At 42.0% G+C, this 144179-nt stretch overlaps 3 protein-coding genes across 8 annotated transcripts; 1 reads left to right on the top strand and 2 right to left on the bottom strand.

The window, feature by feature from the left end:
* Positions 1-34480: 34480 nt before the first annotated feature.
* Positions 34481-41093, bottom strand: LOC142741728 (olfactory receptor 5I1-like). Its single transcript, XM_075851067.1, has 4 exons — positions 41030-41093; positions 39003-39926; positions 37229-37259; positions 34481-34568 (listed from the first exon to the last, which is right to left on the bottom strand). Exons 1-4 carry the CDS (start codon positions 41091-41093, stop codon positions 34481-34483), a joined length of 1107 nt encoding a protein of 368 aa, XP_075707182.1.
* A 35256-nt stretch (positions 41094-76349) lies between these two features.
* LOC142742308 (E3 ubiquitin-protein ligase TRIM39-like) lies at positions 76350-108363 on the bottom strand. Of its 4 annotated transcripts, none has more exons than XM_075851902.1 (7): positions 108247-108363; positions 89631-90052; positions 88327-88422; positions 87443-87673; positions 84801-84823; positions 83441-83529; positions 76350-77807 (listed from the first exon to the last, which is right to left on the bottom strand). In XM_075851902.1, exons 2-7 carry the CDS (start codon positions 90048-90050, stop codon positions 77287-77289), a joined length of 1380 nt encoding a protein of 459 aa, XP_075708017.1. In that variant the 5' UTR covers positions 90051-90052; positions 108247-108363; the 3' UTR covers positions 76350-77286. The 4 variants fall into 4 exon arrangements, with proteins under 4 accessions (XP_075708017.1, XP_075708016.1, XP_075708018.1 ...); XM_075851901.1 differs by having other exon boundaries at positions 108259-108363; XM_075851903.1 differs by lacking the exon at positions 108247-108363 and adding an exon at positions 108133-108211.
* GTF2H4 (general transcription factor IIH subunit 4) lies at positions 108335-140864 on the top strand. Of its 3 annotated transcripts, none has more exons than XM_075851907.1 (14): positions 108335-108442; positions 109308-109427; positions 111323-111427; positions 122864-122995; positions 127468-127564; positions 127992-128080; positions 129577-129685; positions 130352-130420; positions 131405-131488; positions 131670-131802; positions 132088-132218; positions 133019-133066; positions 133181-133259; positions 140253-140864. In XM_075851907.1, the coding sequence occupies exons 2-14, from the start codon at positions 109309-109311 to the stop codon at positions 140420-140422; spliced, it is 1365 nt and encodes a 454-aa protein (XP_075708022.1). In that variant the 5' UTR covers positions 108335-108442; position 109308; the 3' UTR covers positions 140423-140864. The 3 variants fall into 3 exon arrangements, with proteins under 3 accessions (XP_075708022.1, XP_075708023.1, XP_075708021.1); XM_075851906.1 differs by having other exon boundaries at positions 108346-108461; XM_075851908.1 differs by lacking the exon at positions 122864-122995 and having other exon boundaries at positions 108343-108461.
* The last annotated feature ends 3315 nt before the right edge of the window (positions 140865-144179 follow it).

Genomic DNA, 144179 nt, shown 5'->3' with positions numbered 1-144179 from the left:
CTCACTGGTCTCATTGAGGAAGTCACAAAACATGAACAGCCAAAATACTGTAGACATCACCTGCCTCCGCTTAGGTCAGTGTTCACAACTCTGCAAAATGTGATTAATGGGGTGAACCTAAAAGAATCTATGGTGGATGTCTCTTTTAGCCAAAAGCAAAGTCAATGCTCACCTCTCATTTTCAAAAACAAACTTGATCCCCAAGCCTTTTGGAATAATGTTCTATGGACAGATAAAAATGTGAACTTTTTTAATCAACACGTCCCATTAAGTCTGACATAAAAATAAAAATGAATTCAGCAGAATGTTACACCATGTTTCAAGTATGGTGGAGGCAGTCAGAATGTCTCGGAAATCTTTGATTCCTCAGGACCTGAACAACTTGCCATTATCAAAGGAACCATGAATTGAGCACTGTAATGGAAAAGTCTTAAGCATAATGTCCACAAGTAGCTTAATTGATTATGCAACAAGACAATGATGTAAAACAGAAAAGCATATCAATATTTCAGTGACTGGGGAGAACCAAAATTATAGTTTTTAATTGACCTAGTCAGGTTCCTGATATAAAGCAAGCAGCTCAGGACTTGAACCAAGTATAAATGCTATCACTGTGTCAGAATTACACCAAAACAAATGAAGATTTGCAGTGGCTAGTAAAACTGGGGCAACAAGTTATTAAGGTTAAGGGGGCAGTTACTTTTTCTCATGGTTGACGGACATGTTAACTCTCCCAGTTTTACCAGAAATAACACTGTTTTTAACCTCCCCCATCTAATCTTCCGGTCATATATAGTTTTCACCCGATTGCCAGTAAGGGAGGCTAAAAATAGGGCACAGATGAAGCAAAAAAGAAAAAAATTTTATTAATCCAATAGATAGCGGCCTGTGTACTTACCCTCCTTGCTCCCGACTCTTGTTCAGTTCTGGGCACCGCTGCACTGGGTTCTGGCGTTGGACGGTGTCAGGACCCAGTGCAGCGTATCCAGAGCTGAGCAACACTCAGAAGAGAGGAGGGTAAGTATAAAGTCTAGTCTGGGGTCTGATGTTAATGTAGAGAGTCTGGGGTCTGTATATATTTAGGGGGGGGGGTCTGGTCTGGGGTCTGAATACAGTGAAGGAAATAAGTATTTGATCCCTTGCTGATTTTGTAAGTTTGACCACTGTCAAAGACATGAACAGTCTAGAATTTTTAGGCTAGGTTAATTTTACCAGTGAGAGATAGATTATATTTAAAAAAAAACAGAAAATCACATTGTCAAAATTATATATATTTATTTGCATTGTGCACAGAGAAATAAGTATTTGATCCCCTACCAACCATTAAGAGTTCAGCCTCCTCCAGACCAGTTACACGCTCCAAATCAACTTGGTGCCTGCATTAAAGACAGCTGTCTTAAATGGTCACCTGTATAAAAGACTCCTGTCCACAGACTCAATTAATCAGTCTGACTCTAACCTCTACAACAGGGGCAAGACCAAAGAGCTTTCTAAGGATGTCAGGGACAAGATCATAGACCTGCACAAGGCTGGAATGGGCTACAAAACCATAAGTAAGACGCTGGGTGAGAAGGAGACAACTGTTGGTGCAATAGTAAGAAAATGGAAGACATACAAAATGACTGTCAATCGACATCGATCTGGGGCTCCATGCAAAATCTCACCTCGTGGGGTATCCTTGATCCTGAGGAAGGTGAGAGCTCAGCCGAATACTACACGGGGGGAACTTGTTAATGATCTCAAGGCAGCTGGGACCACAATCACCAAGAAAACCATTGGTAACACATTACGCCGTAATGGATTAAAATCCTGCAGTGCCCGCAAGGTCCCCCTGCTCAAGAAGGCACATGTACAGGCCCATCTGAAGTTTGCAAATGAACATCTGGATGATTCTGAGAGTGATTGGGAGAAGGTGCTGTGGTCAAATGAGACTAAAATTTAGCTCTTTGGCATTAACTCAACTCGCCGTGTTTGGAGGAAGAGAAATGCTGCCTATGACCCCAAGAACACCGTCCCCACTGTCAAGCATGGAGGTGGAAACATTATGTTTTGGGGGTGTTTCTCTGCTAAGGGCACAGGACTACTTCACCGCATCAATGGGAGAATGGATGAAGCCATGTACCGTCAAATCCTGAGTGACAACCTCCTTCCCTCCACCAGGACATTAAAAATGGCTCGTGGCTGGGTCTTCCAGCACGACAATGACCCGAAAGATACAGCCAAGGCAACAAAGGAGTGGCTCAAAAAGAAGCACATTAAGGTCATGGAGTGGCCTAGCCAGTCTCCAGACCTTAATCCCATCGAAAACTTATGGAGGGAGCTGAAGATCCGAGTTGCCAAGCGACAGCCTCGAAATCTTAATGATTTACAGATGATCTGCAAAGAGGAGTGGGCCAAAATTCCATCTAACATGTGTGCAAACCTCATCATCAACTACAAAAAACGTCTGACTGCTGTGCTTGCCAACAAGGGTTTTGCCACCAAGTATTAAGTCTTGTTTGCCAAAGGGATCAAATACTTATTTCTCTGTGCACAATGCAAATAAATATATATAATTTTGACAATGTTATTTTCTGTTTTTTTTTTAAATATAATCTACGGTATCTCTCACTGGTACAATTAACCTAGACTGTTCATGTCTTTGACAGTGGGCAAACTTACAAAATCAGCAAGGGATCAAATACTTATTTCCTTCACTGTATATTTAGGGTGCCTGGTCTAAGTATGGATTATATTTATTAAGTCTTAATATATCTAGGATTTCTGGTCCGGGGTCTTAGTTTATTTAGTGGGTCTGAATAAATTATAGGGGGTCTAGTATAGGCTTCTGGGGTCTGGATATATTTAGGATGTCTAGTCGGGAGTCTGAATATATTTAGGTGGTCTGGGGACTTAATGTATTTAGAGGTCTGGTTTGATGTCTGAATATATTATAAGGGGCCTGGTTTGGGGTCTAAAAATATTTAGGGTACAATATATCTTTATTAGTACATGTAATACAAGAAGTAATTAACACAGGCTGTCTCATAAAATCAATTATAATCGCATAAAAACAAACTGAGGTGGTGGTCAGACATACAATATCGCATATATAGTTATAAGGTGCAATGAATACATCAAATGATATATATATATTGTTGAAAAAATCCACAGTAAAGTGCCAATACTGACAAATAGGAACATAAATTGGTTAAAAGTCAATCCCTAAACAAGGCAACTAGAAATCATGTATTAATGTATTTGGAGCAGTACCAAGACAAAACAACACACAAATAAGGTCACAAAATTAAACTGACCCATCTTGTGCTAAATTGCAACACCAACGACCACAACCTCAGGACCCCGACGCACGGATAATAATAAATATGATCGCAGCTGAGGAACGGTATCAATAACTGTCAACCATGTTATTTACATGGCACATGAAACATCCCCAGCACACAGAACGCCGTGCGCCAGACCCGGCGTCCGGAGGACATGGAGTGCACATGACCAGCGCAGTTCACGTCATCACGTCCGCCACAGTCTAGCGCAAGGCACAATGCGCGTGCACTCCATGAAGACCAAAACTTCAACATCATGGAGACAGCCGCGACCATAATAAAAGAGGGCAAACTGCCCACACTTAAACCGGTCACATCCCTGCGGAATTGAAACGGGATATACATAATCAATATTAATATACCAGTACGCCCAAAAAAATGAAATAATTAACCCCTTAGTGACTAGCCTATTTTGGGCCCTAATGACCAAGCAATTTTTTTAGTTTTTCTATAGTCGCATTCAAAGAGCTATAACTTTTTTATTTTTCCTTTTACACAGCTGTATGACGACTTTTTTTTTTTGCTGGATTAATTGTACTTTTTAATGACACCATTTTGGGGTACATATCATTTTTTATTAAGTTTTATTAACTTTTTTTGGGCGGAATAGAGAAAAACCCTGGAATTCCGACATTGTTCTATGCGTTTTAAATTTACGTCATTCCATGTGCGGCGTAAATAACACGTTACCTTTATTCTATGGGTCGGTCTTTCGAACAACAAAGACACTTCTGAACTAAAATAATTTGTTCTTGCATCGTCGTTTCCAAGAGCCGTAATTGTTTTATTTTGCCATCAATGTAGTGATATGAGGGTTTGTTTTTTGTGGGGCAAGACGTAGTTTTGATTGGTACTGTTTTGGGGTACATGTGTAAAGGATCTGCCAGACACAGCTTCTGTGTCGACGCCCGTGGTTAATCAGTCTGCACCTGCTCCTAAGTCTGATAGAGTGACTCGATCATCTACCACTCGGGCTGGGAGGCTGAGAAGTGGGAGAGCCTATCACAGCCTGGCCAGACGGAGCTAGCTCCCGCCCTCTGTCTATTTATACCTTCATTTCCTGCTCCTCCTTTGCCTGTGATTCTGCCTGTTTCTTGGCTCTGCTGCTGCTGCTTGTACTATTGTCCTCTGCTTCATATTGAACCTGGCTTTACTGACTACTCTCCTGCTCTGCATTTGGTACCTCGTACACTCCTGGTTTGACTCGGCTTGTTCACTACTCTTGTTGCTCACGGTGTTGACGTGGGCAACTGCTCCATTTCCCTTAGCTTCTGTGTACCCTTGTCTGTTTGTCTGTCGTGCACATATTGAGCGTAGGGACCGTCGCCCAGTTGTACGCCGTCGCCTAGGACGGGCCGTGCAAGTAGGCAGGGACTAAGTTGCGGGTAGATTAGGGCTCACCTGTCTGTCTCTCTACGCCGTCATTACATAATCACAGGCCCATATACCTTTTCTACCCTGGTCCCTGACGCAACTAAGGACCACCTTGAGACCCTGGCTCAGCAAATGCAGGGCCTCTCCCTACAGGTCCAAGCCCTGGCTCAGAGGGACAACGAGCATGTTGCTTCCCTGGTAGTGCCCCCCACCTAACCTCTTGAACCCCACCTCAAGTTGCCTGACCGGTTCTCAGGGGACCGGAAGACTTTTTTCTCCTTTCGGGAGAGTTGTAGGCTCTATTTCCATCTAAGGCCCCACTCCTCAGGTTCTGAGAGCCAGCGAGTGGGTATAATTATGTCCCGGCTCCAGGACGGGCCCCAAGAATGGGCCTTCTCCTTGGCTCCTGACGCCCCTGAATTTTCCTCTGTTGATCTTTTTTTTTCTGCTCTCGGGCTCATATATGACGAGACTGACAAGACTGCTTTTGCCGAGAGTCAGCTGGTGACCTTACGTCAGGGTAAGAGACCCGTTGAGGAGAACTGTTCTGACTTTAGGAAGTGGTGTGTAGCTTCTCGGTGGAATGACCCTCCCTTGAGGTGCCAGTTTAGATTGGGTCTGTCGAACGCCCTGAAAGACCTGTTAGTTAGATATCCCTCTTCTGACTCTCTAGATCAGGTTATGGCTTTAGCAGTACGTCTTGACCGACGTCTCAGGGAACGACAACTTGAACATTTTTGTGCTTTCTACTCTGGCTCCCCCATGATGGCTCCCGAGGTTCCGTTGTTTCGTTCTTCCGTTGCTTCGTTCTTCCACGGAAAACTCGGATGAACCAATGCAACTCGGTGCCTCCGTGTCTCCCCAACAACGTAGAGAGCTCCGCAGGAAGAATGGTCTCTGCTTCTAATGTGGGGATGACAAGCATCAAGTGAACAACTATCCTAGGCGTAAGAATAAGTATGACGTCATGTTTTTCCGTTAATTTTATTTCTCACCCTGAGGAGGTGAACACTCTACCTGAGTTTATTCAGGACTTCGCTGATGTTTTTTCTAAAAAGGCCTCCGAAGTGTTACCTCCTCATAGAGAATATGATTGCGCAATCGATTTGGTACCAGGAGCTAAGCTCCCTAAGGGTAGGATATTTAATCTCTCTTGTCCCGAACGTGAAGCCATGAGAGCGTATATCCATGAATGCCTGGCCAAGGGTTACATTCGCCACCTCTACTTCTCCGGTTGGTGCTGGCTTCTTCTTCGTAGGGAAGAAGGATGGTGGTCTTAGGCCGTGCATCGATTACCAAAACTTGAATAAGGTCACTGTAAGGAACCAGTATCCCCTTCCTTTGATTCCTGATCTCTTCAATCAGGTTCAGAGGGCCCAATGGTTCTCTAAGTTTGATCTACGGGGGGCTTATAACCTTATCCGCATCAGAGAGGGGGATGAGTGGAAGACTGCGTTTAACACGCCCGAAGGTCATTTCGAATACCTCGTCATGCCCTTTGGGTTGTGTAATGCTCCCGCGGTCTTCCAGAATTTCATAAATGAGATTTTAAGAGACTACCTGGGGGTATTTCTTGTAGTGTACCTTGATGACATACTTGTGTTTTCCAAGGACTGGTCCTCCCACATTGAGCATGTCAGGAAGGTGCTCCAGGCCCTTCGGGAAAACAAACTGTTTTCTAAAACCGAAAAATGTGTGTTTGGGGTGCAGGAGATACCATTTTTGGGCCAAATCCTCACTCCTCATGAATTCCGCATGGACCCTGCCAAAGTTCAGGCTGTGGCTGAATGGGTCCAACCTGCCTCCCTGAAGGCGTTACAGTGCTTCCTGGGGTTTGCTAATTATTACAGGAGATTTATTGCTAACTTCTCGGTCATCGCTAAGCCTCTTACGGATCTTACTCGCAAAGGTGCTGATCTCCTCTACTGGCCTCCAGAGGCGGTCCAGGCTTTTGAGGTCCTTAAGAAGTGCTTTATCTCGGCCCCAGTGCTGATTCAGCCTAACCAAATGGAGCCATTCATCGTGGAGGTTGACGCCCCAGAGGTGGGAGTGGGTGCTGTCTTGTCCCAGGGTATCAGGTCCCTCACCCATCTCCGTCCCTGTGCCTACTTCTCCAGGAAGTTCTCACCCACTGAGAGTAACTATGACATTGGCAACCGTGAACTCTTAGCCATTAAATGGGCATTTGAAGAGTGGCACCACTTCTTGGAGGGGGCTAGGCACCAGGTAACGGTCCTTACGGACCACAAGAATCTGGTTTTCCTAGAAACTTGCCGGAGGCTAAACCCGAGACAAGCTCGATGGGCGTTGTTTTTTACTAGATTCAACTTTTTGGTCACCTATAGGGCTGGGTCTAAAAATATTAAAGATGATGCAATGTCTCGTAGTTTCATGACCAGCCCTCCTTCGGAGGAAGATCCTGCTTGTGTTTTGCCCCCAGGTATAATAATTTCCTCTGTTGATTCTGACTTAGTCTCCGAAATTGCGGCTGATCAAGGTTCAGCTCTCGGGAACCTTCCTGAGAACAAGCTGTTTGTTCCACTGCAATTCCGGCTAAGGGTAATCAGGGAAAATCATGACTCTGCACTATATGGTCATCCAGGCATCCTGGGTACCAAGCACCTCATTGCCAGAAACTATTGGTGGCCTGGGTTGCCTAAAGATGTTAAGGCCTACGTCACCGCTTGTGAAGTTTGTGCTAGGTCCAAGACTCCCAGGTCCCGACCAGCGGGCTTACTATGTTCTTTGCCCATTCCCCAGAGACCTTGGACCCATATCTCCATGGATTTTATCACCGATCTGCCTCCATCTCAAGGCAAGTAGGTGGTGTGGGTTGTAGTAGACCGCTTCAGTAAGATGTGCCACTTTGTGCCCCTCAAGAAACTACCCAATGCTAAGACGTTAGCTACCTTGTGTGTCAAACACATCCTGCGTCTCCATGGGGTTCCTGTCAATATAGTTTCTGACAGAGGGGTACAATTAGTGTCATTGTTTTGGAGAGCTTTCTGTAAAAAGTTGGAGATTGATCTGTCCTTCTCCTCGGCCTTCCATCCTGAAACTAATGGCCAAACTGAGAGGACTAATCAGTCTCTAGAACAATATTTAAGGTGTTTTATCTCTGACTGTCAATATGATTGGGTCTCCTTCATTCCCCTCGACAAATTTTCCCTTAATAACCGGGTCAGTAACTCGTTAGGGGTCTCCCCCTTTTTCTTTAATTTTGGTTTTAATCCACGGTTCTCCTCCGTTTCACCTGGTGGTTCCAACAATCCTGAGGTAGATGTCGTTCATCGGGAACTGTGCACAGTCTGGGCCCAGGTCCAGAAGAACCTAGAGGCGTCCCAGAGCATACAAAAGACTCAGGCAGATAGAAGACGTTCTGCTAACCCCTTGTTTGTGGTCGGGGATCTGGTGTGGCTGTCTTCCAAAAATTTGCACCTTAAGGTTCCGTCCAAAAAATTTGCTCCCCGGTTTATAGGGCCGTATAAGGTCATTGAGGTCCTTAACCCTGTCTCCTTCCGGCTGGAGTTACCCCCGTCTTTTCAAATACACGACGTGTTTCATGCCTCCCTCCTGAAACGCTGCTCTCCGTCCTTGGTTACCTCGAGAAAACCTCCGGTCCCTGTTCTCACCCCTGAAGGGGTAGAATTCAAGGTGGCCAAGATTGTGGACAGCAGGATGGTCCAAGGTTCCCTCCAGTACCTGGTGCATTGGAGAGGATACGGGCCTTAGGAGAGGAATTGGGTACCTGCCCTGGATGTTCACGCTGGGGTATTGCTCAGGAGGTTCCATCTTCGGTTCCCCAATAAGCCAGGTCCACCTAGGAAGAGTCCAGTGGCCCCTCATAAAAGGGGGGGGGTACTGTAAAGGATCTGCCAGACACAGCTTCTGTGTCGACGCCCGTGGTTAATCAGTCTGCATCTGCTCCTAGGTCTGATAGAGTAACGCGATCTGTTACCACTCAGGCTCGCACGCAGGCTGAGGAGAGGGAGAACCTATCACAGCCTGGCCAGACGGTTCTAGCTCCCGCCCTCGGTCTATGTATACCTTCATTTGCTTCTTGTCTTTGCCTGTGATTCTCTCTTGTTTCCTGGCTCTGCTGTTCCAGCTATTACTATTGACCTCAGCTTCATTTTGACCCTGGCTTTACTGACTATGCTCTTGCTCTGCATTTGGTACCTCGTGCACTCCTGGTTTGACTTGGCTCGTTCACTACTCTTGTTGCTCACTGTGTTGCCGTGGGCAACTGCCCCATTTCCCTTAGCTTCTGTGTACCCTTGTCTGTTTGTCTCTCGTGCACGTATTGAGCGTAGTGACCGTCGCCCAGTTGTACGCCGTCGCCTAGGACGGGTCGTGCAAGTAGGCAGGGACTGAGTGGCAGGTAGATTAGGGCTCACCTGTCTGTCTCCTTACCCCGTCATTACAAGTGGTGTCTTGGTGGGAGAGCCTGTTGGGCTACAGCCCCAAAGCAACTTTGTTCTTCAACCTGCTTATCCACCCTGTGGTAGTACTGATGAGTGAAAGGACTTGCCGACCAAGTAAACTAGGTCAGGCGGAAAAGCATGAACTTGGATTAAGGACATAATACCAATACTGTCCTGCGACCCGTAATCCGTCAAGTTTATGTATATATATATATATATATATATATATATATATATATATATATATATATATATATATATTTGTGTAGTGTAATATGAATCAATGTGTCGTACAAAAACTTTCAAGGCGTACATATAGACATTCTAGGTGTAGATATGTGTCCGCAACATAGGCATACTCAGTGAGGACATGCCCGTCCCACAGTGAGTGTGTATGTGTAGGCAGGCATATATTTACAGCCTGTAGTCACCCCATTTACATGTTTACCTTTCACGCGTTTATGGAGGAGTAGTGAGAGATGCTGCTTAAGCATGAATCTCTTGCTGTACATATATGCCACGTAGCGGGTTAGTGGACCCACTAGGCACTCGTAACAGCTGGCCAAACAACAGGAAACCCCAGCAATACAATGTCCCGCACAAGGGTACCTGGATAGTCCAGTGATCGCAGCTTTGGTACAGATGGAGAAGGGCGCAGCAGGTAACACCAAACGTGGCAGATGACACAGGACGAGGAAGATGACACAGGACATGGCGGATTTCTCCGGACGTGGCAGATGACACAGGACGTGGCGGATTCCTCCGGACGTGGCAGCTGACACAGGACGTGGCAGATTCTTTCGGACGTGGCAGATGACACAGGATGTGGCAGCTGACACAGGACTTGGCAGATTCTTCGGAACGTGGCAGATGACACATGACGTGGCAGATGACACAGGACAAGGTGGATTCCGACACTAATAGGCACAGGAATAAGGACAGCACGGGATACAGGAACAGGTAACAAGGCACGGGAAACAACTGGAACGGGAAATACTAAGGGTATGTTCAGGGGCGTAACTAGGAAAGACTGGGCCCCATAGCAAACTTTTGACTGGGTCCCCCCCTCCCCTGGGTGTCACACAACCCCCCCTTGTAGATAGTGCCTTTTTACAGCCACCCCCCTGTAGATAACGTCATACAACCCCCCCTGTAGATAACGCCATACAGCCCCCTCTGTAGATAACGCCATACAACCCCCCCTGTAGAGAACGCCATACAGTCCCCTCTGTAGATACCGCCATACAGCCCCCTCTATAGATAACGCCATACAGCCCCCTTTGTAGATATCTACAGAGGGGGCTGTATGGTGTTATCTACAAGGGGGTCTGTATGGCGTTATCTACAGGGGGGCTGTATGGCGCTATCTACAGGGGGCTGTATGGCGTTATCTACAGGGGGCTGTATGGCGTTATCTACAGGGGGTTCTGTATGGTGTTATCTACAGGGGGGGGGTCTGTATGGCGTTATCTACAGGGGGGCTGTATGGCGTTCCCTACAGGGGGGGACGCTGTATGGCATTCCCTACAGGGGGGCTGTATGGCGTTCCCTACAGGGGGGCTGTATGGCGTTCCCTACAGGGGGACGATGACACTGTATGGCGTTCCCTACAGGGGGGGCTGTATGGCGTTCCCTACAGGGGTGGCTGTATGGCGTTCCCTACAGGGGGGGCTGTATGGCATACAGCCCCCCCCTGTAGGTAACGCCATACAGCCCGCCCCTGTAGGGAACGCCGTACAGCCCCCCCTGTAGGGAACGCCATACAGCATCCCCCCCCTTTAGGGAACGCCATACAGCCCCCCCTGTAGGGAACGCCATACAGCGTCCCCCCCTTTAGGGAACGCCATACAGCGTCCCCCCTCCCAAAAAAATGCGACCTACAGCGTGTCCGACAAAAGACATGTATCCCCTCTCCACAGGATAGGGGATACATGTCTGATCGCTGGCAGCGATAAGGAGAACAGGGGACCAAAAGTCCCCCGCAGTTCTCCGTGACTAACCTCTGACTTCCGGCGTCTGCGCAGCTCAATAAAAATGAAAGGAGCGCTGGTCACGCATGCGCACAAGCGCGACCGGCGCTCCATTCATTTCTACGGAGCTGCCGACACAGACCCCGGAAGTCCGAGGTTTGTGATGGAGAACTTCAGGGGACTTTCAGTCCCCGGTTCTCCCTATCGCTGCCAGCGATCACACATGTATCCCCTGTCCTGTGGATAGGGGATACATGTCTTTTGTTTAATGGCAGAGCGGGGAGATACCTCCCTGCTCTGCCGTAGTGTTCAGTGGCGTCCCGCTGTAGCAGCCATAGCGGCTGCTAGCGGAGCCTCCGGCCATGGTGGGGGCCCGTGCCGGCGGGCGACACGGGCCCCCTCATGCCACGGGCCCCGTAGCAGCCGCTACTGCTGCTACTGCGGTAGTTACGCCACTGGGTATGTTCACACGCTTAACAAAAAACGTCTGAAAATATGGAGCCGATTTTAGGGAAAACAGCCTCTGATTTTCAGGCGTTTTTGAAGCTGAAAATGAAATTTTGAGCTTCTTTTGAGGCTTCTTTTCAGGCGTTTTTCGAGGCGTTGTTTGAGGCGTTTTTCATAGTGTTCAATGGAAAATCAGCTCCAAAAAACGCCTCAAGAAGTGACATGCTACTTCTTTTTACGGAGCGTCTTTCTAGGCTCCGTTTTTTTAAACAGAGGCGTAAAAAGGCATCCTCTATGAACTAAATGCTGTTTTTCCCATTGATTACAATGGGCAGATGTTTGTAGGCGTTCAGCTTCCGTTTTTTCAGCCGTTTTTCGAGGCGTAAACGCCCCGAAATATGCCTGAAGACACTGCGTGTGAACATACCCTCAGGGACCATTTGCAAGACAGACTGGGAAAACTAACAACGCTCAGGCAAGGATCAGAAGGCCTGGGCCTTCTTATAAACCAGGGAATCATGGCAGTTGATGATGATGACGATTTCCTTTGTGCGCGCGCTGGCCCTTTAAGGCCTATGGGACACAGCAGACCGGAGCGGAAGTGAACGCTGGCATCTCCTAGGAGGGAGATGGGGACCATTCCAAGGCTGACCATGTGAGGGAAGTAGCCTTACACGGGTCGGCACGCTAAAATTCGATTGGCCACTGGAAAGACCTGCTGACACTGCTAAAGAGAACAAGAACAAAATTTAGGACTCTGAGGTTGATTCAGGGTGTTCTACGGACTTTGAGGTTTCGTTTGATGAGCTTCTCTATGGACTTTGACGTTTCGTTTGATGAGCTTTGTTCTATGGACTTTGAGGTTCATTTGATGAGCTTTGTTTTATGGACTTTGAGGTTTGAGGTTTTGCATTCTATGGACACTGGACTTCTGAGTTTGAGGACTGCCAGAAAGGTGTCCTTGAGGGCATAAGTGATGTCCGGAGTATCTAAATCCAAAAGTACACTTCATTCCATCTATGACTATTACCAGTAACAAGTGAGGTTGAGGGGGTAAATACAGCTTGACAAACACCTCCACAAATTTCATTGTCGGGTTCCCGACAACAGGGGGATTGTAAACAGAAGTGTTTTATATATTTACATCTATGTACATGCGTGTAGATATATATATATATATATATATATATATATATTTGTCTCTCCAAACATAGGTGGGCATTCCTACCCTCGGGTGGAGGTGGAGTAGCCATAAACAGTGGACACATCTAATGCATTCCCACTGCTTGCCCTCCCCCTCCCCAGGTAATGAGATTCTGGGGGGAGCAAAAGATTTCCTTTGTTTCCCTTGCCTCTTACACTCTGGGGGGGGGGTGGGAGCCATAGACAGTGAACACTTCCTGTATTGTATCCCCCCACACAGGAGGTTCTCAAGGCCTGCCCCCTCCCCCCTGCACGTGCATGAGTATGCGATGTGATACAGAAGTGCACAGACAGGGTATAGGTAGGGCCACAATCCTACACTTCCCTCTCTTGCTTTCTGCGCCCCATCACAGAAGGCTTCTCTCTCCCTGCTTCCCACCAAAGGAGGATCCCTACCAAGGACCCCATGCACCGCTAAGTCTCTCCCCCTCTCCTACCCTTCTCCTCATACATCTAACCCTTCTACCCATACATCTAACCCCTACTTCCCCTGGTAACCCTTTTCCTTCCCTGGTCTACAGATTTCCCTTGGTATTTAACCCGCTAGTAACAGGGACAGTTAGATCCAGGTGGGAGTAGGTCACAGATGCAGAGTGCACTGTAACTTGTATGTATGTTTAGTTAAGTGGGTGGGTGGGTGTTAGTATAGTATTGTAATAAATTGTACTAGTACTGTTGATATCTTGTAATCAAACTGCCACATGTAGTATTAGTATACTTAGTACATATTAAGTTATTATGTGTGTTGAGGTATACTGATACTATACCGTGGGTATATTTACTGTGTTCTGTGTATTCTATGTTTTATTATCTAAGTGTGATTTGTATGAATAAATATTGCTTTTATTATACTATTGTGTCATGAAATACCATATACACATACACTCAGGGTCAAAGCAGATAGATAAGCCTTATACAAGGAAAAGGTAGGGCAGCTAGGCATAACCCTAGTAACACTAAGACAAAGGAGGTAGTAATAGTGGGTGACACTAGCCCAGTGAACCCCACTATTACATAGAGCCCTTCTTCAAGGGGAATTTAGACCCCACAGGTTTTTTGCTGCATTTCGTGGAATTAGACTGTGAAATTGAAAATCACATATTTTTCTGATAAAACGTGCACATTTTTACAAGGAATAAAAAGAAGAAAAAGCATCCCAACATTTGAAAAGCAATTTCTCCCGATTATGTCAATACCCCATATGTGGTCATAAACTGCTGGTTGGACAAACGTCAGGGCTCAGAAAGGCAGGAGCACTATTTGTATGTCGATTTTGCTGGATTGGTTTCTGGGAGTCATGTCGCATTTGCAGAGCTTCTGAGGTACCAGTACAGGAGAAACTTCTTAAAAGTGACCCCATTTTGGAAACTAGACCCCTTGAGGAATTTGTTGTAGTTTTCATAGGGTGCATGCGACTTCTTGATCAGTTTTTTTTTCTATTTTTTAAGAGGCGTGGTGACTAAAAAACAGCATTTCTACTATTGTTTTTTATTCCTTTTTTTTTTTTTACAGCTTTCACTGTGCGCTATAAATGACATATTCACTTTATTCTGCGTGGCGATACGATTACGGCAATACCATATGTTTATAGTTTTTTTTATGTCTTATGGCGCTTGCATAATAGAATACTTTTTATAAAAAATTATTTACATTTTGTGTTGCCCTTTTCTAAATGCCATAACTTTTTTATTTTTCCATCAAAAAAATGTGGGGGGTTGTTTTTTGCGTAACCAACTGTAGTTTCAATTTGTCAAATTTTTGGGTACATGCGACTTTTTGATCTCTTTTTATGCCATTTTATGGGGGGGGGTGAAGTTCTGGTATGGTTTATTATTATTTTCTTTTACGGCGTGCACCGAGTGGGATAAATAACAAAACACTTTTGTAGTTCAGGCCGTTACGGACACGGCAATATCAATAATGAATAGTTTATTTATTTATTTTTATAATAAAGAACTGATTAGGGAAAAAGGGGGATTTTTACTTTTAAACTTTTGTTTTTTTATTTTTATGCAACTTTTTTTTAACTTTGGGCAGGAGGCCCTGATCGCAATTCTAATACACTGGACTACATGCGTAGTGCAGTGTATTAGAGCGATCAGCTACTCACTGACTTTGTCAGGACCCAATAGGCTTCCGTAGATGGCATAGCCGGAGGACATTGTTAGGCCTCCGGTTGCCATAGCAACCATCATCGCCCGCGATGATGTTGCGGGACGTCGATGGTGTTCTAACCCCTAAGAAGCCGCCATCACTATTGAACATGGCTTCTAAGGGGTTAATCAGCGGGTGCCACCGCGATCGGTCCCTGCTGAAGGAGCTGCAGCAACTGCTGTACGAGACAGCAGTTGTCACATCGCCTGTATGTGCCTGGAGGGGGGCTGGAATAACCATTTCTCCCGTGACGTACTATTCCATCACTGAGCAGGAACGATGCACTCATTATGACGGAATAGTATGTCAAGGAGCGGGAAGGGGTTACATAGTTACATAGTTTGTACGGTTGAAAAAAGACACATGTCCATCAAGTTAAATCTTTTTTTTACCTGGGAAATAGATTTGCATTAAGCAACTTGCTCCAGAAATGATCTGTCTGGTTCCTAACTGTATATTAAACCCCAGTTTGTATATTATTTTATCACTTGCAACACAAAAAAAGATTGGTCAGCACATCCTAACAAAATGAAAAATGTGCAAGTGCATGCGACAGCAGACGTTACATGTAAAGCAGCGGCGTTGATTAGGTTCTCCAGCACCCAGGACAAAGATTCAGTTTGGCGCCCCACACCCAACCTCTATAACGACATTTCCTGCAATTTTTTTTTACCTTTTTTTTTTAATGAAACTCGAGCATAAAACCATTTAGACATTTTACAAGCAATATACTTAAATACAGTAGTTAACATTAATAGTATTTAATTGTATCTGCGCCCAACCCGGCGCCCCCCTACCTTATCTCCCAGTTGTGCCCGGGGCACATACCCCACCTGCCCCCCCCCCCTATGCCCTTGTGTAAAGAAAAAAACTATTTTGCCTAAGGGTGATTTTAATTAGAGTAGAGCTGGTTCCTACCTACCCCGATTATATTTTGCAGGCTTAAACCCAGAAAAGAGTTGTATTATCAGGTTAGGAACCCACTTAAAAGAGGTCACCTTGTCGTGGCAGGTGGGCTCACACATTTTGATCAAAATGTGTGCAATGAACCTCACTTTCGTAATTAAACGTAGCAGCAATGCATATCCACTTAATGACCAGCCTATTTTAAACCTTAATGACCAAGCCATTTTTTACGTTTTTCCATCGTCGCATTCCAAGAGCTATAACTTTTTTATTTTTGCGTCGACATAACTCTATAAGGTCTTGTTTTTTGCGGGACAAGTTGTATGTTTTAAAAGCACCATTTTGAGGTATATATTATTTATTGATTAACTTTTCTTAACTTTTTTTTGGGGGGAATAGAAAAAAACCAGAAATATCGCCACTCTTTTTCGCGTCATAAAATGACGCCGTTTACCATGTGGTATAAATAACACAATAACTTTATTCAGCGGGTTGTTACGATTACAACGATACCAAATTTCTATAGATTTTGTATGTTTTACTGCTTTTTACTAGTTCCACTAGGGGACTTTAATATGCGATTCTCCGATCGCTATTATAATACACTGCAATACTTTTGTATTGCAGTGTATTACTGCCTGTCCGTTTAAAACGGACAGGCATCTGCTAGCAGGCATTCGCTACAGGCCCCCGGCTGCCATCGGAGACACAGACACTCGGCGATCTTATCGCCGGGTGTCAGTGGGATGAGAGGGAGCTCCCTCCCTCTCTCCAAAACCACTCTGATGCGGCGCACGCTATTGAGCACAGCATCTGAGTGGTTAAACGGTTGAGATCGATACTAATATCGGGACGCCCCCAGCTCTCAGCTACATCTGGCAGCTGAGAGCAGGGAGATTTGACAGCTCCCTGCTCTGTTTACTTATTCTGATGCAGCGACGTAAAAAGTCTATTGCATCGGAATAAGGCCCGTTAGTGACCGACGTAAAAACACTATTGGCTGGTCACTAACGGGATATTTATTTATATATAGTGTATTAGGTGGCATTAGCGTTCGCAGAGAGCTTGTTGCAATATTATTTTCTTTATTTTATTGCTTGGTGCAATATAGATCTTGAAACCTTCTATATAAAGAAATTTTTGTGCTAATATTTAAAACGATATAGCATATATAAATGCATGAGAAACCACACACTGAACTATAAGGGTGGCTCTTTGACCGTCCGGAAAGTTGGGAGGTATGCCCACACCGAGTTTGTTTTGTAGGCCTAAGAGAGAGTCTCCTGTTGTAAAGGTATATTGAATGGACCTATCTGAATGAGGCTTCCTTGTCAGGACAGGCTCACACAATTTTATCAAAATGTGCGTGAAGAAACTCACACTTATAAGTATAGTAAATATTGAAGCAATGCAATTTAACCCCTTCCCGACATTTGTCGTAAGTATATGACATGGAAAGCCAGTGCTTCCCGCAAAATGTTGTATACTTACGCCAAATGTTTGGCACCGGCTCAGAAGCTGAGCCGGTGCCATCATCGCCGGATCTCAGCTGTATCTTACAGCTAACATCCGGCTGTAATGACGGGGACCGAAATTAGCTTCGATCCCCGCCATTAACCCCTTCAATGCAGCGTTCAAACGTGATCGCTACATTTAAGCTGTTTGCAGCTCATCGGAACCCCAGCAATGAAATCGCCGTGGTTCCGGTGGCTGCAATGGCAACTGGAGGCCTAATACTGGCCTCACGGTCTGCCTAGCACGGAAGCCGGTCAAGATCCGCCCGGCGGCGGAGCCTGATCGGCTTCCGTAGCCGCCGGCAAGATGGCGCCGGCTCAGGAGCTGATCCGGCGTCATCAGCGGTGGAAGTCAGCTGTATGTTACAGCTGACATCCACCTGTAATAGCAGGAACCGGAGCTAGCTCCGATCCCTGCCATTAACCCCTTCGATGCAGCAATCGAAAGCGATTGCTGCATCTTAGCGGTTGCTAGCAGATCGCCAGCCCTGACAGGCAATCAGGACTGGCGACTGCTCCTATGGCAACAGGAGACACAATGGCCTCCTGCTCTGCCATTACAGAAGCCGATTAGGCCCCGCCGGGAGGCGAAGCCTTTACCGGCTTGCTGTCAGTGAATAACTGACATATCTAATACATTGCACTACGTAGGTAGTGCAATGTATTAGAAAAATATAAATCTGACAGTTAGACAGTCAAGTCCCCTAGTGGGACTTGAGAAAAAGTGTAAAAAAAAAAAGTGAAAAAAATAAAAGTTTGAAAACAATAAAAGTTTCAAGTAATAAAATAAAACCCAATCGCCCTTTTTCTCTTATCAAGTCCTTTATGATTGAAAAATTAAATTAAACCATACGTGTTTGGTATCGCCTCGACCGTAACGACCTGAGGTATCAAAATATTGTATTAGTTATTGAAGCGTAAAAAAAAAACCGTAAAAAACTTTACCAGGGTTTCTGTTTTTTGGTCACTTTGACCTACAAATATTGGAATAAAAAGTGATCAAAAAGTCGCACGTATCCAAAAATGGTACCTATAAAAACTATAGCTTGTCTCGCAAAAAACAAGCCCTCATACAGCTCCGTTGACAAAAAAATTTAAAAGTAATGGTTCTCATAACTTGGCGACAGAAAAAATACATTCTTTTTACGAAAGTAATTTTATTGTGCAAAAAGTTGTAAAACATAAAAAAGTTCTATAAATTAGGTATCGCCGGAATCGTACGGACCCGCAGAATAAAGTTAACATGTAATTTATAACGTTTGGTGAACGCTGTATAAAAAAAACGAAAAAAAACTATGCCAGAATTGCAGTTTTTTGTTTACCTGGCCTCCCAAAAAATAGGATAAAAGGTGATCAAAACGTTGCATGTACCCCAAAATGGTACCAATAATAACTACAGCTCGTCCCGCAAAAAAAAAAAGCCCTCATACCACTACGTCTATGAAAAAATAAAATTAGTTAAGGCTCCAATAAGCCAGGAAATAAAAAATATGCAGTTGTGCCGGCCCGAGGGGAACATTTCTTCTGTTTCAAGAGGCGATTTATCAAGGACCTAAAATTAGGGAACCAGGAAGGGGAGGGCCTAAACATATCCGCTGGAAACGAGGGTGCCCGTATTATACCAGGACAACACTTTCCCAGCAAAATTCCCCAAACTGCAAAGGTGCGGAGTGTGGACCAAAAGGGGGATAAGAAAGGACGCCATATATATCAGTGCGACACTGGCCTGTGCAGAAAGGATCAGCGTAACACACAACTATGGATCATTTTATTGTTTTTTTACCCCATTATTATGCCACCTGAATATGCCCCTGATGTACTCTGCCCAGCTTACATGTATCCCCACATTATAAATGGAAACACCAGCAATAATCAAACAAATCTACTACCAAGCAAAATCCGCTCTCCAAAAGCCAAATGGCGCTCCCTCCGCTCTGAATCCTACAATGTGCCCAAATAGCAGTTTCCTTCCACATATATGGCATCGTCATACCCAGGAGAACCCTTTTAACAATTTTTGGGATGTGTGTCTCCAGTGGCATAAGCTGGCCATGACATATTTGGCACTGAAATGGCAAATCTAGGGAAAAATATAAATTTTTAATTTGCACCATCCGCAGTGCAATCATTTATGGAAAAGACCTGTGGGGTGAAAATGCTCACTACATCCCTTAATAAATGCCTTGAGGGGTATAGTTTCCAAATGGGGTCACTTCTCTAGGGGTTTCTGTTTATTATTTCACATCTGAGCCTCTGCAGTTGTCAAACCAATACTTTGTAAATCGCCAAATTAGGCCTCAATTTTACATGGTACGCTTTCACTCCTGAGCCTGGTCGAATGTCCAGGCAAAGGATTAGTGCCCCATGTAGGGTGTTTCTAAAACCGGGAAACACCGCATAATAATTAGAGAGCTGTCTTGTTATGGTGGCACAAGCTAGGCACCACATATTGGCATGCATTGAGGGGTGTAATTTCCAAAATTGGGCCACTTCTGGGGGTTTCCACTGTTTTGGGCCCAAAGGCGACCAGAAACCAATCAAGCAACATCTGCACTACAAATGGCACTCCTTCCCTTCTGAGCCCTGCCATGTGCCCAAACAGCAGTTTATGGGCTATTGCCGTACTCGGGAGAAATTGCTTTACAAATGTTGGGTTCTTTTTTTCCTTTATTTGTTGAGAAAATGAAAAATTTTGCGCTAAAGCTACGTCTTATTGAAGAAAAAGGATCGTTTTTATTTTCACTGCCCAATTCTAATAAATTCTATGAAACATCTGTGAGGTCAAAATGCTTACTACGCCCCTAGATGAATTCCTCAAGAGGTGTAGTTTCCTAAATGGAGTCACTTTTTGGGCGTTTTCATTGTTTTGTCCCCTCAGGGGCTTTGCAAATGTGACATGGCCTCTGCAAACCATTCCTGCTAAATGTGATCTCCAAAATGTGATCTCCAAAAGCCAAATAGCGCTCTTTGGGCATGACCACACATGGCGGAATTCCTCCGCAACTGTCCGCATCGATGCCGCACAGAATCTGCGTTGCAGATTCTGCAGCGGATCTGCACAAAATGTGCAGTACATTGATGCGGACTAGCTGCTGCAGACTGCGGGAAAAGTGCTTCCCTTCTCCCTATCAGTGCAGGATAGAGAGAAGGGACAGCACTTTCCCTAGTGAAAGGAAACGATTTTCATACTTACCGGCCGTTGTCTTGGTGACGCGTCCCTCTTTCGGCATCCAGCCCGACCTCCCTGGATGACGCGCCAGTCCATGTGACCGCTGCAGCCTGTGCTTTGCCTGTGATTGGCTGCAGCCGTCACTTACACTGAAACGTCATCCTGGGAGGCCGGACTGGAGACAGACGCAGGGAGTTCTCGGTAAGTATGAACTTATATGTTTTTTTACAGATACATGTATATTGGGATCGGTAGTCACTGTCCCGGGTGCAGAAACAGTTACTGCCGATCGCTTAACTCTTTCAGCACCCTGGACAGTGACTATTTACAGACGTCTCCTAGCAACGCTCCCGTCATTACGGGAGCCCCATTGACTTCCTCAGTCTGGCTGTAGACCTAGAAATACATAGGTCCAGCCAGAATGAAGAAATGTCAAGTTAAAAAAGCAAGACGTATCCGCAGCACACATGACATGTGCATGACAGCTGCGGACTTCATTGCGGAACTTTGAATCTCCATTGAAGTCAATGGAGAAATTCCGCCATGAGTCCGCCACTGCTCCGCAACAGACAGAGCATGCTGCGGACACCAAATTCCGCTCCGCAGCCTATGCTCCGCAGCGGAATTGTACGCATCGTGTAAACGAACACTGCTAATTTAAAGTGAAAGTCAATGGAGAAACGGCTCCGCTGCGGATTAACGCTGCGGAGTGTCCGCAGCGGAATTTAAGTGGAATTCCGCCATGTGTGAACCCGCCCTTTCAATTCTAAGCCCTGCCGTGTGTCAAAACAGCCGTTTATTACCACATACGGGGTATTGTTTTACTCGGGAGAAATTGCTTTACAAATTTTGCGGTGCTTTTTCTCCTTCAGTCCTTGTGGAAATGCGAAAAAATTAGCTAAACCTACATTTTCTTTGAAAAAATGTAGATTTTTATTTTCAGGGCCTACTTCCAATAATTTCTACAAAAAACCTGTGGGGTCAAAACGCTCACTATATCACTAGATAATTTCCTCAACGGGTGTAGTTTCCAAAATGGGGTCACTTGTGGGGGGTTTCCACTGTTTTGTCCCCTCAGGGGCTTTGTAAATGTGACATGGCCTCCGCAAACCATTCCTGCTAAATTTGAGCTCCAAAAGCCAAATAGCGCTCTTTCAATTCTAAGCCCTGCCGTGTGTCCAAACAGCCGTTTATTACCACATGTGGGGTATTGTTTTACTCGGGAGAAATTGCTTTACAAATTTTGCGGTGCTTTTTCTCCTTTAGTCCTTGTGGAAATGAGAAAAAAAAAATCGCTAAACCGACATTTTCTTTGAAAAAATGTCGATTTTAATTTTCACGGCCTATTTCCAATAATTTCTGTAAAAAACCTGTGCAGTCAAATGCTCACTATATCCGGAGATAATTTCCTTGAGGTGTGTAGTTTCCCAAATGGGGTAATTTTTGGGGGATTTTCACTGTTTTGGCACCGCAAGAGCCCTTCAAACCTGACATGGTGCCTAAAATATATTCTAATAAAAATAAGGCCCCAAAATCCTCTAGGTACTCCTTTGCTTCTGAGGCCGGTGCTTCATTCCAGTAGCACGCTACGGCCACATGTGGGATATTTCCAAAAACTGCAGAACCTGGGCAATAAATATTGAGTTGCATTTCTCTGGTAAAATCTTCTGTGTTATAAAAAAAATTGTATTAAAAATTTATTTCTGCAAAAAAAAATTACATTTGTAAATTTCACCTCTACTTTGCTTTAATTCCTGTGAAATGTCTAAAGGGTTAAGACATTTTCTAAATGCTGTTTTGATTACTTTGAGGGGTGAAGTTTTTAAAATGGGGTGACTTTTTGGGGGTTTCTAATATATAAGGCCCTCAAAGCCACTTCACAACTGAACTGGCCCCTGTAAAAATAGCCTTTTGACATTTTCTTGAAAATGTGAGAAATTGCTGCTAAAGTTCAAAGCCTTGTAACGTCCTAGAAAAATAAAAGGATGTTCAAAAAACGATGCCAATCTAAAGTAGACATATGGGGATGTTAATTAGGAACAATTTTGTGTATTATAATTGCCTGTCTTACAAGCAGATACATTTAAATTGAGAAAAATGCAAATTTTTGCAATTTTTTGCTACATTTTGGTGTTTTTCACAATTAAATACTGAACATATTGAGCAAATTTTGCCAGTAACTTAAAGTCCAATGTGTCACGAGAAAACAGTCTCAGAATCGCTTGGATAGGTGAAAGCATTCCGAAGTTATTACCACATAAAGTAAAACATGTCAGATTTGAAAAATGAGGCTCTGTCAGGAAGGTCAAAAGTGGCCAAAAAGGGAAGGGGTTAAATGAAACCATATATTCAATGTTTGTATAGATCTTTGTGCCTGCACAGTGCTGCTGCATTTTTTTGTGTTTTTTTATTAATGTGCTGTGACCTCACTATGGTACTCAGCCATTAGATGTGACATCACTATGGATTGTTGGTAGATATAAGGGGGTGATTTATGATGAATATTGGAGAGAAAGGATCCCATATACTGTTCTTGCACTGTAGCCCATAGCTGTCTTTGTCTGACACTGGTGCACATTATTCCTATACTGTGACATCCCTGTGTGCAATCCTATCCTGACTTTACAGTGTTTATTATCTATGTACTGACATCACTCTGACTATTATTTCTGTGCTGTTAGTTCATCGCAGTAATTACCCCTGTGCTATGACATCACAATCTTTATAATCCCTGTGCAGTGATTTCACTATGTTTATTATTTCTATATTGTGACATGTGGGTTTTTTATCCCTGTGGTGATAGATCATTGTGTGCATTAACCATGTTCTGTGACATAACAGTAAGAATTGTTCCTGCGCAGTAACATCATGGTGTACATTTTTAGCAGCATTTGAAATGCAGAGGTTGAAGTCACACCTTGGAACTATGTGTCTGAGCTAGCCCAATGGTTCCACTGTACCATAAGAGGATCCCAGCGTAACAAACTGCATGTAAAGTTGGGAGGGGCGGTCCAGTTACAAATTTTGCACCAGGAACTTCAAGTTACACCTCTAGGGGTTCAGAAGTTGTGGTTGTACCCTGACCCTGGAGGTTGAGGGGGGCCCAAACGATCTCTGCCCTATATGAGAAGATAAGTATTGTAAATTACTAGCGATAGTTAAGGGACCCTGTTAAAGATTTTGCATTGGGGCCCAGGAGCTTATGTATCTGCCTCTCTTTAGCATCAGCAGAAAAAAGGCAACATTTACTGACTCTTAATTTACAATCTGTGAAGGGACAAAGCAGAGGGGCCATCATCACCTTGCTACAGTCACTTTTCTCTTGCCATTCATGGTTCCTTATTCTGCTGACAATACAACAGCACTATACCTATCTAGTATTACTAGTTAAAATGGTAATAGGACGTTAAATACCTTTGTGTCGAAAAAACAAAAAAGTATTATAGAAGTGATACCTTCATGGCTAACTAGAAAAATTACAATTGCAAGTCTTCAAAGCACAGAGGTACCTTCATCAGGCGGTATTCATTGTCGGACTGATGCTCCGGTGGGCCCACCCCTCCTAATGTAATTACCTCTGCCAGGGCTTCTCTTACTATCTTGGTGTCCAAGATCTCCTTAACTTCGAAGATGTCTGAAGGACCCGCTGGAGGCAACCGCAGGGCTAGAGGTCTTGGTAAAGCGGTTTAGAACCACCGGTTTTAGGAGGGAGACATGGAAGGAGTTGGGAATCTTGAGGGTATAAGGCAACCGGGCGACAGTGTTGATCTGCTGCAGGATCTCGAAGGGTCCGAGGAACCTGGGAGCAAATTTGTAAGATGGCACTCTCAGTCGGATATTCCTGGAGGACAGCCAGACCTTCGTGCCAGGGAGAAACTGAGGGGATTCTCTTCTCCTTGTGTCCGCCCTCCATTTCATGCAGTTGACCACCAGCAGGATGGAAGATCGAGTCTGCTGCCAGATCTGCAAAAAGTCCCTAAAAGCAGTGTCAGCAGCTGGTACCTCGGATGTATCAAGCACCGGGAGAGGAATTCATGGGTGTTGGCCATAGACAATAAAGAACGGAGTCTTCCTTGTGGACTCGCTGGTGTGATTATTGTAAGAAAATTCAGCCCATGGGAGCAACTGCACCCAGTCATCATGCTGCTTGGAGATGAAATGGCGTAGGTAGTTCTCCAAGATCTGATTGATCCTCTCGACTTGACCATTGGACTGAGGATGGTAGGCTGAGGAAAAGTCCAACTTTACACCTAGGAGTCCGCAGAGGGCTCTCCAGAACTTCGAGGTGAACTGAACCCCGCCGATTAGACGCAATATGCTGTAGCAAGCCGTGCAGGCGGAAGATGGGTTGGATGAAAAGTTTGGCCAGTTGAGGAGCAGAAGGAAGACCGGATAGAGGAACAAAGTGGGCCATCTTTGAAAATCGGTCCACCACCACCACCCAGACAGCACTGCATCCCGCAGAGAGAGGCTGGTCAGTGATAAAGTCCATAGCTATATGCTGCCAGGGAGCATCGGGCACAGGCAATGGCTGGAGCAGGCCAGCAGGTCTGGGGTGAGTGACCTTGTTAGCTGCACACACTGAACAGGAAGGCACAAAGTCCATAATGTCTTTGGGCAGCATGGGCCACCAGAAATGACGGGCAATCAGATCTCGGGTCTTATGGGTACCCGCGTGTCCTGAGCGCACCCTGGTGGTCACTGTGGAGCAGGATGGCCGTATGTGCAGACATCTCTTGAGAGAAGGGCGACAACTGGATTGAAGGAGTTCGTGGTCAGCGACCACGGACGCTACAGTATCCCCCCTCTTACGCCCCCTCCTCTTGGGACCAGAACAAGAGAGAAACCTCTTAATGAGAGTAGGAGCATTGAGATTCTCCTGTGACTGTCAGGACCTCTCTTCTGGACCAAACCCCTTGCAATTTACTAAATAAAAGGTTCTTCCTCTTACCTTTTTAATGTTCAAGATCTTCTTAACCTTAAAGGTGTCTGAAGGGCCGCTGGAGGCAACTGCAGGGCTTGGAGTGTTGGTAAAGCGGTTCAGAACCACTGGCTTCAGGAGAGAAACATGGAAGGAGTTGGGGATCTTGAGGGTAGGAGGCAGCCGAAGCTTGTAGGCGACAGGGTTGATCTGCTGCAGGATCTCGAAGGGATCGAGGAACCTCGGTGCAAATTTGTACGATGGCACCCTCAGTCGAATATTCCTGGAGGACAGCCAGACATTCGTGCCAGGAAGAAACTGAGGGGGTTCTCTTCTCCTTGTGTCCGCCTTGCACTTCATGCGGTCGACCGCCAGCAGGATGGAGGATCGAGTCTGCTGCCAGATCTGCAGAAAGTCCCCAAAGACCATGTCAGCAGCTGGCACCTCGGACGTAACCGGGACTGCGAGAGGAATTCGTGGGTGCTGGCCATAGACAACAAGGGTGACTTATGTGTGGACTCGCTGGTATGATTGTTGTAAGAGAACTCAGCCCACGGAAGCAACTGCACCCAGTCATCATGCTGCTTGTAGATGAAGTGGCGTAGGTAGTTCTCCAAGATCTGATTGATCCTCTCGACTTGACCATTGGACTGAGGATGGTAGGCTGAGGAAAAGTCCAACTTTATACCTAGGAGTCCGCAGAGGGCTCTCCAGAACTTTGAGGTGAACTGAACCCCCCGATCAGACACAATATGTTGCGGCAAGCCATGCAGGCGGAAGATGTGTTGGATGAGCAGCTTGGCCAGCAGAGGAGCAGAAGGAAGACCGGTCAGAGGAACGAAGTTGGCCATCTTTGAAAATCGATCCACCACCACCCAGACAGTACTGCATACGGCAGAGAGAGGCAGGTCCGTAATAAAGTCCATAGCTATATGCTGCCAGGGAGTATTGGGCACAGGCAATGGCTCAGCAGACCAGCAGGTCTGGAGTGAGCAACCTTGTTGGCTGCACATACAGAACAGGAAGAAACAAAGTCCATAATGTCCTTGGGCAGCGTGGGCCACCAGAAATGACGAGCAATCAGATCCTTAGTCTTATGGGTCCCCGTGTGACCTGCCAGTCTAGAGGAGTGTCCCTGGCGTAGGATTCTTCCACGGTCAGCCAGGCGCACAAAATTCCTCCCTGGAGGAATGTCCCCAACTTGCAGGGGATTGACAGAGACAATGCAAGACGGATCAATGATGTTCTGTGGAATCTCCATGGTGTCTTCTGTCTCGAAAGACCTGGACAAGGCATCGGCCCTCACATTTTTGTCAGCCGGGCGATAATGGAGCTCAAACTGGAACCTGGTAAAGAACAGCGACCACCTGGCCTGACGAGGATTCAGCCGTTGGGCCATCTGGAGATAGGTGAGATTCTTGTGGTCCGTAAAAATTAGCATAGGATGAGCTGCACCCTCTAGTAGATGTCTCCATTTCTCCAGAGCCAATTTGATGGCCAGTAACTCCCGATCCCCAATCGAGTAGTTGCGTTCTGCGGAAGTGAAGAGCTTGGAGAAATATCCACATATCATTGACTTGCCCTTGTAACCTCTCTGGAACAGGAGTGCACCAGCACAGACAGAGGAGGCGTCCACCTCCAACGAGAACTGTAGGGAAACATCTGGATGATGGAGGATAGAGGCGGACGTGAAGGCATTCTTCAGGCTATTGAATGCGGACTCTGCCTCAGGAGTCCACACCTTGGCGTTCATGCCCTTCTTGGTGAGGTTAGAGATAGGAGAAGTCAGTGAGGAGAAGTTTGGGATGAACGGTCTGTAAAAATTGGCTAATCCCAGAAAGAGCTGTATGGCCCTCAAACCTTGAGGGCTTGGCCATTCCAAGACGGACTTTACCTTTTCAGGATCAATCTCGAGACCTCAATTCGAGACGATGTAGCCCAGGAAGGGTAGAATATCTTTCTCAAACATGCACTTCTCCAATTTAGCGTACAGATGATTCTCCCTTAACTGCAGCAAAACTTGACGGACATGTCTCTGATGAGTCATAGGATCTGGAGAAAAAAATCAAGATGTCATCAAGATAGACCACAACACAAACATAGAGGAGGTCATGGAAGATGTCATTCACAAACTCCTGGAAGACCGCGGGAGCATTACAAAGACCGAAGGGCATTACTAGATATTCATAGTGTCCATAACGGGTGTTAAATACAGTCTTCCATTCGTCACCCCGGCGAATCCGGATTAGGTTGTAAGCCTCACGCAGATCTAGTTTGGAAAAAATATTGGCACCACGTATACGATCAAACAGTTCTGAGATCAGTGGCAACGGATACTTATTTATCACCGTGATCTGGTTGAGACCCCGGTAGTCGATGCAGGGACGTAGAGAACCATCCTTTTTCTTGACGAAGAAGAACCAGGCTCCTGCCGGGGAGGAAGACTTCCGTATGAAGCCCCTCTCCTAGTTCTCTTTAACAAAGGCGGACATTGACTGAGTCTCTGGTAAGGAGAGAGGATATACCCTACCACGGGGAAGGGATGCACCAGGAATCAGCTCGATAGGGCAGTCATACGCCCGGTGTGGGGGCAGCGTCTCCACCTCCCACTTGCTGAAGACATCCGAAAATGCAGCATAATGACCAGGCAATCCTGCCAATGACTCAGGCAGAGGAGGCTGAGCCGAATGAGTCTGTCCCAGGCAACTCCATTGTTCCAGTCCAGGGCTGGGGCACGTAATCGGAGCCAAGGCAGTCCCAGCAGCACGGGGTTAACGGTCTTGGACAAGACAAAGAACAATAACAGCTCGGCGTGGAGAACTCCCACTTGGAGCCTTAGCGGCTTGGTATCAGCAATAACTGGATCAGGCAGAGGTAGTCCGTTTACTGATGCAAACATCAACGGCCTCTCCAGAGGGTGGTGGGTAATTGAAGAAGATCCACGAGGTCTCTACAAATGAAATTAGCAGCAGATCCAGAGTCCAGATACGCAGAGACCTGATGCGTTCTCTCGCCGGACACTATGATCACTGGTATGGACAATTTAGACGGAAGTCCTTTTTTATCCAAGGTTGTCTCTCCTAGCAACCCTTGGCTTTGGGATTTTTGGGGACACAGACGCACAAGATGGCCTCCAAGGCCGCAATATAAACAGAGTCCCAAAGTGCGTCTGCGTTGTTTCTCCTGGGTGGATAGCTTACACTGGTCCACCCTCCCAGACTCCTTAGGAGGATCGACATCTGAGGACAGCAGGGGTTGCTGCAAAGTAGGGGCCAGACTAGGAAGGCCTCCCTCCTGACGAGCCTCTTGGAGGCATTCTCGGATCCTTATATGAATCCGGGCGGACAGAAAGATGAGGTAATCCAGGGTAGACGGTAGATCTCGAGTGGCAAGTTCGTCCTTAATTTTAGGAGACAGTCCATGCCAGAATGTAGCCACCAGGGCCTCATTGTTCCACAACAGTTCTCCCGCCAGGGTGCGGAAGTGGATGGCGTACTTTACAGTGTTTGACAATTATATTCAGGGGCACAGTGTACGATACAATTATATTCAAGGGCACAGTGTATGATACTATTGTATTCAGGGGCATAGAATGTGGCACCATGAGAATTTTATCTTCATTTATAGGTGCTGAAATGTAGGGAAAGTGAGCAGCCGAAGACATCTGAGTGGCAAACTCTGTAGAAATGGGTCATGGCCAGGAGGCATCATCATGGAGATCTGGACCGGATGGAGACGAAAATAGAAAAAGAACAAAAAAAGAATCTGAGAAGACGTCACCTGTGAGTCACTAGATGTAAATGTTTATTCTCCCTGTGACTGAACAGTATTATAGTCACTGTATGATCTGCAGCGAGATGATGGGTTTATCGTTCTTTTTTGTGAAACAGCAACACCCAGCATATCCTTACCATTGTTCAGGCCATACTGGGAGCAGTAATTTTATGTCGTACGTTTATGGCAGGGATTAAACTGAATTTGCAAATGATCTCTGTACTGAGCTATATTTGTGCTTATACTGAGCTCGGTTCTGATGCTGTATTTATGCACTGAGTTTTATTCTGGTGCTGTATTTATGCAGGGAGCTTGGTTCTGGTGCTGTATATATGTACTGAGTTAGGTTCTGGTGCTGTAATTATGTACTGAGTTAGGTTCTGGTACTGTATAAATATATACTGATCTTGATTCTGGTACTGTATAAATTTATGCTAAGCTTGGATCTGGTGATGTATTTATGTACGGAGCTTAGTTCTGGTAAAATATATATACATATATATATACATTGAAGGAAATAAGTATTTGATCCCTTGCTGATTTTGTAAGTTTGCCCACTGTCAAAGACATGAACAGTCTATAATTTTTAGGCTAGGTTAATTTTACCAGTGAGAGATCGATTATATTTAAAAAAAAACCTGAAAATTACATTGTCAAAATTATATATATTTATTTGCATTGTGCACAGAGAAATAAGTATTTGATCCCTTTGGCAAACAAGACTTAATACTTGGTGGCAAAACCCTTGTTGGCAAGCACAGCAGTCAGACATTTTTGTAGTTGATGATGAGGTTTGCACACATGTTAGATGGAATTTTGGCCCACTCCTCTTTGCAGATCATCTGTAAATCATTAAGATTTTGAGGCTGTCGCTTGGCAACTCGGATCTTCAGCTCCCTCCATAAGTTTTCGATGGGATTAAGGTCTGGAGACTGGCTAGGCTCCTCCATGACCTTAATGTGCTTCTTTTTGAGCCACTCCTTTGTTGCCTTGGCTGTATGTTTCGGGTCATTGTCGTGCTGGAAGACCCAGCCCCGAGCCATTTTTAATGTCCTGGTGGAGGGAAGGAGGTTGTCACTCAGGATTTGACGGTACATGGCTCCATCCATTCTCCCATTGATGCGGTGAAGTAGTCCTGTGCCCTTAGCAGAGAAACACCCCCAAAACATAATGTTTCCACCTCCATGCTTGACAGTGGGGACGGTGTTCTTTGGGTCATAGGCAGCATTTCTCTTCCTCCAAACACGGGGAGTTGAGTTAATGCCAAAGAGCTAAATTTTAGTCTCATCTGAACACAGCACCTTCTCCCAATCACTCTCAGAATCATCCAGATGTTCATTTGCAAACTTCAGACGTGCCTGTACATGTGCCTTCTTGAGCAGGGGGACCTTGCGGGCACTGCAGGATTTTAATCCATTACGGCATAATGTGTTACCAATGGTTTTCTTGGTGACTGTGGTCCCAGCTGCCTTGAGATCATTAACAAGTTCCCCCCGTGTAGTTTTCGGCTGAGCTCTCACCTTCCTCAGGATCAAGGATACCCCACGAGGTGAGATTTTGCATGGAGCCCCAGATCGATGTCGATTGACAGTCATTTTGTATGTCTTCCATTTTCTTACTATTGCACCAACAGTTGTCTCCTTCTCACCCAGCGTCTTACTTATGGTTTTGTAGCCCATTCCAGCCTTGTGCAGGTCTATGATCTTGTCCCTGACATACTTAGAAAGCTCTTTGGTCTTGCCCATGTTGTAGAGGTTAGAGTCAGACTGATTAATTGAGTCTGTGGACAGGAGTCTTTTATACAGGTGACCATTTAAGACAGCTGTCTTTAATGCAGCACCAAGTTGATTTGGAGCATGTAACTGGTCTGGAGGAGGCTGAACTCTGAATGGTTGGTAGGGGATCAAATACTTTTTTCTCTGTGCACAATGCAAATAAATATATATAATTTTGACAATGTGATTTTCTTTTTTTTTTTTGATATATAATCTATTTCTCACTGGTAAAATGAACCTAGCCTAAAAATTCTAGACTGTTCATGACTTTGACAGTGGGCAAACTTACAAAATCAGCAAGGGATCAAATACTGGTTTCCTTGACTGTGTATATATATATATATATATATATATATATATTTCACCAGAATCAAGCTCAGTACATTTATGCAGTATATATGTATGTATATACATACATACACACTGTACTTTGTTCTGGTGCTGTATAAATGTATTGAGTTTTGTGCTGTAAATTTGTACTGTTTGGTTCTGGCGCTGTATGTATGTGCTGAGCTTGGTTCGGGTGCTGTATTTATGTACTGACCTTGGATCTTGCGTCGTGTGTGTGTATATATATATATATATATATATATATATATATACACACACTACCGTTCAAAAGTTTAGGGTCACTTAGAAATTTCCTTATTTTTGAAGGAAAAGCACAGTTTTTTTCAATGAAGATAACATTAAATTAATCAGAAATACACTCTATACATTGTTACTATTCTAGCTGCAAACGTCTGTTTTTTAATGCAATATCTACATAGGTGTATAGAGGCCCATTTCCAGCAACCATTACTCCAGTGTTCTAATGGTACATTGTGTTTCGTAACTGTGCTAGAAGGCCAATGGCTGATTAGAAAACACTTGAAAACCCTTGTGCAATTATGTTAGCACCACTGAAAACAGTTTTGCTGTTTAGAGGAGCTATAAAACGGACCTTCCTTTGAGCTAGTTGAGAATCTGGAGCATTACATTTGTGGGTTCGATTAAACTCTCAAAATGGCTAGAAAAAGAGAGCTTTCATGTGAAACTCGACAGTCTATTCTTGTTCTTAGAAATGAAGGCTATTCCATGCGAGAAATTGCCAAGAAACTGAAGATTTCCTACAACGGTGTGTACTACTCCCTTCGGAGGACAGCACAAACAGGCTCTAACCAGAGTAGAAAGAGAAGTGGGAGGCCCCGCTGCACAACTGAGAAACAAGACAAGTACATTAGAGTCTCTAGTTTGGGAAATAGACGCCTCACAGGTCCTCAACTGGCAGCTTCATTAAATAGTACCCGCAAAACGCCAGTGTCAACGTCTACAGTGAAGAGGCGACTCTGGGATGCTGGCCTTCAGGGCAGAGTGGCAAAGAAAAAGCAATATCTGAGACTGGCTAATAAAAGGAAAAAATTAATATGGGCAAAAGCACACAGACATTGGACAGAGGAAGATTGGAAAAAAAGTGTTATGGACAGACGAATCGAAGTTTGAGGTGTTTGGATCACACAGAAGAACATTTGTGAGACGCAGAACAACTGAAAAGATGCTGGAAGAGTGCCTGACGCCATCTGTCAAGAATGGTTGAGGTAATTTGATGGTCTGGGGTTGCTTTGGGGCTGGTAAAGTGGGAGATTTGTACAAGGTAAAAGGGATTTTGAATAAGGAAAGCTATCACTCCATTTTGCAACGCCATGCCATACCCTGTGGACAGCGCTTGATTGGAGCCAATTTCATCCTACAACAGGACAATGACCCAAAGCACACCTCCAAATTATGCAAGAACTATTTAGGGAAGAAGCAGGCCGCTGGTATTCTATTTGTAATGGAGTGGCCAGCGCAGTCACCAGATCTCAACCCCATAGAGCTGTTGTGGGAGCAGCTTGACCGTATGGTACGCAAGAAGTGCCCATCAAGCCAAGCCAACTTGTGGGAGGGGCTTCTGGAAGCATGGGGTGAAATTTCTCCCGATTACCTCAGCAAATTAACAGCTAGAATGCCAAAGGTCTGCAATGCTGTAATTGCTGCAAATGGAGCATTCTTTGACGAAAGTAAAGTTTGAAGGAGAAAATTATTATTTCTAATAAAAATCATTATTTCTAACCTTGTCAATGTCTTGACTATATTTTCTAGTCATTTTGCAAATCATATGATAAATATAAGTGTGAGTTTTCATGGAAAACACAAAATTGTCTGGGTGACCACAAACTTTTGAACGGTAGTGTGTGTATATATATATATATATATATATATATATATATATATATGTGTATACACACATACATACATACATACATACATACATACATAAACACACACACATATACATACACACTGAGCTTGGTCCTGGTGCTGTATTTATGTACTGAGCTTGCTCTGGTGCTTCAATTACGTACAGAGTTTTGGCGCTGAATTTATTACAGTTTGATTCTGGTGCTGTATATAGCTACGGATTTTGGTTCTGGCACTGTATATTTGTGCTGAGTTTTGTTCTAGCACTGTATATATGTACTGAGCTGGCACCGTATTTGTGCATTAGCCGGGCGATTTGTCACCGCTTACTGCGCACGCCGCACCGTACTCCACCCTTCTCAGTGCACAGCCTAACTAAATGGGCTGAGCATGCTAAGGATATTGAATGCGCGCATATAGGTCTATATGTAATTGGTGAGTTTATTATAATGTGTGGGTAGGTATGTACGCTTATGTAATTTTATACGTAGTGTGGCACTCCAGTTAAACATTCTGGACAGGGAATTTCTTTATTTATAGTCTACTGTAATATAGGGTGTATTTAGAATATTGTAATTGTTTTATTTCATTATTAGAATCATTTTCCATGGCTCAATACACTGCAAAACACCACGACTCCCCACCCCCACCCTGGCACATATGTCTTTGTCGGTAAAATAGAGAACCTGCTGTTAAAAATTTGAATCCCACCCCTGTGCGGGATGCTCAGTCCTGTCCTCTGCTCACCTCTCTAGATGTCCTTATGGCTTCCCTACTAATGTTTTGGGCTGCCTGCATCATGTCCAAATTTTAGCTATTTGAGTTACGTGTACCGTATGTGTGTGATGTGTATATTTGTGTGTGTGTAACGTGTGAATATATGTTTGTAACGTGTATGTACTGTGAGTATATCGTGTATAATATGTGTGTATATACTGCATGTACTGTGAGTGTGTGTGTGTGTGTGTGTGTGTGTGTGTGTGTGTGTGTGTGTGTGTGTGTGTAACATGTCTATATATATATATATGTGTGTGTGTGTGTGTGTGTGTGTATATATGTGCATGTACTGTGTGTAACATGTGTTTTCTATGTGTGTAAAATATATATGTGTGTGTGTAAAGTCTGTTTATATATGTGTAATGTGGGTGTATATATAGGAGTGTAAATTTGTGTATATCATGTGTGTAATGTGTATATTTTTGCATCTACGGTGTGTATGTGTGTAACGTGTATTTACTGATTTATTAACTATCTGAGCAACATATATGAAAAACAGCACTTCACGGAGCATCAAGAACTACTCGAGTTATGGTAATGACAATTCACAACTAAAACTGAACCTGAGATAGAGGGTAATCATTTGTACTGGTGGACCCTTTGTACCCCAGTCCAACCTACAAAATTAATGAAGAGAAGAGCACAACATTTAAAAGATATTACATAAAGACATTGTACAAGGGCTGATACATCATTATATTATTTCAAGAAGTGCTAATAGTTTTGAAAACCACAAGTTGAAAACATGTCATTTTTTTAACTGCTTTTTAAAAAAAACAAAAAAAAAACAGTTTAAAGGGGTTTTCCACGACCAGTCAACTGATGACCTATCCACTGGATAGATTATCAGTATATGATCGGTGGCGGTCTGACACATGGACCCCGTACCCATCAGAAACTCCGGCTGCCTCCGGTCACCGGACGTCCATGCCGGAAGCCGATAGCTCCGGTCACAGAATAGCGGTGGACAGCTCTGCTGTTATTCAAGTAAATAGGAGCAAAGCTGCAGTTCTGCAGAATGGCTGCTATGCAATGGTCGGAGCCATCTGCTTCCGGCTCCAACTACTACATCAAGCAATCAAGTTTTGTTTAATGGTGTCGTTTCAATCATTGAAGGCAATGATGAAAAAACATGGCAAATCCATAGCAAAACGGCCCCAACCTGTTTGTACACATACAGAAGACAATGTGTGTCACATGTCGGAACAATGGTGTAACTGGAAGCTCCTTGGCCCCAATGCAAAATATGTAACCGTTCCCCCACCAACCATATGCCATTTATAAAACGTGTCTTCCTATGTAGCAGAGATGTCTTTGGGTCCCATTAGGTACTGCTGCTCGGGTACAACTGATAGCCCTGCACCCACTAACAGCTACGTCCCTGGGTTGTCACGATTCCAGTGGAAGCAGCCTTGGAGAAGATTTTCAGAAGTGGAAACTGAGCCCAGGGTTACATTTCCGTGATGCAATGGCTCAAGCGCTTCAGTTTTTTCATTCTTCTGTTAGCGGAACAGAAGAACAAAAAAATCTTAGCGCAGATGTGAATTAAGCCTAAAATAATAGCATTTCCTATAGCTTATTTCTGTAAAATGGACCATACATAGAGTGGTGTTTCAGCCCATTACAAAATATGCCACGACCGGTCAAATAGAAGATGTGAACATTTGTATTCAAAATGGACATGGTTGCGCTATATTTTTTTTTTATTTTTTTTAAACTCGTTTTATTAAGAACTGTTACAGTAATAAGTATAAAAACAGTCACACATTACTAATTACAATATATGGCATATTAGATCAAGGATATGTACAAATAGCAAGTCAAGTAATGAGTACATATAAAGCATTACAAACAGATGATTTCCCATTAATAATGGCGCTTAGACTGGTTTGCTAGGACGTATGTATGACAGTTCAACAAAAAGACAAAAACCAAAAACAGATATACAGGAAAACAAAACAACCTAGGACCCATGTTACCCATGAGCAACTGATAGATCTGGTACAGCCAGTCCATGGAGATACATAATAAAAATTTGTGGGTCATCTAGATTCCTATCTCACATTATCTGGTGAACCAGCGGCGGGGTTGACTGTCAGAGGGGAGTTATTCCAAATATCCCAGACGTTAGAAAATTTTGTACTACAACCACGATTTAGAAATACAACTTTCTCAAAAGGTATTACAGAATTTACCAATCCCTTCCAATAACCAATGGATGGAGGTCGATCATTCATCCAATGTTGTGCTATGGTTTTCCGTGCTAGAAATAGAGTTTCTCTCAAGAAAATACTAGTGTGGTGATTCCATGTCTCCCCATCCAGTATACCAAACAAACATATCTTAGGACATAAAGGAATGCCTACATGTATGGTTGCGCTATATTTGATTGCTTTTTTTACTTTTATTTGCAGACATCAAAATCTCAACTGTTTATACTTTTTTCCTACGAGAATTGAGACATTGATAAACGACAAGTGAGACAATTAGACCAACAGTAATCAGAAAAGTATATATCTCTGAAAAAGACAATAGTGTCATGAATTATTTATTTTTGTTGTATATATAGCGCCAACATATTCTGTAGTGCTGTACAGAAGTTATCATCACTCACTGTCCCCAGTGGGACTCACAATCTAAATTCACTATCTGTATATTTATTTATTGTGTGGGAAAAAACTGGAGTAATCACAAACTCCAAGCACATCTTGCACTTTATCGGATTGGAACCAAGGATTCTAGTGCTGCAAGGCAACCATGCTAACTACTGAGACACCGTGGTGCCCCATAAAGAGTGTTCGCTGTCTCTAGATTTTAAAGATTTCAAAGAAAAGTTCATATTTTTCTATCGGATGATACAAAGACTTCATAAAGCTTGAATGTAAAAAAGTAACTGTTCGCTATACAGAGTCCAAGTTTTAAAATTAGTTTTTCATAGCTGATGTGGCTTACTGGTAAGACACAAGCAAAAAAATTCTCACGATCAACATGTGTTCATTTAGTTGAAAGCACGTACTCAGTGGAGTAAATTTACAATACCTCATAGCTTTTTGGCCACCTTCACACAGATTTTTTTTTTAGTCAATTTTAAACTGCATGAAAAAATGCATGTTAAAACCTAAGCCCTTTGTAAAATTATTTACTGTGTTTATTTATGGTCCTTTTGTACATGATTTTTTATTGCATTTTTTATTAATTTTTTTAAACGCCACGCGCAGAACATGCTAAAAGACAAAAAAACAACACTAGAAAAAAAAGTAGCAAAAATGCCATAAACCAAAATGCAGTTGCATTGACATCTGTCCGCACTAAATAACACATAAAAAAGCACCATTAAAAAACACTATTAAAAAAAGTCATGAAAACTTCAGAAACGCAGCAAGACGCTGGGCGTGAATTCAGTCTTGCAGAGATACCCAAGAAATATTGTATGTAATAACAACATAGTAAATATTAAATTTTTGGGGGACACATCAGTGTTGCTTTCTGTTGAGGGGTTCCGCCGGAGCTATCCGTACATTACATTACATTACATCCGTGGTTACATTATTATTTCAATATGTGTTTCCCATAGATCGGGGGCAGACAGAGAAGGCATAGGGCCCATAAGGCAAAAAAAAGTATGTAGACTCCTAGCTTATGCTCATCATAGAGCTTGTTTCTACCAAGTCTTTCAATACTATGTAAATTTCTCTATCTCACTAGTTATTATGAGCCATGGCAATCATTAATAACCCTGTACATGCAATCAAGTAGACATTAGGAAGCACTGATATTTTCTTTTTAAGATGGTAGCAGGTTTCTTTGGCTGCAGGGCCCCTTTGCAGCTGAATATATGGTATATCTGCTCCTGCCATAGATGGTTAATAAACCAAGATACGACTGATTTTGTCATATGTTGTATGGAAGAAACCTTTTATTATTTTACAGAGAACACCCATAACAAATACAATTGCAGACAATATAGTTTTGTTTTTTATCTACAGCTGGCTATACGCCTAAGGCTCTGTTCACATCATGCCTGAGCATTCCATCAGATGTATACGTCGGGACTATTGCCTGACGGATACCTCTGACAGGTGGCTCTGATGTTTGCCACTGTATAGGCATACGTCACCCATAGGCTCTTACGTTAAATAGAAATTACTGTATACCATGCGGTATATTTTTTTTGCGGGATGCTCTGCATAGAAGAGTAGTTGACTTGAAAAAAGATACTGATGTATACCAGCCCGACAGAAGCCAAAAGACAGCTTTTCCCGGTGTATACGCCAAACATAGGGCTCAAACATGTTAGGCACAGACTCTTCGATAACTGTCAGTTAAACACTTGTTTGGCTGAAAGCTATCTCCCAATATCTCGGCTATCTCTTGACTCGGCTGAGCGTGCATGTTTATTTTTATTAGGGAGAGGGAGACAAGCTGATAGCAGTCACCTCTGTCAGAAGCTTACATCCTAGCACAACAATGGAAATATATGACTTTTACTAAATACCTTTATTTTTTAGAGTGTACCAATATCCTAATATTCTGTCATCTCCTCCCCGGGTTGTTTTTTGATCACTGTCTAGGGTTACGGCCAAGGTGCAATCCCACAGCGTAGTCCGTGCTTGCACTATTTTCGCTAATTGCTTTAATGTAGAGGATGGCCTGGGTCTGGGAAGCAGGCCTCCTGGCGCATTCGCGTTAGCTCCAAGCCTAGCCACCTCGCTGCCACTCCATAGAGATGTAAAGATGGCTCCATGGCACAGTAGCAGCCCTGGAGAGATTGCAGAAAGCTGCCAATCACACTTAGCTGCGTACGTTCAGGCCCGACTGCGATGCAATCACCACATCGCTGTTGGCCTGAATGGTCTATCAAAATGATGAGTCCCACCCACGAAATAGAGTAGCGAACCAAGGAGTAGAAGGCAGCCGCGGCCAAGAGACTGAGGTAAACGCGGAGATTGGAATACCCCTTTAACAGTGCCCTATTTTTCGCTATCCATGTTTTATGTGTTCTTAACCATGAAAGTAACAAATTTCAATTTAAAATAATTTATACTTATTACAAATTTTTTTCACGGCTATTTTAACATCAGTATTTCTTAAACTGTAAATTATTGGATTTACTGTGGGAATCACTACTGTGTAGAAGACAGAGATTATTTTATCATTCATTTGCAAATATTCTGATGGAGGTCTGAGATATGTGAGCATGAGGGTGCTGTAGAATAAAGAGATACAGGCCAGGTGAGATGTACAGGTGGAAAGGGCTTTACTTCTTCCTTTTGAGGACTTAATCCCTAGAATAGTTAGCAGAATATTTAAATATGAATATAAAATGGTGGAAAGGCAAATTATAGAAGTCAATCCTCCAAAAAGTAAAATGACCACCCTGTTCAGAAATGTATCAGAACATGTTAATTTAAATAGAGGTGGAATATCACAGTAGAAATGATCGATCACATTGGCTTTCCAATATTTTAATGAAAAGATAAAACTGATGTGAATCAAGGAGTTCAGAAATCCTGCAAAATATGCGCTGACCACCAAAAGTCGACATATTGTATTAGACATAATGGTTACGTAAAGCAAAGGCTGGCGGATTGCTACCAACCGATCATATGCCATGGCCGCTAGTATATAACTCTCTGTGGTTGCTGAACCACCGAATAATAACAACTGTGTGGCACATCCACTGATAGATATGGTTTTAATGCTCCGGGTGAAGTTTACCAGTGTGTTCGGTGTTATAATAGAAGTATAGAAAAGATCAAGCATTGCCAATTGACTGACAAAGAAATACATTGGAGTCTGCAAATCCGCCCCGAGCTGTATAGTTACAATGATCCCTACATTTCCAAGAACAGCAATGATGTAAAATATCAGGAACACCAGGAAGAGAATGATGCCTAGATCATGGTTATCAGTCAACCCAGTGAGGATGAACTCTGTGTTTGCTGTGTAAATACTGCAATTATTCATTTGTGTTGCTGCAGAAAGAAAATATATTATAATTATTACGAGACACATAGGTATAAAGTAAGATATGATATTAAAGGGGTTATGTGGGGACCGAAAAGTATTCTAGGTACAAGCAGTAGAGTAGTTACTGCTTGTACATAGAGTACAGCGGGGCCGGCCACATGACGTAGAGTCGTGTTGTCATGAATGAAGACTGTGCCACTAAACTTCAGGTCCACCGCCAGCACTATAATAATCAATTAAAATCTCATAATTAGCTAGACGGAGGACCGGAATATATATTAGCGAGTGTACTCACATAATGCAGTGAGTACACTCCTAATACTTTTTGGTCCCCACATAACCCATTTAAAGGGAACCTGTCATGTTGAACATGCTGTCCTATCTAATGGCAGCATGTTATACAGTAGAGCAGGAGAATGGAGCAGATTGATACAAAGTTTTGGGCAAAAAGATTCTGGAACCCGTAATTTATTGACCCCTGCTTGTGAGCTAAAAAGTCTAGTGAGCGGTCTTAACCATTGATTGACCATCTTCCCTGTGTTAGTGTACTTACAGAAACTGCTGACAATAATTGAGTAAGACCGCCAACTGGACTCTTAATTGCTATGGGCACCTTTGTAGGCTTCTATTTATTTAATTAAATGCATGTTTTCAAATGTTTTTTAAGTTTACTTTTATTAAAAAAGTTCAATCGTTCAGATGCAATTTCTATGTAATATCGATCTATGTAACGTCGATCACATCTAAGTTCATCGGAATCGGCTGATAGCGAACAATGCAGCTTCTATATATAGAGGATAGGTAGAATCTGCATCTGAAAAACGATTGAAAATGTTTAATAAAAGTCAGTTTAAAAAATGTTTAGAAAACCTAAAATATACATTTAATAATAAAAATAAAAAAAGAGTCTTCTTAGGTGTCCATTGACTTTAAGCCCAGAGTTAGGGTTTTAAATACTAAAATGACCGCTTATCCTGAATCTTTTTGCACACAACTATATATCAATCTGCTCAGCCCCTCCTGCTCTATAACATGCTACCCACGGATGAGGTGGCATGTATGACATGACAAGTGCTGTGATCAGTGATGTTCCCCATAGCAACCTAACCTGAGTAAGCAGTGTGGTTGAATCGTATTTTCTTCAGGAACTTTGGTCTTTTCAGATACTCCATAATCTATGCATGGCTTAATAAATTACTATGGAATGGATTACTACAAAATTGGCCCTTGAATGCATGTGCATATTTGAGGCAGATTAGTTATAAGCCCCTCTAGTTACAGGGGCTAATGTGACTACATTGTCTGTACAGCACTACAGAATATGTTGGTGCTATATATGTAATGGTAATAAATAACGTACACTAGCAAGATGACGGTTGACATTTGGTATGGTAAATAATAATGTAAGATTATATGCCTTTCACTGAAAAATATTGCAGTAAACTTTTCTCAGGTCACAATGTGTTGCCATGTAAATTAATTCCAGAATATCATCTATTCACACATTTAAAAAAATAATTTACCTTATACATATAATTTCTGAATTGTAAGAATGTGCTAGCACCACAGGTAATGTAATACTATCCTATGTTATAAAAGCAATGTGTCCAGTTTATATGGAGTCAATGCTTAAAAGTTCAATGTCTTGTGCAACAAACATACCCAATAGTCATATTCCATTGTGTACGTCCTCAGTTGAGTTCATTCTTGTAAACTGGCTGACCTATAAAAGCCATACTACCAGTTAACGGGTTCAACAGCTTCAAGAAATTATATTTATTAACTGAATTAAAACGGTTTCAAATCTGTAATATATTTACTGACAAATTTTTTACCAAATCTACAGGACAGTGCACATACAGTACATCCATATTGCAGGCATGCTCAAGGAGATCAATGCCACATAGAGCCCAATGTATGATTGGTGCTAATTGGGCATGGCTCTTACTATGATTGGCCATAAAGTTGACAGCATACATCTAAAATCAAATCCCGGCATATACTGTACAGTATCCATACACTTTTTTGGGGTAGCGTCCATTTGGAATATGTTTGACAGGTTACAGGTTCACACCAGCCTTTTTTTATTTTTATTTTTTTACCAGCTAATAACTAGAGATGAGCAAATCGATTCTACATGAAACAAATTCAGACCGAATTGGCCAAATGTTTCGTAATCAGCATATTCTGAAACTTTTGGGGTTCGGAGTGCACGGTTTGTGGCACAAATAGCGGCCGTTGGCAAGCACTGACCAAGATTTTACAGATTAGACAAAGGATTACATGACCTCGGGCGAAGTCCCCATAAAGCCTTACCAAAATGCACTGCAGTTATCAATCCATCTACAGATATACTATATAATGCTGTCACTTTGACATTACTAATGCTGGCTTGACAATAAAGAGCTTTTAAGGGCTTAGATACAGTCCTAGAGGACCTCACAGCAATCAGACTTGAGTGTTCAGGGCAATAGGGCACTTGCTATTCGCATCGAATGAATTAGGACCAAACCAAATCAGATCCAAAATGAATTGAGAATTTCACTCATTTCTACTAATAACACTTTTCCGGAGAACACAAAACCACCAAAGGGTTTTTGGTATACATTTTTTTTAATAGAAGTTAATTCCTGTGTGAATGCAGCTATATAGTCATGTAGAAAACCAACCCAAGAAAATATGATCGACTAAAGCACAAAAGTGGAGAAAGGTACAAATAATTCTTTATTGGAATAAAAACATGAAACAAATAAAAAATGGAAATAGGGGATGAGTCACACAGTAAAAAAGGACGTCTGATCAGTCAAACATACCAGGTATGGGTATTGTGTCCACGTATTGTGTTATAGCAATAGAGGTAAATGCATGTAATCACATAAGAAGCCGTGTCTAATGAAAAACAGCACGGATTCAATCAAGGTGCATCAAATGACAACAGCACAAATGGCAGAAAGGTAAAAAACAGGTGCCGATAGCTGTGGTGAATACCAAGTAAGTATATACCATCAATGATAATCACAAATGGTTGCCAAGGTAATATGCACCAAATAGTGCCCGAGTGTGCTTGAGATCAGAAGATGACCAGCAATGGTGAGCATAATGGAGCTATATTTGCTAAACAGGACAGAAAAGATAACACTACATACCAGTGGACATGATGGAAGCAGGGATGAAACGTCCTAACCCGACGCGCGTTTCGGCAATTGCCTTCGTCCGGACGAAGGCAATTGCCGAAAAGCGCGTCGGGTTAGGACGTTTCATCCCTGCTTCCATCATGTCCACTGGTATGTAGTGTTATCTTTTCTGTCCTGTTTAGCAAATATAGCTCCATTATGCTCACCATTGCTGGTCATCTTCTGATCTCAAGCACACTCGGGCACTATTTGGTGCATATTACCTTGGCAACCATTTGTGATTATCATTGATGGTATATACTTACTTGGTATTCACCACAGCTATCGGCACCTGTTTTTTACCTTTCTGCCATTTGTGCTGTTGTCATTTGATGCACCTTGATTGAATCCGTGCTGTTTTTCATTAGACACGGCTTCTTATGTGATTACATGCATTTACCTCTATTGCTATAACACAATACGTGGACACAATACCCATACCTGGTATGTTTGACTGATCAGACGTCCTTTTTTACTGTGTGACTCATCCTCTATTTCCATTTTTTATTTGTTTCATGTTTTTATTCCAATAAAGAATTATTTGTACCTTTCTCCACTTTTGTGCTTTAGTCGATCATATTTTCTTGGGTTGGTTTTCTGTCAATTTCTGATCGACGCACCAAGTATATCTTGGTTACTACGTAGGATCCAATATATAGTGCATCTATTACGACTAGCAATGTTGTTTTACAGTTTATTTTCGGATACTCTTTAGCACTATCTTTCATTGCATCCTATGTGTTGGTATTTTATCGGTCTTATATAGTCATGTAGTTGTATATGTATGCATCCCTCTTGATAGTATACATTTACTTTCATCTAAACCAAATAAATACTGTCTACTGCATTCTAAAAAAAAATGTTTAGCTTTAATAATTAGTCAAAAGTCAGATATCAAGCAAAGCAACAGTATGGAAACGTCTGCACAGTGTGATGTACTTCAAAATAACATGTCATACATTGTAAGGAGTAGAAGTTAATAAATCTCTATGTCAGATATTTTGCTCACACACACAAATTCTACAGATCTGAAAAATAACAGATCAGTAAAACAATTTTTTATCCATGTTCACTGAAAAATCAATAGCAGTTGTGTTCCGAGCAAGAAAAGACAGCTTTAAAGGCTATGTAAACTTTTGTAGCCTTTTAATAAATATATGTGTTTTGTGTTTAAAAACATTTTTCTAATGAACTTTTATTATAAATTCTCTTTACTTTTTGCACTGCAGCTTCTATGTATGCACTATACATAGAAGTTGCATAGCGTCGCTGTAGGCCGAATCCGTCACTTTGCCTCTGACACCCAGGATAACTTGAATACCAATCGAATCTTAGCAGTCATGAAAGACCAATATTTACATTTCATATACTAATTCTTACCTGCTGAATGTAACAACGTATTTAATTTTCCCTGTATGTTTTTCTGTACATAGTCACAATGTTTCTTTCAGAAGGTTGGAAATCTTTACAGCGTGCAAATGTCTTCTGAGAATATCTTCTTGAGACACCTGTATTTGTAAAGAACATGGGCATAAGACAATATTCTCCTATAGGAATATATACACATTGTAAATACCCTCTAGGATAAAATATTTAATCACATTGATTAGAAATATAATTGGAAAATATTAATAAAATCACTGGAGTATATGTTTCCTACCAAACTTATGCTATGCTTACATCATGTTTGAGCCTTACAGTTGTGTTATACATTTTTGTAAGATGTACTGATGGCATAAAATTCCATACGACATTGACGACTTCTGCTCACTTCCGTATGTTCAGCTGCTCTAAGTGGCGCTTTGACCTTTGCAGTCAGGGCCACCATCAGGAATTTCTGGGCCCCATACAGCCAAGATGTCTGGCCCCCCCCCTCCATTACCGGGGGTGGGCAACGAAAATTCTGGCACTCACGTTTGTACGTTATACGCATTAACTGATTTTGGTGCTGATGTCAATTACAGTAAAGGAAACCATGGAGCCGGCAGTGACCGGTTAATGCTCCGGATTTTGATCTATTTAGCTAAAACGTATCCGACTGTATGGCATATAGTGGGTTACGTCGCCTGGGGAATGGCCCAGGGGAAACTACTGAAGTCACTACACATGAACAGAGCTGGAGCCTTCTACTAGCGCTCTGCCCAGGGGCTCTGGTGCTTTTCCTGATGTCCATATACATAAAGTGACGTCCGAAGCTTTGCAAAGCCTGAGTACACGGCCGGAGCGTCGACAACACTCTGGCCAGGGATTCCGGCCCTGGAGAATCCCCTGATGTCACTTTACATATATGGACAGTGATGTCAGGAGCTTTCCCAGGGACAAAGTCCACGGGTAGAGCACTCGTGATGCTGCCTGGGGACTCCGGAATAACAAAGTCTACTACGCTATTCCATCCTTCAAAAAGACGGTAAACTGACGTCCACCAGCCCGACGGAGGCAAAAAGGACATAATGGACCCTGTGAATTATCGTCTACGTTGTTTATACTGTAAGGTAGGAGATTTCCTGACTACACGATAAACTTAGGGAAACAACACGATGTGAAGGGGGAGGGGGCTGCGCTCGTGAGGATGTAAGGAGCACTAATGCTCCGCTCTTACGTTGCCATTAAAGTTCAATGTGTTTTTCCACAGCAAAAATCGGAGGCTTTCCTTTTGATTCCTCGCGCAGATGCTACAAGCGTGTAGCAGATCCGCACGAGAATAAGGCCCTGTTCACACAGAGTTTTTTGCCACATATTTTTCAGCGGAAACCGCTGCAAAAAACTTCCGAAATCGCCTCCTATTGATTTCAACGGGAGGCGAAGGCGTTTTTTTCCTGCGAGCAGAAAAAACGCTTGCGAGGGAAAGAAGCGACATGCTCTTTCTTCAGGCATTTCCGTCTCTGACCTCCCATTGACATCAATGGGAGGCAGAGAAAGCCTGAAGGAATTTCAAGGCAGATTTTTCTGTCTGCAAAAAGCTGTGTGAACAAGGCCTAAGTCCCATTGTCATTCAAAGTTGCTCATCCTCGGCTTTTCCATGGAATATAAGTCGCATGCTACTTATTGCTGTGCTGGATTTCTTTTGATGGTGCGGACAAAAATACACGTGGAAAATTTTTCACAGCATGTGAACTGGGTTGCAGAAACCTCATATGCATGGGATGCAGAATCATCGGCATGTCATCGGAATCCGTATCAAATCCAACATGTCGCATTTTCTGCACAAAAATTGACCTGCGGTGCGTATTTGAAAATATGATACATGTCACTTTATCTTGCGTTTCCGCTTGCGAATTGTTTCTGACTAGTTAAAAAAATAAAAAAATCTGCAGCATAAAACCTGCACCTATTTCCGCATCAAAAGGTAAAAACCGCACCTAAAAACTTATCAAAAAACGCACTAATACGTGCAGATTTTACCTGAGGAATTACCTGCGGTTTTGATGCGGATTTTGTGCACCAAATTCCTCAATGTGTGCGTTACAGAATTTGCTGGGGATTTACAGTAAATTAACCCTTTTCATTGTAAAGGATGAAATACGTTACAATTCTGCAACATTAGGGTACGTTCACACAGCTTATTTTCGGCCGTTTTTCTGGCCATAAACGTCCGAAATATCAGAAGCAGAAATCCTCCAAACATCTGCCCATTGATTTCAATGAGAAAAAAACGGCGTTGTGTTCCGATGGGCCGTTATTTTTACAACGGCCGCGTAACAAAACGGCCACGAAAAAGAAGTGCAGGTCACTTCTTCAGACGTTTTTGGAGCCGTTTTCTTTGACTCTATAGAAAACAGCTCCAAAAATGGCCATAAATAACACAGCGAAAAACACGAGTTTGCTTAAAAAACTTCTGAAAATCAGGAGCTGTTTTCCCTTGAATATCTCCGTATTTTCAGACTGTTTTTGCTAATTGTGTGAACATAGCCTAATAGGCATGCAGCTTATTTAACCCCTTCCCTCCTCAGCCATTTTTTGGATTTTAACTTTTGTTTTTTCCTCTCCACCTTCCAAAAGCTATAATTTTTTTTACTTGAGGGCTTGTTTTTTTTTGCGGTACAAGTTGTAGTTTTTCATGGCACCATTTATTGTACCACACAATGCACTGGGAAGCTGAAAAAAAATTATTTGTGGGGTGAAATGCTGCACGTGCATGAGGTTTTGACAAACCCCATTCACATGAGTTAGGGCTTATTCAGACTAACGTGTTAATCGTCCGTGTGAAGGACATTTTTTTAATGGCCGTCACACGGCTGCATGTATTTCTATGGGGTTATTCACATGGTCGTTGTTCTAACGGACCGTGTGAAGGGCCTGTAAAAAAATAGGACATGTCCTATTTTTGTGCGTTTTCACGGATCCCTCAATAGACTCAAGTCTGTGAAAACGGGTCCCGCACGGCTGCAAATCAGCCACGAAAAACGGCCGTTCTTCACGTCTGATTTCACACACGTTGGTCTGAATATCGCCTTAGGCCTTATTCACACGAACGTGTCCGTTTTGCACGCGCAAAAAACGCTGCATTTTGCGCGAGCAAAAGTTCAGTGTGGCATCTGTATATGGTGCGTGGCTGTGTGATTTTCGCGCAGCTGGCATCATTATGACACTCTGTTTTGATGTTACAACACAGTAAAGAAGGAGGGGCTTTTATGTTTCCCTTCACTTCTTTACCTACTGTAGCGCGAATGACACGCGTCACCCGGAAGTGCTTCTGTGTGCCGAGCGTGATTTGCACGCACCCAATGACTTCAATGAGTGGGTGCTGCGCGAAACACGGGCAAGTATAGGACATGTCGTGAGTTTTACACAGCGCACACACGCTGCGTGAAAATCACGGACTGTCTGAACGGCCCCATTCACTAACATAAGTCCGTGCGACGCCCGAGAAAATCACACGCGTAGCACGGACGTATAACACGTTCGTGTGAATAAGGCCTTATATTGTCATTTGTAGTGAATTTTCAGTGCGCAATCCGCACCAAAAATAGGAGGCAAGTAAGTGGCCTTATTCAGACGTCCATGTTCGGTTTGTGATATACAGACCATGTATCGGCCATATTTCCCGGACCGACCACAGTTCACGGAGCTGGGTTTCTAGCATCACAGTTATCTATCATCATAGGAGTCCCTCCCTTCCCGTGGGAATACTGTCCCCGGTCCCGAACTGAAAGCATCATTACAGTATGGGACAGTATTCCCACGGAGAGGCAGGGACTCCCAGCAACACTAATAACTATGATGCTAGGAGTCCGGCTCCATGAATTGTGGTTGGCCTGGGAAATACGGCCTATACACGCTCCGTATGTCACGGACCGAAAGCGGCCGTCTGAATAAGGCCTTAGTCTAGTTACACCTTGCGGTGAAATCCCATTTGTTTGCCACAATTTTTGCAATATCGCGGCAAAAACGTGATTTGACCGCACTGTGAGAATATAGCCTAACAGCCCTTTTCATGTTTTGTATCCTTTTTTTATGCAATTTTCATAATTGTGGCACAAATCACTTGGTTTTGCCGCTATTTTTATATAATCGCAGCAAAAAACGCTAGGAAAACGAAAAAATACCAAAAAACATTTGAATCAACTTTATACATTCTGCAAATGGTGTTAGGGGGATGGGAAACAGGATGGATAGGGGAAAATACTCACCAGCCTGCTGGTCCGTTCGGCAGTGCAGAAGAGCTGGGGGGCGGGATCTGCACACGGAGCTTCAGCACATGCTGCATTTTCCCCGTCCAGTGAAGCTACAACAAGTATGCAGGGGGTGCCGCGAGTGTTGATAGGGGAGTGCCGCGGGCGTTAGTAGGGGCGGGGCGCGAGCGTTGCGAGGGGGCCCGTGAGCGTTGCGAGGGGGGGCCCGTGAGCGTTGCGAGGGGGGGCCCGTGAGCGTTGCGAGGGGGGTAGCAACAGTCCGAGGGGGGGGGCGACGGCAGCCCGGCGGGCCCCTTTTCTTCATCCATGTGGCCGGGCCCCTGACGGGAGTACCAGTAATACCTGCCTGATGGCGGCCCTGTTTGCAGTTGTTAAAAGGGTTGTCTAGCTTAGAAAATCCATTTTTATATACCCTTTTAGGGAATTTTGGGTTAATTGAGAGGGGTCCCCTGTTCAGGATCCTCATTTTTTTGACCCGAGTAGAGAGCAGTTACAGAGAGCATCTCTGGTGGTATACTGTACTGTCCTGCATTTCACAGACAACTCATTGAGTTGAATGGGCACTGTGTAATGGTTAAAGGGGTTATGTGGGGACCGACAAGTAGTAGAAGTGTACTCACTGCAGTATGTGAGTACACTCGCTTATATACATTCCAGTCCCACGTCGCGCTGATTATGAGATATTAATAGATTTGTACAGTGCTGGTGGGGGACCGGAAGTCTAGTGGCACAGTCTACCTTCATGAAGACTCGACTTCATGAGCTTGACGGGCACCAGAATTTATATTAGCGGGTGTACTCACATACTGCAGTGAGTATACTGCTAATGCATTTTGGTCCCCACATAACCCCTTTAATTTCTTCTACGGTGGTGCAATAGGGAAGTTGAATACTTACTGCCAGGTTTCCCCACAGATTGTAGCTTAACGCTTGGGACAACTAGTGATCTGCTTGTTGTCTCAGGACACTTCTAACAAGTAGGGTTTGTCCAAAGTGGCCAAACACTTTATGCCCTAGCGCACAAAAGTGACAGTGAAAGGAGAGAAACTTGAACGCATAAGCGGTTGCTTGGAATTCAACCACATTAAACCGAGAACTACCACTCACATCTGTGAGTGCTGAGAGTTTACGTTCAGCTACTCTAAATTAAGCTTTGATCTTTGCAGTGATTAAGCCCTAGCTGGCAAAGTGATAGTGAAAGAAGAAAGTCTAGAACAAGCAAGCTCTTGCTCAGAAGGTGATAACATTAAACCCAGAGCTACCACTCACTTCTGTGAGTACAGAATCTACGTTCAGCTACTCTAAGTGGAGCGTTGACCTTTAAGCCATAGCTGGTAAAAGTGACAGTGAAAGGAGCTTGCTCGGAAGGCAGCGAAATCAATCTTAGAGCTACCGTTCACTTCTGTGGGTGCTAGGTCTAACTGGGGCTTTGATCTTTGCAGTTTTTAAGCAATCTCATACTGAAAATTAATTATTTAAGCAAAACAAACCTCAGCAGCAAAGGGCTTGAACCTGAAGTTATGGCTTTAAAATTAAACATAACTAACCACTAGAGATGAGCGAATTCCCCGAAATTTGTTTCGGGTCTGATTCAGTCCAACTGGCTGTCAGATTCGATCCAAATAAATTTGTCACGAATCGAGAGTGCCATGATTGCCCTGAAAAGTCACGTACGACAGTCTGAGGTCTTCTAGGTCTGTATCCAACCCCTTTCAAGTTATTTAATGCCAAGACAGCATTAGGCCCTGTTCAAACTGAGTTTATTGACCTGCCTGCATGCCGTTTGACGCGTTTTTCGCAGCGTTTTTCAGCTGTGGCCATTGAGCGCCGCGGGCAAAAAACGCAGCGAAAAACGCTTTCTCTGCCTCCCATTGATGTCAATGGGAGGTCAGAGATGGAAACTCCCGAAGGAAGGGCATGTTGCTTATTTTTCCCACGAGCGTTTTTTTCAGCTCGTGGGAAAAAAAAACGCCTCGGCCTCCCTTTGAAATCAATGTGAGGCTATTTTGGCTGTTTTTTTTGCTGTGGTTTCGGACGCAGATTTCTCAGCAAAAAACTCAGTGTGAACAGGACCTTAATAATATAGCTATGGGTAAATAGATTGTAGTCGGTGGTAACAAATAGCCTGATTAAAAACACACTGTCAGATTAATGCTTTTTAAAATTAGGAAGCAGTCCAAAAACTATCCCTTTTTGTTGGCAGATGCCTGCTGGTCTTTATACACGCACGCACGCACGCACACACGCACGCACACACGCACGCACACACACACGCACGCACACACACACACGTATTGGGAGAAGCAATGGCTTTTTAACCCCTTCAGGACTGAGCCTGTTTTGGCCTTCAGGACGAAGCTGATTTTTTCAAATCTGACATGTGTTAACTTATGTGGTAATAACTTTTGAATGCTTTTACCTATCCAAGTGATTCTGAGACTGTTATCTCGGGACATGTTATACTTTATGTTAGTGAAAAAATTGGTCGATAAATTCAATATTTATTTGTAAAAAACACTAAGATTTAGAGTAAAAATGTTTTGCAAATTTAATGAATCTGCTTGTAAAACGGATACTAATACCACACAAAATAGTTACTAGTTTACATTTCCCATATGTCTACTATAGGTTTGCATAATTTTTTGAACATTCTTTTATTTTTCTAGGACGTTACAAGGCTTAGAATTTTAGCAGCAATTTCTCATATTTTCAAGAAAATTTCATTTTGAAAACTGCACCCCTCAAAGTATTCAAAACAACATTCAGAAAGTGTTAACCCATTAGGCGTTTCACAGGAATTAAAGCAAAGTAGAGGTGAAATTTACAAATTTCATTATTTTTTGTCAAAATTAATTTGTAATAAAAATATTCTGTACCACAGAAGGTTTTACCCAAGAAATGCAACTCAATATTTATTGCCCAGATTCTGCAGTTTTTAGAAATATCCCACATGTGGCCTTATTGTGCTAATGGACTGAAGCACCAGCCTCAGAAGCAAAGGTGCACCTAGTAGATTTTGAGGCCTCTTTTTTTTTTTTTAGAATATACTTTAGGCACCATGTCAGGTTTGAAGAGGTCTTGTGGTGCCAAAACAGTAAAGGCCCCCAAAAGTGACCCCATTCTGAAAACTACACCTCTCAAGGAATTTATCTAGGGGTATAGTGAGCATTTTGAACCCACAGTTTTTTTTGCTACATTTATTTGAATTAGTATGTGAAGATGAAAATCTACTTTTTTTTCAATAAAGGAGAAAAAACACCCCAACATTTGTAAAGCAATTTCTCATGATTATAGCAAAACACCATATGCGGTAATAAACTGCTGTTTGGACCCACAGCAGGTATCAGAATAGAAGGAGCACCATTTGGGTTTTGGATTTCTGATTTTGCTGGAATCGTTTTCAGTGCCGTGTTGCGTTTGGACTGCACTGGAAAGACCAAAACAGTGAAACCCCCCAAAAGTGACCCCATTTTGGAAACTACACCCGTCAAGGAATTTTTCTAGGGGTAAAGTTAGCATTTTGACCCGACAGTTTTGCTGAATTCATTTGAATTAGTCTGTAAGGGTGAAAATCTACTTTTTTTCAGAAAAAAACATTTTTACAAGGAATAAAGGAGAAAAAGCACCCCAACATTTGTAAAACAACTTCTTCCGATTACAGCAATATGCCATATGTGGTAATAAACTGCTGTTTGGACCCACAGCGGGGCTTAGCAGTGAAGGAGCGCTATTTGGCTTTTGGAGCTCAAAATTTAGCTGAAATGGTTTTTGGGTGCCATGTAGAATTTGGAAAGCCCCTGAGAGGCCAAAACAGTGGAAACTACACCGCTTAAGGAATCTATCTAGGGGTATAGTAAGCATTTAGACCACACTGGTCTTTAGCAGAATTTATTAGAATTAGGCCGTGATAATGAATATCAACATTATTTCCACTAAAATGTTGAATTTTTTCAATTTCACAAAGGATAAAGGAGGAAAAAGGACCCCAGCATTTGTAAAGCAATTTCTCCCGCGTAAGGCTATACCGCACATGTGGTCATAAATGTTTTTTTCATTAGAAATTAATTAACCCTTTCCGGACTGATCCATTTGTTGCTTTTTCTTTTTTGTTTTTCCCTCCCCGCTTTCCAAGAGCCATAACTTTTTTATTTTTCCGTCAATAGAGTATTGTGAGGGCTTAATTTTTGCGAGACGAGCTGTAGTTTTTATGGTACAATTTTTTGGTACATAAAACTTTTTGAGCACTTTTTATTAAATTTTTTGGTAAAGCCAAGGTGACCAAAAAACTGCGATTTTGCCGTTTTAAATTCTTTCTTTTTCTTTGCGTTCACCATGCGAGTTAAATAACGGTATATTGTTATATAGTTTGGACTTTTATGGACGCAGCGATACCAATTTTGTGTATTTTTTTTTACATTACTTCAGAGAAAAAAATGGAAAAATTTTTTTTTGGACTTAAATTCTTTTTTTCACTAATAATAACTATTTCGTTTGGTTTTTACACATTTTATTAGTCCCCCTAGGAGACTTGAACTAGCAATCAGTAGATAGCTGGTACAATACACTGCAATACTAATGTATTGCAGTATATTGTCATTTTTACAGACTCCTGTAACAGCGTGATCGCTGTTCCTGTCCGTTAGCCTCGGGTGTCATCTGTAATACACAGCTGACACCCGCAGAGTATGGTGCGGGCTCAGCACGTGAATCCGCTCTATACATAACTCCTTTCACCACAACATGCTATTATGTCGTTGTGGGCGAAGGGTTTAATGCGCAGCAGATTAAAATTACACTTTTCCACTGATATGCCATTTTAGTGCACTATATGTTATGCCCAGTTTGTGCCACTGAAGACAAATATCACATAAAATATTAATTGGGTTCTCCCGGGTATGGCGATGCCATATCTGTGGATGTAAACTGCTGCCTGGGCACGCAGTAGGGCTCAGAAGGGAGGGAGCGCCATTTGACTTTTGGAGCGCAGATTTAGGCCTCATGCACACGAATGTGCGGGAGAATTGCGACCCCATTTATTTCAATGGGCACTTGCACACGACCGTGCTTTACACGGTCCATGTATGGCCGAGCGCACGGCCCGCGATTTGCAGACGGCTCACAGGTGACACTCTGCGGTAGTCTCACCCGAAAAAAAAATTTATTCTTTTTTTTTTACGGCGTTCACCCTGGGCTATAAATGACAATTTTAGTTAATTCTGCGGGTCGATAGAATTCAAGCGATACCATATGTATATCTCTTTTTTTATGTTTTGCAGCGTTTGCGCAATAAAATCACTTTTTTTTTAAAAAAAAATTATTTTGTGTCACCATATTCTGAGGCATATCTTTTTTTATTTTTCAGTCAAAAAAAGCTGTGTAAGGGCTTGTTTTTTGCGGGACGCTTGGAGTTTTTATTGGTACTATTTTGGGGTACATGTGACTTCTTGATCACTTTTTATGGTATATTATGGGAGGGGTAATGACCAAAAAATAGTGATTCTGGCATTGTTTTTTACTTTTTTTTTGCGGTATTGACTGTGCAGGAAAAATAACATCATAGTTTTATAGTTTGGGTCGTTACAAACATGGTGATACCAAATGTGTGTACTTTTTTTTAACGTGTTCACTTTTTTCTTATAATAAGAGACTTATTATAGGAAAAAAAGCATTTTTTGCTTATGTAACATAACTTATTTTTAAACTTTTATAAAACATTTTTATTATCTTTTTTTTTTTTTGTCCTACTAGTGGAATACGAGACTTGCAGCTCTGATCGCTGCTGGAATACATTACACTACCTACGTAGTGTAATGTTTCTGTCATTGTGACGTGACAATCACTCTGACAGGAAGCCTACGCTCATAGGCTTCTGTACATGGCAGCCCGGAAGCCATTGTCTGGTTTCCATTTGCCATGGCATGGGGGCTGCTGATGTGCAACAAACCCCCTAAATGCAGAGATCACAATCGAGCACCTCATTTAACGGGTTAATTGCCGAAATCAGCGGCGATGAGCCGCTGATCGGCAACAGTGGAGTGTCAGCTGTCGGGAACAGCTGACGTCCTGGTTCCCGATGCACACTGTCACAGGCACTGTCACCGAAAGTGTGCGACAGTGACTCTGACAGGAAGTCTATCAGGAGGCTGGTCCCGATAGGCTTCCGTACATGGCAGACACGGAGGCCATTACTTGGCTTCCGGTCGCCATGCTAGCCATCTGCAAACCTCACGATTTCATTGTGAGGTCTGCCGATGTGCTAGAAACCATTAAAGTGCGGCAATTGCAAGCGATCGCCGCATTTAAGGGGTTAATTGCCGAACTCAGCAGAAATGAGCCGCTGATCGGCAACAGTGGAGTGTCAGCTGTCAGGGACAGCTGGCCTCCCGGTTCCCGATGCACACTATCGCCGACAGTGTGCTCCGGGAACTGCGCAGTAACTGTACGTCCTTGTGCGCTAAGACACTGGCCACCCGGACGTACAGTTGCGTCGTGGTGTGCCTAGGGGTTAATATTCATTGTGAAACGCAAGGCTTGTTTTTATTTACACATATTTAATATTCACATTTTTGTAAAATGTTGTATATTATATTGATTACACTTACCTTAGTCGATCACTATTTAAACGAGCACGGAACGTTCGACAGATATGCTTGAGAAAGGGGGCGGTCCCCCGAAACGTAGCGCAGGTGTTGTCAGCTGCCAATCCTCCACGCATGGTGTCTCTGCTATCGGTGAAAGCCCTGGATCTAACTGAGAAGACTATGATGGAATTCTAACCAGAACATTTCCAGGACTCTAATCTTCAGATTGGTGAAATATTTTATTCACATTTGGCTATTTTATTGCATTTATTTTCTGTCAATTGACATTGGAAAAATATAAAACACAATTTTCTACTTTTTGACATTACTGTCTGAACTAGCGCTTATTTCCTTATATGCTATATCTAAGAGGTTGAAAGCACCTCTTGTTGCACTACCTCACCCACAGGTTAGTTTCCTATTAAGGTCAGAAACCTCATACCGGTACAATATGTTTGCCATTGTATTGCCCCTTTTTAAGTAAAAAATATATAAAAATTCAAGCCAATGAAATGGCAAAAAAGTTTAGCAAGACCATCAATGTCACATCTGGGCTTTTGTTCTTACTAAGAGAATAGACTTACTTAAATGGGTTATCCAACATTCTTGTAATTTTATGGCTGGCGAATACATAAATGGCGCTGGTAGTCATAAGAGCACATTTACTAACTTGAATCCTAGAAAATTTGTAATACTTAATTTATTTGGCCTAAAATCGATCAATAGTCTAATAAAGAGTTTCAAGTGATTGTTGACCAAATAGTTTTTTCTACACATTTCACCTTTTCAAATGCCGCAGTCTAAAGAATAAAATGTTGTTATTTCTTAGTCTAATCAAGTATGTTTTTTTATGATAGGGTTTTGGGACAAAAAGGCGGGAATATGTGGAAGAAAAGGTATAGGCCTATAGTTGTGTCTATTTACATGGTATTGTTGGTTACAGAAATTAATCTTAGGCTGGTCTACACGTGCTTTTTATTTAGCTTTTTTTGCTCTGCTCTGCATATTGATTGTATTTGCAGTTTATTAAATTTTTTCAGGGCGATCATCACTCCATTATTTATGGTGCAGTCACACTAAAGTTTTTTTGTTGCCCATTTTTGTGGAGTGGATTGGACAACTGATATATAAAAATGTTCTATCAGTTTTTATGATCTAGTTGAATTTTCATGATTCAACCACATAGTTTATTTCTTTGATGCTGTAAACAAAATAAAAATAATAATAATAATAATCCTTGTGCAAACGAATGTATATTTGCATCTGTTTTTATCCCATAGCAATTAATGTCATTTGTTAGGGAAAGTGCACACATTTGTCATGATGTATTTGAATGGGATATTTGCTGCAGCAGGTGAATGGATTTTTACTAAATCCATTTAGATGTATGGGAGAATAGCAGAATTTCTGCAACAAATCTGCCACGTATAAACATACCCTTAATAGGTCCCCTTGAACATGGTTCTAGCCACTAATTCTTTCAATTATTGGTCTACCAAACAGTACTCATGGCTGGATCACTATTGGTAAAAGTCCATGGCAAAATATGTATTAAGAACCCCACTTAAATTTTTGGAAAGGATGGAGATAAGCATAACTGCAATAAAACCTTAAATCATGGCTAAAAAATACTATTAGGGTATGTTCACACGCTGAGCCAAAAACGTCTGAAAATACGGAGCTGTTTTCAAGGGAAAACAGCCCCTGATTTTCAGACGTTTTTTGAGCAACTCACGTTTTTCGCTGCGTTTTTCGCGCCGTTTGCGCGGCCGTTTTTGGAGCTGTTTTCAATAGAGTCTATGAGAAAACGGCTCCAAAAACATCCCAAGAAGTGTCCTGCACTTCTTTTGATGAGTCTGTAATTTTACGCGTCGTCTTTTGACAGCTGTCAAACGACGACGCGTAAATGACAGGTCATCGGTACAGTACGTCGGCAAACCCATTCAAATGAATGGGCAGATGTTTGCCGACGTATTGGAGCCGTATTTTCAGGCGTAAATCGAGGCATAATACGCCTCGTTTACGCCTGAAAATAGGTCGTGTGAACCCAGCCTTATTCAGTGTCAAACAAAAGTTCAACAAACACAGCGCTTACATACTAAGGCCATGCAGTAAACAAATAACAGTGAATATAGTACCTATATAATAATGCCAAATAATAATAAATCCAGCACCTTGACTTAAATTTGAGATAAAATGGGGCAGAAGTTTAGAGTACACTGTTTCAGAAGGGGGTAGTGTGGTAAAGACCCTGAATGGTGGAGGCCCCACGACATTTGCCCCACATGCCTGTGCTTGATAATGCTATCAAAACCCATACACACCTAGTGGAGGAAAATGTTACATTTGTAGGGTAGTACTAACTTATCCCTAAAGTGGTTTTCTATCTCATCAATGTTCGATCTTGGGTCTCTGAACCCTGGGCTCCTCACCGATCTGCAGAACAAGGGTAAAGCACTGCAGCTTCCTCAGTGCAGTATCCGATACAGCGCTATCCATGTGTGTGGTACTGAGGCTCAGCTTATGCAAGTGAATAAGACTGAGCTGTGCCTGAGAAGCAATACTGGACACAGCTGTATGGAGAAGAAAGTCACTGTGTTCGGTACTTCAACATCATATTTCTTTCTGATACTCCTGGGGTCTTGTGGGGTTTGGACCCTCACCGATCATAGACTGATGGCCTAACCTAAAGGATAGGCCTTAATTATTAAACTTATAAAACTCCTTTAAAAGCTTAAATTCTGAGGAGAAGCATGGGGTTTAACTTATGGAGTTCAGGATAGGCTATTATTGGTGGATTTAGGGTTACATTAATTTTGCATAATAAAAACTCATCGTATTGGTGTGTAACATTTCTCTGAACATCATTGTTGTTTCTCACTTTATAAATAAGTGTCTATTTGTGACAGTCATAGCAGTTACTCTACTTGTACTAGTGTAAATCAGAAACCCGGTGTAATGATTGAATTGTAATTACAGAATCATCTTCTCAACTCTAAAAACAGTATTATAATAGAAATACACAGCGGAATCAGAATCGGTCTGAGCTTATAATGTTATACAGCACATAACAAGACAATGAAGTCCCTGGAGTTCTGAGGTTTCTCATGTAATTAAAAATAAATACCCTGTGCTTCATTGCTCTTAACAAAGAGGTATTCATCTCTGGAGATATTATTTGGTGTTGATCATTAAAATGGACTAATAAGATGCTGTGAATCTTATTAAAAATGGAAAGGAATCATTTAAAATATTACATTGCACATATTACTCGAGGGTATAAAGCAATGACATGGATGATCAACCTGGTCAAAAATAAATTTTAAGCCTTCTAATTAGGATTGTGATTAGTAATATTAATCTAAAATATTGTAGTCTAAATCTCGAGTTGTAGCTAAATTTCTACAAATTTATAGTTATTTTTATTTCAGATATTGCTTATTCCTTCCCTAAACGGCAATAATTTGACCAATTAACGCAAAATAACATACATGTAGGTTATCATCAGGATTAGGTTCCCCCACTGGACACCTTCAGAGGTCTTGTGTGGACTCCATGACTCTACAGGTATGAGATGCCTTTGCGACACGAGGGGGACCTACACAATATTGGGCAGGTGGTTTTAATATTATGGCTGATAGGTGTAGATCATTAATATCTGTAAAATAACGAAGTTAGGCAAATTAAAGATGCGCGGTGGTCTCGGACATACATACAATTTTAAACCTTTATTGAATACCAATGTCTCCGTTGGAGTCAGATCATGATTACACAAATTGTATGTACCGGTTATTCTTCTTACATTGTTTTTCGGATTGGGGATTTTAGTTGCATTCCCTTTTCACCGCTTTTGTGGTTGGTACAGCGGTCTTTGGAGTCAGGTGATCGCCTGGACGTTTGGTAACTGTTCATACTCATGAAATTAGACAACGTTGCTGTAATCCATGGTTGCAAAAAAGAATACACCCTTCATTAAATGCAGCAAATAAGTAACATACTGTCATGATCTGTGGGTTTGTGGACCCACTGGGCCGTACCTCTGCTGCAAGACAGCAGCTGGCCAAACAGGGTACCACGACAAAGTCTATAGTCCGAGCACAGGGGTACCTGTGGTAGTTCAGACAGTAGTAACAGGCTGAGATGGGACCTTGGCAGCAGACACCAGGCGCGGTGTAACACAGCAGGCATGGACGCAAGCAGCACACAACTCCAACTCTACAAGGACACAAAACCAGGTATAGAACGGGATACAGGAACAGGAAACAACTAAGGTACAATTTGCAAGACTAACACGGGTAAACACAACAATGCTTAGGCAATGAGTGAAAGGGCAGAGCCGTTTTTATAGTCCAGGGGAATTATGGGTTAACTGCAGATTACTGACAAGTGTGTGCACTGGCCCTTTAAGGCCGGGCGCGAGCGTGCACCCTACAGGAGCCAGTGCAGTGATGCGGAAGTGAATGCCGGCGTCTCCCAGGAAGAAGATGCCGCCCAGCACTCACTCGTCCATGGCCGGGGCCGTCGTGGGGTAAGTTAGAACGACAGTCCGCAGCTGTGGACGTTACACATACTAGTACTTAGTATGTAATTCGTTACTTCAAGTACTGCGCTTAGTTCAGGGATCTCAAACTCAGCCAGGTAAGTGGGTCACATATAGAAAAAATTAGAAGTCGATGGGCCGCATTTCAACAATCCAGTTTAAGAATCGCTAAATGCAGTCCGGCGGCGTTTGGCAGATGCACAAATGTCAAGATTAGGCAGCCCATGTAGATACTGCCACAGTGCCCTCGGTAGATGCTGCCACACTGCCCACTGTAGATGCTGTCACAGTACCCTCTGTAGATGTTACTGTCAGGTCCGTATTTCACACCGAATAACCACCTCTGTAAATTGAAAGCTGAAGGCATGCCTGGAAAGAAGTAAACCAGCCAGAGATGTTTGGTACACAGCTTTCCCTCCATCGGACAAGAGGAGAACTGCCCTTTATTCAGAACAAAGAAACACACAGAGAAAAGACACATGCCCCTCCCTAGAGATGTGGGACTTGCTTAAGTCCCATTGGCTCCTCAGCTGTAAGTTCTCCTGTACATTCTTCTGCACACTCCTCTTTGCATTCCAGGGGGCGGTGTCTTCCATAGGCGTGTAATGCTTGCTCTTTGTGCTCCATGAATCCAATCTCTTTGTGTAATATACTAAATATATATGTGTAAGGATAATATTTTTCAAACAATATACATGGTAATGATCCCTGACAGTCCCCCCTAAAAATATTATTACTCTATCCCTGAGTCTTGCCTATCAACCTACCACTGACCACTCGAACCAGGCGTGTAGGGGTTTTGGATTTCTTCACCAGCTTGAGACGAGCTACTCCTTATAAGTAACCCCCCCGTTGTACCTGAACTTCCAAGGTTTCGGAGTGGTCCTAACTTTCCCTATTCTCATCAGGATACAGGATGGTTGTCTTGGTATAATCTACAAACCGCTGCTGGTTGTAATATATATATATAATTAATCCAGTCTACATTTTTATTAATGGTAATAATTGTCGCACTGTCACTTACTGTCCTAATAGCACTTTTACCCCTGCAGATATAACAGGTCATGGGCAGCACAGTGACCTTCACCTCACACCTTCACATAAAACTCCTCAGATTGTAATTTGCAGCACCGTGGCATATTTACACACATTATAATTATAAACCTCAGACATTATAAACAATAGGGCCTCAACTAATAACATAATGCTATCACCAATCTCATGCTATCACCCTCAGGGTTTTCGGGTCCCATCAGTTCATTGCCAGTCCTGTACATCATCGTCCCCTTCTTCTCCTGTCTTCTGCTCTTCACTGACTGTCACCCTCAGGGTAACCCACACAATTGTGGAGTCAGACTACGTTGGTGTCCAGTGGGGGAGTTATTATTACCCCCTCCTAGCCACTTACTTATCAAAACACTTGACACTGCTGACGGAATCACTCAGGTCTTTGGTCTTTACTTTGATCTTTGCTGATGTCATCAGGACTTGATTTGGTCCTTCTCATCTGTCCGACACCGTCTCCTTTAGTTTACGTCACCAGGCTGTACATAGCACCTCATGCTGTGAGCCTGGGATGAGATCCCACGTAGGCGGATTAGTGGAGATGTATTGTGACTACCACAAACCCTCCGCATCTGTACTCTTCCTCTGGCAAGTTACTTGTCTGGGCGGCTGCTTAGAATTGTGACACTGCCGTCAGTTCATGATAAACGCGTTGCACTGGCTCAGGCTGTGCCTGCCGCATCTCAGTGATGGAGTTCATCGTGTTAAAAGTCTTTTAGTTCATATTTACAGGCACTTGCTGGGGACCCCCAACTCTTGTCAATTGTTAAAATAAATACTAATCTGGTGATAACATCATCCGCGTACACTATAAACGTTGTTCTAAGTACATACAATAATGTCAGGCCCTTAAATGACATCAAACACCTTATTTATATATATATATATATATATATATATATGTATATATGAAAAAACTTCTCTGTTACAATGGACAGGGCACCTAGAATATGTGTGATTACTGGGTACATTTCATTTGCACTTGGTGATACTCTTTCAGCAGGATTTGTACCTTGATCTCAGCTGATTGCCTAGAACATCTCCACCTCACAGAAATATACACAGATTCCACATGTTTTTCTGACAAGTGTCTTAAACCAATTTTTCTTACTCTAATCTGGTTCGTTCTACCTGGGAAGGCCTCTCAAGGTCGGTTCTCTTCGTGGAAGGCGGGTATGATAAGGTTGGCACCGGTCTGCAAGGACTGTTCTGTAGGCAAATCAAACAGCTCTAACAGAATTTAGCAGCAACAGCTGTAAAACCTGGGACATACCAATTAGATCTTACCACGTCGATCCTTGCAGTCTTGGGACATATGTGAGGTCATACACCATCAATACAAGTGCTATCAAGAATGCATTGGGCGCTACCGGTTTACCTTCCTTTATCCATCCACATTCTGTTAGAATCTGGTTCTCACGCCTTCCGCTCCCAGTTGGACTCTTCCTGTGAAGAACAAGCTTTTCATAGCCTAATCAGTAATTGATCTTAATCAGATAATTAACTTGAAGAAAAACATTAAAAATGACAGATTTATTTTAAACGTTCACACTGGTCAGTAACTAAAAATGATACCTACAAACTGATTCTTCTTCTTTATATATATCTATACATACACATATACACTGCACAGAATTCTCTGCTCTAAAATTTCCCTTTCACAACAACAACAAAAATAAACAAATAAAAATGTTTTCGAATGGTAATATTCCGCTTCTGTGCCTTTTATCTGACACATCCAACAGTCCAATGCGGAGGCTGGTCTAGAACTTTACATAAAACTTAACCTCAGTATTTAATATTCCCACAACACTTCTTAAATACAGTTATTAAACAAACTAACCTTGGGACAACGTCTAGAGAACTGCTGACATCTTATCATTGTACAAACACCAGGTCAATACTTGGGATAACACTGTTCCCCTGTCACTACACACAACGTCTGCAGTGGGGAAGATACCGGCCGGACTTCAGGCCCCCCTGAGAACAGGTCTACACATACGAGCACATTGTCATACACTTCTATCTCGGGTAGTTGTATGTTCTGCAGTCGCTGGGACGGATAATCTGGCCGGGCTGCACTTTTCACAGGTAGCTTTGCTGTTTTACCTATGTCATGCCGTGCACACATCATGCCGGCTGCTACAAACCTAGTGGTGGCATTATTGTATCCAGGGACAAGCCAATTTACTGATACCTGGCTGCACATACCCTTGTTGTCAGTTCTGTCTTCTCTCGCTCTCTCAATTGGCTTACCCGATGATCCAATAAAGTTCCTACTACCAATGGGCCCATAATTGTGGGCGATGCCAAAAGCGTACCTAGAATCAGTGTAAATGTCGGCCGTCTTACCTTTTGCCAGGTTACAGCCTCAGCGAGCACCTCCAGCTCCGCTCCTTGAGATGAACAAGAAGGTGAGAGTGGTTTCTGGGTAATTTACCTGGTGCCTCGTATCCTGTCTTGTACATACTGTATGAAGTATTTCTACATTACAAATTTACATTAAAAACCCATGTCACATATAGATAGAACATTTCAAAGGGGTGGTGTCTTCATTCTCTAAAATAATACCAAATGTTATACACTTCTCCACACTCATCTGATAATCCAGAACACTTTGAGAATCTCACTTTTATCAGGTTCTGCAAATACTTGATTAATACAAAAAAAAAAAAAAAAAAAAAATTACTAAAAACTTTACATCAAATTAACAATGTCCAGACAATTTTTTGTTTTGCCTTCTCCCCCATCTAAATCTGTAAAGACTCATCTGTGAGTGACGTCAACTCCTGTGTAAATTTGCTGGAGGGGGATGGTCTTTTACACAATACCTCATATTGGGTGGAGACTACAGCACAGCTTACCCAGTGCCATATTTACTGTTCTGGAAAGATCTGGAACCATCTACACAGAAAAACCTCAAAATTTAGGTTACTCTCATACACATTTAATCTGGATTACTCATTGGGGTCTCATACACATTTTGTAGATCTCCTGAAACCAAATTAATTAATTCAAAACAAAACAAAATTGTACCTGATCAGTTCCTTCACCATTCCCCCCTTTGTGGACTCTGCGAAAGTAATGTAGCAGAGTTCAAAACTACATCTCAACATAACAAAGTCGGGCACTAGTTTAAGCCCCTGTAATGTACAACATTGCCTGAAACAAAAATGACTTTTTCCTGACGAAAATACATTTTATCTTTACAATGACTTAACTCATGTGTGAAATCAAAAACAAAACCATTGTAGTTAGTATTTCAATAAAACAGAAAATATTATATCTGATAACATTAATTACTGCAAACCAATAAACTATAGAAAAATATGGAACGGTGGGGGGCACATACATTTTCAAAACCCCGTGTCTCACAATATCTGTAGTTTAATACATCTGAATTAACATCAAAACACATGAAATCTGAGCACATCATAACACATAAATATCGTAACTTTTATAAACAACAGCGCATGCGCAAAGAGAAGAAATTTATTTAGGTTTGTAGACATTACGGATATATATATATATATATATATATATATCTAAAAGCAGTGCATATTGAAATGCTTTGTCTGCAGACTGCACCGTCAGCCCCCCTTCTCCTCCCAAACACAGCATACTACAGGGGGGAGGGGGTCACACACTCACCCCTCACAGCTTCTAGTCTCACAATCTTAACACTTTCAATGCCGGCAAAACAACGTACGTATCTGCAATCATTCATCACACCATTGTATAGGAATTATGTACGTTCAAAACATCAAACACATAATCTGTAACAGTCCAATCTGTCGGCCACCATCTCTATATTATGATGACGTGTTGTTTCATCAGTGAACAGCGTCCTGCACACTAGAATGGAACCTAAATATAGAAAAGACACTGCAGAGGCATGTGTTACAAATGACAAAATTAACAAGGCGATTATTTCATACTGATTTGGTTGGGCCGGGCGTGGCCACATCAGGGGCAGGGGGGTTTCCTGCCCACAATGAGGACACACTCAACATGAGGTAGGGACGCCATTACCGGGCGTCGGCTGGTCCTGTGTTTTCTAATACATATAACATACAATAATACCTTTCTTATTCCTAACTTCCTCTTCTACAAATCCCTCTAAAGCACTTTCCATCAACTTACTGCCTTCCAACTTCCCTTTGTTCTCCAGAATACCTTTTGCCCAATCTGCGGCTTGGAGCCTACCTCCTCTATGGATCCCACACACATCCATCAATTTCTTCATTTTACTCACATACTGCTTCCCTTCCCTTCGCTTCACTAAATCATACGAATAGGACTGTCCGGAAACGGACGATCCTGGAGATTTGAATATGGACCGCAAACTATCCATTCTAACAGTCTATATTATACACGTAATTTATATAACAATTTTGCAGTCTACAATGTATCCCTGTACATCTCGCTGGAATATAACAATCTTTATCTAGACTCTCCGGCCTCACTGGAAATATTAAAATCTCACAGTCTATAGCTCTCCGGTCTGTTATATAATCTTTATCTAGACTCTCCGACCTCGCTGGAAATATTAAAATCTCACAGTCTATAGCTCTCCGGTCTGTTATATAATCTTTATCTAGTCCCTAATTACCCAGAGGATGGTTAGTCGGGCGCGACTAAGGTCTCACAGGTTTGCGACCGCACAGCAGAAAATATCGCCTCTGTCGCCTGAGATAATCCAGGAAATCAACAAAAGGGTTCTACAGATCGCCACAAGACTGTCCACAAACACGGATAAGTCGAAGATTTATTAAATCAACTGACTTACCGTGCTTGGTATGGAGATGATCAAATTCCTTATCAGTGGGCAATCTCGGGTCCTCTGTTTCACCCTGTGATTGTCGGTTATCCGGATTTTGATATTTCCTCGAGTGAAGTCCCCGTCGGGCGCCAAAAATGTCAGGTCCGTATTTCACACCGAATAACCACCTCTGTAAATTGAAAGCTGAAGGCATGCCTGGAAAGAAGTAAACCAGCCGGAGATGTTTGGTACACAGCTTTCCCTCCATCAGACAAGAGGAGAACTGCCCTTTATTCAGAACAAAGAAACACACAGAGAAAAGACACATGCCCCTCCCTAGAGATGTGGGACTTGCTTAAGTCCCATTGGCTCCTCAGCTGTAAGTTCTCCTGTACATTCTTCTGCACACTCCTCTTTGCATTCCAGGGGGCGGTGTCTTCCATAGGCGTGTTATGCTTGCTCTTTGTGCTCCATGAATCCAATCTCTTTGTGTAATATAATAAATATATATATATATGTAAGGATAATATTTTTCAAACAATATACATGGTAATGATCCCTGACACTGCCACACACCCACCCACAGAAAATGCCACAGTGCCCTCTGTAGATACTGCCACAGTGCCCTCTGTAGATACTGCCAAACACCCACCTATAGAAAATGCCAGTGTCCTCTGTAGATGCTGCCACGTTGCCCTCTGTAGATGCCGCCACAATGCCATGTATGGACAGTGATGTCAGGGGCTTCCCCAGAGCTGGAGTCCCGGAGCAGACTCTGCCTGGGACTCCAGCTGTGCTCCTGACATCACTGTCCAGCTCTGGGGAAGCCCTAGAAATCGCTGTCCATATGTGGACAGCGATGTCAGGGGATTCCAAAGAGTCCTGGCACAGAGCCTATACTCGCGCTCTGTCCGGGACTCCGCTCTGCGTAAGACCCTGACAACACTGTCCATATATGGACAGCGATGTCAGGGGATTCCACAGAGTCCCAGAGCCTAGCCTATACTAGAGCTCTGCCCAGGACTCCGCTCTGGGGAAGACCCTGACAACACTGTCCATATATGGACAGCGATGTCAGGGGATTCCACAGAGTCCCAGAGCCTAGCCTATACTAGAGCTCTGCCCAGGACTCCGCTCTGGGGAAGACCCTGACAACACTGTCCATATATGGACAGCGATGTCATGGAATTCCACAGAGTCCCGGAGCAGAGCCGATTCTAGCGCTCTGCTCGGAACTCCGCTCTGGGGAAGACCGTGACAACATTGTCCATATATGGACAGCGATGTCAGGGAATTCTACAGAGTCCCGGAGCAGAGCCGATTCTAGCGCTCTGCTCGGGACTCCGCTCTGGGGAAGCTCCAGATATCGCGTGTCCATATATGGACAGCGATGTCAGGGAATTCCACAGAGTCCCGGAGCAGAGCGTATACTAGCGCTCTGCCCGGGACTCCGCTCTGGGGAAGACCCTGACAACACTGTCCATATATGGACAGCGATGTCAGGGAATTCCACAGAGTCCCGGAGCAGAGCCTGTATTAGCGGCTGTGCCGAGCGGGCCACAGAGGACAGCCTCAGGGGCCCACGACCCCTGGCTTCGTTTTTACAATTTCATGACAAATTGTCGGAACTATGCAGTTCTACTCGTGAAGAATAAACTTGAAGTGCCTTGATGCTTGGTGACCCCGTTCTACATCACGATGTGACTCCCAAATTAAGAAAACAGCGTAGCTTTGGGTGCTTTGCTGTTTCAATAACTCCCATTCACTTAAATGAAATTTAAGGAAACAGCATAGCAGTGAAAGCTGTTTTCATAAGCCCGGCACCAGTGCAAGGAGTCTCCGCCTAAATGCGGCAGCCAGCTGCCACCTCACAAGGCCACGACGGGGGACTCCTGTTCTCGAGATAAGAGCTGGAGACTGCATCTCTTAGACATTTATGGCATGAACTATGGATATGCCATAAATGTCTAAGATGGGACTACCCTTTTAAATTCGCATTTAAGAAGCAAACGAACAACAAAAAAAACAACAACAAATCAGTGCACAGGTGTTCATAGCCTTTATATCTGAAAGTAATTCAGTTGGTTAAGTATCATTTCTGTGAAATAATTACACATATTAGAGTGTAATAGATTTATTGTGTCTGTACAGGCAGTGGCCATGCAGTTTTCAGCTGAACAGCTTGTATAGATTAAGCCCATGGTTTCAATGTGCTTCACCTGTACAAGTCATGTGGCCAAAATCATTGTCACTTTGCTGTAAAACTGCCTGTGGTTTTGCCGCACAGCACACTACCGCAAGTTGGCTGCTGCGTGTACAGGCACCCAGACTCATCTGCTAATGAACCTAAACTAGTACCAGAAAACATTTTATTACAGTGCCTTGCAAAGTATTCACTTTGGCATTTTTCCGGTTAGTTGAATTACAGCCTGGAATATTAAAGTGGATTTTGAATTTGATATTAACGTAGTTGACGTGACAAAAGTGTCCAAGTTGTTACAGTGGAAAGAAAAAACAAACAAAAAAAAAACAACCTTTAAAAGAAAAATTGAATAATTAAAAATGGAAAAGTTGTGAGTGCATATGTATTCACCCCATTAGCTATGAAACGGTCCGGTCAAACCAATTAAGTTCAGAAGTCACATAATTAGTTAACGAAGGTTCCCCTGTGTGTGATCAAAGTGTCACATGATGTCAGTATAAATAAACATGTTCTAAAAGGCCCCGAACTCCACTAAGCAACATAAAGACCAAGGAGCTCTCCGAACAGGTCAGAGACAAAGTTCTCGAGAAGTATAGATCATGGTTAGGTTATAAGAAAATATCCTGAGGCTGGGTTCACACGACCTATTTTCAGACGTAAACGAGGCGTATTATGCCTCGTTTTACGTCTGAAAATAGGGCTCCAATACGTCGGCAAACATCTGCCCATTCATTTGAATGGGTTTGCCGACGTATTGTGCAGACGACCTGTAATTTACGCGTCGTCGTTTGACAGCTGTCAAACGACGACGCGTAAATGGACTGCCTCGGCAAAGAAGTGCAGGGCACTTCGCCACGTAATTTGAGCTGTTCTTCATTGAACTCAATGAAGCACACCTCAAGATTTACGAGCGTCTCAGACGGCTCGCAAAATGCGAGGTGGAGCATTTACGTGTGAAACGAGGCAGCTGTTTTCTCTTGGAAACAGTCTGTCTTTTCACACGTAAATGACAGCTAGCGTGTGCACATACCCTAAACTTCCCACAGAGCACCATTAAATCCATTATAAAATAAAATGAAAAAGAATATGTCACAACTACAAACCCGACAAAAGAAGGCCACGCACCAAAAACCACAGAATTCAACAAACACACTGACGATAACACTGGAGGAGGTCCATAGATCCACAGCGGGAATATAACTCTGTGTCCATAGACCACTATCAGCCAAATCATGTCCAATTAAATTAAATTTACCACAGGTGGACTCCAATCAAGGTGTAGAAAAATTTCAAAGGTGATATAGAGAATGGGAGGCCCCCAGAGCTAAATTTCAAGTATCACAGCACAGGGTCTGAATACTTATGTCCATGCGAAATTTGAGTTAATTTTTTAAAAATGTGCAAAAATTTCTAAAATTTTGTTTTCACTTCGTCATCATGGGGTATTGAGTGCAGAATGATAGGGGAAAACTTGATTTTTTTTATTTTATTTTAGCTCAAGGCCTTAACATAACAAAATGTGAAAAAAAGTGAAAGGGTCTGAAGACTTTCTGAATGCATTGTATTTAGTGTGCAGGCCTGCCTGCCACAAACTAATCTATCTAAAACAATAAGCAGGGTTTGAAAAATACACTTTCCACAAAAATAGGGCTTTTTTTTTTTCACAATTAAAAAAATGTCAGCTAAAAATATATGGGTGTCACTAAAATAAAATATAAGAAAATGATTTAGAAATTCTAAACTCATTAGAACATCTATACAAAAGCTATATGATGAGTGGTGAAGCAGCAGAATTCTAGGCGCATTGGCTACCTGGTTCCTGGGATTTGTCAAGGCCTGAATTCCAGCGGAAGTCCAGTTGTGAGTTTATAAATGATATGTGAATCAGTACCTACAGGTGACGCTTACCTGCTATTTATTTTCCAAAGTACTTGCTGCTTCTTACCTCAGCTCCATTAGAGCAGAATTGTGATCTGTGACTACAGCTTAAAGGGGGTTGTCCAGTTTTTCTTTTATTTATAGAATAGGAAATAATTCATACAGTTAGTTTTCTAATATACACCGCATTCCAAATTATTATGGAAATGTTATTTTTCGCTGATTTTCCTAAATAGTCGATGCAAATTACAGTCCGTATAATCTTCAAGCCATGGAGTATAATGCAAATTTTATTGAACAAATCTCCTAATAACAGATTTTTTTTTAGAAGTAAAAAACTCAAAATGCACGGTTTCAAATTATTATGCACAACAGAGATCAAAACATTTTAAAGGTTGTAAAGACAACTAAAATGGTCATTTGTTGAATTTGCAGCATCAGGAGTTCATATTTACAGAAATCAAAAGCTCTTCCAAATAAAAAAAAACTTAACAGGCCAAGTTACATGTTAACATAGGACCCCTTCTTTGATATCACCTTCACAATTCTTGCATCCATTGAATTTGTGAGTATTTGGACAGTTTCTGCTTGAATATCTTTGCAGGATGTCAGAATAGCCTCCCAGAGCTTCTGTTTTGATGTGAACTGCCTCCCACCCTCATAGATATTTTGCTTGAGGATGCTCCAAAGGTTCTCAGTAGGGTTGAGGTCAGGGGAACATGGGGGCCACACCATGAGTTTCTCTCCTTTTATGCCCATAGCAGCCAATGACACAGAGGTATTCTTTGCAGCATGAGATGGTGTATTGTCATGCATAAAGAGAATTCTGCTACGGAAGGCACGGTTCTTCTTTTTGTACCATGGAAGAAAGTGGTAGGTCATAAACTACGTACTTTGCAGAGATCATTTTCACACCGTCAGGGACCCTAAAGGGGCCTACCAGCTCTCTCCCCATGATTCCAGCCCAAAACATGACTCCACCACCTCCTTGCTGACGTCGCAGCCTTGTTGGGACATGGTGGCCATTCACCAACTATCCACTACGCGATCCATTTGGACCATCCAGGGTTGCATGGCACTCATCAGTAAACAACACGGTTTGAAAACTGAGCCCACTGCAACCGTTTCTGCTTGTGAGCATTGTTTAGGGGTGGCCGAATAATAGCTTTATGCACACTTGCAAACCTCTGGAGGATCCTACACCTTGAGGTTTGCGGGACTCCAGAGGCACCAGCGGCTTCAAATACCTGTTTGCTGCTTTGCAATGGCATTTTAGCAGCTGCTCTCCTAATCCTATTAATTTGTCTGGCAGAAACCTTCCTCATTATGCCTTTATCTGAACTAACCCGTCTGTGCTCTGAATCAGCCACAAATCTTTTCACAGTACGATGATCACGGTTAAGTTTTCTTGAAATATCCAATGTTTTCATACCTTGTCCAAGGTATTACATTATTTCTCGCTTTTCGGTAGCAGAGAGATAATTTTTCTTTCCCATGTTGTTTGAAACCTGTGGCCTGCTTAATAATGTGGAACATCCTTCTTAAGTAGTTTTCCATTGATTGGGCACCTGGCAAACTAATTATCACAGGTGTCTGAGATTGATTACAATGATCCAAAGAGCCCGAAGACACAATACCATCCATGAGTTTAATTGAAAAACGAATAATTAAATGTTTATGACACTTAAATCCAATGTGCATAATAATTTGGAACACGGTGTACATGTATAAGAAATTCTGCTGACATACATTTCTTATGCTGCATGAGGCCCTTGTCACAGTAGAATGGTATAGCGGATTAGTCCTGTGTAATGCAGACAGGCTAATGGAGTAAGTGTAATGAATCGGGTTAGGGAGACGGACAGGTGAGCCCTAATCTACCCTCAACTCAGTCCCTGCCTACTTGCACAGCCCGTCCTAAGTGACGGCGTACAACTGGGCAACGGTCCCTACGCTCAGTAAGTGCAAGACAGACAACACAAGACCAGGGCACACAGAAGCAAGGGGGGGGGGGTAGGGGCATTTGCCCACGGAGACACCGTGAGCAACAGGCAGAGGTGAACGAGCCGAATCAAACCAGGGGAGTACGTAGTAGCAAAATCAGAGCAGGAGAATAGTCAGGCAAGTCAGGGTCAATAAGCAACAGTGGTCAATCGGGTGAATAGCAGGAAACGCAGAGCCAGGAAACCAGACAATCACAGGCAAGGAGCATGCTGCAAGTGAGGGTCCAAATAGACCAAGGGCGGGAGCTAGAACCGTCAGGCCAGGCTGTGATAGGTTCTCTCTCTCCTCAGCCTGCAAGCCTGAGTGGTAACAGATCGCGTCACTCTAGCAGACCTTGGAGCTGATGAGGGCTGATTAACCCCGGGAGTCGACACAGAACCTGTGTCTGGCAAACCCTTTACAGTATGACTAAACATGGCGTCAGTCATGTGACCGTCACACACACTCACAATGTTTTGGGACAACATAGACAACATATCCATGGGCTGAGTGAATAGGACGAATGCTGGAATAATAACAAACAACTACTTCCCTGCGCCTGTATTTATGGTCTCTAGGTGATTTATAAAATGGCTGCCTGTCTATATGTGGTGATGTCAATAAACACACACACACAAACAGGAAGTAGAATGTAAGAGCTGTTCCTCATAGACACTTATAGACATGATGATGAGATGCTGCTGTATGGAGAAACACTTCATAACCTATTACTCACCTGTTATATATCTGGACAGTGTTACCTGAATGCCAGGGGTCACATGATGCGGGTCACATGACTGCCGCCATCTTTAATTCATTCAGTTATCCTAGGGATGCATTTCTATGGACTATGGAAGTGATTAGAATATGTTTAAAAGATTACATTTTACGTAGACTCCATCTTGTATAGTGGTGTCCATTTTGGATAGTTGGAATCCATTTTGTGGCAGGAAGGAGCCACTTTGAGAGTAATAAGTCATGTTGCTTTAAAGCTAATATATATATATATATATATATATATATATATATACACACACACACAAACTACCATTCAAAAGTTTGGGGTCACCCAGACAATTTTGTGTTTTCCATGAAAACTCACACTTATATTTATCAAATGAGTTGCAAAATGACTAGAAAATATAGTCAAGACATTGACAAGGTTAGAAATAATGATTTTTATTTGAAATAATAATTTTCTCCTTTCGTCAAAGAATGCTCCATTTGAAGCAATTACAGCATTGCAGACCTTTGGCATTCTAGCTGTTAATTTGCTGAGGTAATCGGGAGAAATTTCACCCCATGCTTCCAGAAGCCCCTCCCACAAGTTGGATTGGCTTGATGGGCACTTCTTGCGTACCATACTGTCAAGCTGCTCCCACAACAGCTCTATGGGGTTGAGATCTGGTGACTGCGCTGGCCACTCCATTACAGATAGAATACCAGCTGCCTGCTTCTTGCCTAAATAGTTTTTGCATAATTTGGAGGTGTGCTTTGGGTCATTGTCCTGTTGTAGGATGAAATTGGCTCCAATCAAGTGCTGTCCACAGGGTATGGCATGGCGTTGCAAAATGGATAGCTTTCCTTATTCAAAATCCCTTTTACCTTGTACAAATCTCACACTTTACCAGCACCAAAGCAACCCCAGACCATCACATTACCTCCACCATGCTTGACAGATGGCGTCAGGCACTCTTCCAGCATCTTTTCAGTTGTTCTGCGTCATCCAAACACCTCAAACTTCGATTCGTCTGTCCAGAACACTTTTTTCCAATCTTCCTCTGTCCAATGTCTGTGTGCTTTTGCCCATATTAATCTTTTCTTTTTATTAGCCAGTCTCATATATGGCTTTTTCTTTGCCACTCTGCCCTGAAGGCCAGCATCCCGGAGTCGCCTCTTCACTATAGACGTTGACACTAGCGTTTTGCGGGTACTATTTAATTAAGCTGCCAGTTGAGGACCTGTGAGGCGTCTATTTCTCAAACTAGAGACTCTAATGTACTTGTCTTGTTGCTCAGTTGTGCAGCGGGGCCTCCCACTTCTCTTTCTACTCTGGTTAGAGCCTGTTTGTGCTGTCCTCTGAAGGGAGTAGTACACACTGTTGTAGGAAATCTTCAGTTTCTTGGCAATTTCTCGCATGGAATAGCCTTCATTTCTAAGAACAAGAATAGACTGTCGAGTTTCACATGAAAGCTCTCTTTTTCTAGCCATTTTGAGAGTTTAATCGAACCCACAAATGTAATGCTCCAGATTCTCAACTAGCTCAAAGGAAGGTCAGTTTTATAGCTCCTCTAAACCGCAAAACTGTTTACAGCGGTGCTAACATAATTGCACAAGGGTTTTCAAGTGTTTTCTAATCATCCATTAGTCTTCTAACACAGTTAGCAAACACAATGTACCATTAGAACACTGGAGTGATGGTTGCTGGAAATGGGCCTCTATACACCTATGTAGATATTGCATTAAAAACCAGACGTTTGCAGCTGGAATAGTCATTTAGCACATTAACAATGTATAGAGTGTATTTCTGATTAATTTAATGTTATCTTCATTGAAAAAAAACCTGTGCTTTTCTTTAAAAAATAAGGAAATTTCTAAGTGACCCTAAACTTTTGAACGGTAGTGTATGTATATATATATATATATATATATATATGTGTGTGTCAGAATTGTCGAAAACAATTCTAGAGCTAGATGTTTGTTATTTAATCTCTGCCGTGGAGAGTATAGATAAATACTTACCCATTTTTGTGTAATAAGGAACCTCTCATGGTAGCACAGACCCCACAAAAATAAATGACACAGACAACTGAATATTGGATAATAAAGGCCACGATGTTTATGAAGGGTAACATAAATTCAATAATAATTAAAATATATAAATAACCATAAATTAAAAATCCAGCTTTTATAATAAAAGGCCAAGTCCGCCCAGCATTAACTGGGTGACAAACCCCCTCTAACAAACATCGTGACAGGAAGGAAATTCAGAACATAAGGGAGGGAGGGCGACGGTCAGGCTCCAGACGGACTGCTTGACCACAAAGAAATCTCACTCATTTATAGATCAGATTCCTGCCTTTTTGGAATTCAAATGTTCAATCAGCTGTACCTAGGAGAAAAAACGCCAGGAAATAGAAGATTCTGGAACCTGCTCATGCAATTAGCACAGCCGACCTCGTCCAATCAGCTGTTCACCAGGAAATCTTTCTGGAGATAGAAACAACTGGAAACCGCTCGTACCACCTGTACAGCTTACATAGGGGACGTCAGTATGGTAAGTACCATTCTACTACATATGGAAAAAACAAGGGTAAGGGGAGGGAAAAAAAAAACACAAACTCAAATCCATGCTACATAACAAACCAAAATACCAATAAAACACATTTTTGGGGGCATGTGCGACCATGTGTCCCCCAAACAAATAGCTTGGGGGCCCCTGTCATCCTTGAGCGGTCTCGATAAAGGCTATGTCTACTATAAGGGTCAGTTCACACAGAGTTTTTCTTGCTGCGTTTTTCACCGCGGCCATTGAGTGCCGTGGGCAAAAATGCAGCGAAATATGCTTTCTCTGCCTCCCATTGATGTCAATGGGAGGTCAGAGACGTAAATGCCCGAAGATTGGGCATGCCGCTCTTTTTTCCCGCGAGACGGATTTTCCGCTCGCTCAAAAAAAATGCCTCCGCCTCCCATGGAAATCAATGGGAGGTATTTTCGGCAGATTTTTGGCGCGTTTTCCGCATCAAAAAATGTGTAAAAAAACCTCAGTGTGAACAGGGCCTAAGGGAGGGGGTAGTCGGACTCCTAGCATCTATGACGTGGTATATTTTGGGAACTTATGGTTTTACATTTAAAACGTCCGCTAAGCCTATGATTGGTTCAGGACAAAACATATCTATATATGCTATTGGCAAAATTAAATCCAAATTAACGTCACATTGTAAACGATTGGCTGGAATCAAGCTGCTCCTACTTCAAAAGATATTATTGTAATTGCTTGTTGAATAAAACGCCATGGGAAGGATATTGGAGTATACAGCATGGTCTCTGTGTCATCTGTCTCTCCGATATAGATCGATAACCTAGGATTTGAACCTGGATAAATTCACTGGGGGTATCGGTTGACATACTCGTTTCAAAATTTCAATGTAATATATTTTGGCTCAGTGGTTGCATCAATACATACAATAATTTATTTATTTTTTTAGACAGAGGCAACTGCACCGATAGGAGAAAGGTATGTGAGCAGAATTTGAAATACATGTATAGTAGAAATCTGTATGATTTCCTATTCTATAAATAAGTTAATAGAAAAAATAAAAAAGTGGACAACCCCTTTAACTACAGTGCCTACAGGGTATTCCGAAATCAACCTCCTGTCTCATGATAGGTTTAGTGCTCTCTTCCTTCACACAGCAGCTACACGTCCTCAGATTGGCTGCTGCGTATAAACACAAGTTTATCACAGACTCACCAGGAGGTCAATGCAAGGAGAGCGAATTTCTATCACAGAACGAACAGAATGACAAAGCACCAGTGAGAAAAAACATGATCGGGTAACAGTCACACATAGGCAAATGAGCAGTAGACGGAGACAGAAATTTGCAGCAAACAGACTTTTATTCCGGATTATGAAAATGGTACATGCTCTAGTTTTACAGTCTGTTCACACAGCAATGTCTACTATCTGGATTAAAAACAAAAAAATATTTTGGGCAGTGGAACATTTACAATTAATATGGCATAAAAACAAGAAGTTAGAACCATGAAATAAAAACCAAAATGATACTAACATTGGCACTGTAATCTCAACAAATTAATGATTTATAATTGATCTTTTTCAAACTATTTAAAATCTAAAAATGATTAAATAAATATATTTAGTATTTTGTTATCTTAAAGCAATGCTCCAAGTTGGAGAGGATTTAGGCCTAGTCCACATAACTTTAAATGGCTTGTGACGTATTGCCAGGAAAAGCTCTTCAAGTGTATGTGAAACGTGGGCTGTGACAGATGCCCTAACAGTGGCATCCGATACCATACACTTTAAAGGCATGCGTTAAACGAACACATCATGAACTGGGGTCATGAGAGTTTATGATGTATTCGTTAAATGGATACCAAATATCTTCAAACTGGTACTAAACTTTAATTGGCTTTTCCAATAACAGACATTTATTACTTTATATGCGATACATGCCTGATTGGTGGGGGTTCCACCACTGGAACACGGCGGCTGATCCCGAAAAAAAGGGATTCCTAGTTCTTCGTTCCAGTGGCCATGCATGCACACATATGGCAAACAACCAAGTGCGCTCATTTGGCATTTTCCATAGACGTTAATCAAGTGCATGGCCAATTCTATACCAGGACTAGGCATGTAATCTTGGAATGGGTGTGCGTGTGGGGGGGGGGGGGGTCTCAATGGTTTTCTCTGATCAGACTTATGGCATATCCAGATGAAAACCTCTTAAACTAAGATCATACATTATAAAAGGAGATTTGGGTTTTCTGGTGCAACTTTACTGCTACACATAACATTTCAAATTAGTTAAGTTTAAGTTCTGTTCCTAAAGCTCCGACACAAAAAAAGGGGAAGAATTTTTCAGACACTAGCAGAAAATCAAAAGTGAAAAGCTGCTCCAGGCTCAGAGCATTGTAAAATGAAACATAGCCTTCATCACAGTTCAAGAAGACCCCAACTCTTTCAGGCTGTTCCTTAGGATTCAAGAGGGTATCAGGGTTGGTGAAAGCATAGTATCTATCGGTATACATGCCAAGTAAACCAATGGCCCATATTCCTTTCCCTGGTTTAATTTTAAACATTCCTTTTCTGCATATAGACTGTTTAGCAATGCCAATGGTCCAGTATATGCCACCTCCCACCTCCACTTCCCAATAATGTTTCCCGAATCTGAATCCGGTGGTTGCCAAAACACATGGTTTTAAGTCAAACCTCTCTGGACCTGGGGTCAAATTCAGAGCCTCTTCCTCATATTTAACACATTTTCTGTTGAAGGTTACCAGAAGATTTGGATTGACAGTCTTCAGATCCAGGGATAATGGAACTAAAAAAACGGAAAACAGACCATAAAGACAATGTCACCTTAAAATGTATTTATTTATTATTAGTCAGAACAGCAATAACCCCTTCAGGACCGAGCTAATTTTGGCCTTCAGGACCAGCCCCATTTTTTTCAAATCTGACATGTGTCAATTTATGTGGTAATAACTCTGGAATGCTTTTACCTATCCAAGCGATTCTGAGATTATTTTCTCGTCACATATTGTACTTTATGTTAGGGAAAAAATTTGGTTGATAAATTCATTGCTTATTTGTGAAAAACACCAAAATGGAAAAGAAAATGTGCAAAAATTAAGATTTTTCTAATTTTAAATGTTTCTGCTTGGAAAACAGATAGTAATACCACACAAAATAGTTACCATTTCACATATTCCATGTGTCTACTTTACGTTGGCATCATTTTTTGAACATCCTTTTATTTTTCTGTGACGTTACAAGGCTTCAATTTTCAAGAAAATGTCAAAAGGCTATATTTTCAGGGACGAGTTCAGTTATGAAGTGGGTTTGATGGGCCCATATATTAGAACCCCCATAAAACACCCCATTTTGAAAACTCCAGCCCTCAAAGTATTCAAAACAGCATTTAGAAACTGTTTTAACCCTTTAGGTGGTTCACAGGAATTGAGGCAAAGTAGAGGTGAAATTTACAAAATGTAATTTTTTTTTGCCAATATTTATTTGTAATACTTTTTTTTCTGTAACACAGAAGGTTTCGCCTGAGAAATGCAACTCAATATTTATTGCCCAGATTCTGCAGTTTTTAGAAATATCCCACATGTGGCTCTAGTGTGGTAATGTGCTGAAGCACCGGCCTCCGAAGCAAAGGAGCACCTAGAGGATTTTGGGGCCTTCTTTTTATTAGAATACATTTTCGGCACCATGTCAGGTTTGAAGAAGTCTTGTGTTGCCAAAACAGTGGAAACCACCAAAACGTGACCCCATTTTGGAAACGACACCCCTCAGGAAATGTATCTAGGGGTATAGTTAGCATTTTGACCCAACAGGTTTTTTGCTAAATTTGAATTAGTCTGTGAAAATGAAAATCTACTTTTTTTTCTGGAAAAACATAGAATCTAATTTTTGCAAGGAATAAAGAAGAAAAAGCACCCCAACATTTGTAAAGCAATTTCTACCAATTACGGCAATACCACATATGTGGTAATAAACTGCTGTTTGGACCCACGGCAGGGCTCAGATGGGAAGGAGCACCATTTGGATTTTGCACTGCAGATTTTGCTGAATTGGTTTCTGGGGGCCATGTCACATTTGCAGAGCTCCTGAAGTACCAGTACAGTAGAAATTCCCCAGGTAGGATCCCATTTTGGAGATTATACTCCTCAAATAATTAAATTAGAGGTGTAGTGAGCATTTTGATCCCTCAGGTGTTTTATAAATTTTATTAGAATTGGGCCGTGAAAATGGAAAAATATTTTTCTCCAATAATATGTAGACTTCGCTCATAATTTTTCCTTTCCACAAGGAAAACAGAAAAGACACCCCAAAATGTTCTACACAATTTCTCCTGAGTAAGGAAATACCCCATATGTGGTTGTAAACTTCTATTTGGACACACGGAAAGGTCTAAATGGAAAAAGCACAATTTAGTTTTTGGAGTGGAGATTCTACAAAATAGTTCTTTGACGCCATGTTACATTGCGCTGAGGTACCAGTACAGTAGAAACCCCCAGGAAGTGACCCTATTTGGGAAACTACACCCCTTTAAGGAATTTAATCATAAGGTCTAGTGGCCATTTTGACCCCACAGGTTTTGCAGAAATTAGTAGACAATAGATGTTGCAGATTGAAAATTGCAATTTTCCACAGATCTGCTATTTCAGTGTCCAATAAGTTGTGCCCAACTTGTGCCATTTTATCCACAGTACAGTAATACCTCATATGTGGTCATAAACTGGTGTTTGGGCACACAGTCAGGCTCATTTGGCTTTTGGAGAGCAGATTTTGCTTGGCAGTAGTTTTGTTTAGTGTTTTACGGCTGTTTCGGTTTAGAACATGGGGGCATATGTAAGCTGGGCGGAGTACATCAGGGTATATGTAAGCTGTGCGGTGCACATCAGGGTATATGTAAGCTGTGCGGAGTACATCAGGGTATATGTAAGCTGGGCAGAGTTCTACATCAGGGTATATGTAACCTGGGCAGAGTACATCAGGATATATGTAACCTGGGCAGAGTACATCAGGATATATGTAACCTGGGCAGAGTACATCAGGGTATATGTAAGCTGGGCAGAGTACATCAGGGTATATGTAAGCTGGGCAGAGTACATCGGGGTATATGTAAGCTGGGCAGAGTACATCGGGGTATATGTAAGCTGGGCAGAGTACATCGGGATATATGTAAGCTGGGCAGAGTACATCAGGGTATATGTAACCTGGGCAGAGTACATCAGGGTATATGTAAGCTGGGCAGAGTACATCAGGGTATATGTAAGCTGGGCAGAGTACATCGGGGTATATGTAAGCTGGGCAGAGTACATCGGGGTACATGTAAGCTGGGCAGAGTACATCGGGGTATATGTAAGCTGGGCAGAGTACATCGGGATATATGTAACCTGGGCAGAGTACATCAGGGTATATGTAACCTGGGCAGAGTACATCAGGGTATATGTAACCTGGGCAGAGTACATCGGGGTATATGTAACCTGGGCAGAGTACATCGGGGTATATGTAACCTGGGCAGAGTACATCGGGGTATATGTAACCTGGGCAGAGTACATCGGGGTATATGTAACCTGGGCAGAGTACATCAGGGTATATGTAACCTGGGCAAAGTACATCAGGGTATATGTAACCTGGGCAGAGTACATCAGGGTATATGTAACCTGGGCAGAGTACATCAGGGTATATGTAACCTGGGCAGAGTACATCAGGGTATATGTTACCTGGGCAGAGTACATCAGGGTATATGTTACCTGGGCAGAGTACATCAGGGTATTTGTAACCTGGGCAGAGTACATCAGGGTATATGTAACCTGGGCAGAGTACATCAGGGTATATGTAACCTGGGCAGAGTACATCAGGGTATATGTAACCTGGGCAGAGTACATCAGGGTATATGTAACCTGGGCAGAGTACATCAGGGTATATGTAACCTGGGCAGAGTACATCAGGGTATATGTAACCTGGGCAGAGTACATCAGGGTATATGTAACCTGGGCAGAGTACATCAGGGTATATGTAACCTGGGCAGAGTACATCAGGGTATATGTAACCTGGGCAGAGTACATCAGGGTATATGTAACCTGGGCAGAGTACATCAGGGTATATGTAACCTGGGCAGAGTACATCAGGGTATATGTAACCTGGGCAGAGTACATCAGGGTATATGTAAGCTGGGCGGAGTACATCGGGATATATGTAAGCTGGGCGGAGTACATCGGGGTATATGTAAGCTGGGCGGAGTACATCGGGGTATATGTAAGCTGGGCGGAGTACATCCGGGTATATGTAACCTGGGCAGAGTACATCGGGATATATGTAAGCTGGGCGGTGTACATCAGGGTATATGTAACCTGGGCAGAGTACATCGGGATATATGTAAGCTGGGCGGAGTACATCAGGGTATATGTAAACTGGGCGGAGTACATCATGGTATATGTAAGCGGAGCAGAGTACATCGGGGTATATGTAAGCTGGGCAGAGTACATCGGGGTATATGTAAGCTGGGCGGAGTACATCGGGGTATATGTAACCTGGGCAGAGTACATCGGGATATATGTAAGCTGGGCAGAGTACATCGGGGTATATGTAAGCGGAGCAGAGTACATCAGGGTATATGTAAACTGGGTGGAGTGCATCAGGTCATAAAAGGATAATGTAATAATGGAGTAAATGAATAATAAAATTAATTATCCATGGATAGTGCCGTGCACTTCGAACCAATCCTTTATGCACAGGCCAGTTTTTTGGGGGCAGTAGTCGAACTTCTAAAAGGGTGTCTGTGGTGTTGTACAAAATATCCGCACTCCAGCATTGTTGAATCTTTGACTTCTTCACTAGCCCAATATGTAGCACAGACCCCAAAATATGAGTTTCCGCTGCATTTCAGTGGGGGCTAGCAAATGATGTGGGGTTTTAGGTGAAGAACTGCTGCACATATAAATTAGTCTGGGACGTTGTTTTGCATTACTGCGTTCCGAGAGTCATAACTTTTTATTTTTCCGTTGACGAGCTGTGCGAGTGATTGATTTTCATGGGACGAGCTGTAATTTTTATTGGTATCATTTTGGGGTACATGCGATTTTTTGATCACTTTTTATTCCATTTTCTCAAAAAAACAGAAATGGTCTCACTGTTTTTTATAAATTTTTAACATTGTTCTCTGTGCAGGCAGTATAAACAACACTTTACTTTATTCTGCGGTTCAAAATGATTATGGCAATACCAAATTTATATAGTTTTTAACTGTTTTACTACCGTTACACAATAAAAATACGTTTTTCTAAATAAAATAATGTTTTAGTGTCACCGAATCCTGAGAGCCATAACATTTTATTTTTTTGTCGACGGAGCGAAGTGAGGGCTTGTTTCTTGCGTGACAAACTAGTTTTTATTGGTACCATTTTGGGGTACTTGCGACTTTTTGATCACTTATTATTCCATTTTTTGGGGAAACAACGTGACTAAAAAAAAGGACATTCTGCCATTGTTTTTTTTATTTTATTTTTTTTACAGTGTTCACCGGGCGGGATAATTAACATGATATTTTTATAGTTCAAGCCGATACGAACCATGGCAATACCTATTATGCATAGTTTTTCTTTTTTTTTCCTAATTAGAAAGGACTTGATCAGGGAAACAGGGCGATTATTGTTTTTATTACAAAAAACTTTTCTTTATTTTTCAAAAACTTTGAAAACTTGAAGATTTGATCCTCTGATCCCCTGTACAATACACAGTGTATTGCAACTGTCATTTCACAACCGACAGTCAGTCTATTAGGTCCTGCCTTTGGCAGGACCGAATAGGCTTCCGTACTTGGCTGACCAGGAAGCCATTGCTAGGCTTCCTGTTTGCCATAGCTACCGAAACCCCGAGATTTTTCGTGGGGGGCCAATGGGGTACAGAGGGAACCCCCTCCCTCTGTGTCAATCACTTAAATGTCTCTGTCGCTATTGACAGCGGCATTTAAGGGGTTAAACGGTGGCGATCGGGGAGAACTGTGATCGCCGCCGTAGCTGTGGGAAGGGGTTATAACCTGCGGGAAGGGGTTATAATCTGGGTTTTTAAAATTGATGGCCTATCCTTAGGATAGGTCATCAATATTAGATCGTGGGGGTCTTACTCTCGGAATGGTTGTGCACGGATTACACCACTGTCCCATTCAAATGAATTGGACAGTTGTGCAATGCCTTGCACAGCTGCTACTAATGTAATGGCCCATGCAAGAACAAATGAGAGAGATAAAAATGTAAACAATGAAGAAAATGCGGCGCTCGTACAGGCACTGCAGCCCCTTCAAACAGATGATTGGCGGGGGGGGGGGGGGGGGGGCAAGAGTCGGACCCCCACCGATCTAACATTGATGGGCCTATTCTAAGGATAGACCAACAATTTTGAAAACCAGATAACCTCTTTAATGTGATGAAATAACCTTACCATGGAATGACAGAAAATAGTCCAGCGTGGCTCTGTTTCCCGCATGTCCGGGCATTCTGCGTTTAGGTTGGGGAACGTCAGAAAAACATCTGAAAGTAAATAAATGCACACAATGCAAAAGTCTAAAAAGAATATTTCAGGGGTCCAAATAAAACAAAAACAAAAAAAAGGAAGAAAGAAGTACAGAACTTCACCTACAAAAATAATCTTTAAAGCGTACCACCCCCAGTGACCTATTTAAAAACCTTCTAGGATAAATTCCTCAGAATGTATATTCAAGTTTCTAATCTAGAATTAAAAACGGAGTTCTGTATGTGGCTTGTTAGCGTCATTCACTTGCCGGTGGCACACTCCATTAATTTCAATAGGGTGCAGAGTAGGAGGAGACTTGAATTACTGCAGCCGTTTACTTCTCAGTTATAATAAAAGTAGCGCTGTTAAATGTGAAATAAAATGTAACAATGCTCCTTTATTCACAGCTTTTTTATTCTATCCCGCCAGGGTTTAGAGGGAAAATAATGTGCGTGGTGCTAGGCATGACGGAAACAGCAATGACGACTTAGGTGGCGAGTCATCCTATTTGCGTAACAGGAGCGCGCCATAAAAAGTCTTATTTTTTTTTCCATTTTTATATCAGTTATATTTAGAGATTTTTTTTTGTTGGTGGGGCTAATTATTTGTCAAGTAAAAACAACGGTGATCCCCTGGTGATCGCCCCTCTTTAAAGCAAAAACCCCTAAAAAAACAATGACTGAATTGCAGTTTTTTGCCTCCCAAAAACGGAATAAAAAAAACAACACATTTTTTACCCCAAAAAGGCATTAATGAAAACTACAAATTGTTCCCTAAAAAACAGAGCTCCTTTAGCAAAATTGGTCTTTGAATGCAGTGCCACAAAAAACCATAAATTTTTCGAAAAGAAAAACAAAAAAACCCCTTTTATTTAGAAAAAGTAGAAAAACATAATAAAAAGCAATATACATTTTGTATCACCATAATCTTAGCCACCCACAGAATAAAGTAATCATGTCAATTAGAACGCATGGTGAACTCAGGAAAAAAAGCTATTCCATCATTGGGTTTTGTTTTTACAACCTACCCCAAAAGAAGTGTTGTACAATATATTTATTATATGTACCCCAAAGTCGTGCAATTGAAAAATACATATTGTCCCACAAGAAAATCAAGCCCTTATATGACTACTTTGACGGAAAAATAAATAAAAAATTAGCGTCTTTTGGTCCCAAATAGGCAGAACCCTTAAGGGCTTAATATCAAGACGATGCTGAATTATTTTACAGGCGTCTGGGAATATTACTCAAACTCTGAATATCCACATTCCAACAAGAGTATAACTTACCTGTCCAGAGAGGCTTTCTGGTCCTGTATTGGGCAAAGGAAGAACAAAAATAAGTTTTAATTCCGCAACAGTTCTCATGCAATATCATTTCTAAATTCTACCTGTACTCATTTCTGACTTGTATATTTTGAATATCCAGAAGCTCCAGCAACCGCATAGTAGATAGAGGTTAAAAACTAACTTTTAATGAAAAAACACATGATAAAAACCATTTGTGCACATATGAAAATTATCTGACTTGCCCACAATAAGCACCGTCACCTACGGCATTGTTTCCCTCACCTCCAAACAAGCAGTCTCAGATCTCCTTCCGTTTCCTTGTTTGCTATTTTTAAATAACGGTTTTGGTTTACTGACTGTAACACGCTGCTAAATATATTATGCAATATAAAAATCAGACAATAAAGTGTTCTGATGCAAAGTTTATGCAAATTACACGAAACGTAAAAGGACAATTCCACCCAAAAATATAAGAAGGTGGTTAATAAGTGAAAATCAAATCAGTAGTGCTACAAAGTCTCCGTGTAGCCCCGGCCTAATTGACAATGGAGTGTTAGGCCGGGTTCCCACGTACTGTAAACGCGGCGGAATTTACGCAACGGAATTCTGTGCGGAAATTCCGCAGCATTTACAGTATCAGCAAATCTCATGCCCACGCTGCGGAAAAAACCCACAGCGTAAACGTTAATAAAATGACCTGCGCTGCGGAATTTAATAACGCAGCATCTAAACTTATGCTGAGTTTTTGTTGATTTTCCATTGCGGGTTTTCCTCATGGAATTCAATGGGGATGCAAAACCCGCAACAGAAATCCCAGTGTTGCGACTTTTGCGGCGTATTCGCAGCGATTATGCTGCAAAAATCGCAACTACGGAAAAAAATAAATAATTCATACATACCCAGAACACCCTCTTCCTTCCTGAAGTCTGGCCTCCTCTGATGTCGTTGCATCCCATGTGACTGCTGCAGCGGTCACATGGGCTGCAGCTTCATCCAGGGAGGCTGGAATGGACTGCGATGGAGGGATGCATCGCCATAACAATAGCCTACGTAAGTATAAGCAATTTTTACCACTGCTTTCCGCAACGGAAATCCAGTCCCATAAATCGCACCACAATGTGGTACGGTTTTCAGACAGACTGTACGGCGGGTTCCAGGTCGGATACGCTTCATGGTTTTTACGTAGCGTATCCATCCCATGGGAACACGGCCCCGCGTCAGAATCAGCAACAAAAAACGCCCAAAACCGCCTCCCATTACTTTCAATGGGAGGCGGAGATATTTTTTTCCCACTCACGCTTTTAGCCACTCACGGGTAAAAAAAAAAAGCAACATGCTCTTTCTTCCTGCAGTTCCATCTCTGACCTCCCATTGAAAACAAACAGGAGGCAGAGAAAGCGTTTTCCGCTGGTTTTTTTTATTACCCACGGCGCTCAATGGCCACAGACGAAAAAGGCCGGAAGAAAGTGCAGGCAGGTGAAAATCTGCCTCAAAATTCCAGAAGGAACAGGCCCTAGCCATTCCCCTTGTCAATAGGAAGTGTAGGACAGCTTGGCACAGTCCGCGATCATTGGGCGCTCCCAGTGTGTAGGGACGCGTGGAATGGTTACAGACAGTTGTCAATGTATTCATACATTTCCAGCAGAGAGAGGAAGGAAGGACGCACGCACGCACCTTGGAAATGGACAGTTTGCTAGTTATCCAGTAGGCAATCCTCGGTGTACAGATACATTGTAACAATTAGTCAGCAGTCTCAATTTCTCCTATTTACAGCTGCTATTGCTCTCCTCCTGATCGCAGGCTGATTTCATGTCTTGCATTGCTTACACTCTCCACTGTATTCTCAATATCCATTTGGAAAGCATATTACTAGACACAACGTAGTCACCAGAATAGACTAGGGTCAAAATCGTTCACATTCACTCTTACTGGTATATCCCCAAGCAGCATGCCAAGATGTAGTTACAGCGTAGAGCAAGTCATATTTCACAAACAATAGCATGTCTGTTGGGGAATATAGTGCAGCTCCGGGCCAGATCCATGTCCCTATTTTTAATGCAGCTACTAATGTAGAAACTGTGAGAAAAAGTGGAGAAAGCCCCTAAAAAAAATAAAAAATGGTGTTTATGCTGGACACCTTACATTACAAGCACGCCAGAAAACTGTGGACAGTAACATCTAGCTCCCTCTGCAGACGTTACCTTCTCTCTCCATGGGTGTCTGTCTTACACTCCTGCAGCAATGCCTAATGTGCCTAAAAATAAATCTGGCCCTGGTCAGGGGAGTAACTCTTTAACCCCTTAGCAATATTCGACTTACATTTACATCAGATGTGCGCTACTCCAAGGAGCAGAGTCCATGCTATACACGGCAGGTGCCTGCTGTTTCAAACAGCCGACACCCGCCTGAGTGCTGAGTGACGTATAACCCTTTACACAGCAATGTCAATAAAATAATAATAAAAAATAAATAAATGTATAGCTCTTATAATGCACCAATAAAAAACGAAAATGAAAAAACACTAAAATTGGCTGCATGTGCAATAGTTCTACTCCAGATCCCAATAAAGTTAAAGTAAGTCCTTAGCTTTGCGGACAGAAAAAAACCATATGAAGTAAAAATACTGCACTACCACATCTCACCTGACTAGTTTGGTTGTTTGAAACGGGAAAACTTTTTTCAAGGTCGATAATGACTGTTTGGAGGGAGGCGAGCTGTTCATTGAGCCTGGCGACACTTTCGTTTCTCCTCTGCTTAATCGCTTTCTCAATGTTTTCCAAACGGTGATTGATGGTGGTTTCTTCATCAGCCAGAAGTTGTCGCAAACCTTCAAAACCTGCCGTCACCATTTTACGTTTTTGTAGAACTTCATCCTGTATACGAAAGAGTCAGTCAGGGACAAACCCTTCAACATGTTACTTTGGGCTTTCTATCTGAAGGTTCCCTACCATTACAAAAGGAGTTTTATGGACTTGTCTACAATTGTTTTAGAATACAAAATATCTGATAACCGCGCACCTATTATGTCCCATTGATGCTGGATTAAGGCTGAATTCACACAGAATGTTTTGAAGCTTTTTTTTTTTTTTGTGGCGTTTTTAATGGCATTTTTTTAGTGCGGCCAGATATTACATTAACGTCTATAGCAAAATATGGGGTGCAAAACACACCACTGCATTTTGATTTCTGGCGTTTTTGAGGCAATTTTGTGGTCAGTGGCGTTTTTTTTTTCCAAACGCAGCATACTCTGAGTATAATGCTTTTTCAGGTGTTCTTCTCATAGGCTTCTCTAAAGGACTTCAAAGACGCCACGAAAAAAAAAATGCATGTAAAAAATTACACTAAATTAAAACGCCTTAAAAAAATGGCACTAAAAATGCAATAAAAAGACGAAGGTTACATTTTAATAACGCTAGCACTCTTAGAAGCATTTTTTTGATGCAGTTTAAATTGCCAGAAAAATTCTGTGTGTGAAGGAGGTCAAAAGAGAATTTACTGTACTTCACTTTACAGCTTTCGGATATACCTGAAGTTTGACAGCGCTTTCTTCTTCTCCAGTTTTAAGTTGGACAATATCGGCAACCTCCTTTCTTAATGCTTGCAGACGATCTTGAACTTCACCCTGTATAAAAATGATAAATAATGCTGGCATAGACTAAGCAACATTTGTTTTAAACAATAATTATGAATCGGACATTGTATTAAAGGGGCAGTCCGGCTTAAGCAAATACATGGTATTATCTGTTTAATGAAAAGTGATACAATTTTCAACATACTTTCTGTATCAATACCTCTCAATTTTCAAGATCTCTGCTTGCGGTCATTCAATAGGAACTTTAATTTCTCATTTTCATACTCCCAGGGCATACAAATCTGTCCATCTGTGTGGCTGTCATATGACAAGGACTCATATTAATCCACCATTCTACAGAATGACAGAAAGCAGAGATATTGAAAAGCACGAGGAATTGATACAGAACGTATATTGGAACATTAAGGTTTCATTATACAAAAGTACATTTGCTGAAACCAGAATATCCTGTTAACATTCTTCAGAGGTTGAAAAGCGTTGCATACGCATTACAGATTCCATAATTCCTATGGCAGTCTCGTCAACTCCAACTGCTTAAAGTCAAAGGAACGCAAGTGTGCGCCTCCCCGATAATTATGGTCATCAAGCACCCAATAGATCAGGGGTCAGCAACGTACGGCACTCCAGCTGTTTTGAAACTATAATTCCCAGCATGCCCTGACAGCCAATAGCTTTGTTATTCCAGTCAAAGACTGTCAGGGCATGATGGGAATTGTAGTTTAACAACAGCTGGAGTTCTGAAGGTTGCGGACCCCTGCAATAGAGGGTATATTCTGATATCTCCCTGCGACACATCAGAAAACCGTTCAAAGTGGATGGTGACTAACTCTTTAAATGCCAAGTACTCATCTCAGACGTCCTGGCAGGAGACACCTCAGCAGAAAGCGACATGTCTGACACATCCTCGCTACTAAAGGCTCTAAATTTTTTTTTTTTGCTTGGGTCATACTTTTAGCCCCAAATATAAATTTGTATGCATTTTTTTTAATGAAAAATTACACTGACACAAAATTGCATGAGGGTGCCCGTGTGTAGAGTGCCGAGTGGTATTTTGACAATGTGCCAAGTGTCTTCTATACAGAAAATCTATAGGTATGGGGTTTTAGTATGATTTTTTTTATTTGTACATGTCAAAACCGTGAGGTGCAAAATCCCTGGCAGCGAAAGGGTTGAAGAAATGCTTATGAAGTTTCAGAAACGCAATAAGTTTCTACTTGCTTCCTCTTTCTGGACCGTACCTTAAATTCTTTTGATGATTCTTCTATGGGTATTACCATATGGCTCTTGTGATAGACGGACTCTCTGCACACTACACAGATTTCTTCTGCATCAGTCTTACAATACAGTTTTATTGGCTCTTGGTGCTTTTTACACACTTTCTTCTTTTCTTCACTGCCGTTCGCTGCAAGCAGGTGTGCCGAAATCTCCACTACATTTTCCACTACTCGGTTTGGTCTTAGAAACTTCCACCTGGAAACCTTCCGACATTGAGGGCATGAGAAATTGTTGCGAATGCCTCTCCATGTTTGTGAGATACATGCTCGACAAAAGTTGTGACCACACTGTATAGAGACGGGGTCGGTGAAGTTATCAAGGCAAATGGGACACGTCAGTTCTTCCTGTAGGTCTTTAACATGATTGGTCCGTGCACTCGCCATTACTATAGGAAAGAAAGGCACACAGTTATTTCACATCAAGATGACATGTACACAAGAAACGGCTTTTCTGAGGTCATTATACCTGGATATGTTTAATATTTACTGCCCTGCACGTATCATCTCAATGTCGAAGTGATATGAGTATAAAGAATCCAGGAACAAGCACAAAATTTGCTTCTTGACTGTTTTGGCCTAATGGACCAAGCGACCCCCTCTAGCAGCTCATCGCGCCCCCCCGCAATACAATCGCGCGATGGTTGCTATGGCTGCCATCTTTGTGCTCCTACTAAGCCCTGCCTCTGGCAGGGCTTAATAGAAGAATGTCAGAAAGACGATATACTGCAATACATTGGTATTGCAGTATATTGTGCAAGCGATCCAACGATCGCAGGTTGAAGTGCCCTAGGGGGACTAATAAAAATTAGTAAAATAACGTTTTCTTTTAAAGTTAAAAAAAACCTTTTCCCATTTTCCCCCTAGAGCATAGTAAAAAAAAAAAAATTGGTATCGCCGCATCCGTAAAAGTTTGAACTATTACACTATATCATTACTTAACCCGCACGGTGTACGGCATAAAAAAAAATTGAAACGCCAGAATCGCTATTTGTTGGTCACCCCAACTCCCACAAGAAAATGGAATAAAAAAGTGATCAAAACGTTGCATGAACCTCAAAATGGGATCATTAAAAACTACAGCTTATCCCACAAAAAACGAAGCCCTCATACCACTTAATTGACGGAAAAATAAAAATAAAAGTACAACTCTCAGAATTTGGCGACACAATATAAATAATTTTGTTTTACTTGTAACAGTAGTAAAATATAGAAAAAACAATATATATTTGGTATCGCCGTAATCGTATTGACCCGCAGAATAAAGTTAACTTGTTTTAATTGCTCAGTGAATTCCGTAAAAATGAAGCGCAAAAAACAATGCAGGAATCGCTGTTTTTTTCATTTTCTTCCCCACAAATATTTTTTTCCCCGTTTCCTAGTACATTATATGGCACAATAAATGGTGTTACGAAAAACTACAACTCGTTCCGCAAAAAAATTATGGATTTTGGAATGTGGGGAGGAAAAAAATGAGAATGAAAATCTGAAAGTAGTTTACGATGGGAAGGGGTTAAGACAGATAGTAATACCACACAAAGTATTTACTAGTTAACATTTCCCATATCTCTACTTGATGTCGGCATTGCTTTTTGAACTTCCTTTTATTTTTCTAGGACGTTACAAGGCTTAAGCCCCATGCACACGAACGTGTTTTTGCGTCCGCAATTCCCCCGCAAATCCACGGGAGAATTGCGGACCCATTCATTTCTATGGGCCCATACACACTATCCGTGTTTTCACGGGTCTCCACATGTCCGCAAATCCGTGCCGCAGAAACTCAGGACATGTCTTATTACGGCCCGCAAATTCGATGCGGACGTGCCCATAGAAGTCAATGGGCCCGTGGAAAATGCGGGTACACCTCCGTGTGTCAACCGCAGTTTGCGGATTTGCGGAAGTGTTGCTAGGCGACAACCGGGAATGAGTTCTGTCGTCATCCTGTTTTACCTAGGCTTTTTTTTTTTATCCGCATTTTGCGGATTACATACGGATGAACTGCGGATTACATACGGATGAACTGCGGAGGATATTTCACGGAACACGGTCCTGGAATTTGCGGACCAGAAAAACACTACGGTCGTGTGCATGAGGCCTTAGCAGCAATTTCTCACATTTGCAAGAAAATTTCAAAAGCCTTTTTTTTAGGGATCAGTTCTGAAGTGGCTTTGGAGGTACCTATATATTAGAAACCCCACATAAATCACCCCATTTTAAAAACTGCACCCTTCAAAACCGCAGAAAATTAGTTCTAATTCATCTTTTTCTGTAACACGGAAGGTTTTTCTAGAGAAACACAACTAAATATTTATTGCCCAGATTCTGCAGTTGTTAGAAATATCCCACATGTGGCCCTAGTATCCTACTGAACTGAAACACAGGCCTCAGAAGCAAAGGATTTTGGGGCCTCCTTTTTATTAGAACATATTTTATGCCCCATGTCAGGTTTGAAGAGGTCTTGTGGTGCCAAAACAGTGGCACCCCCCCCCCCCCAAAAGACACCACTTGGCAAACTACACCCCTCAAGGAATATATAAAGGTTGTGACAACTTGGGGTAAGTTAGCTCACAGGATTGCCATCTCCAGGGTCAAGATGGTTGGCACACTTGAAAACGTTCACGTCCACACTGTGGATTCGGTTTAAAACTGGCCGCAACCAGCTTTATTGTCTTCATACATGTAAAGCAGAACTTTTGACTCCCACAGGCTGGCAATACCGGTCTTCCTCAAACTGCGAGCCCCATGTGAATAGCCCACACCTTTTTTAACCCCTTAATGACACAGCCTAGTTTGGGCCTTAAGACTCAGAGTCCATTTTTCAAATCGGACACGTGTCACTTTATGTGGTAATAATTTTGGCATGCCTTTATTAAGCGATTCTGAGATTGTTTTCTCGTGACACATTGGACTTTATGTAAGTGGTAACATTTGGTTGATACATTCAGTGTTTATTTTTTTTAAATAGCAAAATTTACAGAAAATGTTCTGAGTTTAAATGTATCTGCTTGCAAGGCAGATGGTTAAACCACCCAAAATAGTTACTAGTTAGCATTTCCCATATGTCTTCTTTATGTTGGAATCTTTTTTGAACATTCTTTTTTTTTTTTCTAGGACATTACAAGGCCTAGAACATAAGAAGCAATTTCTCATATTTTGAAGAAAATTTCAAGCGCCTTCTTTTTTTTTTTTTTTTTAGGTACCAGTTCAGTTTTGAAGTGGCTTTCAGGGGCCCATATATTAGAAATCCCCCCCAAAAAACACACCATTTTAACCCCTTAACGCTCAGTGACGTACTATTACGTCATGGAAAGCGCCCTGTTCGCACTCCATGACGGAATAGTACGTCTCGGGAGTAACGGCCATTTCGGCCGTCCTCCCGACACATACAGGAGCTGTGACAGCTGCTGTCTCGTACAGCAGCTGTCACAGCTCCTACAGCGGGGACCGATCGCTGTGTCCCTGCTGATTAACCCCTTAAAAGCCACGTTCTATAGAGATCGTGGCTTTTTAGGGGTTAAGCTGCCATCGCCGGCCTGCTACACGATAGCGGCCGGCGATGGTGACTATGGCAACCGGACACCAAACAATGGCGTCCGGCTATGCCATAGACGGAAGCCTAGTGGGTCCTGACAATGTTAGGACCCACTATGCTTGCTGTCAGTGAGTAGCTGACAGTTCTAATACACTGCACTACGCATATAGTGCAGTGTATTAGAATAGCGATCAGGGCCTCCTGTCCTCAAGTCCCCTAGTGGGACAAAGTAATACAGTTAAAAAAAGATGTGTAAAAATAAGAAAATAAAAGATTTAAAAGTATTAAAAGTAAAAATCCCCCCTTTTCCCTTATCAGTCATTTATTATTAATAAAAATATATAAACAAACAAATAAACTATACATAATTGGTATCGCCGCGTCCGTAACGGCCTGAACTACAAAATTATTTCGTTATTTATCCCGCGCGGTGAACGCCGTAAAAGAAAATAATAATAAACCGTCCCAGAATCACAATTGTTTGGTCACTTCACCTCGCACAAAATGGAATAAAAAGAGATCAAAAAGTCGCATGTACCGAAAAATGGTATTGATGTAAACTACAGTTCGTTACGCAAAAAATAAGTCCTCGCACGGCTTTATTGATGGAAAAATAAAAACGTTATGGCACTTAGAATAAGGTAACACCAAAAGTGAGTGATTTATTACAAAACGTATTTTATTGTGCAAACGCCATAAGACATAAAGAAAGAAAAAGTATAAACATCTGGTATCGTCGTAATCGTATCGCCCCGCAGAATAAAGAGAATATGTCATTTATAGCGCACGGTGAACGCTGTAAAAAAAATAGAATAAAAAAACAATAGTAGGATTGCTGTTTTTTAGTCACCACGCCACCTAAAAATAGAATAAAAACTGATCAAAAAGCTGCATGCACCCCATGAAAACTACAATGAATTCCTCAAGGGGTTTAGTGTCCAAAATGGGGTCACTTTTGGGGGGTTCCCAATGTTTTGGCACCACAAGACCTCTTCAAACCGGACATGGTGCCTAATAAAAAAGAGGTCTCATAATCCACTGGGTGCTCCTTTGCTTCGGAGGCCGGCGCTTCACTCCATTACCGCACTAGGGCCACATGTGGAATATTTCTCAAAACTGCAGAATCTGGGCAATAAGTATTAAGTTGCGTTTCTCTGATAAATCCTTTTGTGTTGTAAAAAAAAATGGTATAAAGAGGATTTTCTGACAAAAAAAAAAATGTAAATTTCACCTCTACTTTGCTCTAAATTTCTGTGAAACACCTAAAGGGTTCATAAACTTTCTAAATGCTGTTGTGAATACTTTGAGGGGTCTAGTTTCTAAAATGGCGTGTTTGATAGGGGTTTCTAATATATGGGCCCCTCAAAGCAACTTCAGAACTGAACTGGAACCTAAAAAAATAAATAAATGAGGCAATACTTTGCTTCTTACATTATACTGATAATGAGCCGTGCCCACCCCGAGGTGACCCCAGTTTTGACCGTTTGTATGAACGGAGACCCCCTATTAGACCGTTTCAGTGCCCGGTTTTCCCAAGCATTCACCCCCGAGATGTGTATTTCTATTGAAAAGGGAGGGTTCAATTCCGCGAGTACCTGCCGGGTAAGAGGGCAAGGTATGGCGTGAAGATATATAAGCTGCGAGAGTGCATCAGGGTATACCTACAAATTTAGGATATATGAAGGGAAGGCCACCCCCAAACCAGACTGCATCCTGGGCTACAATAGGTACATGGGAGGAATGGACTTGTAAGATTAAATCCTGAAGCCCTACAGCGCCATGCAGTGTAGTATAAGAAGCTGGCCGGGCACATCATACAGATGGCTTTGTACAATGCGTACGTGCTACGTCAATGTGCAGGCCAGACGGGAACTTTCCTGGAATTTCAAGAGGTGATTATCAAAAACCTAATCTTTAGGGACCAAGAAGGGGGGGGGGGCACCCAGTACTTCTGGAAGCGGGGCCACACGCATCGTACCAGGGCGGCAACACTTTCCAGGAGAAGTTCCCCAAACTGGCAAGAAGGGAAAAAGTCAAAAGAGGTGCAAAGTCTGCTATAAGGGATGACAATATATCAATGTGACACGTGTCCCGAATAACCAGAGCTCTGTATGAAAGTGTTTTAAAATTTATCATACATCCCTTGGTTTATAATCTACCCCAGTTTTACTTACCCCGACGCCCCCCGCACAGCTTATCCCCCCTCGTCTTTCCCCTCTGAGCCCTTCTGTGTGCCCAGGCAGCTGATAACAGTCACATGTAGGGTATTGCCATACCCGGGAGAACCCACATTACAGTTTATGGGGTGTATGTCTCCGGTCAAAATGCTCACTACACCTCCAGATGAATGCCTTAAGGGTGTCGTTTTTAAAACGGGGTCACTTCTTGCGGGTTTCAACTGTACTGGTACCTCAGGGGCTTCTGCATAGATGACTTCGCACTAGAAAATCCCCAGTAGGCCAAATGGTGGTCCTTTCCTTCTGAGCCCTCCCATGGGCCCAAACGGCAGTTTATCACCACAAATGGGGTATTGCTGCACTCAGAACAAATTGCGCAACAGAATGGGGTATTTTGTTTCTTGTGAAAATAAGAAATTTTCAGCCAAAACGACATATTATTTGCAAAAATAATTTTGTTTTCATTCCCAGCCCAATTCAAATAAGTTCTGTGAAAAAACTATGGGGTCAAAATGGTCACAACACCCATAAATGAATTCCTTGAGGGGTGTAGTTTCCAAAATGGGGTCACTTCTGGTGGGTTTTGTGATGGTATAGAACAACCTATAATCAATGATATAAGTGTAATGTATGTACTACTTCAAGGTAGAAGGATAAACGAGTCTATATTTTGGGTATTATTGAAAGGTTATGGAATGTGATAATCTGCAGATGTTCTGCCGAAACTGGAAATTGCGAATTCATTATGTTATGAGGGTACTACCAGGAACTAGGGAGTCTGTTTACAGACTTTTTGGGTTCTGGGCGTACAGCCAAGATAGATATGGGTAGAACACCGGATTAAAAATTAGATGTAAGGAATAAGAACAATGTATGTAGAGATAAGAATAATGAGGAAAGAAACCACAAGAATGTATATGTGTCTGCACGTAATTATATGATATTTTTACTATATAAACTCTGTGTCTCTGCAAATAAAGTCAGAAGTATTTTTGCCTTGAGAAACGTCTCAGTGTGTCTTTGCTTCTCCGAGCTCGCACCCCCCCACCTGATTTGAACCTGCATGGAGATCAAGGCGTAAAGTGACCTCATTGCGATCACAGAAATTGGCGCCCGAACAGGGACTTGACCAGAAGGACGGCACCCCACCTAGGGGATCACCCGGGACTTGAATGGCGACCTCCCGGACGAAGGAACGTGCAGACCACAGCTGCAGCAAGGTAAGAAGACTTAATTCTTACAAACTCTGCTCTGCACCTTCCTGTCTGGTAGGTCACCTTCCCGGTAGTACTCCTGAGGGATAGAGGGGCCACATGAGGGTATTTTTAGTGTAAAAATCTGGTCAAGTCTATATGTAATCCTACCCTCAGGATAAAGTGCCTGATCTCCATGACAGTATTTGTATGAATGTTGTAGAAACCCAGTTTTGTGTCACAAATGCATTTTAGAATAAGGAAATTGTTTTTGGAAAAAACTTCCGATAATCCGGCAAATTACCAGAAACATGTGTACATGCTTCAGGTGACTACGGGGATTATGATAGGCTAAATTTAAGCCCGGAAATCGAAGATTTTGTGCAATCTGATAATCCGGAAAAATGCCGAAAATGTGTGTACAGCATTGAGGTACTTGCAGAGATTATCATGCACTGATTTTCAGCTCAAAATTCCAAAATTTTGTGCAATCTGATAATCCGGCATGTCAAAAGAACAGCTTGATTTTACGTTTGCCTTATTATTTGGATCATATTACTCTTATGGTGCGGAGGGCACGTACTCGAGTGGTGTCTCAGACGAAGAAAGTAAGCTAGTTATAAAAGGACTGTAAAAGGAAAGGATTCTCTGGCCAGAGTAGAAAAAAAAGTAAGTACGGAAATTAGAAACTGTCTAAAATAGATGAGAATGGAATTCATCTGTCAGTAGCTAAAATCTGTAACAAAATAAGAAGTATCAAGGGGATAAGTAACTGTCGAAAATAGGCAAGAAAGAAATTTGCCTATCAGGAAAACTACCCCTTGCATTACTTAGGGTGTGCCAAAAGGCCACCACTTAGTCACAAGATGAGGAACTTGGTGTTCCTATTAAGAAGTTTCGAGGGGATAAGTAACTGTCTAAAATAGGTGAGAAAGGAATTCACCTATCAGGAAAATTACCCCCTACATAACTTAGGGTTTGCCCATAGGCGACCACTTATAACTAGTGAACAATGGGGAACTTGGTGTTCCTATTACGAGATGAGCACCCACAAGGACTGACAGCCAAACAGGTAGTAGCAGAAAGAGAAGGTAAAAAGGCAACGCAGGGAACAAAAAATAATTAATGAAAGCATGTGGTCTAGAATCCCATGGACGGTTAGACGCAGACAAATGGAATGAATGTTGTGACACAAAACGTGGATGGTTGAAAGATAAAAAGTTACAGGGGAAAGCAGAAGCATGGAGAAAAGTGTCAGAAGAAGTAGTACGAGGAGGTTGTCAGAGGAAATTCATATTTTATAAAGTAAAGTTTAAAGCAAAGGAAGTGATAGAAGTAGTAGTTGTTTTAATGTTGCAAATGACCTTATAGTAAATTCCCATATGGTATAATTTAGAATCAACTAGTGTGATAAGAGAAGGGGGAGGTGGAGAACAGCTGCTAGTGAGATAAGAAATGTAATCTTGTTCTTGAAATGAATGGACACAACATTAAATGCTGATATAGATATTTTGTATGACTTTGTGTCATTTTGTAGATTGAATCAGGAAAAGTGATAAATGTAATAATGTATAAGCAGTCCTTCACAGCCAAACCACCAGACACCTCTGTCTTATATTATGAGACCCTTGAGCCTGTCATACATTCTGCACAGAGTGCAGAGTTGCTTGCCCTGATCAAGGCATGTAAACTGGCAGAGGGAAAAAGAGGAGGGCGGCTCCAAGCCGCAGATTGGGCAAAAGGTATTCTGGAGAACAAAGGGAAGTTGGAAGGTAGAAAGTTGATGAAAAGTGCTTTAGAGGGATTTGCAGAAGAGGAAGTTAGGAATAAGAAATGTATTGTATGTATTAGAGAACAGGACCAGCAGACGCCCGGTAATGGCGTCCGTACCTCATGTTGAGTGTGTCCTCATTGTTGGTGGGAAACCCCCTGCGCACTGTTTCCAATGGGAGAGGCTGCCCCCCTCTGCCCCTGATGTGGCCACGCCCGGCCCAACCAAATCAGTATGAAATAATCACCTTGTTAATTTTGTCATTTGTAGTGTCTTTTCTATTTACAGAAGTTCCAGTTTTAGTTCACTGATGAAACAACACGTCATCATAATATAGAGATGGTGGCCGTCAGATTGTACTGTTAAACATTAACGTAGATAATTCCTGTACAATGGTGTGATAAATGATTGCAGATACGTATGTTGTTTTGCCGGCATTGAAAGTGTTAAGATTGTGAGAAGTTGTGAGAAATGAGTTTGTGACCCCCCCTCCCTCCCCCCTGAAGTGTGCTGTGTTTGGGAGGAGGAGGAGGGGGGCTGACTGGGTGCAGTCTGCAGGGCTGATGAGACCAAGGGATCTCAATATGCACTGCTGAGATATATATATATCAGTAATGTGTACAAACTGAAATACATTTCTTCTCTTTTGCGCAAGCGCTGTTGGTTATAAAAGTTACGATATTTATGTGTTATGATGTGATCAGATTTCATGTGTTTTGATGTTAATTCAGATGTATTAAACTACAGATACGGTGAGACACGGGGGTTTGAAAATGTATGTGCCCCCCCACCGTTCCCTATTTTTATATACAGTTTATTGGTTTGCAGTAATTAATGTTATCAGAGATAATATTTTCTGTTTTATTGAATAACTAACTACAATTGTTTTATTTTTGATTTCACACATGAGTCATGTCATTGTAAAGATCAAATGTTTGTCAGGAAAAAGTTATTTTTGTTTCAGACTGTTGTACATTACAGGGGGTTAAACTAGTGTTATGTTGAGATGTAGTTTTGAACTCTGCTACATCACTCTCGCAGAGTCCACAAAGGGGGGAAGGGTGAAGGAACTGATCAGGTACAATTTTGGTTTATGTGTAAGAGACCATCCCCCTCCAGCAAAGTTACACAGGAGGCGATGTGACATCACTCACACGAGTTTTTTATGGATTTAGATGAGGGAGAAGGCAAAACAAAACTTGTCTGGACATTGTTAATTTGATGTAAAGTTTTTGGGGATGTTTTATTTTTATTTGTTTTTGTATTAATCAAGAATTTGCAGAACCTGATAAAAGTGAGATTCTCAAAGTATTCTGGATTATCAACTGAATGAGGAGGAGTTGTGTTTGGTAGCGGCTTGTGACACCAATCCATGGAGTACCTCTACGCAAGCATATACTTTGTACTGTACTGAACAAAATGGACATGCCACTGCAGTTCTCACACAAAGTCATGGACCACAGCAGCGCCCGGTAGCATATTATTCAGCTAGACTAGACCCTGTGGCCCGAGGTTCCCCATCATGTGTGAGAGCTATCATTGCTGTAAATTCAATGTTAAACAAGGCCTCAGATTTGGTCCTGGCATTTCCAGTCCAAGTTTTGCACCACATGATATTACTGCTATTTTTTATTCAAGTACAGCTGAAGCATTTGTCAACAGCAAGATATCTAAGATTAACCTGTGCGCTTCTTCTCCCTGAGCAGGTCACACTCCATAGCTGTACTACATTGAACCCAGCTACCTTACTGCCTTTGGAGCAAGGGGGAGAAGACGTAGGTAAAGTATGGTCACAATTTTTGTCTGAAACTGATGAACATGATTGTATGGCCCTTATGGCCCAGGAAACAGTGGGGTTCGCACATGTAAAAGATACCCCACTCCAAAACCCAGACCTAATACTCTTTGTGGATGGTTCAAGGTATTGTGTAGAAGGATCTTTTCTTACAGGATATGCAGTAACCACCGAAGATGTAGTCCTAGAAGCAGCCTCCTTACCAGCGTCCCGCTCAGCACAAGAAGTGGAGCTTAAGGCCCTGGCAGCAGCATGCCAACATGCAGAAGGAAAGACAGCAAATATATACACTGACTCTCGATATGTATTTGGGATTGCACACGATTATGGCCCCATATGGAGGGCAAGACAATTTTTGACCTCTGCAGGTACACCTGTAAAGAATGCAGACTTTGTAAAATATTTGATGGCGACCCTGATGTTACCCACAGAAGTAGCAGTAGTAAACAATAAAAGCTCACACTAAGGTGAGTTCACCAGAGACAAAAGGAAATGCTTTGGCAGACCAAGCCGCAAAAGCAAGCAGCACAGAAGCTACCCGTGTTAGCAGCCGTATGTCAGATAAAAGATCCAGAGGAAACAAGACCAGCTGTAAGCCCGGAACTACTGCAAAAACTTCAAGGACAAGCAACAAAAGAAGAAAAAGACAAGTGGACGGCCCAAGGAGCAACGCTACGAAAAGATGGCTTCTGGCAATGCCAGAATAAACTGTGCCTGCCTAAGACAATGTTCCCAATGATGGCCCAAATAACACATGGAGAGACACACCAGTCAAAAAACGGCAATGATGGACTTGGTAAACAAGGTGTGGTATGCCCCAGGGTTTAGTGTGATGGCCAGCAGTTTTACACAAGGATGCATGATCTGTGCAACACATAATATTGGAAGAACTGTAAAAGTACCACAGAAGCACACACCCAGACCTATATATCCGTTCCAGAGACTGCAGATAGACTATATTCAACTACCCAAAAGTCGGTACCTATGAGTATGTGCTTGTTTGTATTGATCTCTTTTCAGGATGGCCAGAAGCTTCTCCAGTCACCAAAGCTACAGCCGTAGCCACAGCAAAGAAACTGATCAACGAGGTGGTGTGCAGATATGGAGTTCCAGAGGTGATCGAGAGCGACAGAGGAACTCATTTTACGGGTGAAATCATGAACCATGTGTTGTCAGCTCTAGGCATAAGTCAAGCCCTATATACACCATACTATCCACAGAGCAGTGGGAAGGTTGAGAGACTAAATGGGACTCTCAAATTGAAAATCCAAAAAGCAATGGTAGAAAACGGGAAACCATGGACCGAGTGTCTACCATTAGCCTTGTTCTCAGTAAGATACACGCCCACAAAAAGAACAGGTCTCAGCCCATATGAGATCTTATTTGGGTCGGCTCCCAGATTAAGATGTTATTTTCCACAGGTGCTCCAAATGCAGTATGGTAGACTAACAGATTATGTATCAACCCTGAACAAACAATTGACCAAGGTGCATGCACAAGTCTTTGCTTCCATTCCAGATCCTGATTCAGTTGAAGGGACGCATAAGCTAGAACCAGCAGATTGGGTCGTTGTCAAAAGACACGTGAGGAAAAGTCTAGACCCAAGATTTGACGGACCATTTCAAGTCCTACTCGTTACAAGCACCTCAGTGAAGCTCGAAGGAAAGACAAGTTGGATTCACGCCAGTCATTGTAAAAAGGTTCTTCAGCCAGAAGAATGAAGATCTTTGCGGTTGTTGCGGCGGTTGTTGCGTGTGCTCTTATACAAAAAGGCAGAACTGCTACTCCTGTACACGTAATCAGTACAGAATCACTGGAACAGTTCAGGACAGGGTGGGCGAATGCCACAGTGATAGAAAGCAGGGTAACTACACCTGTAAGGCCAATGCCCCGTGTTATACTACAAATGTGACTACAACCGAAGGGACTTGGAAAAAAGGACCACATGGAGGGACTGTGTACCTTCACATAGACAAAACAGCCAACATTAGCATACAAGAAGAGACGCCGGGGCTGTTGTTTTGTTGTTATGAACCAGATTTACAGTATCTACAGAAATATACAACCAGTAAAAATAGAAATGAAATGATAAATAAGACTTATGAAAGATGCAACAAGGAGAGGCTCAACTCTACGATTGTAATAAAAGAAACTGATGGGATGATATTATGTATGAATAATAGCCAAATAAGAAATAGAATATATTTTGTATTCTTGATAACAATTTTAAGAGATAGTTTTAAGCCACATATAAGAGTCATGTTAGGCAATGGACAGACATTCTGCCCATAGGAAAGAGAAATGATACGTGGTTATTGTTACAGCCTGAGTATACTGAGTGTACACCTAGATGGTGTGCAGGAAGACTAATAGCATTTAATGTGAAAAATCCTACTCTATTATGCAAATTTATTGTTATGCCAATGGTAATGATTGATCCGGTGACATTATTAGGACAATATTGTATCCTGGAAATGAAAGGAACACACATAGATTCTCAAAATAAGACCAGGAATATAGATTTGTGCCAGTTAACAGAGCAAGGATATGTATGTAATGAACAGTCAGGGATATATGAACCCTGTCTAATGCAGCACCAGGATAATGTATGCGCACTCACTATAATCCCAGAAGCTAACCTACAGGTTTATATTGAAGTAGGTCCACAGCATGTATGCTTAATAACTAACAACAAGCAGACCCTTAGCCAGTTTAATCTCATAGGACCATTTTCAGGATGTCTATACAATGTGACGCATTTGACTTGGGGGAACCAAACTATAGTGTTCCTGCCTACTTTAGAAGAAATAATGTCCACTATATGGGTACCTGAACCTTTGCCCTATGGAAATTTTAGTTAGCCACTGGAAGAGTTAAAACAAGTGTTACAAAAGTCTAAAGACGTAAAGAAATTGATAGCAGCCCATAATGTAACTCTAAGTAAAGTGAAAGTATTGGCTACAATAGCAGCTAGGGAAGTAATAAATTTATCGTCAGCAATAAAAGATGCTAGTGCCCATCACTGGTATGACGTTTTTACAGGATTCTCACCTATAGCTACTAAAATATTACATGTGCTTTTCCAACCGTTGATTTGCTTAATGATATTATTTGTATTGCTTACATGTTTCAATTGTTATGCATTTTGCAAGATAAGGGAAGCATTCAATCAGAGGCCTATACATTATGATCAAAGAGTGTTGTGAGATTACCCCACCTACATACCTGTGTGAATCAAGTGAAGAAATGGATCGAAGCCTTGCTATCAGGAGATAGAAGTAGCATTGGAATTTAGGTGTTGGTAAAATCACAAAAGGAGGGATTGTGATGGTATAGAACAACCTATAATCAATGATATAAGTGTAATGTATGTACTACTTCAAGGTAGAAGGATAAACGAGTCTATATTTTGGGTATTATTGAAAGGTTATGGAATGTGATAATCTGCAGATGTTCTGCCGAAACTGGAAATTGCGAATTCATTATGTTATGAGGGTACTACCAGGAACTAGGGAGTCTGTTTACAGACTTTTTGGGTTCTGGGCGTACAGCCAAGATAGATATGGGTAGAACACCGGATTAAAAATTAGATGTAAGGAATAAGAACAATGTATGTAGAGATAAGAATAATGAGGAAAGAAACCACAAGAATGTATATGTGTCTGCACGTAATTATATGATATTTTTACTATATAAACTCTGTGTCTCTGCAAATAAAGTCAGAAGTATTTTTGCCTTGAGAAACGTCTCAGTGTGTCTTTGCTTCTCCGAGCTCGCACCCCCCCACCTGATTTGAACCTGCATGGAGATCAAGGCGTAAAGTGACCTCATTGCGATCACAGTTTCTATTACTTTGATACCTCTGGAGCTCTGCAAATGTGACATGGCACCCAAAACCAATCCAGCAAAATCTGGACTCCAAAGAACAAATAGTGCTCCTTTGCTTTTGAGCCCTCCCATGGGCCCAAACAGCAGTTTATCACCACAAATGGGGTATTGCCGCACTCAGGACAAATTGGGCAACAAAATGGAGTATTTTATTTCTTGTGAAAATAAGAATTTTTGAGCTAAAATGACATATTATTGGAAAAAATATATATTTTTTTCATTCCCAGCCCAATTCAAATAAGTTCTGTGAAGAAACTATTGGGTCTAAATGGTCACATTATCCATAAATGAATTCCTTGAGGGGGGTAGTTTCCAAAATGGGGTCACTTCTGGTGGGTTTCCATTGCTTTGATACCTCTGGGGCTCTGCAAATGTGACATGGCACCCGAAAACCAAACCAGCAAAATCTGCACTCCAAAGAACACATAGCGCTTCTTTCCTTCTGAGGCCTCCCATGAGCCCAAACGGCAGTTTATCACCACAAATGGGGTATTGCCACACTAAGGACAAATTGGGCAACAAAATTGAGTATTTTGTTCCCTGTGAAAATAAGAATTTTTCATAAAAAATTACATCTTATTGGAAAAAATTACATTTTTTTCATTTCACAGCCCAATTCAAATACGTGCTGTGAAAAAACTGTGTGGTCAAAATGGTAACAACAACCATAAATGAATTCCTTGAGGGGTGTAGTTTCCAAAATGGGGTCACTATTGGGGGTTTCCTACTGTTTTGGCACCTCAACACCTCTTCAAACCTGGCATGCTGCCTAAAATATACGCTAATAAAAAAGAGGCCTCAGAATGCACTAGGTGCTTCTTTGCTTCTAGGGCTTGTGTTCTATTCCACGAGCGCAGTAGAGCCACATGTGGGACATTTAAAAAAACTGCAGAATCTGGACAATAAATATTTAGTAGTGTTTCTCTGGTAAAACCTTCTGTGTTACAGAAAAAAAAATGAATAAAATTGAAATTCAGCAAGAAAAATGAAATTTGCAAATTTCACCTCCACTTTGCTTTAATTCCTGTGAAATGCCTGAAGGGTTAAAAAACTTTCTAAATGCTGTTTTGAATACTTTGAGGGGTGTTTTATCAGGGTTTCTAATACATAGGCCCCTCAAAGCCACTTCAGAACTCAAGAGGTACCTTAAAAAAAAAGGCTTTTGAAATTTTCTTAAAAATATGAGAAATTGCTGTTTATGTTATAAGCCTTGTAACGTCCAAGAAAAATAAAAGAATGTTCAAAAAACGATGCCAATCTAAAGTAGACATATGGGAAATGTGAACTAGTAACTATTTTGGGTGGTATAACCGTCTGTTTTACAAGCAGATGCATTTAAATTCTGAAAAATGCTATTTTTTCACAATTTTCTCTACATTTTGCAATTTTTCACCAATAAACACTGAATATATCGACCAAATTTTACCACGACCATGAAGCCCAATGTGTCACGAGAAAATCTCAGAATCGCTTGGGTAGGTTTAAGCATTCCGACGTTATTACCACATAAAGTGAAATATGTCAGATTTGAAAAATGGGCTCTGAGCCTGAAGGCCAAAACTAGGCTGCGTCCTTAAAGGGTTAAAAACTAGAGCTTATGGCAGACATGGGGCCTTTGTTATGCCCCCAGGCTGCCATAACAAGCTTTGTTACCAGCCCATCGTGCCGCGGGGGGTGGGTGCGATGGCTTGTTTGAGGGGGCGCCCCCCTGATTCTAACACTTTAAATGCCGCGGTTGCAACTGACCGCGGCATTTAAGGTGTTAAACCGGTGGAATCAAAGTGATCTTTGAGTCCGTCCGTTGCAGTGAGGTGTTGACTGCGTAACACAGCAGTCATCGGCTGTCTATTGCGCGAGCTCAGGTGTGAACTTCCCCTTAAGCCTTATCACGTACAGTTGCGTGATATTGCGTTAAGGGTTTAAAGGAATATATCTAGGGGTATAGTGAACATTTAGACCCCATGGGCTCTCTGCCCACATATGGTATGTCTCTCAATCGCGTCACAGGAATTCCCTGTGACGCGATCCAAGGGGCATCCCCCTTCTTACTTTCCTCTTGAATGCTGCAGTCCGCTTTGATCGCAGCATTCACGGGAATAACGGCGGAGATGAGAGGTTTCTCTGATCTCTGCCGTTATAAAGTGGGGCGGCGGCTGTGTAATACAGTCATTGCCCCGCTCCTGACAGGAAGTGCGTGCGCGGTCAGCATGAGGAGATGCGGCCGGCGCTGCACTAATGAGCGGCGGTTCAGGCACGGAGGACAGAACATGGGGGTGTTGTGCAGGGCGCCCGCCATGTTGTTTTCAGTGCCGCCGCTCATTAGAGCAGCGCTGGCCGCATCGTATCACCCTGACCCCGCGCACTTGTGGTCAGGACTCAGGAGCGGGGCAATGACTGTATCACACAGCCGCAGCCTCGCTCTCATACATTCATGTGTTACTATAGTTAGCTGCTCAGCTAAGTATCGAAATACATGAAATAACGGTATCGAAACAGTATCGAAGTTTCGATGCATCGTGCATCCCTAGTGCTGAGCCCGCTCCATACGCTGCGGGTGTCAGCTGTGTATTACAGCTGACACCCAGGACTAACGGACAGGAACAGCGTTCGTGCAGTTACAGAAGCCTGTAAAAATAACAATATACTGCAATACATTAGTATTGCAGCATATTGTACCAGCGATCCAATGATCGCTGGAGCAAGTCCCCTAAGGGGACTAATAAAATGTGTAGAAGAATTAAAGTTGTTAGTAGTGAGAAAGAAAAAAGTTTAAAGTTAAAAAAAAAAAAAAACTTTTCCCATTTTTTTCGTAAAAAAAATAAACAAAATTGGTATCGCTACGTCCGTAAAAGGCCGAACTTTTAAAATATACTATTATTTAACTCCCGTGAAATATGCTTTCTCTCTCTCCCATTGATGTCAATGGGAGGTCAGAGGCGTAAACGCCCAAAGATAGGGCTTGTCCCTTTTTTTTACCTCGAGAAAATTTTTCCGCTCGCGGGAAAAAACCGGCCCGCCTCCCATTGAAATCAATGGGAGGCATTTTCGGCCCTTTTTTGGCGCGTTTTGCGGTGCAGTTTCCACGTAAAAAAACTCAGTGTGAACTCCCCCTAACTTAGGCCCCATGCATACGAACGTGCTTTTGCGGCCGCAATTCCCCCTATGGGGCCATGCACACGACCGTGGTTTTCACGGGCTCATTGAAAATAATGACCGCGGCCATGTGCACGGCCCGCGATTTGCAGGCGGCTCGCGGCTGTCACTCCGTGGCCGGCCGTCCGGCTGACCCTGAAATCACGGCCGTGCACATGGCTACGGTCGTGCGCATGAGGCCTTAGAAACATACAAACTTTTCTTAAAGAGGCTCTGTCACCACATTATAAGTGCCCTATCTCCTACATAAGGAGATCGGCGCTATAATGTAGGTGACAGTAATGCTTTTTATTTAGAAAAACAATCTATTTTTACCACTTTATGAGCGATTGTTAGATTTATGCTAATGAGTTTCTTAATGCCCAAGTGGGCGTGTTTTTACTTTAGACCAAGTGGGCGTTGTACAGAGTGTATGACGCTGACCAATCAGCATCATGCACTCCTCTCCATTCATTTACACAGCACATAGCGATAGTTGAGTTACATTGCAGTAAAAGTTAAGAAACGTTGTGTGAGCAGCCGGGTTTCCATTCACTTCTATTGGAAGATGACGGAAAACAATTGCCATTCTGTACAAAATCATGTTATACATTAACTATTTATGACCCAATGCATTCTTGGGGACGCGGCCATCTAGCTAAAGCCATGGAAACAATACTCTCCACCATGCTTTTTTATTTCCATGCCCTGACAGTCTTCATGTAGTGTAATCATGTTTTATACGTCATCTCCTACCACGAAACCAACACATTTATATATTGTACTGTCTACTGCTGATCACTCATCGACAAGCAGTTACACTATAGTACAAGTCACAATCATAAACTATATGCCTGCAGTGTGGGATAGCAGCCAGACACACTAGTATATAGAATAGAGCAAGAAATGCATTGAAACCTATGGCTCTGCAGCTGTCGTAGAACTACAACTCCCAGGCTGTGAGCAGTTGCCTGAATATACCGTAAATTGTATTTTCCCAAAAGGCAAAGCAGAGCAGCGGCTGCAGACCACAGATATATACAACATTATTTATCTCCGATCTGTGACGCAGCGCAATATACAACTAAAACATACAAGGTCCAATACCTCCGCGCACAGCAATCCCGGGCAGGCGTGATCACGTGGAAGTCACGTGCTACGGTGGCGGTCATGTGACTTCTCTTTCGTACTGTAGCAGGGACCTCCTGATCGCGTGACATGCAAAAATCACGTGGGGCAGGATCTCGCGCTGGCTGCCGTTCGGTGGACTGCTGCTGTTCTCTTCTGTGGCGTGGGTGATGGGGTGTAATGTGAGGGGAGAAGTAGTGGTCCATCTGACGAAGTGGGACGATTCTATGGGGGAGGGAGTTGAATATGTCGGGTGGAGGAGGGGGACACGATTTTTTTTTTTACTGCACAAAGAGTGATCTACCTATGTTTGTTCATTGTAATGATGTACAGGTCCCTGGTCACTATTTCAGTTCACACCATATTTTGTCATTACGTCAAGCGTGTGTCATTCCCCCCAAAAGTGCAGACATATAGGGGGGATTTATTTATACTGGCGATTCTTGCAAGCGGTGTGCCAGTATCACTTAGTGCCAGGTCAGACCATAGAAAGAGACAAAACTGGCGAGAAGACATTGATAAATCCGCCCCATGCTGTACAGTACCTATAGACTATTGGCCACTCTTATGCCAAAAAAGTGACCTTTTGACATACACTGTGACTTGACAGGTTTACATAGGGATACTTTTTTTTTTCTTTTTTTTAAAGCAGTACTGAAAAGCGTAGGTTAAAAACAAAAACCTGTATACCTGAACTGTATTGCCACTAACATGGTGTGAACGTAGCCGAACCCGTATATAACAGTATTTTCTTTAGTGATGTCATTGGGTGTGATGTCAGGGAATATTTTTAAGTTAAATATATTGCCATTTGTCTGCTTTTTCATTTTCGTTTTTTTGCAAAAAAATAACCAAATAAAACCGCCACCTACCCCGTAAAGCCCCATTTTCAGTGTCTTGTGTATGTTCTGTTTGTCTGCAATGTTTGGCACCTGAAATGCCATAATCTGTAATATACATATAAAATATAAATCTTTTCATGTACTTTTAAACTAATTCTGTGATTCTTCATTCTATTGTATTCTCAGAATGAAGCTACAACGAGTGCACCTGAAGTGCAAGAATCTGCATGAATTTCTTCAAGAACTGAGCCCGGGAGTCCTTGATCGCCTGTACAATCATCCTGCTACATGTCTGGCTGTTTTTAGGTGAATTATAGAACATGAACATGGCATTACAGAGTTCTTACAGTCAGTAATGTCTGATGTTATTCGGGAGAATTACATATTTCTGTGTTTGCTAGGTATTAAATGACTCACTGGAAGGGATATAGAGCTGCTGTGGTTCTGGCGGTTTGGTTTTTTGCTTGAAAAAAAAAGTTTATTGAGCATTTAGTGAGAAAAATTACAGTAATTGACACTATAGTACTAGTGCGAAGAACACTTAGGCCTGTGCTAGACAACTATAGTTTCTTGACAGATCAATATCAGCAGCTCTTTAAACCAGGACACCTATAAGATGTTCATAAAGAGTTTTCTCGGTGTTATAAAATGAATGGCCTATCCTCAGGATAGACCATCAATATCTGATTGGTGGGGGTCCAGCTCTCAGCAACACCACCAATCAGCTCTTTAAGGGGGGCCACAGCACTCCGGGGAGCAGTGCATCCCCTTCCATTACACTGCTCCCTACCATACAACACTGTCCGGCTTGTAGCGGAGGAGCACAGTATTACAGCTTCGTCCCATTCACGGCCACTTCAAACTGCTGATGGACTGGGGTGCCAAGCGTTGGGCCCCCACTGATCAGATATTGATGGCCTACCCTGTGGATAGGTAATCAATTTTATCTCATCGAACAACCCCTTTAAAGGTGTTTTCCATGTTATGGGGGAACCAAAAATTATTATCAATGTACTCACTGCAGCATGTGAGTGCGCTCGCTAATATACATTCCGGTACACCGTCGCGCTGATTCTGAGATTTTCATAGATTTTTAAAGTGCTGCCGGGGGACCAGAAGTCTAGTTGCACAGTCTTCTTTGATGATGATACGACTCATCATCACGTGAGCGACCCTGCTTTACTACTTCTACTGCTTGCACATAGAATACAGTGGGGCCGGTCAAATGATGAAGAGTCTTATCCTCATCTTAGAAGGCTGTGTAACTAGACCATACCCCTGCAGCGCTATTAAAAATCTATGAAAATCTCAGAATCAGTGTCACTGAGGACCGGAATATATATTAGCGCGTATACTCTCATACAGCAGTGAGCACACTGCTAATAATTTTTGGTCCCCACGTAACCCATTTAAGTATCCTTAGAATAGACCACCAATGTTGTATCAGTGAATGGGACTGAACTCCAGTACCAGGCACTGCCGGCAATACCGGCGAAGCAGTGTGCCTGTGTAAGCAATGAAGGAGATGTGGCACTCGCTCAAGTGCTGTAACCCGTTTATTTTGATGATTGGTGGTTTGGGAGGGTACTCTGGTGTTTGGGGCTCTATAGTGGGAGATCTTAGTACTGGCTAGTTTAACCCCTAAAGGGGTATTCCCATGCCATTTATGGCATATCCACAGGATATGCCATAAATATCTGACAGATCCCACCTCTGGGACCCGCACCTCACCCCAGAATGGGGTACCCCTGTCCTTCCTGGTGAGCTGCTAGCTGCCTTATTCAGGCTTAGACCGAATTTAAATGGGACTGGGATTAAGAAACCAGCCGAGTTCGCTGTGCTACGTTATTTCCTTATCCCCCATAAAAGTGCATTGAAATGTGTGTTTCTGGCAATTTTGGGGGCGTTGCCAGGGGAAATTAAGCGTTCCAATGCCCCGCTATTTAGGATTCATCTGTTCGTAAGTATGTATGGGCTCAAGCCTATTAGGAACTCTAAACCACAATTGAGAAAAATATGATTATCAGGTAGCTTACGAACATATACCGAGGATTATTAGTCGAAGCCTGGAGATCTACTTCAGCATACCATAGAATTAACAGTAAACTGACATCAATTTATGTTATCTGTTTACACGGCTGTTGACTGATCGTATTCATATTCGTTTTAATTATTATAACCTTATGCATCTTCTATATCAGGGAACTTCCAGGTCTTGCCAAGAACTATGTGATGCGTATGCTGTTTCTTGAACAACCGTTGCCCCAAGCTGCTGTTGCTTTTTGGGTGAAAAAAGAAAATCACAAGTAAGAAATTCTACGATCTAATCTGACTATGTTTAATTCTCGTTTCAATAATTTTTATTGAGTTTTTACAGAAAATATGAACATACAAAATAAATGTAAATAGTCATAATTAGGTACAGGTCATATATCAGATAGTGACATGTTTTCTAGTTACAATATGAGCATAGCATGACCCTTGTTTGTAGCTTCTCGAAAATATACATGAATGGTAGTATAAACATAAACAGAAAAAAAGCAGAAGCCAGCGTTGCATATCTAGGTGATGTGAGAGAGAGAGCCCATACAATCCAACGGTTAGCTTATGTTTAATTCTCAAACTTAAAGCATACCTTACCTTTCAGATGACTTTTTATACTAAGCTGTCATGTGTGTTCATGAGAAATAACACTATATCTGGCCATTATGACTTGTAGTCTGCATTTTATTTAGCAGTTTTCTCCTCTGCAGGCTCTCTTTTTAAGGGTATGTTCACACGTAGCGTAAACACTGCAGAATTTACGACCAGATTTTCTGTGTGTGAATTCTGCAGTGTTTTTTCAAGAGAAATTGACATTCTGCCGATTGAGAATACACGCCGCAATTCAATTTCTGCCCTTTTCTGCGTGTGGATGAGAAATGTGACCATTTAAGAAAGATTTAAAAGAAGTCTATGTTCACATGTCCATTTGTGTTGCTAATTTTGCAAATAAAGCACAGCCAAGAGGCTCTGTCACCACATTATAAGTGCCCTATCTTCTACATAATGTGATCGGCGCTGTAATGTAGTTTAACCCCTTAACGCACCAGGACGCACCGGTACGTCCTGCATTGAAGTGCTTTAAGGCACAGGGACGTACCTGGCTAAAAACTGTCACCCTGTCAAATGACAAGGTGACAGAACTGTGCCGTCAACTGTTTGACAGTTGACCGGCACAGTAAGACGGCAGGGGACCATTCACAGCGGTCTCCTGCCGGCGATCGCTGTGATTGGTCAGTCAAAGCAGACTGACCAATCACAGCTCCATGACGTAAGGTATGTGATGGCGCTGGCTCAGCTTGAGCCAGCGCTATCACCGCCGGTAATCAGATGTCCGGCACCCCTCTGTAACGGCCAGGACCGGAGCTAGGCTCCGATCCGGCCGATTAACCCCTTCGATGCATCGATCAACGCGATCGATGCATCGAAGTGTCTTGTAGCCTGTCGGCAACCACGATGGTTGCCACGGGCGCGGGTGTCAGCTGTTTGTCACAGCTGACATCGTGCTCTAACGGCCAGGACCGGAGCTAGGCTCCGATCCGGCCGATTAACCCCTTAGATGCAGCTATCGCTGCATCTAAGTGATTAGACCGCACGCTATGGTTGCTAATGACAACCATCGGCACACGCGGGTGTTCCGATGGTTACTATGGCAACCATAGCCTAACAATCGCTTCCTAGTACGGAAGCCTATTAGGCCCCGCCGGTGAGGCGAAGCCTAATAGGCTTGCTGTCAGTGAATAGCTGACGGCTCTAATACACTGCACTATGTAGGTAGTGCAGTGTATTAGAATAGCGATCAGGGCTTCATGCCTTCAAGTTCCCTAGTGGGACACAAAAAAAAGGTAAAACAAGTTAATAAAAATATTGTAATAAAGTTAAAAAAAAATAAGTTTCATGAAAAAAATAAGTTGCAAAAAACACTAACAGCCTTTTTTCCTATAATAAGTCTTTTATTATAGGAAAAACAGAAAAACATAAAAAAAGTACACATATGTGGTATCACCACGTCTGTAACGACCCAAACTATAAAAATATCACGCTATTTTACCCGTACGGTGAACACCGTAAAAATTTTTAATAAAAAACGATTCCAGAATCGCTGTTTGTTAGTCTCTACCCCTCGCAAAACAGAATAAAAAAAGGGATCTAAAAGTTGCATGTACCCCAAAATGATACCATTAAAAACTGAAGCCCGTCCCGCAAAAAACAAGCCCTCCCGTAGCTTTTTTGACAGAAAAATAAAAAAGTTATGGCTCTCAGAATATGGTGACACAAAAAATAAATTTGAAACAAGTGATTTTATCGTGCAGACGCTGCAAAGCATAAGAGAAATGATATACATCTGGTATCACCGTAATCGTACCGACCCGCAGAATAAAGTAAAATTGTCATTAATAGCGCATGGTCGAACGCCGTAAAATTTTTTTTATAAAAAACATCAGAATTGCAGGTTTTTGGTCACCTTTCCTGCCAAAAAAATTAAATACAAAGTGATCAAAAAAATTGCATATACCCCAAAATGGTACCAATGAAAAGTACAGATTGTCCCGCAACAAATAAGCCCTCACACGGCTCCGGGGGAGAAAAAATAAAAAGTTCTGGCTCTCAGAATATGGCGATGCAAAATGTGCAGTGTTCCAAAAGCGGATAAGATCGGCGCCATTTATCAGTGCGACACCGGCCACATATCTGCGGATTATTATTTATTTACCGCATTATTATACCCTCTTATTATGCCCTGATGTTCTCCACACAGATTACATTATAAACTGAAATACCAGCAAAACCCCAAACAGAACTACTACTAAGCAAAATCCACGCTCCAAAAGCCAAATGGCGCCTCTCCCTACTGAGCCCCACAGCGTGCCCAACGGGCAGTTTACGTCCACATATATGGCATCGCCATACCCGGTAGAACCCGCTTAACAGTTTGAGGTATTTGTCTTCAGTGGCATGAACTGGGCACAAAATATTTTGCACTAAAATGGCATATACCTGTGGAAATTTGCAATTTTCACTTTGCACCATCCACTGAGCATTCATTTATTATAGAAAAAAAAGACCCTGTGTGGTCAAAATGCTCACTACACCCGTTAATAAAATGCCTTCAGGGGTGCAGTTTCCAAAATGGGGGTCACTACTTGGGGGTTTGTTTTACTATTTGACCTCAGAGCCCTGCCGTTGTGGGCTAATGCTGCGAAAATCACCAAAATAGGTCTCACATGCGCCTTTCACGCCTAAGCCCTGTCATATATCCAGGCAAATGATAAATGCCTTGAGGGGTGTAGTTTACAAAATGGGGTCACTTCTCAGGGTTTTACACTCTACTCTGGTACCTAAGGGAGCTCTGCGAATGCGACATGGCGCCCATACACCAGTCCAGCAAAATCGGTGCTCTAAAAGCCACATGAAAAAACAACAAATGCCAGAGGCAAAAAAGCCCTGTTTCCCAGCTACCATAGAAATTGTTAAATTATATAAACTAATCTTATCTTTATTATGCTATTTCAGCAAGCAACAGACGGACAGACAGACAGACCAACATAAATGTTTAAAATTCTCTATGGAAGGATCGGGTCAGCAATCATTAATAGTTGTGTCAGTGAACACATGTATTTGCCGTCTATATCCTATAGACCGGCAGAGTCTGGAGAGCGTGGTTTGTACCAATGGACTCCTAAACACTTAAATTGTTAGATTGCTAAACCCTAGTATCCGGCATGTATTAAAATTGAAAGGAGAGCCCCCCCGACATGTTTCGCTACGAATGTAGCGTCCTCAGGGGTTCACGGGGCTACTGACGGCGCGCCGAAAAGTTCTGACTGTTATGGGAATCCTCAGTGACGTACTAGGGGGTGTGTGTGCGAGTCTAGCCAATAGTAGTAGGGGTGGGCGGGAAGCTCCGACCCCAGTTTGAGTGACAGATGAGACTGCCAATGAGATAGTAAGGGGCCCGGGCAGCTGGGCAGGAATGCTCACGCATGCGCTCTAGGGCACAATCAATACTCGCGAGTGGTCCCGAGTATAAGTATTGATTGTGCCCTAGAGCGCATGCGTGAGCATTCCTGCTCAGCTGCCCGGGCCTCTTACTGTCTCATTGGCAGTCTCATCTGTCACTCAAACTGGGGTCGGAGCTTCCCGCCCACCCCTACTACTATTGGCTAGACTCGCACACACACCCCCTAGTACGTCACTGAGGATTCCCATAACAGTCAGAACTTTTCGGCGCCCCGTGAACCCCTGAGGACGCTACATTCGTAGCGAAACATGTCGGGGGGGCTCTCCTTTCAATTTTAATACATGCCGGATACTAGGGTTTAGCAATCTAACAATCTAACAATTTAAGTGTTTAGGAGTCCATTGGTACAAACCACGCTCTCCAGACTCTGCCGGTCTATAGGATATAGACGGCAAATACATGTGTTCACTGACACAACTATTAATGATTGCTGACCCGATCCTTCCATAGAGAATTTTAAACATTTATGTTGGTCTGTCTGTCTGTCCGTCTGTTGATTGCTGAAATAGCATAATAAAAATAAGATTAGTTTATATAATTTAACAATTTCTATGGTAGCTGGGAAACAGGGCTTTTTTGCCTCTGGCATTTGTTGTTTTTTCATTGTTGTATTTGGCCTGCCAGTTACCAAGGGTCCAACCTCATTTTCTTGCTAAAAGCCACATGGCACTCCTTCCATTTTGAGCTCTGCCATGTGCCCAAACAGCAGTTTAGGGCTACACATGGGGTATTGCCGTACTCGGGAGAAATTGGGTAACAAATTATGTGTGTTTTTTTCTAATATTACCCCTTGTGGAAAAAAAATTGGGTGCAAAACTACATATTTTTGGGGAAAAAAATTTAATTTTTCATTTTTCACTGCCTTATTCTAATACAATCTATGAAACACCTGTGGGATCAAAATGCTCAGTACACCCCTAGATGATTACCCTGAGGGGTATAGTTTCCAAAATGGAGTCACATCTCAGGGGTTTCTACTGTACGGGTACCTCAGGGGCTCTGCAAATGCGACATGGCGCCCAAAAAACAATCAACCAAAATCTACTTGCCAAGTAGCACTCCTGCCATTCTGAGCCCTGTGGTGTGTCCAAGCAGCAGTTTATGACCACATGTGGGGTATTACCGTACTCGGGAGAAATTGGTTTACAATTGTTGGGGCGCTTTTTCTCCTTTATTCCTTGTGAAAATGAAAAAAATTAAACATTTTAGTGGAAAGAATGTAGATTTTCATTTTCACTGCATAATTCCAATAATTCAGCAAAAAAACTGTGGGGTCAAAATGCTCACTATACCGCTAGATAAATTCCACGAGGGGTATAGTTTCCCAAATGGGGTAACTTTTGCCGAGTTTGCACTATTTTGGCCCCTCAGTGGCTTTGCAAATGCGACATGGGGCCGCAAACCATTCCAGCAAAACCCAAGCACCAAAAGTCAAATGGCGCTCCGTCCTTTCTAACTTCCGCCATGTGTCCAAACAGCAGTTTATTACCACATATGGGGTATTGCTGTGCTCAGAAGAGTTTGCTTTACAAATATTGGGTTGTTTTTTTTTCCTTTATCTATTGTAAAAATGAAAAAATCTGAGCTAAAACGACATTTTATTAGAAAAAAATTTAGATTTTCAATTTAACTGCATAATTCCCATAAGTTCAGCAAAAACCGTGTAGGGTCAAAATGCTAACTATACCCCTAGAAAAATTCCTTGAGGGGTGTAGTTTCCAAAATGGGGTCACTTTTGGGGAGTTTCCACTGTTATGGTCCCTCCAGGGCTTTGCAAACACGACATGGCACCGAAAACCAATGCAGCAAAATCTGCGCTCCAAAATCCAAATGGCCCTCGTTCCCTTCTGAGCCCTGCCGTGGGTCCAAACAGCAGTTTATTACCACATATGGGGTATTGCCGTAATCGGGAGACATTGCTTAACAAATGTTGGGGTGCTTTTTCTCCTTTATTCCTTGTAAAATCTAAAACATCGTATGTTTTTTCAGAAAAAAAGTAGATTTTCATTTTCACAGACCAGTTCCAATAAATTTAGCAAAAAACCTGTGGGCTAAAAATGCTAACTATACCTCTTGAAAAATTCCTTGAGGTGTGTAGTTTCCAAAATGGGGTCACTTTTGGGGGGTTTCCACTGTTTTAGCACCACAAGACCTCTTCAAACCTGACATGGTGCCTAAAATATATTCTAATAAAATAGAGGCCCCAAAATCCACTAGGTGCTCCTTTGCTTCTGAGGCCGGTATTTCAGTCCATTACCACACTAGCGCCACATGTGGGATATTTCTAAAAATTGCAGAATCTGGGCAATAAATATTGAGTTGCATTTCTTGGGTAAAACCTTCTGTGTTACAGAAAAAACTGTATTACAAATGAATTTAGTAAAAAAAAATTGAAATTTGTAAATTTCACCTCTACTTTGCTTTATTTCCTGTGAAATGCCTAAAGGGTTAAAAAAAATTCTGAATGTGGTTTTGAATACGTTGAGGGGTGCAGTTTTTAAAATGGGGTGTTTTATAGGGGGTTTCTAATATATAAGGCCCTCAAAGCCACTTCAAAACTGAACTGGTCCCTGAAAAAATAGCCTTTTGAAATTTTCTTGAAAATGTGAGAAATTGCAGCTAAAGTTCTAAGCCTTGTAACGTCCTAGAAAAATAAAAGCACGTTCAAAAAACGATGCACACATAAAGTAGACATATGGGAAATGTTAACTAGTAAATATTTTGTGTGGTATTACAATCTGTTTCACAAGCAGATACATTACAATTTAGAAAAATGCAGATTTTTGCAAATTTTCTCTAAATTTTGGTGTTTTTTACAAATAAATATTGAATTTAACGACGAAATTTTTTCAGTATCATAGAGTACAATATGTCACGAGAAAACAATCTCAGAATCGCTTGGATAGGCAAAAGCATTCCGGAGTTATTACCACATAAAGTGACACGTCAGATTTGCAAAAATCGGCTGTGTCCTGAAGGCCAAAACAGGCTGTGTCCTTAAGGGGTTAAAGCAGTTTTTTTTTATTTAGAAAACAATCATTTTTGACGGAGTTGCGACCTATTTTAGCTTTATTCTAATGAGTTTCTTAATGCCCAACTGGGCGTGTTTTACTTTTTGACCCAGTGGGCGTTGTGGAGAGAAGTGTATGACGCTGACCAATCAGCGACCAATCAGCGTCATACACTTCTCCCCATTCATTTATTCTGCACATAGTGTTCTAGCTAGATCACTATGTGCAGCCACATACACACACACTAACGTTACTCAAGTGTCCTGACAATGAATGGACATTACCTCTAGCCAGGACGAGATGTGTATTCAGAATCCTGACACTTAGCTAACGTTTGTGGTTGATTTACAGCACAGCAGGCGTAGTCTCGCTGTAAATGACCGTTTACAGCGTAATCTCGTAAATCAACCACAAATGTTAGCGAAGTGTCAGGATTCTGAATACACATCCCGTTCTGGCTGTTGGTAATGTCTATTCATTGTCAGGACACTTGAGTAACGTTAGTCACCTGTGGTAAATTCATTTGATTGGACATGATTTGGAAAGACACACCCCTGTCTATATAAGGTCTCACAACTGACAATGCATATCAGAGCAAAAACCAAGCTATGAGGAAAGAACTGCCTGTAGAGCTCAGATCTGGAGAAGGGTACCCAAAAAAATTTCTGCTGCACTGAAAGTCCCCAAGAGCACAGTGGCCTCCATAATTCTTAAATGGAAGAAATTTTGAACAACCGGGACTCTTCCAAGAGCTGGCCGCCCCATCAAACTAAGTAATCGGGAGAGAAGGGCCTTGGTGAGAGAGGTGACCAAGAACCTAATGGTCACTCTGACTGAACCCCAAAGATCCTGTGTGCAGATAGGAGAAACTTCCAGAAGGTCAACCATCGCTGGAGCACTCCACCAATCTGGGCTTTATGGATGGCAGTGGCCAGAAAGAAGCTTCTCAGTAAAAGACACATGAAATCCCGCCTGGAGTTTGCAAAAAAAAGCACCTAAAGGACTCTCGGACTGAGAAACAAGATTCTGTGGTCGGATTAAACCAAGCTTGAACTATTTGGCTTCAATTCTAAGCATCATGTCTGGTGGAAACCAGGCACTGCTCATCACCTGCCCAGTACCATCCCTACAGTGAAGCATGGTGGTGGCAGCATCATGCTGAGGGGGTGTTTTTCAGTGGCTGGGACATGGAGTCTGGTCAGGGTTGAGGGAAAGATGAATGGAGCAAAGTGCAGAGATATTCTTTATGACAATCTGATCCAGAGTGCTCTGGACCTCAGAATAGGCCGAAGGTTCACCTTCCAACAATACAATGACCCTAAACACACAGCCAAGACAACACAAGAGTGGCTTAGGGACAACACTGTGAATGTCCTTGAGCGGCCCAGCCAGAGCCCTGACTTGAACCCAATCTAACGTGTCTGGGGAGACCTGATAATGGCTGTACACCGATGGTCCCCACCCAACCTGACAGAGCTTGAGAGGATCTGCAGAGAAGAATGGCAGAAAATCCCTAAATCCAGGTGTGCAAACCTTGTGGCATCATAACCAAGAGGACTGGAGGCCGTTATCACTGCCAAAGGTGCTTCAGCTAAGCACTGAGTAAAGGGTCAGAATACTTATGTCAATGCAATATTTTATTTTTTCCTTTTCAATAAATTAGCAAAGATTACTAGCATTCTGTTTTCACTTTGTCATTATGGGGTATTGAGTGCAGAATGATGGGGAAAAAAACGTTAATTTATTTTTATTTTAACACAAGGCCTCAACATAACAATGAAAAACATGTGAAAGGGTCTGAAGACTTTCCGAATGCGTTGTATATAGTTACATAGTATAGTTGAAAAAGACACATGTCCATCAAGTTCAACCAAGGGATGGGAAACATTTCTACACATAGGAGCTAATATTTTTTAGTTCTAGGAAATTATCTAAGCCTTTTTTATAGCCATCTACTGTCCCTGCTGTGACAGCTCCTGTGGTGACTATTCCATAGATTCACAGTAAAGAAGGCTTGTCGCCTCTGCAGATTGAACCTTTTTTTTTCTCCAGACAGAGAAAAGATATAACTAATTTTCTATGGGTAGAGAACCTTCGGGAAGCCAGCATAAGATAACATGGTAACAGATAATCTACTACAATAGCGTTGTATTTTAATCAGAGGAATTTCCAATTCGTTATATCTGCTCCTGCTTTGGGTCTTGTACAATTCCACATCATATTGCAGTTCTGTGCTACAAAATTGCCGGATGACTAGAATTTCTGAGTTATCGAACTCCCGTATTAAATGGATTTCCTTGTACATTGTAACAGTGTACATATTATATCCATGTATTTTTTATATGACCGGCTTAGTTAGTATCTTATTCATGTTGCATTTTAATTATCTTTGTCAATGAGTATGGATTGTGTGTGGGTGTCTGCCATGAGAATGATTTCCCCCAAAAATCCTTTTATTCAAAAAACATACAATTCGGCTCGATCACCTTCACAATACCTCCCCTGGGACGGAGCACAATGATTCCAGTGACACTGCCATTCTTCGTAGCAGTCCTGGATGTCTTCATGTCAGAAGTTTTTCAAAGCCCTTGTCGTGGCTGACTGGGCGTTTTCAACAGTGCCAAAATTTTGTCCTTTTAGGTGAGTTTTGATTTTGGGGAACAAAAAAAAGTCACAAGGTGCCAAGTCAGGGCTATAAGGAACATTTTCATTGGTTCTTGACTTTGAAGGTCACCCTGAGCACTGTTCATCCTCAACGGCTTCCCTTCCATTCTTGAATGCCTTGTGCCATCTGAAAACTTGGGCTGACGACAAAGCAGCTGCCCCATACGATGTCTTCAGCATCTGTAATGTTTCTGAAGCTGTTTTTCAAAGTTTTGCGTAAAACTGCTCCTCTGCGTTTTGGTTCGTGAGGAGAGGGAAAAAATAAGGGTGCGCTTTTGTAAAGTACCGATGCTTCGAAACACTCGGGCTCAACTGAGGATGATCCGGCTAGGGTTGTCAGGATACCAGAATTTGGACTTCGATACCGATACTTTATGTAGTATAGCGATTCTCGATACCAAAACGATACTTTGCCAACAATAATAAAAAAAAGTCCTTCCATTTTCTAATGTGAGGCACGTGCTGTGATGAATTCTGAAACTCCACGTGCCGCACATTAATAGTAGTTAACCCCATCATGTTTCTCAGTCATAATGGACAACATTGGGTTAATGTGTGAGATACATGATGGGGTTAATTACTATTAATGTGAGGCACATGGAGGTACTAAATTCATAACACCTCGTGCCTCACATACCTGTATGCCCTAACAGTAAATATGGTCAGACAGTTCTGGGGTCCTTCAATGGACTCTGGGCTGTCTGCCCATATATGGCATGTCCCTCGATCGCGTCTCAGATTCCCTGTGATGCGATGAAATAGGTATTCTCCCATCTCATTTAAACACTTGAATACTGTGGTGAGTTTTGATTGCAGAATTCAAGGGAATAGCGGTGGTGATTAGAGCAGGCTGCGGCTGTGTAATACAGCCATTGACCCGCTCCTGACAACAAGTGTGTGCGCGCGCGGTCAGCATAATGTGATGCGGCAGGTGCTACACTGAGCGGCGGCACTGCCACAGAAGACCGAACATTGGGGTATTTAGCATTGCGCCCGCCATGTTCTTTGTCTTCAGAGAACTATACTGACCACGTGCACATACTTGTTGTCCGGAGTGGAGTAATGCCAGTATTACACAGCCGCATCCCCGCTCTGACTAAATTCATGTGTTGCAATACTAAGCTGTGCGGCCGCACAGCTTAGTATCGAAATACAGGAATTAACGCTATTGAACCGTTTGGTGCACGGCATCGAAATAGTATCAATATTTCGATGCATCGTGCAACCCTAGGTCCGGCCGTATACTTGATACTCCCGCAACAACCTCCATCTCCTCGTGGGCTGCGTAAAAAATCATTCTGATTACTTTTGGTATGCACCTTGTATATTATTATTCTTAATTAATTTTTTTTTTTTCAATGCGGCAGTTTTCTGGCAAATAGCCAAGTAAACTGCTGCTTATTGCCACTAAACCCAAACCTATTTGTAGTATGATGGTAAAGGCTATTCTCCTCTAATAATGTTATGGCATATCACTAGGATATTCCAAAATATTACGATCGTTGAGCGCCAAAGGGACCAGTGTATCTTCGGCTTATTCCCTGTACAGTGGAGTTCCTGAGCAACCGATGTATTCACAGCTGTCTTATGTTTCCTTGCATAGGGTGGTTGGAAGTATTTCTGTGAAGGAGCAGCAGCACCTCTTTATTCAGAGAATTGGTGGGGTTGCCGACAGTTGGACCACCGCTGATTTGTAATTGATGGCATATCTTACAACAATCCCATCACTTATTGTAGGAGTGAAACCCATTTGATCGTTTTTTAAAATAAAAAACACTGCTGTAATCTACATTACAGCGCCAATCACATTATGTAGAAGATAGGCCACTTATAATGGGGTGACAGACCCTCTTTAATGAATGAAAATCTTGCTGGTGTTTACTATACTCAAACAGGAAATACAGATATTATTTGACAGTTTTTCAGAAGATGTATATTGACTGATCATCAGAATATTTACCTTCCAGTGATGATTAATGGCGTTTTGTCCTTAAATTCACTAGGGAACATGAAGAGAACACGCAGATTCTGTCTGGACTGCGGCTGTGGCACACACAACAGCTCCCTGGGGGGCTGCAGGGACTGATTCTAAATCCGATTTTCAGAGAAAATCTGAAAATTGCTCTGCTAGGCGGGTAAGAACAAGTAAATTTGTTTAATTTTCTCCAATTAAAGAGGTATTCTCTTTTACACAAATGTTATTTTTTATATCATTTATAATCTGTATCTTCTGCAGCATAGAAAGTGATTGCTGATACACTTTATCAATGCAGCAACGGTTGGTATTTGTGGACCTGTACACATAAAACTAGAGTCAGATTACTGTTGTGCAGCTGTATTGCCTGGCTTGTGCTATTTCAGCATCAATATGTTCAGCCAATTAATATCAAGAGTAGTTAAACGGGCTGTATCATTATAGACATTGGTGGTACCTACCAGGATATAATGGCTGTTTGGAAAAAGACGAGCGGAAACTAAGTGGCATGGCGCTTTCTTAGCGCCACTTTGTTCTATCGATCGGCAGTGGTCACAGTGGTTTGACCCCTTTTGATTGGACATTGGCGACATATCCAAGCGATTTGACACAAATGTCTATAATGATACAACACTTTCAAATGGTGTGGAGACTTTTGTTTGCATCACAACATTATGTAGCCAGGGATGCAACCTAAGTGGTTTCAGAGATTCCTCCACAATTCTATCCCTTCATTGGCGGACATGTATAATACATAGGGCTGGGCAAATAATCGGAAAAAAAAAGAAATTCAGAGCAGATACAGTTGAATCCAATAGTAGAGCAGTGGGTCGTAAAGTCCCTGCTCTACCATTCACTATGTATCGCCGGACGTGAGGCAGTGACATCGCGCCTGTCTGCGCCGAGACCAGAGGAGCAGAGGGATCTCCTCCAGTCGTTTTTGGAACGGGGTTAGGGGAGTATGTATTTTACTATTTTTATCAGGCACTATTGGGGTTGCGTGGGGGCAGCTATGGGGGACTTTATACTGTGTGGAGGGCAGTTATGGGGGCAGTATACTGTGTGGGGCTCATCAAAAAGGGGTGTGGTCTAAATAATCATTCATTAATCGTAATTGATGCCGCATGTTCAATTAATCGTGATTTTGATTTAGGTCATAATCGCCCAGCTCTAATAAGACGACATATTTAGAGACAGACTTTGATTGCTGAACCAAGATAAGTGGGTTCAAATGTAACATCAACATCATCCATTGTCTTTTTTTTAGATCTCAAAGTCAGCCATGACAATCAGGATTTTTTTTTAAGCACAGAACTATTTTAACCCCTTAATGACCGGGCCTGAAAAGACCTTACTGACCAGCTAAATTTTTCTGTTTTTGCCTCCCTGCGTTTCAGCAGCCATAACTTTTTTATTTTTTCATTGACGTGGCTGTATGAGGCCTTGTTTTATGCGAGAGAAATAGTATTTTATTTTTCCCACAGTTTGGGGGTAAAAAATTTTTTTTTTACGCCGGGAATATAGGAAAAAGCGATTCTCGGAATAGTTTTTTTTGTTTATTTTTTATCCCTTTCACATTTCACGCTAAATAACCCATTCGATTAATTCTTCAGGTTATTACGGTCGTGTAGATACCTAATATGGGTAGGTTTTTTGTTTTTATTTAGTGTAGGGGCAATAAAATGTATTTAATGCAAAATAAAGACTCTTTTTGGCACTTTTTTTATTTATTTATTTGTTTTGTTACTTTTTTTTTTTTTAATCCCATCAAGGGATAACTTTATTTGTAACTTTTTTTTTTTTTACTTGTAATGTATTAGCATACTTCTGTACGCTAATACATTACACTGTGTCACTACGACACAGGCTGCTGATCGGGCAGCACATAGTGTGCCCGAACAGCAGGCACACGGAACAGACAGCCCTGGGGTCCTTTGTAGGTCCCCAGGGCTGACTGCAGAGGGATTCCCCATTGTTTGATCGCATCACTGGAATCCCGGTGATGCGATCAAAGAGGGGAATTCCCTTTGATCATGCCGTGGTCACGGACCGCGGTAATCAAAGGGTTACACAGCTGGGGTCCGAATGTTTGCCGACCCCAGCTGTGTTCAGGAGGCTGCTCTAAGATCAGGAGCTGTTAGTAACAGCTCCTGCTTAGAGGACGAGCGCTCACACGAGCGCTCATCAGCCTGATCTGCAGCGACGCCAAAAGACGTCTCTGTAGATTAAGCAACCGCACCGGCTGACGTCAAAAGACAGTGGGCGGTCGGGAAGGTGTTAAAGACGTGGATACAAACAGTTTCTTGTCTACACGTTGCGGAATTGGCGCGTTTTTTCCGAACTGAATTTCGGACGGAAAAGACGCAGCAGAATACAGTAGCAGCATAGTGGATGAGATTTAACAAATGTCATCCACACGCTGGGTAAAAATTACGGTCAGAAATTGACCTGCGATGCGTATTTTTCAGACCGCAGCATGTCAATTCCTGCTGCGGAAAGTGGCCAGAATTGCTGCGTCTTTCAGAGGAGACGTCTCCCATCTCCCAAAATTTTTGTGCCGTAAAAAATGCAGGAAAAGGTACGTTTTTGCTGCAGCAGAATGTCTTCGTTTTTCAATGGAATTGCTGCAGAAATTTTCTGCAGCCATTCCGTTGTATGTGGACAAGCCCTTCAAGCGCACATTTTAAAGAATGGTTGTAGAATATACTATTTAGTCAGTATAGGAGAGTAACAAAAAATTGTGCCTTCACTTCCAACTATAACATACAGGCGAAGTTGCTGAAATAAATGTTTTCACAAGGAGCTTATCCCTGCAAATTAATTAAAGCGGCTTTTAGGAAAAATGTGTTCACTCCCCAAAATTCATGTCTGAAAGTTAAAAGGCAAACAATGAGACACGCAATCCAGATGGGCAACAACAAAAATATTATTTTGTAAGAAATTTAGGGAACCACCATATCAGAGGGACCATAGAGATTCATTGGATTACACTTTTAACCCCTTAGTGACCAGCCTATTTTAGGCCCGAATGACCAAGCAATTTTTTTAGTTTTTCTATAGTCTCATTCAAAGAGCTATAACTTTTTTATTTTTCCGTCCACATAGCTGTATGAGGACTTGTTTTTTACGGGATTAGTTGTACTTTTTAATGGCACCATTTTGTGGTACATATCATTTTTTGATTGACTTTTATTAACTCTTTTTTGGGGGGGGTGGGGGGTGGGGGGTGGGATTAGAAAAAAAAACTGAAATTCCACCATTGTTCTATGCGTTTTAAATTGACGCCGTTCACTGTCCGGTGTAAATAACCCGTTACCTTTATTCTATGGGTCAGTACGATTATGACGATATGGGTCAGTACGATTATGTAGTGATTTTTTTTGGGCTTTTTTTTTTTGTGGGACGAAACATAGTTCTGATTGGTACTGTTTTGGGGTACATGGGACTTTAACTTTTATTATGACTTTTTGGGGGGCAATGGGAAAATTATTTAATGCCATTATTTTTTGCGGGTTTTTTTACGGCATTCACCTTGCGGTTTAAATTACATATTAACTTTATTGTTTGAGTCATTACGGTCGCGGCGATACCATATATGTGTACTTTTATTTCTTTTTTACACTTTTACTAAATAAAACCATGGAAAAAAATGGTTTTATTTTACTTTTTACTGTAATTTTTTATTAATTTTAATTTCACATTACTTATTTCATTAGTCCCACTAGGGGACTTTACTATGCAAACTTCAGATCGCTGCTATAATGCTTTGGTATACTTAGTATTCCAGAGCATTATTACCGGTCAGTGTAAATCTGACAGGCAATTTATTAGGACATGCCTCCGGCGCGTCCTAATAGGCATATTCCCAGGGCAGACCAGGGGGCTTTTAGCAGGCCCCCGGCTGCCTTGACACCCCATTGGAGGCCCGTGATTGCATTTGCGGGCCTCCGGTGGGTGAGAGAGGGAGCTCCCTCCCTCTGTAAACAAGTTAAATGCCGCCGTCGCTATTGATAACGGCATTTAACGGGTTAAACGGCCGCGACTGAAGTAAACTTCTATCGCGGGCATTGGAGCAGGTGCCTGGCTGTCATCAAACTGCCGAGTACTGACTCCAGCTTCGACTGGGCTGCCTTGAAAAGGCGGCGGCCTAGCCTAAGGCCCCTTAGTGACCGCTGTGAAAAGGCGTATTGGTGGTCACTAAGGGGTTAAATCATCCGGTACTCAATCAACTAATTCCCAAGAAGCGAAAATAACTTTTAGGAGGTGGAGATCAATTAAAATCGTGATGGCACTGAGCAGATTGAAACCGTTGAGAATAAAAAGGAATATAATCCTGTATGGTGTACAAATATGGAAATAAAACTGTTTACGCTCTGATAATATTAAAAGAACAAACACATTTAAATCTAAAATAACAAAAAATACATTCATGATGAAAAGCGTTTTGAATTCTGGCTCTGATCATATAGTTTTAAAGAATTGAATGTGAGATCAAGCTTTTGAGCGCAAAACTAAATAATTTACAGATATAATGGCAACATTTTGTTTTTAAAACATAGCCTGTCATAACACCTGCTACAGTGCTAGAATTCTTTTTTGGTAGCTTAAAATAACTCTCTCTATTCTCCATAGCGGAAAAGCTTGGGCAGATGACGGCAGTCTACTTGGTCCCGATAAACATGGAAAGGATGTCCCTTCACTGGATAAATATGCTGAGAGCAGATGGGAGGTGAAATGATATACTGAATAATTATACAATATGCAGGTCTCACTCCTACATAAAACTATTGTACGGTTTGTATTACAAATTCTTCCGATTTTCCTTTTCTGGTGCATCTCTGTATAGGTGCAGTCCGCATTAAATATCTTGGAAACCATGGGATACGGGGCATGAAGCTTATAGTAAATCTAGGCCAAAGTTTTGTTTTGGCTCAGAAAGATTGCACTGTATTAGTTTGTACATTAATTCTTAGTCCTAAGTATGGTTCATACAGTAAATGGGCTGTAACACACTGTCTGGCAACTGACACACCAGAACCTCCGTTTTCCTGTATTGCTACTTGAAATGCTTTAACTATTGATGGTTTGTAAAATGTGTACTTTATATACAGCCTTATTATTAATAACTTTTAACCTTTCAATCCTGTTATTTGTAGGTTATATTGCAGTTTATGGTCGGGTCACCTTGTGCTACCGTAAGCCAGGATTTGGCACAGCTCCTCATTCAAGCCGGGCTCATGAAAAGGTACACATTTTTTGGGCATGCCCTCTACTATGTCCCTTTAAATATGCAGTTCTAGCGGTTTAATGCGGCCGTCCAGCCATTCCTTTTGGATTCGCTTTGGTTGATACTTTGAACAATTGTATAATAACTGTGCATGTAAGATTTGACCCCTTAATGACCAGCCTATTTTTAACTTTTTCCTTCGTCTCATTGAAAGCGCTATAACTTTTTTATTTTCCGTCGACATAGCTGTATAAGGTCTTATTTTTTGCGGGACAAGTTGTAGTTTTTATTGGTACCATTTTGGAGTAGATGCAACCTTTTGATCGCTTTTTATCAAATTTTTTTAAAGTCAGGATTGACAGGATTGACATATTTTAGTTCTTTACGGCGTTCACCGTGTGGGTTAAATAATGTAATAACTGTATAGTATGGGTCGTTACGGATGCGGCAATATCAAATATGTCTAACTTTTTTTTTTTTTTTTTTAAATAATAAAGCATTTTGTAAGGGGAAAAGTGGGCTTTTCATTTTTTTTCCACTTATTTTTTTTACTTTCTTACTAGTCACACTAGGGGACTTCACTATGCGATCCTCTGATCGCTTTTATAATAAACTGCAATACTTTTGCATTGCAGTGTTTTCGTGCCTGTCTGTGTAAAACGGACATGCACCTGCTAGGCTATGCCTCTGGCATGTCCTAGCAGGCATAACTAGCAGCAGACCTGGGGGCCTTTATTAGGCCCCCCGGCTGCCATAGAAACCACCGACACCCTGGGTGCTGGTGGGGTGAGAGGGAGCTTCCTTCCTCCAAAACCACTCATATGCGGCGTTTGCTATTGAGCGCCGCATCTGAGGGGTTAAACTGGCAAGATCTATACTGATATCGATCTCTCCGGTTTGAGCAGGGCCGCATAGCTGAGAGCAGGGAAGTTTAGCGGCTCCCTGCTCTGTTTATTTATTCAGATGCAGCGCCGTGAAAAGGCTTATGCATCAGAATAAAGCCCATAGTGACCACCGTGAAAAGGCGTATTGGCGGTCACTAACGGATTAAACTAACAGTATGTCCATTGTGACTGGTTTTACTAAATAATAAAATTATTGAAACAGAAATGGTACAACTGCCTTTTGGCTTTGTACAGGACGCACGAGACTGTGTCTTTGTGTTGCCTACCCCAGTGGAGATGACTTTGGGTTCTCTTGTCATGCTTTGTCCCCATCTCGCTTAGTACTACATATAACACAAAGTGAGAGGGGATTGATGTGTAACATTTCGCCTTAGTTCCATGGTGCTCTGGCAGGCCACATGAAGGAGAGGAAAGTAAGGACAGTGGGGTTAGTGAGGACAGACACTTCCACATCGTGTCATTTTACTAAGGACTTGAGTCCAATGTAGAAAATATTCGTATAGGGAGAAGCCGCGTTCTTGCTCCATCATATTTTCTGTCAATTTAAGAACTCCCCAGTTGTGAGAAATGTTCACTTTATACCTTTTCCATTTTCGGTTAATTCTGTAGTGACGCTGGAGAAGCACCCAGCATTTCTTCTGCCGGATTTCAGTTTTTGCTTCTGGACACGGCATCTCAGCTCTGGTATTTTATGCTTCAGTACCTTAAATCAGCAGAGGCAAGTATAGACCTACTTTATGTGTTCTTGTTACATTATTGTGCACTGATCGGGTTTGTAGATAGATGTGTTGTGTGCATGTATGTTTAGATTTTTTTTTTTTAGCTGTATTACTGTTATTGTATTGAGTAAACTTATGTGTATAATTGAGAACTTCCTTTTTCTTTTTTTTTATGTGATCCACTCATAATCCGGCAAGTAATTGTATAAATATTCTGCTGGATTAGCAAGTGAACAATCATTGATTTATCCACAAAAAGAGAGCTCCGCTGTGAGCCGGACACCCAGTGGGTTTTTCAATGTATTTATACAGTAATAGCAGGAGCTGCAATCCCTCCTACCTCAAGTGTTTCGAGGACATTAACAAAGGGGGGAAACATTTTTCAACAAAAAAAAAAGTGATGCTGCATAGGATGTTTATTGGTATAATGAAATTCTATCAGTATCAGACTGTTGTAAATGTGATGATCCGCTGGTCAATCTAACTTATTGGTTATCTTCTACCCATAATTAAAGATCCCAATAATAGAAGCAAGTTCTAGAATTGCTCTGTTTGCAGTTCCCTAATATATAAATTAACAACTAGGTGTTGTTCATAAGTTTATTTTTCGCGAATAACCCCTGCCTTGTGATTTTCTGTCACATATTTTTGTTTTATACCCACAGACCAGGGAAATGAATCTGGTGGAGATACTGTCCTTCATGTTCCAGCTGAGCTTTTCTACACTAGGAAAGGTAAATTGTAATGGCAGAAACCCCAGCTCCTGATGTTTTCTCAAAGTGAAGGCTCTGTCACCACATTATAAGTGCCCTATGTCCTACATAAGGAGATCGGCGCTGTAATGTAGGTGACAGTAATGCTTTTTATTTAATAAAACGATCTGTTTTCACCACTTTATTAGCGATTTTAGATTTATGCTAATGAGTTGCTTAATGCCCAAGTGGGCGTGTTTTTACTTTAGACCAAGTGGGCGTTGTACATAGGAGTGTATGACGCTGACCAATGATCCAATGATCATGCACTCCTCTCCATTCATTTAGACAGCGCATAGGGATCCTTTGAGATCTGTATGTGCTGTCTTATACTTACACATTAACGATACTGAAGTGTTTAGACAGTGAATAGACATTCCACGGGATGTCTATTCACAATCTCTGCACTTCGTTACTCTGTCTGTGGTAGTTACAGCAGAGCAAAGCGTAATCTCGCTGTAACCTGTCATTTACCTCGTAATCCCGCAAGATTACGCTTCCTCTGCTGTAACTACCACAGACAGAGTAACGAAGTGCAGAGATTGTGAATAGACATCCCATGGAATGTCTATTCACTGTCTAAGCACTTCAGTATTGTTAATGTGTTAGTATAAGAAAGCACATAAGGATCTAAAAAGATCCCTATGCCCTGCCTAAATGAATGGAGAGGAGTGCATGATACTGATTGGTCAGCGTTATACACTCCTCTGTACAACGCCCACTTGGTCTAAAGTAAAAATACGCCCACTTGGGCATTAAGCAACTCATTAGCATAAATCTAAAATCGCTAATAAAGTGGTGAAAACAGATCGTTTTATTAAATTAAAAGCATTACTGTCACCTACATTATAGCGGCGATCTCCTTATATAGGAGATAGGGCACTTATAATGTGCTGACAGAGCCTCTTTAAACAGGAGACCTTTCATGCTAAAATATACAACTGATTTTGACTTTATACTCATAAGGACTACTCTGTGGAGGGGATGAGTGACTCACTTCTGACATTCCTACAGCACCTACGAGAATTTGGACTAGTATTTCAGAGAAAGGTTAGTAATTCTGTACCGCTGACATTATATTTATACTCCACTGCTTTTCTATTGCACATTTGTCCTGTAATCTTGGCAATAAAAAGTTAACAAGCAATTTTGTAAAGGTTTTATGTGCTTTTCTGCTATCTCCGCTCTTATCGTTTGTAAACTGAGGAGGATTTTATCACGTTATTTTCAGAGAAAGTCTCGTCGCTATTATCCAACTCGTCTAGCAATAAATCTGGCTTCTGGTATCTCTGGGAATACTCTTGACAGCCATAAGCAGGGATTCATTTTGGTGGAGACCAACTACAGGATATATGCATACACAGGTTAGTAACCTTGGAAGCTCCAATAGTCAAAAATCCTTATTATGTTTTTACATGTGATTGAATCAGACATTTTGCAGGTTCTTTCACACATTTCTCACCCTTTCTATAAATACTGATTATTTCTTGGACCAAAAAGAGAAGAATTTAAGTCAGAAAATGTCATCTCAACCAACATATGATAACATGAGTTTTTGCAGTGGTTGAATTTGGAGCATGTCATCCATTCTTTCTGCTTCACTGTTCTGCTAAATTCTCTGTTCACTTTATACATTCATCTCTTCTCAGATTCAGAACTGCAGATTGCACTCATTGCTCTCTTCTCTGAAATGCTGTACAGATTTCCCAACCTGGTGGTCGCACAGGTCACTAGGGAAAGTGTTCAGCAAGCTATTGGAAATGGCATCACTGCTGAGCAGGTAACGTGACATACACTATTTCCTATTATTTTATACTATTTTAGATATACTATATACTATGCTATTATATAGCAATTCTGTTTTTAATTCCTAGTGACTAGATTAAAGGGGTATTCCCAACTTAGACATTTATGGCATAGCCACAGGATATGCCATAAACGTCTAATAGATGTGGTTCCCAGCTCTGGGACTGGCAGCTATATCGAGAACAGGGGTCACCCGCAAGCTGCCAATTCCAGGCGGGGATTAGTGTAGCTGGAGCTTGCTCGGCTTTTTACAAAACTCCATTGAACAGAGTGAAGACAGCTCTACTAGTCCCCGCCCTGAATCTGTGGCTAGCGGCCGCCACACTAGGTAAAGCATACGTAGGGTGACCCACGTTCTCGATATAGGTGAGGGTCCCAGAACTAGGACTCGTATCTATCGGACATTTATGGCATATCCTGTGGATATAATAAATGTCTAAGTTGGGAATACCCCTTTTAATGATTTTATAAAAGGGAATCTGTAACCTACATTTAGAATAATACAACGTTTCAGCATATGAAGGGATTGTCCAAGGAAGAGCCTGCAGCTTCTGTATAAGCTCCACAGGCACGATTTTAACAGAATGTATATTAAAACTTCATGTTCTGACTCTACATAACATACATTCAGACTAGTTACAGAACTGCTTTAAACATTTGAAGCAGTAACAAATCAGTAGTTTGTGTTTATATAAGTCAGTCAGACATTGAAGTGTTAACCATAGGAATATTGTCGCTGAGTGATATCACTTATCTGTATTTCCAAATCCCTAGATAATCCATTTTCTTCGGACTAGAGCACACTCGGTCATGTTGCGTCAGGTAAGATGTTGGCTTTCATCTGTATACGCCTGTACAATTTTTAGTTTACAAGTATGAGTTGTTCTAGTTAGTGGGGAGATTACACTGATAACGTGGTTTATATACATTTTACAGAATCCAGTGATTCCCCCAACCATCACTGACCAGATCCGTCTTTGGGAACTTGAGAGAGATCGCCTCCGTTTCTCTGAAGGTGAATAGCATTTTCTTTGCCTTTCTCCTTTCTCTACTTCTCTTCTCCTTTCTACTTTCTCCCCCCCCCACCCCATTGGTAATGTAAGCGGGTAACTCATATTTTATTAGCGCTTCAGTGATAATCTCATTTAAAAATATTTCTGCCTACTAAAAATTGATGCGCAAACTCAAACATTGGGGGAGATTTATAAAAACTAGTGCAAAATGAAGGTGGAGATTCCACCTCATTTCTCAGAGGACATTCGGAAAATTAAAGAAGCGGCCTGATTGGTTGCTATGGGCAACTGCTCTACTTTTCCCTCGCACTAGTTTTGATAAATCAACCCCTGTATGTCAGCTGTTTATGGCATCTCAACATAGATGCAATTGATTCTTTATTTCTCAGGGTAGATGGACATTTACTTGGAGAAAGCAGTTTCAACCACATTCTTTGCAGGTTTATGCTAAACCTTAACGCCTAGCTGCATGAGTCCGTAAATGTACGTTCTGGCAAGAGGTTACTGAACCTTTCTCGATGCTCACTGTCCTAGCAGACAGTGTCCGGGACCTGGAAGATCAGCTGATCCCGACAGCTGACACTCACCGGTCGCCGGCCAGCGGTCCAACGCCGACGATCTCTGAAATGAACCCCTTAAATGCGGCGGTCAATAGCGGTCGTCGCATTTAAAGGGTTTGTAGCAAATCGGCACCCCCCATGACGCGATCACGGGGGGTGACGATGGCTCTGCCAAGTACGGAAGCCTATGAGGACCTTCCTCCAGCAGGTCTTGATAGGCTTGCTGTCAGTCACACTGACAGCTCTAATACATTACACTATGTAGGTAGTGTAATGTATTATTAGTATAGAGATCAGCGGTGCAGGCCTTCAAGCCCCCTAGTGGAAAAAAAAAAGTTACTAACAATGTTGTATAAAAGTTCTAAGTTAGGAAAAAAGGCAGTTTTTTTTTATGGTAAGTATTTTATTATGGGGAAAAAATGTAAACGTTATAAAAAAAAGTACACCTATTTGGTATCACCGCGTTCGTAACGACCAAAACTATAATGTTATTTTTCCCCCACGGTGAACAGTGCAAAAAAAATAATGAAAAACAATGCCAGTTTTGCTATTATTTGGGTCAGCACACCTCCCAAAACATATACTAAAAAGTGCTCAAAAGTCGCATGTACCTCAATAAACAGTACAACCCATCCTTCAAAAAAACAAGCTCTTACACAGCTTTTTTGACTGAAAGATAAAAAAGTTATGGCTCTCAGAATATATGGTGACACAAAATAGAAATCATTTTTTTTTTTAAATAGTGATTTTATTTGTGCAAACGCTGCAAAACATAAAAAAAGGCGATATACATATGGTATCGCTGTAATCGTATCGGCCTGCAGAATAAAGTAAAAGTGTCATTTATAGCCCAGGGTGAACACTGTAAAAAAAAATAATAAATAACATTGTCAGAATCGCTGGTTTTTGGTCACCAGGCTTGAATGGAATGGAATGGAATAAATAGTGATCAAAAAATCGCATGTCCCCCCAAAATGGTACCAATGAAAACTACAGATTGTCCCGCAACAAATAAGCCCTCACGCAGCTCCGGCGGAGAAAAAATAAAAAAGTTCTGGCTCTCAGAATATATTGACACAAAATGTGCAGAGTGTTCAAAAAGCGAATAAGATCGGACGCCATTTATCAGTGCGACACCGGCCACAGATCTATAAATTATTTACCCCATTATTGTACCCTCTTATTATGCCCTGATGTTCTCCGCACAGATTACATTATAAACTGAAATACCAGCAAAACCCCAAACAGAACTATTACCAAGCAAAATCTGCGCTCCAAAGGCAATATGGCGCTCCCTCCCTTCTGACCCCAATAGCGTGCCCAAAAAGCTGTTTACGTCCACATATATGGCATTGCCATACCCAGGAGAGCCCGCTTAACAGTTTATTAGGTATTTGTCTTCAGTGGCACAAACTGGGCACAACATATTGTGCACTAAAATGGCAAAATTGCAATATTCACTTTTCACCATCCAATGGTGATGCCAATGTTATGGCTCTCAGAATGTGGTGAAACAAAACAATTTTATTTTTTTTAACAAATAGTTTTTTCTTTGTAAAAGTAGTAAAATATAAATTAACCTATATGAATTTGGTATCGCCATAATCATATTGAGTCGCAGAATAAAGTTAAGTTGACGTTTTTGCTGCACGGTGAAAGCCGTTAAAAGGAAACTCCAAAAAACAATGGAGGAATCCGTTTTTCCAATTTAATCCCGCAAATAATTTTTTTTTTCAGTTTCCCAGTACATTTGGTACTTTTAAATGGTGCCAAAAGAAACTACAACTCCTCCCGCAAAAAACAAGCCCTCGTACCACTATTGACGGAAAAATAAAAAAAGTTATGGTTCTTGGAAGGTGGGGAGTGAAAAATGAAAAAGCAAAAAATGCCTCAGTCCTGAAAGGGTTAATTCATTTCTAATGAAAAAAAAAAACACTTGTGCTGTCAAAATGTTCACTACACCCCTTAAAATACCTTAAGGGGTGTAGTTTCCAAAATAGGGGTCGCTACTTGGTTTGTTTTACTATTTGACCTCAGAGCCCTGAAATTGTGGGCCAATTCTGTGAAAATCCCCAAAATAGACCTCAAATGCGCATGGTGCTCTGAACTTCTGAGCCCGGTCATATGTCTAGGCAAATAATAAATGCCTTGAAGGGTGTAGTTTCCAAAATAGGGTCACTTCTTGGAGCTTCCACTGTCTGGTACCTCTTGTAGTTTATGACCACATGTGGGGTATTGTCATAGTTGGGAGAAATTGCTTTGCAAATGTTGGGCGGCTTTTTCTCCTTTTATCCTTTTTGAAAATGAAAAAATTCAACGTTTTAGTGGAAAAAAATGTTGATATTCGTTTTCACGGCCTAATTCCAAAAAATTCTGCAAAAGACCTGTGGGGTCTAAATGCTCACTATACCCCTAGGTAGATTCCTTACGGGGCGTCGTTTCCCAAATGGGGTCACTTTTGGGGGGTTTCCACTGTTTTTGTCCCTCAGGGGCTTTGCAAATGCAACATGGCACCCGAAAACCATTCCAGCTAAATTTGAGCTCCAAAAGCCAAATAGCACTCCTTCCCTTCTAAGCTCTGCCGTGGGTCCAAACAGCAGTTTATTACCACATATGGGGTATTGCCGTAATCGAGATAAATTGCTTTTCAAATGTTTGGGTGCTTTTTCTCCTTTATGCCTTGTAAAAATGGAAAATGTCTACGTTTTAGGGGGGATTCACACGAGCGTGATTTTCGTGCGTGCAGGCCGCGTATTTTTCGCGCGCCACGCACAGCCCTATAGAAGTCAATGGGGCAGTTCAAACAGTGCATGATTTGTGCGCAGCGTTTGTTCGCTGCGTACAAAACGCGACAGGTTCAATATCTCCGCGTATTTCGCGCATCACGCACCCATTGAAGTCAATGGGTGCGTGAAAACCACGCAGGTCGCACGGAAGCACTTCCGTGCGAACCGACTGAAACAGCGCACCAGCTGTCAAAAGGATGAATGTAACCAGAAAAGCACCACGTGCTTTTCTGTTTCCAAACATCCAAATGGAGTGTCTTTGAGATGAGCGAACCCGGACAATCGAACCGAACTTCACCGGGTTCGGCCGAACTCGGCAAAAAAATTTCCGGTACGCGACGTCAGGAGATAGTCACTATCCAGGGTGCTGAAAGAGTTAAACTGTTTCAGCACCATGGACAGTGACTACCGATCCCAATAAACATGAACCTGTAAAAAAAAACGAAGTTCTGACTTACCGATAACTCCCGGCTTCTTCCTCCAGTCTGACCTCCCGGGATGACAATTCAGTCCAAGTGACCGCTCCAGCCAATCACAGGCCAAGCACAGGCTTCAGCGGTCACATGGACTGCCGCGTCATCCAGGGAGGTGGGGCCCGATGTCAAGAGAGGCGCGTCACCAAGGACGCGTCACCAAGGCAACGGCCGGGAGGGAAGTTCTCGGTAAGTACGAACTTTTTTTTAACTTTCTCGATATTGTGTTCGGCATTCACTGTCGAGGGTGCTGAAAGAGTTACTGCCGATCAGTTAGCTCTTTCAGCACCTTGGACAGTGACGGGCGTCGACTAGCCTCATCTCTATGATAGCGGCTGCGCGAAAATCACGCAGCCGCGCATCATACACGGATGACACACGCAGCTGTCAAATGGTTTTTGCGCGCGCAAAACGCAACGTTCGTCTGAATCTGCCCTTATTGGAAAAATTGGAGATTTTCATTTGTATGCCTTAATTCCAGTAAATTCAGCAAAAAAACCTGTGGGGTCAAAATGCTCACTATACCACTTGATAAATTCCCTGAGGGGTTTAGTTTGCCAAATGGGGTCTTTTTGGGGGTGTTTACACTGTTTTATCCTCACAAGACCTTTTCAAACCTGACATGGTGCCTAAAATATATTGTAATAAAATAAGGGCCCCAAGATCCACTAGGTGCTTCTTTTTTCTTCTGAGGCTGGTGTTTCAGTCCATTACCCCACTAGGGCCGCATGTGGGATATTTCTAAAAACTGTAGAATCTGGGCAATAAATATTGAGTTGCGTTTCTTTGGTAAAATCTTGTGTCTTACAAAAACAAAATGGATTTTCTAAAAAAAAATAAAAATGAAATTTGTAAACCTCACCTCCACGTGAAATGTTGCTTTAATTTCTGTGAAACACCTAAAGGGTTAAGAATCTTTCGAAGTGCTGTTTTAAATACTTTGAGGGGTGCATTTTTTTAAAATGGGGTGATTTATGGGGTTTTCTAATATATAATGCCCTCAAAGCCACTTCAGAACTGAAGTGGTCCCTAAAAAAAATAGGTTTTGGAAATTTTCTTATAAGTTTAGAGGCAATTTCTCACATTTTTAAGTCCTGCAACGTCCTAAAAAAAAATCAAAGAATGTTCAAAAAAAACGATACCAACATAATGTACACATGGGAAATGTTAACTGGTAACTATTTTGTGTGGTATTACTATCTGTCTTACAAGCAGATATATTTAAATTTAAAAAAATGCAAATTTTTGCACATTTTCTAAAAATATTGGTGTTTTTCACAAGTAAACACTGAATGTATTGACAAAATTTTACCACTAATATAAAGTACAATATGTCACGAGAAAACCATCCCAGAAGCTTGGATAAGTAATAGCTTTGCAAAGTTATTACCTCATAAAGGTACACGTGTCAGATTTGAAATAATCAGCTGTTTCCACAAGGCCAAAACAGGCTGTGTACTTAAGGGGTTAAGGGTAGGAACACACTAAGCGGATACGCTGCGTAAAATTATACAGCTTATCCGTCCTGGAAGCCTCAGGGGATTCCGCCCGAAAAAGCCCACCAAATTGTTCAGTTTTTCGGGGGGCATGTCCCCTGTTGAAATCCTGCAGGAATAATAATAAAAGTTTATACTTACCTCGGCCGTAGTCATGGCGACACATCCCTCTCTTCTGCACATAGCCTGGTCTCCTGGGATAAAGCTGTAGTCCATGTGCCCGCTGCAGCCTCTGATTCAAACGTCATGTCTGTGCTCTCTTTTAGGTTCTGTTTACATTTGTGTCTTGATTTCTCTTCTTTTTTTTTTTTATCAGAGCCATGAACGCTTTAACCCGTTAGTGATTGGCCCATAGTCTTTTTACGTTGGCCACTAACGGGCCTTATTCCGATGCCATAGACTTTTTACGTCGTGGCATCGGAATAAGTAAACAGAGCAGGGAACTGTCAAATCTCCCTGCTCTCAGCTGCCAGAGGCAGCTGAGGGCTGGGGGCGTCCCTGCTCTGCCGGCTGAGATCGATATAAGTATCGATCTCACCCGTTTAACCCCCTCAGATGCGGTGCTCAATAGCGAGCACTGCATCTGAGTGGTTTTGGAGAGAGGGAGGAAGCTCCCTCTCTCTCCCACCGACACCCGGCAATAAGATCGCCGAGTGTCTGTGTCTGCGATGGCAGCCGGGGGCCCCCAGGTCTGCCTGGAGTGACTGCCTGCTAGATCATGCCGCAGGCATGACCTAGCAGATCCCTGTCCGTTTTAAACGTATTGCAATGTATTATAATAACGATCGGAGGATCGCATAGTGAAGTCCCCTAGTGGGACTAGTAAAAAAGTTAAAAAAAAGTTGAATAAAGTTCATAAAAAAAAAAAATAATGTTAAAAAAAAATGAAAAACCCACTTTTTCCCCTTACAAACTTCTTTAGTATTAAAAAACCAAAATAAAGTTAAAATGTTACACATATTTGGTATCGCCGCGTCCGTCACGACCCCGACTATAAAGCTATTACATTACTTAACCCGCACGGTGAACGCCGTAAAAAATGAAATAAGAAACGACGGAAAAATTGCAGTTTTCTGTGAATCCTGACTAAAAAAAAAAAATTGATTAAAAAGTGATCAAAAAGTCGCATCTACTCCAAAATGGTACCAATAAAAACTACAAGTCTTCCCGCAAAAAAAAAGCCCTCATACAACAGCATCGGCGAAAAAATAAAAACGTTACGGCTCTTCAAATATGGAGACACAAAAACAAATAATTTTGAAAAAAAAGCGTTTTTACTGTGTAAAAGTAGTAAAACATACAAAAACTATACAAATTTGGTATCGTTGCAATCGTAACAACCCGCTGAATAAACTTATTGTGTTAAAACAAGACCTTATACAGCTATGTCGACGCAAAAATAAGAGTTATAGCTCTTGGAATGCGACGATGGAAAACGTAAAAAATAGCTTGGTCATTAAGGTCTAAAATAGACTGGTCATTAAGGGGTTAACCACTTTTTTACATATATATATATATATATATATATACTAACTATGTTTTCTTTAGCAATAACTGATTTATTAGCTAGGCTATTTTTATTTTCAAAAAGCGATGTAAATCTGATGGGAGTAGAGACTAGCGGCCATGTGAACAAAGCCCAATTCTATTCATTACATTATCTTTTTGTTTGTCTTCTAGGTGTACTGTACAATCAGTTCCTATCACAAGTGGACTTTGAATTACTAAGAAATTATGCTCGTGATCTCGGAGTACTCGTGTTTGAAAACCCAGCGAGACGTGTAATGGTGGTTAACCCAACAGGCCATTCAGATGTTAAACGTTTCTGGAAGAGACAAAAACACAGCTAGTGAGATAGATATACGTTTGATATTTGAATGCAAGTCATGAGAGATATCCGCTTCTTCTATTTGCACCCATGTTTGCTATGAACATGCAAATCTTGCATATTTTTGTACTACCTTTAAATTAGGCGCTTGTATCCCTAGTGACGTTCACTGGGTTGGTGGCCACCTTTAAAAATGTTCTTGTCTTCTATTTTTGTCTCCCTATTTTGGTATCATTACTGGGATGTTTAGTCATATAAGACTTCTGTCTCCTATTTGGATTGAATAGTATTATTATTATCTATAAAGCTTTTACTATTTATTGGATATAAGAGTGGGCATCAACAGTTAGTCACGTACATTGCTGACTGATATGGATGGGACCTCTGAAGATCACAACAGTTTTTCCCTGCCATTGCTTACTTATTGCTGCTTTATAAATAAAGAATTCAGGAGGTGTACGGTGCATTGGCTTTACCCAGAAGATGCTACTTTTGCAAAGTTGAAGATAAGGATGTTACTGCAAAAAAATAACAAAAGAAAAAAAAAAAGTTGTCTAGGCCGTGGGGAACATATACTAGATTCCTTGGGCCAAACTTATAACAAGAGTGCCCTTTTGACATAGGTTTGACAGGTCAACATTTGGATACTTTGATGTTTTGCTATTAAATACACCAAAAAAAGGTATACGCTACAGTAGGGCTGGGCAAGTAAACGGAAAAAAAAAAAGTTTTTCCCTGGTTTAAACTGTATCTGCAGCTTCAGGACGCAGATACAGTTGAATCCAATGGTAGAGCAGGGTGCCGTAATGACCCTGCTCTACTTTCTCTATGTATCGCCGGAAACTGAGCCGCACAGACCGGAGGAGCCGAGGGATCTCCTCCATTCATCGTTGGAACGGGGTTAGGAGAGTATGTATATTATTATTTTTAATATGGGGCATTATACTGTGGTAAGGGCAGCTATGGGGGCATTATACTGTATGGGGGGACTTTATACTGTGTGGAGGCCAGTTATAGGGGCATTATACTGTGTGGGAAGCACTTTGGGGGATATATACTGTGTGGGGGCAGTCTCGGGATTTATTATATACAGTAGTATACTGCAGGCTTAGGGTATCTATAGTAATTCAATGACGTTATCCAAATAGGGGCGTGGCATTCAAAAAGGGGTGTGACCTAAATAATCGTTTATTAATCGTAATCGAGGTTACATGTTCAATTAATTGTGATTTGGGTTTAGGTCATAATGGCCCAGCCCTACACTACAGTATATTTTTTCTGCGATGCAGCACAGTGGTAGAGGTATTCAACTGTTTGCCATAATTTTTTATTTTTTTTTGCATACAATTGAGTTACGATTAAAGGCTATGTATACCTTTTGAAAGCAACATTTTTCTTTAATCAATGTTTTATGTGATTTGAAATAACTTTTAAATTGACTTATTAAAAATGTCTAACTTTTTAAGATCCGCTTATCCTGACACAGCTATGTATCCTAAACTGATGGCCACGGCTTTGACAGAACAATACAGCTTCTATGTATGCAGGATATGTAGAAGCTGTATCTTAAAGAGTAAAACAAATTGATTTATTAACAAACATTTGGCTTTCAAACTTATACAAAGCCTTTGACTGTGTGCCAATAAACGTGGTTCGAACTTCAGTGTATGATATTATAGATTATCTAATTGATGCTCTAGATGTCTCAGCAAATGAAATAGTTCTGAAAATTAGTGATGGTCTCATGGCCTGGCTGTATAAATCCTGGATGTGATCATGTGGTGCCAGGTGACATAATTTACAGCAATCTACAGTAGTGAGATTTTTACCTTAGAGCGTCGAACATCGATTGCTATGTTTTAGGGGTCAAACCTCAAGATTGGAGTGTCCCGTTTGTACATCCAAATGTGGCAGTTACCTTTCACTTGTTACATGTATGTCTATCTTAGGAAGGCAGCGATTTAAAGGGTTATTTCAATCTTCTAAGGTGTTGGCATGTCATAACTTTAGGATAGTTGGGGTCCAATCCCTGGGACCTCCGATTCTAAAAATGAAGGGGCCACATCGCTGATTTTGCAATGTGGTCTCTTCAAAGCAGTGCCCTGGTCACCCGGCTGTGCAGCCAACTTGAATGGGATTGTGCTGAAGTTCTCGGCACAGCAGGTAGTCGGGAGCATGGCTGTTTAGTAAAAACGTAGAAGCTGGCGCAGGACTAATCAGTGCTGTCGCCCCTTTTAGGATCGGTAGAGGTCCAAGAGGTTGAAGCTCAGCAGATAAGCGATTGAAGCTCAGCAGATAAGCGATGGCATATCCTAGGTATGTGCCATCACTTTATTGAATGGGAAGTACCCTTTAAATGCTATGTACACCTTTGAAAAGGTTTTGTGTTTTTTTTTCTTAAATAAAAATGTCTGTCAGTGTGTTTGGTGCAACTTTCTAATGACTTTTTATTAAAAATGAGTTTAACTTTTTGAGATACGGCTGCTTTGTATCCTGTATACAAAGCAGCTCTATCTGGCACTGAGACCTGAATCCGCCAGGTTAGCTGCACTGATGGGTTCAATGTCAGTAGGTCCTGTGTGTTTCTGACACTCGTGATCCACCTGTTATCGATCACATCTAAGTTATGAACTTAGAAGTGATCGATAGAAGCTCGATCCTTCGTGTCAGGGACACACTGGACCCATCAGTCCCACGGAGATGACAGATACAGGTTTCAGCACTAGATACAGCTGCTCTGTATACAGGATACCAAGTAGCTGTATCCCAAAAAGTAAGTGTTTTTAATAAAAACTATTTTGAAAGTTGCAGCAATCACACTGACAGAATTAAAAAAACAAAAAAAAACTTCAATGTACCCCAAAATGGAACCAATAAAAATTACAGCTCGTTCCACAAAAAAAGGCGCCCTCACACGCGCCCTAACGGAAAAATAACACGTTATGACTCTCAAAACGCAATGGTGCAAAATGATACTAAATGACGGCCCAGACTAATTTTTAGGTCCAGTAGAATTTCACTAAATACCCCACATCATCATTTGCTGGACCCCACAGGTGGACCCTGTAGATGCAGCGGAGATGAGTAAACTTTGGGGCCTTGTGCGGCTTATAGGGCTAGTGAAGAAGTCAAATATAAGGCAACACTGGAGCGCAGATATTTTGTATAATACTCAATAAACCCGGCCTGTGTATAAAGGATTGGTTCCAAGCGTACCACACCAATCCATGGATTCTTCAGTCACCTCATTTATTACATCATCCTATTATGTATGACCTGTTGCACTCCGCCCAGCTTACATATACCCTGATGTACTCCGCACAGCTCACATATACCCTGATGTACTTCGCACAGCTTACATATACCCTGATGTACTCCGCCCAGCTCACATATACCCTGATGTACTCCGCCCAGCTCACATATACCCTGATGTACTCCGCCCAGCTCACATATGCCCCCACATTATAAGCTGAAATACCACTAATACACCAAGCAAAATCTGCGCTTCAAAAGCCAAATGGCGGTCCAACTGAGCCTGGCAGTGTACCCAAACGGCAATTTATGACCACATATGGGGTATTCTGGAGAACCCGCTTAACAATTTATGGCATGTGTGTCTACGGTGGTGCAAGCTGGGCACAACACATTGGGCACTGAAATGGCATATTTGTGGAAAACAGCAATTTTCAATCTGCAACATCTATTGTTTACTCATTTTTGCAAAACACTTGTGCGGTCAAAATGCTCACTACACCCCTAGATCAATTCTTTGAGGGATC

This window comes from Rhinoderma darwinii, chromosome 2, assembly GCF_050947455.1.
Source record: "Rhinoderma darwinii isolate aRhiDar2 chromosome 2, aRhiDar2.hap1, whole genome shotgun sequence".
Classification (NCBI taxonomy): Eukaryota; Metazoa; Chordata; class Amphibia; order Anura; family Rhinodermatidae; genus Rhinoderma; species Rhinoderma darwinii.
Note: the sequence above shows the minus strand (reverse complement) of the source record. Positions and strands in the feature narration are given on the sequence as shown.

Excerpts from the sequence above, each read along its gene's own strand:
- LOC142741728 (XM_075851067.1), bottom strand. The coding sequence starts at position 41,093 with ATGGAGTATCTGAAAAGACCAAAGTTCCTGAAGAAAATACGATTCAAC. Across the intron at positions 37,260-39,002 it reads AATAGCCGTGAAAAAAATTT|TGCGGACAGATGTCAATGCA; the intron begins GTAATAAGTATA and ends TGTGTTATTTAG. Across the intron at positions 34,569-37,228 it reads GTCAATGCAACTGCATTTTG|GTTGGACTGGGGTACAAAGG; the intron begins GTTTATGGCATT and ends TTAATTTTGTAG.
- LOC142742308 (XM_075851902.1), bottom strand. The coding sequence starts at position 90,050 with ATGGCGAGTGCACGGACCAATCATGTTAAAGACCTACAGGAAGAACTG. Across the intron at positions 84,824-87,442 it reads CAAACAACCAAACTAGTCAG|GACCAGAAAGCCTCTCTGGA; the intron begins GTGAGATGTGGT and ends TGCCCAATACAG. Across the intron at positions 77,808-83,440 it reads CTATTTTCTGTCATTCCATG|TTCCATTATCCCTGGATCTG; the intron begins GTAAGGTTATTT and ends CCGTTTTTTTAG.
- GTF2H4 (XM_075851907.1), top strand. The coding sequence starts at position 109,309 with ATGAAGCTACAACGAGTGCACCTGAAGTGCAAGAATCTGCATGAATTT. Across the intron at positions 122,996-127,467 it reads AAAATTGCTCTGCTAGGCGG|CGGAAAAGCTTGGGCAGATG; the intron begins GTAAGAACAAGT and ends TATTCTCCATAG. Across the intron at positions 132,219-133,018 it reads ATGGCATCACTGCTGAGCAG|ATAATCCATTTTCTTCGGAC; the intron begins GTAACGTGACAT and ends CCAAATCCCTAG.